This window comes from Protopterus annectens, chromosome 8.part0, assembly GCF_019279795.1.
Source record: "Protopterus annectens isolate FY-2018-M chromosome 8.part0, PAN1.0, whole genome shotgun sequence".
NCBI lineage: Eukaryota > Metazoa > Chordata > Ceratodontiformes > Protopteridae > Protopterus > Protopterus annectens.
Window position 1 is genome coordinate 860398681 of NC_056741.1, and position 144179 is coordinate 860542859.

At 39.6% G+C, this 144179-nt stretch overlaps 1 protein-coding gene across 1 annotated transcript; it reads left to right on the plus strand.

Annotated features, from left to right (window-relative positions):
* Positions 1-32097: 32097 nt before the first annotated feature.
* Positions 32098-113726, plus strand: LOC122809115 (caveolin-2-like). The gene is made up of 3 exons (XM_044080364.1): positions 32098-32691; positions 100632-100819; positions 112534-113726. Exons 1-3 carry the CDS (start codon positions 32539-32541, stop codon positions 112682-112684), a joined length of 492 nt encoding a protein of 163 aa, XP_043936299.1. The 5' UTR covers positions 32098-32538; the 3' UTR covers positions 112685-113726.
* Positions 113727-144179: the final 30453 nt, after the last annotated feature.

Sequence of the window (144179 nt, forward strand, 5' to 3'; positions counted from 1 at the left end):
CTACTAAATGATGGAAGAATCACGATAATGATTCAGTCTTTGTTAATAGGGGTGAAAGAAATAGGTTTGATAATTATGAACCTTTGGGTGCAGATACACTAAGGAGAAGTGAAAGGATAGCTGAAAAAAACAAGAAACAGTCTGTGCAGGATTTTCAGCAACCCCAGAGAAGGGGGAAGGGACGGGGATACCAGCGAAACAGCTGGAATCATCCACAGGACTAAATAATGATGTAAGAATCCTGCCACTAGTACATTGTGAAACACTGGATGAAAAACAAGTAGTGTATAGAATGAACAACTTTACTATTTTTAATTTCACAGACTGTGAAATAACAAGAAATTATTTTGATTTATTTTCTAGAGGTTTTCATTTTGTTCCAGCGAAACCTTTTCAAGTTACAAATATTTTGATTGATTTGAAGCTTTTTGTTAGGCAATTCAATTTGAATTTATTTTTTAAAGGTCAAGAATATTCATCAAATGGCCTGACAAGGAGGAGTACGTTCAATCCCCCCACACACCCTTCTTTAAAATTATTTGAAACCCTGGTAGAAAGAGATATCAGGAAGATAGAACAAGGAAACCATACTATGTCCGTGATAAATCTCTCTGAGGACGAACTTACCCTTATAGAACTACTTAAACAGGAAGGTATTAGAGTGATGAAACCGGACCGGGGGGGGGCACTGATAATGTACACTGTTGACTATGAATCAAGTATACACATTATGCTTCAGGATATAGAACAATGTGAACTTATATCTAAAAATGAAATAAATAAATAAATATAGCTTTTGCTAAGATTAATTATCAAATTCATGATTTTTTGTTACAAAGGGTAATTAATGAGCAATTATATAATTATTTGCATGTTGAGAAGCCAAAAATAGCTCAGATTTTTGGTATCCTTAAAACCCATAAGTCCTTGGACCCATTAAAATTTAGTCCCATTGTAGCCAGGTTTGGCAGTATAACTGAACCATTATCTAAGTTTATTGATTTTTCCCTAAAGCACTTTGTAACAAATATTTGTAAAGATTCTTGGGAATTTTTAAAAAGTATTGACCAGAAATTATTTGAAGAAAAAATCTTGATGGTCACAGTGGACGTTGTGGAACTTTTCCCAAGTATTCCACACGAATTGGGTTTGGAGTGGTTTGGGTTCATACTGACAGCAGAGACTGGTCTTAGTTCCAAGGTCATTAATCTCGTATTAGAACTAATGGAAATTGTACTTGACAATAATTTCATTCATTTCAATGGCGAATTTTATTGTCAAAGGAAAGGAGTAGCCATGGGGTCTCCTTGTGCTTCTTTATATGCTAATATTGTCTTGTACTACTGGGAAAAGGAATACGTGTTTGGAAGTAGATGGTTTCAAGACATTTTGCATTATAGAAGGTTTTTGGATGATATTTGTATTTTATGGAAAGGTAATGAGCATAACCTTCTAGACTTTTTGTCTTACATTAACAACTCAACAACCTTTTTGAAATTTACTCACAAAATAGATAAGAATGAATTACACTATCTGGATGTTACCTTATACAAGGACTACATTAATCAATGTTTTCAATCAAAAATATATAGAAAAACATATTATTCTAACTCATACCTGCACTTTCAAAGTGGACATCCCTATTACCAAAAGAAGGGTATAGTAAAGGGGCAATTAATACGGGGATCTAGGATGTCTAGTACCTTGGAGGCCTTTTTTGAAGAAATTGGAACCTTAAAAAGTTTCTTTCTTGAAAAGAGGTATCCAATTGCCCTTATTAATGAAATGATTCAGGAGGTTAGCATGGAGAGGGATAGATTACATTTTCCCTTGTTAGGAACTGGTTTGAAAAATGATTTTCAAAAAACAACTAAAGATGTCTCCAAACTTAAAAATTGTTTTATGTACACATTTACAGCTAACTCAGATGAATTAGAGCAAGTTATTCATAAGTACTGGCCCGTTCTTAGCTTACAGGAAGATATAAAACTTCATGTTCCACCTTGCCCTCACTTTGTTAGGAAAAGAGATAAGAATTTGAAAGAATTGCTGGAGGCCAAACAAGACATGATACAGGATAGAACAAGAAAGAAGCTTGGAACTTTTCCCTGTGGGAACTGTAGGCAATGCTATGCTATGTTAAATGGGGGGACATTATATTTGCCCTCTAGGAAATTCAAGTACAAACCCTTGAAATACTACAATTGTGGAGTGAAAGGTGTGGTGTATTTGGGGTTCTGTGAGGTTTGTAAAGGGTTTTATGTAGGTAAAACCGAACAAATTTTAAAAAGAAGAGTATATGAACATTTTAATGATATTACTAACCATAAGGAAAGTAACACTTTTTATAAACATTCCTTGACTTGTGAAAATATGCGTATAAAATTTATTATACTTGAACAAATTACACCGGATGTTAAAGGTGGTAGCTGGGAAACCAGACTGGAATATCAGGAATTATTCTGGCAATTGAAACTTGATGCCAGCAGGTTTCCTGGTATGAATGAAAACATTAATATAAATAGTGTCTTAAAAATGAGACAAGCTAGATTGTAACAGCCCAAAATTTTATATAGTTATATTAATGTCGGTTCTATTGCAATTTGAGTTCAGTAAGATACGCTTAAACTAAGGAATGTTTTAGGTGAGATTACACTGAATCAGATATAGTAACTTGTTTTTAATTGGGACACATATATGAAAAACGTTTTTTGGTTTTATTTATTATATACATTAAGTGGTCCAAGTTTCTTTGTTAATTAATGAAAAGTCATTTTTATGATAGTTTTTATATGTAGCAATAGTTTTTACTAATGAAAAAGTTTATATTTATGTATTTTAATTGAAATCGGTTTAATTAATTAGGTCATGTGACCTTGTGAAGAGTATAAATTACTAGAAATGGAGCAGTTATCTGTTTCACCTTGATAAAGCTCGGTAGTAGCCGAGTGAAAGCGCTTGGTTGTATATATTTTTTATTGCATTCAACATTGTGAAGTGGATTTAATAAAAGCTTTACTATCAAGCTGCGTTTGTGTTGGTATTGGGCACGCAAAAGGAATTTGATAATAATATTGCCTGGTTGTAGCTTTCCAGGTCCTGTTGTGCTGGACTTTGTTATTTTTTAAAACATTATTACATGTTCATCAAAACTTTTTAATCAATTGTATTCTTATGACATTTGCAAAAACATTCACATCATATTAAGCATTATACACATTGTAAAACGGGTGTTTTTATCTGCTTAAGATGAAATGATCTGCACTAGGCACTTTTTATGGCTGGTTTCCACCTCACATTATACTATGGCTGATGATTGCTTGATTAGTTAATTGTTTGATGGTTTTTAACTATTTATACTGCTATATAATGATGTTTCCTTTGACTCTGATGAAGCCATTTACTGGCAAAAGTGCTTAGTCGAAGGAATTTATTGTTGTCAATAAAGTCGGTGTGTTCCTGGTCGTTGTAGGGATTTTTTTTTTATCTTCACTGATAGGAACCACAAGGTCAAAATGGGTGCCTCCACCTCCAACAGCAGACCTGTCACTTGTGGTATTCTCCAGGGATCTGTCCTGGGACCCCTACTGTTTGGCATCTACTTCTCAGAGGTCCAGACAAAGACAAAGGGCCTGTGGCTGACCAGGTTTGTGGATGACTGTACATTGGGTGCTGCCATTGACTACTTAAATGATGCTAACATGCTGCAATAGGGTCTCACAGCAACAAATGACTGGTGCCAAAGTCATGACCTTAAGTAAATGCAAAAAAAAAGTATTATCATACCATTCAGCAATAACACAGCCCCTACTGATGACCACATCAACGGCAACCCCCCTAACACACAACCTGTGATGAGAGACCTGGTACTCAGGTTGTCAACAATCTCACATTCTACCATCATGTAGCAACAGTGGTTAGAAAAGCCTTTTCCTTGGTTCATCTCATAAGTAAAGGGATTGCATCCAGAAAAAAAAAGAGGTTATTACCTCTCTGTACTCCTCCCTCATTAGGCCAGTAATTGAGTATAATGCCCCGTTTGGTATGTACCTCTCCAAACACCTGCACCAACTGGAAAGGCCACAGAAATACCTCACAATGAGAATCCATGGCCTCCAACACCTGTCCTATGAGGACAGGTGCAAATCAGTCTCCTTGGTATCATATAGATTGCTCAGAGGTGATCTGTGTCTTGCCTACAAGGCAATATTGGAATCTGCCCTACTAGAGATGCTCCATATCCATAATTCTAACTTCTTGCACATTACCCACTCAAAAGGCCTAAGTCTAATATGTGACATCAACAAAACCTGCTGGAGAGAAAGGTTTGTCTCCCTGACGTTGCCCCATCTCTGGAAAGGACTTCCTATATATGTCAAACACAGTACCTCATTGACCCTCTTCAAGCACAGCCTTGATGAGTGGATGGGAAACCACAAATTTGTCCCAGAGGTTCACCCTGTGTCACTCACCGACAGGGGCGACAGGTGCTGACTAAGGTTTCTTTTTTGGGGATATACTCTTGGCTAGGCTTGTAAGGACCCCAGGGCCATTAGCCTATTAACCTCCTATGATAATAAAGTATCCTTTAATTATATCAGAAGACTCAAAGGGAAAACTGTCAATGTAACATATTTCAGTAAATAATGAAGTGATTACAGGGACACAAGCATCGGTGAGCAGCATGTAGGATGTAGGAATTCGGGCTCCTGAGAGTTCCAAGTCTTTGCTACATTTATGTCTCATGTCAGTCAAAGATGCAGTTCCACCTACCTAATGCTAGTACTCTCTGCAGTTACAATTACAATGTTTTCACATTGGCAGTGTTGATAATCACCCCCCCCCCCCGCTATGTTTGTATTAGTCCATTAGTGGTGATCACAGGATGCAGTCTGACTCTAACAAAGCCAACAAAGAGAATTTATTAGAAGAGCTTGATTGATGCTCTAAACTCCAAACTTGACTACACTGAATTGCAGTTATCCTTGGCAGCCATCTCCTGTACTGTCTGGGAACTTGTGACTGACATCAAAAGTCGATTCAGAATAGACCAAAGAGCAGCTCTCAGTGCTCAAGAAGCAATGCACCAAGCAGAATGAAGAGCTAGTTTATGCATAACACTCATACCAACCAGATGGATTAAATGGCCTGGTATATAGCAAACTGAAAACTGATGACCTGCAGAACCAAGCCACATAGAATACATTAAGGTTTTTGGGAAACCTGAGGGAATCAGAAGCACTAGTCCCATAAGCTTCATCCAGAAAGAGAAATGTCAGTTTCTCTGGTTCATAGAAATGTATAAATGTGTGGGTGGCCTTAAATCTACCACAGCATTTTACTGGGAACCTTCTGAACTTTAGGAAGAAATAAAGAAAAGGTAGTGAGCACGGTGCTTCTTATAAAATCAGAGGATTGGCATTGCAGGTTTCCCTGACAACTCCACACTTTTCAACAAGAGAAAACTTTTTAAACCAGCCCTGAAGAGATTTTAGGATTAGGGATTAGGGATTTGTGATACAACTAATATCCCCTGTAAATCATGCCTTTCATAAAATTAACAGAAACTCTGGTTTAACCTACCTGCTGAAGCAGAAAATTACCTGGACCAAAAGTAACCCAAAGTGGTCTACTTAAATATGTCAAATACCAAAAGGAAACTGTTACAGTCCCCTGGATCTGACACTGCACCACTTGAAAAAAATGAAAATTCCAACAGATCACCATGAAGTCAGGCAGAAATTCTCCTTTGGTACTCCAACAAGGAACTGGTTTCCCCCTTTAGCAGAGCTGGTTGTGGTGGTTGTAGAAGAGGAAAGAGGAGTAGGAGACATCAAGAACATTGACTTTGTAGGAACAGATCCTGACACAGTGGAAATGACACAGTTAAAGGAAGACTGTGACCAGCTGCACTTATACAAAACAGTTGTAGTCAGTGCCAGTGAAATTCCAACATGAAGTGACTTAACAAGCATTTGTAACAATATATTCTGGGTTTTGTTTCCCTTCTGTAATGTTATTAGGTAAGGGATAAACTCCAGCACTCTGTCTACTCAAGCCATTTAATGTCTTCATCATAGGGTTTCCATCTGACAGGCCTCAATGTCACAGTCCTGGAGTGTTAGTACTACATGACTGTTAGAATTTCTTTCTTTCTCGCTACTGGTGATCATAACTTTTGGAGAGTTTGTTTCCTCAAACAGTTCTATTGTAGGAATCACAAGTTTGCATTCTTTTTCAGTGTATTTTGAATGTATTTTTGACATCTTCCTGCTGTACACGTGCAAGTCCGTAACATCTGGTAAAAGAGGAGGCAATCTGTTCTCCATAGAATTTATATTTAGGTAAAGGGTATGATGAGTTGTGTTAAGTGTAAGGAATGCTTTGGTGTCCCAGTGAAACTGTAAATTGTAGAAAGAAGCAGCACTAAATTACTTATTGTGGTTATTGTTGTCACATAAAGTCTGACAAAGAACCATTTTGTACCTCCCCAAGCAAAATAGATAAAGTTACCATTTTCCCACCATCAGTGAGACCAAAACAAGACACTGGTGTAATTATTGCAATAAATGATACACATTAGTTATGATCTCACATATCCAGAGAGTTTTCTCTGTTCTGTGTTTTTTCCTGTATATTGTCTTGTTAGACTATTTTACATACAGTTTTGCAGTTAGTCAATAGAGATTTCACATGTCTGTTTCTTTCCTTACAGGTCAGTGTTGCATCTACACAAGTGACAGTCACAGGCAATCATGTTGGGTCATCCTGACAGATGTCACCCCACAACCCAGATTCCAAAAATTTTCACACTCAGTTCAAGAAGATACAATACATTAACATACTTTCACAGAATAGCTTGGCCTCAGCACAGTGTTTTGGACAGAAGTAAATTATTCTGGAATCCAGGAGTAAGTGTGCAGGACCTGTGCACTTTTAAATGCACTAAACAAAAGCTTATATGTTATTTTTCAGAGACTGGAGCATGAGAACTGCATATAAGATATATTGTCTGCTTACTATATGCAAAATCCATGGAAACTGGCAACTCAACACGAAAAGTAGCACTATCACTGATCGAGCACCAAGGCATTCATCAACACTGCCTAATATTACAGCTCTAGGTATCTGCCAGATGGTCATGCACCCCCATAGCAGTGAAGCCACAGGACTACAACATAAGTGCACCTAGCCAAAGTTGTACCCTGAACATGCACACACAGGTCCACCCACACATGGAGATATACAAGTTCCACAGTACTGCTAAGTGCAGGGCATTCACTGCTTTGTCATCGCAGTACAGTATACGGACATACAGATGGTTTGACATAACTATACATACAAGTATGTGTGTGTGTGTGTGTGTGTGTGTGTGTGTGTGTGTGTGTGTGTGTGTGTGTGTGTGTGTATATATATATATATATATATATATATATATATATATATATATATATATATATATATATATAGATAGATATCTACTTCACATGACTGAAAACTCAAAATACTGGATTTCATATCACTGAGACCACAATACCTAATTTTCAAAATACTGAAAACTCATTTGACTGAATCTCATTATACTGAAAGCTTACAATGCTGAGATACTGAATTTTAAGCCATAGACATGCACACTTACCAATGACTAACTCTTCCCAAAACCTAAAAACTGCTTACTTACCCTCTTAACAGAAACTGGACAACATAAAACCAAACTAGGTGGGGGCTGCACCCCCCAACTATATATACTAACTCCAGGATCACACTACAGTGGGGAAAAGGGCATATACATTTTACTTACCTTACAGTACTGTACACACTGCCACTACTGCCAGGAGCACACAAAATTCCCACCATATTACTTTAGATACCTCCCATAAAAATGTAAAGAGACATATCCACATTTAGAAACACTACAACGCTACTTTGTATGCTAGTATCAGTATTCTGACAGTCGGCACTTTAAGTTACAGTATTTTTTTTTTTTAATCACAAGCAAGTCACAGGTGAAGGGAAACACACAGCACATCTATGGCTTACTCAGTATTTTCTGTATTAGGAACCATAGAGGATAAGTAAGTATCATCTGAGATATTGGATATTGTTTATAGTTTGAGAAGCAATCAGGACTAACATCAGTCAAAGTTATTTATTATCTCCTGATGAAGAAGTGTATAGATATTCTAAATCTGTCTAAAAATGGAGGCACCTAACTATCTGAGAATAAAACATTTAGGCAGATGAAGAAAGCTATCAAACTGAATCATGTGCAAAAGCCTTGGGAACGTATCGCTCAACTTGTAGATATTGAAAATAGGAGTAAAAGCCCTTGAAAGTAAGTATATTGAGCCAGTAATGTGCAACAATGTGGACATCTAATTAGCATAAAATGTGAATACCAAATAATGCATTACTCTACTGCTTGCAATCAGAATGTAGAATGTTGTGTCTTTCGGCTTTTCCCAGTAAGGGGTCGCCACAGCGGAACTCCGGTCTGCTAATGATTGGCAGTAGATTTTTACGTGCCAAGTTGCCGGCCCTGGCGCACAACCTTCAATGAAGGTACGCCCATTCATGCATGTCTCCACACAAAAGATGCTCTAGCTGAGAATCGAACAGGACAACATCTTACTGTGAGACGACAACGCTACCATAGCATCACCACCGTAGCATACTACTCAGAAACACAGTTTAAAAACAGTATGAGAAAAATGATGGAAAAGTATGACTGCATTGCTTAGAAGATAGAGCAAAATCTGTAGACATTAATGAATTGCATTGCAAAATACTACTATGCAAGGTCATTTATTTTGGCTTCAGAAAAAGGGAGATTTAAGATGTGTGCCCTTTTAGTTTAAGTTGCTGTTACATTACATGACCAACATACTAGTGGTAATGTCTGTGTACTAGACAGCTTCAGAAATCACCAGTGTGAAGGAGTATTCAGAAAATTGTGTGAATAGGTGAATCAAGCCTGAAAATAAGGACACAACTCCAAAAAATAGGGACATGCTGTGCAGGGGTAAATCAGGCCTGAAAATAAGAATACTCGTCCAAAATAAAAACAGTTGAGAGGACTGCCTGGGATATGGAAAAGTAATTAAGTAAACAAATAAAACTTTTTAGGATGACAAGAAAAATAATGTGTTAGGAAAAAACTTAGATAACGTGATGCTTGCAAATATATTTATTAGGATGACATCAATAGAAGGAGAAATGACAAATGTGAAAAATTAGATGGTATTGATGAATGGAGCTGAAGTATTAAAAATCTAGAGAATCTCAGTTATAAAGCAAATGAGATGACAGGAGTAGATAATGGAAAAAAGACTCATATTTATTGCAAAGGTTGTAGGTCAAACAGGGAATAATACATATAATATTTGTGTAAGGTGAATGCAAACTTTTTGTAAAAGTTAGCCATCTAAGCTGGTTGACAGTACATTTGCACTGCATTAGAATGACTTCATTAGGAGGAATACAGTTTTAAGAAAGGCAGTGAAGTGTTAAGAGTATAGATCTAAGGTAAGAAAGTAGGAAGATTTATTGATGAACTATAAGATCAGGACAGCAAAGACTGGCTTTCTATAATGATTAAGGGGAAGTATAGACCTGAAGGTATGGAGAGAGGAAGGAGTAAGATGAGAGTCAGCATAGAGTTAAGGCAGTGGTTGGAAATATGGCTAAGGAGGGAGAGGGTAATTAATGTCCTTATATAAATGATGTACTGCCAGTGCTACAGAGAAATCAGAAGAAAATGTAAAGAATATCTAAGCACCGAAAGAGGTAAAGACTGGGAGGAGGAAATGGATGTATGATACTGTGACAGAAGGAGGTACTGCCAGCACAGTTATCTGGAATTTTGTAAATAATTATATGTCATTTGTGAATATAAAACTAATTCATACAATATGCTGGTGTTACAAATGTATTAGAACTGTATGTCATGTGTATATCAAACTGATTTATACAGATGTTTGTGTTGAAAAGGTATTTGTAAAGTGTTTGTGTTTGAAATGTATGCACAGTGTGCCTTACTGGAGAGAACAGAGATGTACATGTACTGCTGTAACTGTTTAAATGTATAGGTTTTAACAGCAAAAACTGGAGGAATAACCTCAGCCCGGCAAACTTTAGAAAAATATCTGAAATTAAATCATTTTATAGGCTAGGCCATAACAATACTATCTCACATGTTTCAATGCAGCCAGAGATACAAAGTCTGTACTAGGAAGCTTTCTGTATTGTCTTTGGGGTGAACTAATTACTCTCTGGAAGTGTGGAGGTATGCATTTGTTTTATGACTTCCAGCACTCGCAAAGGATCTGAGCAAAAGCCCTTGTGCATGTATTTTTACAGCTAGGTGTTAAGCCCTGCCAGCTTCCAGCAATTGGGCTTTTGCATAGGAACTAGAAGTCAGATGCCCAGAAATCATGTCACTCTACAAGCTATCCCAGCAGTAATATTTTACATATTCTTTTGAGAAGTCTCTTAGTGAGAGACACAGCATTCTGTATTCTGTCTTGGGCCTGCCAACAGTAAGAAGGACCATTCACCACATCATCTGCCTTGCTCTATTAAGTAAGTAGGGAATAGTATAATTCTCTTAGATTCAATCAGGATATAGTGAATATTAGTTTAGATATTGTTTTTCTTTATTTGTTTGAGCCTGTCCTTCAATATTATTTTAAATATTTCCTCAGATTTTTGAAATTTGATGTCACTGTGAATATATACTTAGTATGTTCTTGTTCTTTCATTATTTATTATTAAATATATTTAAACCATTGTGGCTGATCTTTGTATAAATATTTAAGTTTTGAGAGTACTTCCATATTTATTTGGTGACACTGTGTGGGCCACTCCTATTAGCCTTGCTGTTGGGTCAAACTGCCATTTGTATTAATATTAATTTAACTTAATATATTGGGTACCCCTGGAAGAGCCTTAAAGTAGCTCTTGAGGAGTTCTGGTGGCGGTGGTAGCTACCTTATAGTCTGTGCAGAAGAGGACATAGCTGGTAAACTTGTGCCAGCCTTTTCCAGGTGTATGTGTGTATGTGCAAATCAAATCTCAAAGAGTGTGTGTGTGTGTCAGCTACCTGGGCAGGAACACAAAGCTATGGTTGGATAGAGAGAGTGTTGGAGATCTTGGCTTGGAACTCTGACCAAGGACTCAACTCTATAGCTGTGCCAGTGTGGAGTCTTATTGAGGATCTGGAGAGAGGAACCAGCCCTGGACTAACTGTAGTCTCTGTGTGCTCTTAAGGGAAATTGCACTTGAAGCAGCAAGCTGCATCTGGAAATACTGTGTGAGTACCTGTTATCCTCCCAGTGAATGTCCCCCCACAGCTGCCAGTGGTGAGGATTGAGGCTCCTTGATTACTAGTCCAGTGTTGGGTCATCACAGATACTCATATCTGTGTATATACAACTCATGAAAACCATTTTGGGAATGTGACATGCTTACTTAAACTTGGTGTAAAGGTCATGCTAGACTCAAAAGAATTAAAAAAAAAATTGGAATGCCGAAATACAATGTATGTTGGACAGGTTAACAGTAAAGGCACACTGTCTCATATATTCTAGGAGTATAAAAGAGTTTGAGTTTCATCTGCCTCCATCTGAATATCAATGCAGTGTGATGAAATCACTAAACTTCCATGCTTTGGGTTATCTCAGTAGAAGGAATCTTGGTGCTCTGTGAGAACTACCTAGTTCAGAAAATTCCAAAAATAGATTAGTGAAAGAGATATTGAAATAATAAATTAAGGTATGTTCTCAGCCCACAAATTAATTAATAACAGAAATAACTGTTAGTTTATCGAACAAAATAGTATCATCAAAAAATCCCAGCATAGGGGAAGTTTATAAAAAAACTTTATTACATAAAGAAAGTATCCATACACTTCCTTTCAATTAATATTCCAAAATGGAGATCAGTTTTGAAGAAAAAAGGAAATGTATGCAGAATGCATCAGATATCACAGTTTTCTTTATCTAACACAGTGCAACCTCTGAATGAAAATTTATCAGGTGAAGTTGTGGGAATAATCACCCCCAAATGGAGGACCATAGGAGCACATATTCTCCACAAAACAATGTACTATGAGTGGTTGTGTTACATTTATAAGATCATTTTCAGGAACCTTTCAGTAATTTAGGATTTTCCTTGAGTAGATTTCTTTAAGTTTAAATTCCTGTAGAATGTCTTATGTTGACATAAACCCTTCTGGAGGACTGAATAGTAATATTAGTTGGGATATTTTGTAAAGTAGGATGTTAGGAAAAAGCTGGGATTCCAAAGAGCATCAGAGAAGAGATGTTAACAAGGAAATGAAAGAAAACAAAGAAAATAAAGATAATACTCAAAATCATTGAATATAGACTCCAGCAATATATGGATGGTGAACTGTCAGATATAGCATATGGATCAAATATGACCTCTACAGCAAGTTTAAGAAAGGGCAGAAGCATCAGAAACAGAATTATCAACACTTGATGGATAATAGAGAAAGCAGAGTTCTAGAAAATATTTACTTCTGTTTTATTGACTGTTCTAAAGATTACTTTGTGGATCATAGCAAATTGTGGCAAGTTCATGGAGAAATGAGGATGCCATGTCTCTTTATATGCCTCCTGTGAAATGTGTATGTTGAAAAAGAAAAAAACGTTACAACTGTATATGGAACAACTGGCTTGTTCAGTATTGGGAATGGAGTGTGACAAGACTGTATTTTCATCCCATTTATTTAAATTTATACACTTACTATATCGTAACACATGACAGTGATATCCACTATAAATAAGGATTAAACAAAACAATCATAGAATTAGAGCTTATTTAATCTTTTTTACCATCTTTGAAAGGCCATGGGGCACAATTGCACTGTCTAATATCTGACTTTTCTGCATATGTAAATGGAATGCTAATCAAATTTGGTGATGTTCAGTAAGCTGATACCACTTTCCTCCGCAAGCATCTAAGCTTTAAGAATCAAGAGACACTTACAGAAAAAAGGGCATTTCCAAATAGACAACACAGAGAAAGGCATCTCCCACTACAAAAAAAAACTGCTGAAGTATTTCAAGCACTCCTGGGAAACCATAACTGTTAGTCTATGTTGGTTCTTGTATGTGGTGCCCTTCATAAGACTCATTGTCTAGAAATTTACACAAATATGTCTTTTTCATGCCTTCACATGTTTTAAGACTCTATCACCAACATCTTGCTGTCTAAAGACTAGGCATATCTCAAGAAGCTTTTACCAGGGTTGTGTGCTACTGGCTGACTTGATGAAACTATTTGGAATATGATAAAAATGCCATTTCTTTGTACTGTGTAATTGCACAAATTGCAAAGTGGACATTGCTGAGGTTTGGCATGATAGAAGCAGGTGGGTACCAATTTGATTGAAAAAGCAGGGACAATTTAAGGTGTTCCCCAATTTCCTTTAGTATGTTCAACTTAAAAATTAAGGTTATATGAGTGTTGATGTGAACTGAGTACTTATGGCAATAGCAGTGTTAGTCAGGTTTACACCATGTAAGCTACAATATACAATTTGAATTTTGAGATGGTAACACTCTGACCAGCTCAACAGCATTAAATGCTTAATATTAAGGACACAAATGAAATAAAAAATGGTACAAGTAAGAGAGTAAAAATGGTAAATGTGCCCACAGTAATGTATTTTTGTTGTATTACTAGCTGTTGAGAATGATTTGCAGGATTATTTGTTTGAACTTTCATTTTTTCAAACCTTTTGTTTCATTGGATGTGTGCTTAGTCATAATAGGAATGTGGGGTTTATATTAAGTGTGTGTATGTAAATGTTTGCAGATTATAGTTTGGGAAGGGGATGGATTTAGTGTTTTGTGAGTGTTTGTGAGTTAGGGTTACATAAGGGAACTGGTTTAATAGTATATCTGTATGTTGGTATGCATGTGTCTGGGACTGTTTTGTTTAGTGGTAGTGTTATGGAAAGTTTTTTTTTTTTTTTAAGATAAGGCGTGGGGTTTGGGTTACGAATAGTACATATTTATCCCTAATCATAACCCTAAACTAAAGCTCAAAAAAAGAAATCCTTCTATAACACAACCACGTGTTATAGAGAGATTTTATCATAAAGATCATAAAAGGTAATTGCTTTATTTTTGTAATCCTTACTACATGCAGTGTTTTGAATAATGGATAGTATTATTCATTCTTTATTGTGTCATGTTTTGTGTTTGACATTGTAATACTATAATATTGGAATGAATCACACTATAGTCATATATACATTTATTCATTTATTTATTTCCATTTGTTAAGCAAGATAGTCCAGCTGATAAAAATCCCATTTTCAGTGGGGGCCAAGGTAAAAAAAGCTCTGTGGTTGTACAATGCAAGCTAACAACAAATGTAATACATTTTATGAGCAATATAATTATATGTTCATAGAATACTGTATATATATATATATATATATATATATATATATATATATATATATATATATATATATATATATAGATATATAGATATATAAACTTCTGCAGGTAATAAGAACAACTTTTTAAAAACCTAGAAATTAATTATACAACACAAAAATAAAATAAGACCAAGTAGGAAGAGGAAATAATGGAACTGATGGTAAGAAAGTAGTAACTAGTCGCAGCCTGTAAGAAATAGAGAAGCATAGGAGTAAATGTTTAGAGATTGTTGTAAGTTAAGTTTCATCCTCAGAAAGAAGAAAGAATAAAGGAGTATGTAGTATTAGAGAGGTAAGTGTTATGAGAAACTATCAATGCAAGGGCAATTCCACTTGCAATGTAGTTAACATTTTAAATTGTTGAAAAAAAAATTGCAATTTGTTTTATTCCTAGGGTGCAGGTAGATAGTTCCACATCTTAGCAAAGCAAACCGCCATTTAGGAGTTATGGATTGCCATGATATTTGCTTGATTTAGATACTTTTAAAGATTATGAGTTTGTGAGCTGAGGTTTCTGGTAGGCATACATCACTCAACAACTGCAGACATGGATATACAGATGAACATATATTAGGTTTAAATTGCATTTTGTGGCAGCCTTTAGCTGATTTAAAGCCAATAGATTTTGTAGCTCTGGGCTTTTTTGTAGGGGATTGCAATGGTGAACTCTACTGGGTACACTACCTGCAAATTTAGTGACATTATTGAATATTTATTCAAATTTTAGCTGGTGAGGTTTTGGAATTATTGAGAAAGCACAGTTGTGTCATTTGCATGTACCCAATAAATATGGCCACTTTATCAACTGTGCACACATCACATGTCTGATTGTGATAAAAATGTTCACAGTAAAGAATGTTTGTTTTACACAACTACACAATAGTCCTGCAGAGACAGACTAATGACTTTAAGTTTTATCAGTTCAGCAAGGTCAGACATCCTCACACCCAGAAATTATAACTACATGCTTGGCTACATCCTCAGATGTCTGTGTAAAAAAAAAAAAGAAAAATATGATCAAAGTCACATATTTCAAATTCCTTTCACACAAACACACAGTACCCAACGTATTCCAATTTAATTCCCACACACATGTCCACACTTCCTGCAAAGACAAACTGAAGACAGTTATCAAATGATAAAAGCATAATCATCCAAACAGAACCCCCTCCCTGACTCTCTCCAGCAATGAGCCACTTTGTTAACTTGTGTACACTTAATTTTATGAAGGAATAAATGGCACATACTTTATCGGTAGCTTTGGATGAACTACATGAACTTGTATAAAGATCACGATTATCATACAATAAGATCCAACCATGTATAGCACAGTTTAAACAGAAGAGTATTTATAACAGTATAAGAAATTTTAACCAACTGATAACATATACTAAGTCACTATGCAAAATCTCTACAGAAGTAAAAATGATCCGAATAGTTCCACATTAAAGAGAACTATTACTAATACATAGGTTACTACTGGCACACAACTTTGCATTCCAGTGCTTCATCGACAATTGCAGTGCCTGCTGTCCTTGAAGATTAAATTGCCCAAGTTGCATTAACAAAAATTGACATGCTGATGATATTGTCATAACATTTCCTGACTAAAATGAGGTATACAATAGGGAATGTCTGGCAAACAACAATAGCAATAGGTTCATAGTTACTATACATGCCATCCTAAAGACTTTTAAGAGCCTAGCCCAAAGTGCCAATTGCACCAAAGCATTGTCTGTTTAAGCAAGCTGTTCAATGTCCCATGGTAAATGAAAGTAGAAAGATTCAAACCTTGCCACAAGAAGCAGCAGATTAACAAGTCAGAGCTTTACTCCTCTGCACCAACTGCCAATGTAAGTTTTTAAATAAATGCAGGAAATCTTTACTGTCCAATATATTATAGAAAAGACTAACACAGGAATATGCAACAATGGCTATATATCATATGCTGAGTATCAGACAATTCTGATCATCACTCCAAATAATGCAGATTGTTTGACCTGACAAAATGTCAATGACCTCTATGAAGTTTATGGATGCTTTAAAGAAGATACTGAAAATATATTACTAAAACCCAATATTTAGTGTATATGACATAATTGAGATCTATTAATAAATTAATATATTGATGTAATGACTAAAGTAAAACAAAAAAAGGCAGTATAAATGCTGCAGTAACTTTTGCTTAACAACCAACAAGTAATATAAAAATCAGAAATATCTCTGCATACAACATACATTTTTTGGAGGGGGCTTACATGTTTGCAAAACTCTAACATCTCATTTTGATCTCCTAATATCTATCACTTAGCATAATTTGAAAAACTTGAAAAGTTTTTTTCACAGCTTTTTAGACTTTCTTTTTACTAAATATTCTGACACAGCTGCTATATAACAGAGGTTTCTGCAAGGACTTTTCATACTATAACTGAATTTTTTTAAGAATGTTGTGATGAAAAATATTTCTGAGTAAGAAAACTGGTATAGAACATCAATGTATAAAAACTGGTTTGCACATTTTAATTTTAAAATAAATTTGAATTTAGGCATACCAGGTAATTGTAAAGCATTGCATTTTGGGTATACAAATCAGCTGTTCTATCATATCCAAATTCCATGACAAGCGTTATTTATAGTCATTGTTAACACTGTACTGCTGGCACCTAGAAGAAAAATTCCAATCTAGTTATTTTGTTCATTTGCATCTCTTTTCAAGTCATATCCCAAATGTACCTCATTATGATGAACAGTCCTCATTTTGTTATTTTTTAAACACTAAATGTTTCATGTTATTAATTTTTAAACAATTACTGCTGAAGCTGAAATGTTAATTTTATAATCTATAATTGTAACTTATTTATCTAATATACAATTAAAATCTCCGACGAAAATTAAACTTCCTTTCCAGGTACTTTGTAATGTTTCCAAATGTTCTTTAATGGCTTTTGTTCCTATTCCTGGTATCCAGTAGAAACTAGGAAATTTATAGAACCAATTATTAAAATGTAATGCAATAACAGAATACATTCCTTTACTATCATTTATTTTGTTTATTTTTGATAGAGTTAGTGATATATTTCAAAGTATTGCTGTGCCTCTCCTCTTTTTTAAATGTAATGGCATTATAACTTCATAACCAAGAATATTTAATAAATTAATGTATTTTATATAATGTGTGTCTTTTGCAGAAGAACAATGTCACCTTTGTTGAGTTAAGATAGTTTGCTAAGTTTTTCCTTTTGCTGCCACTGTTTAATCCATTGAACCTTAAATAGTCAATGCTGTTCCTCACTGTTCCACACAGAGTCAGTCACTAATATCTATGGTATATAATACCGAATCATATTAAACTTATTATAAAGTTTAAAGTAACACGTTTAACCATCCTGTGAGAGTTCGTGTTGAAGCTGCTGGTAAGTGCCCCAAATTTTGCCCATTTATTCTGCATTATGAGAGGTAATGTTGCATATTTTGAAGACTGAAGGTTGATAGCAATGCATCTCACACAACTTTCAACCTATTATTTCCAGAATCAGGAATAAAATAACATTCCTAATGCTGCAAAAAATTTATAAAATAAAGAGAGAGATTCCATGATATTGCACAAATGTTCTTATATTTAATACAAATGCCTGCCCAGTCTGCTGCAAGGTTAAATCTCAGTACTTGGAAGATTTCTCATTGATCTGCATGGGTCCAGTCTCATTGGCTTAACAGCTAAAATCATATGCCAGTAAAAAGGCTGGAGCTGTTGCATACCAAGCAGGAAATCTTAAAGCAGCAGTATTTGTTTGGTGTTTGGACACCAAGCAGAACAGGAAAGTTTTTTTTTATGTTGTAGGGAAACATTTCTTTCTTTCTTTCTTTCTTTCTTTCTTTCTTTCTTTCTTTCTTTCTTTCTTTCTTTCTTTCTTTCTTTTTCTTTCTTTTTGTTTAATTAATGTTGTATTGATGCCACCCCCAGTCAGCACTGGGCCCTAGGCAGCTGCCTAGAGGTGTCTATATGCCATCCTAGAAGGCTAACACTCCCGTGTCATTAACAATATAGGACATTTACATTTCACTGAAATAACATTGGAGAGTGGATAGAGATAAGAAGAGGACAGAGATGAAAGTTGCATTTGCTAATGCATATATTATATATATATATATATCTATATATATATTTTTTTTTCATATTAACATGTGAGCAAATCCAGTATGTAATTGAAAAATTCAATCATACCTTATCAAGATCAGTAGTCTTGTGTGCAGATAAATCCAAAGTAATAGTAATCTTCTCCTGTGTTATCCATTTACACAATTCGCCTCACCTTCAGTTACCCTAGCTACATGGTTACCTTTTTATAGAGTAGTTTCAGACCTGTGAACACAGAGCAAATGCAAGTGAGGTGTGAACTCATTAGAATTACTGAACCCCAAAATTTTGGCTCTGTGTAGCAGGTGTAAACATATTCCAGGTATTCCATCAGTGTTAGATGATAATGGATTGAAATTATGAATGACAGGGATAAAGAAAATGCGACAGCAATTCAGACTCCCATACCTGAAGTGGGTGTGTCACCCAGGTTATATTTACAAAACATAGAAGCAATTGTATCAATGATTTAAATGTAAGTAAGCAGCACACATTTCTCAGTTTCTGTTCAGTAACATCCAAACTGTATATTATTGTCATTTAATACTTTTGTACATTTTAAGGACAATGATACATATGCCTTATAGACTGCATGTCTCAGATTACTGCTCAGGTAAGAGAAGAATGAACACCATTCAAAGACACAACAGAGCTGCATTGCTGCAAATAATAGTCATAAATGGTTGTGTAATCACTCATTGAATTAAATCTGAAATTAACACGTGCAAACAACTAAGAGCGTACAAGTGTTTTACATCTTGCTAATACGGTGGATGATTTAGGACCTGTTTGTATGCACAATGATTTTCTTTCCTGCTGCAAAGTTGTCTGGTGGCAAAGAGGAATAACACACCCTTACTGTGTTTTGTAGGTTCATTGGTGTGACAGTTCAAATCCAGACTTGTGTAAAAATCTTTAATGTGTACTAACATTTATTTTGTAATGTTGTTTATTGTTTCTTTTTTGTATTTTATTTTTTTTCTTTAATATCACTATTTTATGGTGTGCAGCTTAGCCCAAACATGGGGAAATGGACAAATACAATATACACACATACAAATGTGAATCGTGTGTGTGTAGCACACCTGCTAAACATGGTAAACCACACTATATATACTATCTGTAGATCATGGTTTAAGTCTCACATTTTTCTTTTAAGGATGAAACCTAATAAACATTGCTCACAAGGATAAAATAAGGTGAGCTTTGCTTGTCACATTTGCATGTCACTTACCTTCATGCAAACCTGACCCAATTGCCCACATACAAAGCAGACAGAACATCTGCAGACAAGAAGGAGACATTCTTGATTTCAAAAAGGATACATTGTTACACCTTTTGCTTTCCATTGCACAAACTCACTAATCGGCATTGCAAAGTGGGCAGCAACCTTCCCCAACACCTGCAGGTCCAGAACACCTGCAGATATGAAGCATACAGTAGACAATTTGAAAATGGATAGATTGTATCCCCTATGGTTTTCCTCCATGCCAGCATGTTAAGAGACATTGTGCTGTGGTTAACACATAATTAACAATGAATATGAAAATATACAGCTGTTTCTTAACAGTTCCTGTGGCAGCAGGAGGAAGTGTAGGGCTAAACTACAGGTGAGTCTGTGTTCTAATCCAGTAAATTCCAAAGTGTTATTCCTGTTACTGTTTACTGTATATTAAAATTAACATGAAGAAATAATCAAACATAGACATAACTGTCTAGAGCAGGTGCATCGAGCATGCATAGGATATCAGATATATATTGAATGTGTTACTGTGAGTATCAATCCAACTATGGTTCTACAATTACACATTTCTTTTCTGAAGTGTCACGTCACACACATACATGTTTAAGCACTTAACTCTTTAATGTATATATACATAAGCAATGAGCAATTTTGACAAACAAGGTCTCAGTTGCAATGGGCACTGTGCACAGGAATGACTGTAAAATATACACTTGTAGTTCAACCTTCCCTGTGGTAACTAATATAAGTTAATGCTCACAATGCAGGTGAGTCAGATTCTAATCTGGCATACTCCCAATTTTATTAATGCTTGTCCACTCACTTTAAAAAAATAAAATTAAACATAATTATAAATAACAATAAGGATGTACAGCAGTAGAGCTCATATGAATTATATTTGTGACAGTGTGTATACTGAATATTCTGATTCTGTAATTATAATTGTCTTGTCTGGCCTTGGATGGCCTTCAGACCAGAATGATAGTCAAACACACATGAATGTATAAACCAGGACTTTGTCAGGTCCACACATAAATGGTTAACCCTTCACTCTGTTATGTGTATTTATATATAATTCATGAGCATGTCCAACAACCACTTCTTCTGTTGCAAGCATGGAAAATCACCTATGTGGAAGAATAGGTTTTGTCTCTAATGCATAGGTTTGAATCCCACATTGTACAAATTAATATTATCACTGTGTAAAGCCACACAAAAAAGTGTCAGGTCATAAAATGTATACCCCAGTACATGTCTGCAAAGTTGAATTAGCTAACAGTTACAGTGTCAACCAGCCCATAAACTAGTGCCAACTGTCAGATTAACCTTCCTATTTCAAAAACTGCTTTTCTCTTTGTTTGGTTTCCACTTAATGTTGCACAAATGTGGTTTCCATTGTTATTCAGGTTTGCACACTAGCAGTAAATGCAATAACACAAATTGGAGGGAAAACACTATTATCTGTTTGTGACTGGACATGTCTGGAGGTAGAAGGGAAGGTGCCCAATTTAGGCCTCAATGGTGGGGTGCCAAGGAGTCCAGAATCTTTACTGGACTCTTTGTAAAGTGCCAAAGCTGAAGGCTCTTGCTGGGTGACTGTACTGGTTCTCAGTACAAATCTGAGACATGGAATAGTCTGGCCAAGGCTATCTCCAGTGTGACTGGAATTCCATGCCCTGGAGAACATTGTAGGCACACTCAAACAGTGGCTGGAAGAGTTTAGTACAACCGACATCCCACAGTTTGTGTAAGAATTCAGATACAGAGAATTTATATTAGATAGAAAGATGCTTATAGACATACTGGTATGCATAATGCTCTTCTCTTGTTTTCTTCTTTTTATTCCACAGCCAAGCAGGGTATAATGGTGAATAAGTAAGCCCATGCTGAGCATTTGGAAAATCTGAGGGAAGCAAGGGGTATGTATGCAGTACAACATAACTATTATTTTAAAGTATTCCTCTTTTATATAGTAGTAGCAAATTAAGTATGCATGTCCTAACTGTAAAATCAAGCATGCATGCTTCAGTCTGTAGCACAAGCCAACTGTAGGAGTCAATTATATTACTGTAGTCAGATGTTGTGGGTTCAAATACCACAAGTAACAAATGTATAGTCAAATCCTTTAAAAATGCTACATAATAATTTAAAAAATGTGGCATAGATGCCCTGGTTTAAATTTAATCTGTATACTCTGACCAAGCTTTTGTGCAATATATGCACATTGTAAGGATTACTCTGAGCAATCATCAGTTATAATTTGTAGTTGTTAAGAAGTATACTTAAAAGTAAAAGTACAAATAAATTCTTTATGTTATAAGAATTTATTGTACGTCACATAGAAAGGTACTAATTATCTCTTTTTTCTTTTATGCCAACCTTTATCTCTTTTATTATTTATATATATATATATGATCACAACATTTCATGTCATCCATCTCTGACAAATCACAAAATGCTTTACAGCACAGGAAAAAGATGTCAAGCACTCCAACAGCCAGTGGAGTAAGGAGACAGTGATGACAGTTATGCAGGTGAGGACTAGATTCTTACTGTCCCCATGTTTAACAGGCATGGGTATCCAATGCCCCCTCCCTATCCCAAATCATTGTATCCCCTAACCTGTTCTGTCCCTTACTGTCCTGGTGTCATGTTTTGTTTGTCCTGTTTGTCTGTATCCACTTCCTCATCTATCCTTCCTTACCTGACCCAGAAATACCTACTTCACTTACCCGGCATTTCTCTCATACTGAAGTAACAAATAAAAAATGGGCACCTGTCCCGGGAAAAAAATATCATTCCATACATAGCTCTCCACTTTTTACAGGTGTCTTCTTGACACACTAGATTCAGTACAATTGGCTATACAACATGATAGCATTGTTGTCACCCCACTTTGTTGAGGTGACAGTCCAAATTTAGCTAATATTCTATACATATTTCCATTTTACAATGTTAAAGAAGTGGATAGCTATGGTTCTTACCTATCTCCCTCCTGCACATTCATCTATTGCTTTCCCTTTATTCTTCCCCCTGTTTGCCCCCCATTTCACCACTTGCCTCCTATTTCACCACTTTCCTATCTACCCAATTGTAACACCTTTAATCTGGTAAAAAATAGAATCACACACCACACACAAGTGAAAACATCCAAGTGAAGCCATTCACTTTTTGCCCTCTGTGTTTGTGTGGAGTTTGGCATCACACACCAATGTTAAGCAACAGTGATTGGCTCTTCAATGGTCTGGTTATCTCCATGCAATGCTGCTTAAACATGCTTCATAAGGTAACACACAGTGAATGTGGAATAAAGAATTATTTCATTGCATTCTAAATACATCTTTAAAAGTATTAGATATACCTGGATTCGAACCCTGTATCATCTGGGCTCAAAAGAAATATCTCAATGCATTTACACCTGCTTCCACAGAGTTAGATAAGCAGCAGGTATGCTTCTTACAGTCAGCACTATTAACAGTACTTGCATTTGCTTGTTACTTAAATATGTGCAAACGAGGAAAGAAATATACATGTGTATCTCACATGCACAAACATTTTGTCATTGATCACACAAAACAGCTGCTTGGCAGTGCACTGTGGAAAGTGCACATTAACAGTGTTATTATTATGTTTATTGTCCATTTAGTCTTCATCTCATGAAAGTAAATGTAAATACAAAACCAAAGGGAAGTCACTTTTTACAAAAAGAACAGATATTTACACTGTAGCCATGTGTTATCTGTACCCATGCACTTATAACTTGGTCTCTCAGTACTTGTTCCCAAAATATATCAACTACACTACAGAAATAAATGCTGTCTTATATAACATATATACCTTTATACTGACAATACACATTCAAATTTTCCAGTACTTGTGGTAATATGGGCATCTGTTTGCATGCAGTTCGTAAAGCTCTCTAAAAAATATACCTGCACAATGGAAATACAATGGCAAATACTATACTTTGCACACTCATCAATCTGGTAACTTGCAGATCTTTAGTATCAATACAGTTATACATGGCTAGTCATCCATTTCATGCAGGCCTCCTAACATATTCTCTCAAACATCCGATGATGATGTCATGCACTATAAATTGTCCTGCATCATTGTAAAAGTGAGACTTTTGCTGTGGAACTTGCATTAAGTACTGAACTCTCTAGCTGGTATACCTAGTTAGATAGGGGCTCTAATCTCACTACAGTCAACTGGTGTGTGTCTGTCTAGTCAGAAAAGCATAACTGAGTACACTGCAGTCATCAGTACAACCCCTTGGAGTACCAATATTTTGACAGTTGCACATGCCTACACACCCATTTAATTCTGTTCTCATCTTCTCTCAAACATCCAGTGATGACATTATTCACTAGTAATTGTCTTGGAGCATTGTAAAACTCAGATTTCTGCTATGGTGCTTGTGTTAAGTACTGAGTTCTCTAGCTGGAGTACTTGGTGTAGGGATTCTAATCTCACCGTTGTCAACTGGTGTGTATGTGTGTGTGTGTGTGTGTGTGTGTGTGTGTGTGTGTGTGTGTGTGTGTGCGTGTGTGCGTGTGTGCGTGTGTGTGTGTGTATGTTCAGTTGTTTGACATTCAACAGACCATTTTACATCTGTATGTAAGGCACTACTATTACCATAGTCTTCTCACTAGATACCGCTGATGTCATCACTTATAAAGTGTTGCCTGACACTCTGCAAGTCAGACTAGTGTTGTGGTACTTGCATTAAATACTGATTTCTCTAGTTGGTGCACTTAGGTAAGGGTTCTGTTCTCACTGCAGTCAACTGGTGTGTGTGTTTAGGTGTGTTTATTCAGTAGGTTGACATTCAAGAGACCATTTTACAGCAACATGTGGGACACTGCTACTACCATCTTCTTCTTACCAGACTCTGCTGATGTCATAAGTTCTAAAATGTTGTCCTCTCCGACACTATAAAACCAAACTCGTGCTGTGGCCCTTGCATTAAGTACTATACTCTGCAAATAGGTAGAGGCTCTATTCTCACTGAAGTCAACTGTTTATGCATTCAACAATCACTATGGTGAAAATTTTAGAATATGTGAGTTGACATCTATGTCCAACCCTCCTCCCAAAATCTTGTTGTAGCATACAATGATTATGTTATCCTGTGTAACACGCACTCTGACAGTATTCAAGACAAACCTGTGCTGTGGCAGTAAAATTAACTACTGTGTTTGTAAGCTACTTTACCTACACATATAAGTGTTCTAATCTGACAGCAGGCAACATTTGTGCCTATACATACAGCTATCAGTTTTGAGACAATTTAACACAGGGATGTGACTCCACATTCATGCCCCATGCCCTATGCTGCTCTTAACATGTTCTCCTCAGCATAGAACAATGCTATCATACTCCAGAAAGTGCAATGTGACAATGTTACAGTCAGACATATGTGGTGCTGCTACTTTGACATTGCATGGCATTCGTATTCTATACCTAGATAGCCATAAGGTTCAAATCAGGCACAGTTTACTGCTGTCTGTGTGTGGTTGGTGGTACAATATGGTCAATGTATGATCTTTGGAATGGCTCTTCATTTCACTATCACTTGGGATACATTTCACATAGCCCCATACATCCTCCTTTTTCCTCTGGCCACATGACATCCTTCTTGCAGAAAACTGGAGGATGTCCTCATGTCAAATATCCATACATACATCATGAAGCAAAGTCTTTCCATAAGCCTCTGCAAGGCATCTCCAGACCACTGCATGTGTGATGGCCAGTTTTGTCATGGTGTGGTGCACGTCCCATATGGAGAGTGGCAGAATTTAATGCAATCCAACAAATGTACACATATACCCAACATTCTTACTGTCTTCCATAATACAGACATAGTGTTTTTTTATTTACATGGTATAATAATGGCTAGGATTTCATGTGATGTTGGCCATTAGCCTAATAATGTCCTATGACCCTATGAACAGTTACATGTCAATGTTGCCATCATTGATATGCACTACATTGAGTTGTGGATGTACAGTATGGCTACAAGAGGTTATTACAGTCTGTGATGTGAGCTAATATATTGATGGCCATTGCATTACATGCTCCTTCTATAACAGCTGTAGTAATAGGCCCCCTGAGAACTGCTGATATGGTATGATACACTCCTATGTATATTGTTGGTGTATTAGGACATGTGTTGTTGTAGTGGAGTAGATCAACCATCTACACAGTTTACATTCCACCATCACAGTGACATTTGCAGTATGGAACAGGTATGCATGCTGTGACAACCCACCACCGCCAACCAATATGTGACATGGGTATCCCACCTCTGAGCCAGTAATCAAGGAGCCTCAATCCTCACCACTGGCACTTGTGGGGATGCATTCACTGAGAGGATAACAGGTACACACACAATATTTTCAGATGCAGCTCTCTGAATCAAGTGCAATTTCCCATAACAGCATGCAGATACCACAGTCAGTTTGGGGTTGGTTCCTCTTTCTTCAGATCCCCAGTAAGACTCGCAACTGGCACAGCTATACAGCTGAGATCTCAGCTGAGTGACCAAGCCAAGACCTCCAGCACCATCTCTGTCCAACCAGTGCTTTGTGCCCCTGCCCAAGTAGCTGACACACACACCCTTTGAGATTTGATTTCCATGCACGCACACACACACACACACACACACACACACACACACACACACACACACACACACACACACATGCACATGCACACACATGCACACACACACAATCTCACACCTGGGAAAGGCTGATACAGGTTTAATAGCTATGCCCCCTTCTGCCCAGACTACAAAGTAGTTACTACTGCCAGCAGTCACTCCTGCTAGCTACTTTAAGGCCCTTAACAAAGGGTGTCCAATTTTACTGTGTGAAATTAATATTAATACAAATGGTACTTTGACCAAGAGCAAGGTTATTAGTAGTGGCCCACACAGTGTCACCAAATAAATATGCAAGTACTCTCAAAACTTAAATATCTCTACAAAGATCAGCCACAATGAAAGGTTTAAATATATTTAATAATAAATAACAAAATAACAAGACAATACTAAATATATATTCACAGTGACATCAGAGTTCAAAATCACAGGAAATATTTAAAACAATGTTGCAGGACAGGCTCAGACAAATGAAGAAAAATATCTAAACTAAGCTGCACTATATTCCTGGTTGAACCTAAAAGAATTTTACTATTCCCTAGTAACTTAGTAATAGAGCAAGGTAGATGATGTGGTAAATGTTTCTTCTTGTCAGGTCCAAGACAGAATATATAATGTGCTGTCTCACTAAGAGACTTCTCAAAATATTATCTAAAATATTTTTGCTGGGATAGCTTGCAGAATTACATCATTTCTGGTCATCTGACTTCTAGTTCTCATGCAAACCCCCATTGCTGGTAGCTGGCAGTATTTAGCATCTACCTGTAAAAATACCCAGACAAGGGATTTTGCTCAGATCTTTGGCAGGTGCTGGAAGCCATAATACAATTACAATCTTTCATGCTTCCAAAGCAGCAATTAGATCACCCCAGAAACAATACGGAAAGCTTCCTAGTACAGACTTTGTCTTTCTAGCTGCATTAAAACCTGAGAGATAGCCTCTTTATGGTTTAGCTTTTAAAGTAATTTAATTCCAGATATTTTTTTAAAGTTTGCTGGACTGATGATAACCCTCCAGTCTCCTCTTTTAACATATACATTTAAACAGTTACAGTAGTGCATGTACATTTCTGTTCTCTTCCAGTAGGGCACACTGTGGATACATTAAAAGCACAAGTACTTTACAAATACCTTTTCAACACAAACATCTATACAGAGCAGTTTTATATACACATGACATGCAGGCATAATACATTTGCAACACAAGCATCTTATATATATTAGTTTGATATTCACAAATGACATATAATTATTTACAAAATTCCAGCTACCTGTGCTGGCAGTACCTCATTTTGGTCGCACATGTGACTACATACCATTATTAAATGCTCTGTGGCAGACATCAATATAAATTCATGTTGATTACATGAACACACGAGTTTTGTCTCATACACTTGTTGTTATGCTGTGATATACACAACCAATGTCTAACATGCTTTGATACAATTGCAGCCTTGTGGAATTCATTGTATGTGCAGTTGTGTTGTTATACACAAGGATTATTAAGGTGGCCAGCAGCAGCATTGTGTGACTATTAGCATTTATGTCAAGAAATGTTCAGCATGAGCTGCAAACAATTGAGCTGTAATGTGCCCTGATATGAATATGTTCCTGTAGAAGGGTGTACATTAACCTGCATCATTCTGACTGCGGGGCGAGGGGCATCACCTGATGCATGCATGTATATATGGGTTCACTTCTAAATCCTGAAAGCCCAAAATCCTGAAACCCAAAATCCTGAGACCAACATCTTGAAGGTTCAAAATACTAAAAACTCAAAATACTGAATCTCATAAAACTGAAAACACACAGGATACCAACACTTACTATATCCCAGCACAAGTACATACAGAAACAAATAAAAGACAAACCATATTACTCTTCTCCAAGTATAAGCTGGGGGGGGGGGCAAGCCCACCTGCACCCCCATGTGGGAGACTGTGGCCCCCATACTCCCTGTTACTTAAATATATCAATCAAAGATTGCACTTAGTGTTTATCCCCCTGCTTATAGTTGAAGGGTAATATGTTTCTGTATGTACTTGTGCTGGAATATAGTAAGTGTTGGTATCCTGTGTGTTTTCAGTATTATGAGATTCAGTATTTTGAGTTTTCAGTATTTTGAACTTTCAAGATTTTGGTCTCAGGATTTTGGGTTTCAGGATTTGGGGCTTTCAGGAATTAAAAGTGAACCCATACAGACACATCCAGTGAGGCAGACCAATACCTCATCATAGACCTTTTCTGAAAGAACACAGGTAGTACCCCGACTTTGTGCAAAAGACATGTGTGATTTGTTCAGGCTACATCATGTCTATTACATCTGTTCAATGTCCTCAAAAAGGTCATCAAGGGTATGCATGATGACAACACTATCATACTGCATAGCCTGACCTGGCCCAAGCATTTGATACAAATCCACACAGAGGTATTACTGAGACATTGTCACAACTGGCCATAAACACCTATATCACCAAGTGGGTGGAGCACTGAATCACATATGTAACAGATAGTTGAAGTGTGTGATGTGACCTATATCTAGAGTCCACATATCAGGTCAATACTTCAGGTATCTGTGCTAGGCCCTTTCCTGTTCATTATTTAAGTCTCAGATGTCAAGAATGACTTACACATCCTTTGTCCAACCAGTGTTGTGGAGGACTGCAGCTTGTGGACAATCATTAAATCCAAGTATCCAAGTGTGATATTAGTATAATACAGAGTATCAACACGCACAAAGTATTGCTGCCACAGCCATGGAGACACAGGAGATAAAAAAAACATGGGAAAATTTGTTACATTATAAAAGCAAATACACAACCTAATTATAATATAGACAGCACACCCCTATGAGCAGACCAAGTGGTACGTGACCTGTATACTCCAGTAGATGGTAGATGGCACGTCCACCAGTACGTGCTCACAGTGGTGACTATTTTCTTGTATGTAACACAACTCCTGAGTATGTGCAGGAGGACATCCACATGAAAGGGCATTATAGTTCCATAGTTTGCTGCCTTAATCACACCAAAAAAATGTGTACACTGCACCTTTTTCAAGTACTTCACAGCACATCTTCCAGGGATGAGTTACTCAAGTGTACCATATTTGCCACAGTGAGCTCACACACATCTTATAGGCCATACTAAAGTATTTTTTTTTGTTGCATAACATTAGTGGTTGAGGCTGTGGAACCCCCATCAATTTGTTATAAAAGATGCAAGCATGATATGTGTTCCTGTGATGCACACAGGACATACATAGCTGATTGGCAACATTAATGGCATGGATTACATTCGTGACAGTGTGGATTGTGCTATAAATACACACACACACACATATATATATATATATATATATATGTATATACCGTGCACACCTGTCAACTAACCAGGATTGCTCATAATCTCAAATACAGGTATGAGTGCTGCTCCTAACACTAGCAGATGGTAAAGTTTGAGGAAGGTGTGCTTTATTCCCCTTCATAGATTGCTGACAAATCATTAATAGTTGTACAAGTGTGTTCTTGCAAAACCATCTCGGATCACTCACAATCACATATGTTCTGTCAAAGACATGGGAATACTGGTGTTATTAATTTGATATTGTCCATGATTTTGCGTGCTTCTGTCTACTGTTGTCCATTAGCCTGTTACTATACCTTTCAACCTGTTAATGCAAAAAACTTGGACAAAGCTTGACAAAATAGGGGTGCAAATAGGGACATATTTCAAATATTGCTCTTATAAACTTAGAATGTTGCTAGAGTAACAGGATTTGTTTTAATATATATTTTCTGAAGGATTTGAAGTCTGAAACTCAAATGAATGTCATTATTTAGTGACTTCAATCCTGAAATCATCCCAGTGATTTACCAGGAAAAAAGAGGAACAAGCCAAAAATATGAGCCAAAAATCTGAACATTCTGCGAAAATCTGTACAGTTGAGAGGTACTTGGTTGAGACCTGTGTTGAAATTATATTCGTATTCAGGCAAAATATTTTGCACAGCTTCACAAAATGCATCTAACCCCTATTGTATATATCATCCCTGATATATATGTCCTCTCCATTGTTCATGTCAGGATGCTTATATCACAAAGAATCTTCTACATTGATATGTCACCTTGAGTGACAGTCACATAATATACAATAACTGTGCAGTACATACTGCATCATATTGATATGTAGTGTTCACACTACAACTGTCTTCACTGACATGCCCTCATCTGCCGTACATTACCATATTTCACCTGTCCTCTTCCACTGTGTTCATTCCTCCAGTCCATTTGTGTGTCCCTTTTCAATACACACTTCCCCTGACTATTTAGTTATAATGCAGTCTATGTCACCTTCCTGGTTATTTACACAAATTTTATTCAGTATGCCTGAAACAAGTTTCCACAATACTCTGCACTGTATAGACTTTCATGTAATGTGTTGGAACTACATACATTGCTTTATTAATAACCCTGGTAACCATTGTGGCATTCAAAGCAATCCCGCAGACCTAGTTTGCCCGTATGTAAACAGGTTTACATGTCTGCTGGTGTCTGTGTTGCTTTACGCTGTTTCCTAGTAGGCAACACTGTTGCTGGCCACAAAACCTCGCTTGTGTACTTTAAACACAGTGCACAGCATGCATACGTAATTAGCATTGCTGATCACTGTGTAAACAGGTAAACTTCGTGCAGGCTTCGCACTAAGCCTACGCAGAGTTTACTGTATCCCCAGGCAGGTCTAGCTTTACGATATGGGTACATGTTCTGCTTCTGTGCCAGTTAACAACCTAACAAAAGTTCGTACTTGATGCTGCATGAACTGTATATGACTATTTAGGGCCATTCTGTAAATTAATCGCACATCTTAAGACCACAAAGAAAGCATCCTTCTTTCTCCGGGATGACATAAGTTTTTATTGTAATAGCATTCTTCTTGGCTGAGATACATTGGCTGGAGTGACATAAAAGTGCAAATAATGCACAGAAATGTAACATTCCAGTGAAGAAATTTATGTCCAGAACTAGTATCCCTCTGTCCATTATTTTGCTTACCATGTAAACACAATGTTACCATGAATACATTCATTGTCTACTATCTTTCTCATTTAAGATGACAAACATTACTGAGGAAAATGAGCCCTGGGGTTCTATACTATGGAAGAAGCACTGCAACATCATTAGCACGAGAGTGGAGAGTGTTGATGTAGAGTATGATTGCATGCTCTTATTATTACAACTCTCACTCTCATCCCTGCTACACATTATTTAATGACCTGTATATCCTTTCATTCACCTAGATAAGGGTTAACAGACCTGTGCAAGTTGTACAGAACAGTAATAAGTACATTTTGATATGTAACACTTTTTTCTCTAGTACTTGCATAGCTTTTCACACTCTCACTTCCCTACCCTTGCTATATCCCAGAACAACAAGCAAGTTAAATGAAAACCTCTCTGCTGTTTATATCCCTTTCAAACAGTTAATGTCTGCCACATCCAGAAATGTCACCCTATACCTACCTCCCCTCCCCCCTCCACATGGTGACTCTCAGAATAGAACTTGCCTGCCAGATTCCTGCTCTGAGACCAACATTAACAAGAGTAGAAAGAGGGCAATAAGAAGCCAAACTAAATATAATAAACTGGGTGAGAAACTGAATAAAGAAGCACTTTTAGTCTTCAGTGCAGTTTCAGTTATTATACTGTGGCTTTCTTAAGGATAAGAGAAGTGAGTGGACTGATATCAGCTTATCAGAAAGGGACAGAGGAGCAAAGAAACAAAATTAATTGAAAAGTGTATGTGCACCATTTTTGTGCTGCAAATATTTTAACACTCAGATATAAATGCTTAACCTAATAGCAGAAACAAGAATCCAGTGACAGGTGAGAAAAACTGCACAGCTGCTACTGGTGTGGAAGTAACTATTATAAAGGAATTCAGTCAGAGGAACTTAGATCTTCAAGTGACATACCCTCCTGCCACTCTGTGGGTTGATCGGCTTCTCTGCCAAACATGATCAGGGACGATTATATGGTTGAATGCAAAATTGAAACAGAAGATGAGGACCCTAAGGCTGCCAAGAGTGAACTTCCAGATTCTACACCAGTAGAGATACCCCACAATACAGACCCACGGGACCCCCGAGGTATTAACCAACATCTTAAGGTAAGTTTACAGCCGGCATAGCTCTGTGTCCAGAACTAGTATGCACGATTCAAGCTTGGATATTTTGCCATTAGTAAAATATTTTTTTTCAGGAGTGAGGTGGCTGAAATAATCTGCACTTCAATATTTTAGGGCTGGGGAATAAATTATTGTGCTAAAATAGCAGTGGAGTAAAATAGAGATATTGTCTTTTAAAAGGAAAAAAAAGTCAGACTCAAATTTACTGCACATAATGCTAAACAGGTTTAGTCCATGAGGCAATCTCCCATGCAAAGTTCAAAGGATTTATAAGACAATCATTTAAAGAAAGCATTTTAAAAGAGTGAGTGAGGAGGTGGAAAGAGGAATATTTTAATTCTGTCTTTCTAGTGCCCTTTGATTCTAAAGCTAGTATGACCTAGAGACTTGTAACAACTAAGTGCATAGCTCAACACCTATAGAGCTGAGCCTACAAAGCAGTTGAGAACCAAAGACAGGGAGAAAATATCTATTCCTCTTACCTTTCTGCATAATTCAGTGACTCCACCCTGCAGTGCCATCATGAATCTCTGTACCATACATTTTTACACGTAGCTAAAAACAAAAAGTTTACTGAGATGATATGTAAAGTAGCCTGAAATACTGGAAACAAAAGTTAAAGTACAGTCAGAACATCAAAGTGATACTAGAAATGCCTCTAAGCAGTACACAGACTTGTAATTTGTAGATTTCAATGAAATGTCTGATGATACAAGATTTGGAAATGAGACTGACTCTCATGTACTACATCCTAGGTCTTAAGTCCAGATACAATCTGTAAATAACATCACAACTACAGTTCTGGAAAGAAAAACGTTGCCCTTTGCAGATACCATGTCCAAAGGTTTATTAACCACTGCTTCAGTTAAGTAATTCAAAGTGTACTTTCTTATTAACGTATGGCTACAAGAAGATGATCAGTGGGAAAAACAAAGTGATGGTGGCATCGTGTACCGTGTAGCCAATCCCTGCACAGCTAACCATTCACATGTTTTCGTCTCATACCTTCCTCATTCACTCATGAGCAGCTTTTAGCACTGCATCTGACAACAGACTACAGCACTGTTTCTCTTGCAACTACCCACAAAACAGGTATGAGCAATCAAAGTTTACAGCTGTGAAAATATGATATATAGAAAGGCAAGGGTTCAGTTCTCAACAACAACTAAAGAAAACATTTTATCAAACATGCACGTGCCAACACATAGGCACAAAAAGACATACATATTTGTCTTCTTCAGGAACATAGCTTGTACCCCAGATGGGCATTCATACTCCCCTAAGTTATAATTCTTTCTCATTGATCATGTTATTGACACTAACAAATGGTTATAGGTGCACTTACAGTAAACATAATCAAAACATTTGCATTCTAAACTACCAGTATTTGAGAAGTTGGTAAAGAATTGGCATCAGTCCCTTTTTCCCATTTGGTGCACGGGGTTGGTATGACACATCAGCAGTGATCATCATCTAGAGCCAATGTTCACACCGGTGGGTTAGCAAAGAATGTCACTTACAAGTCCAGTAATAAATATTCTGTAATCAAATTAAGTACTTCAGTATTTTAACTTATACAATAATTAGCCTGCACTGGCAGTGCCATATTGTTCTTCTCTGGGGCCTCTGCCTTTTGTAGTACTAATTCATAATGTGGCCATTTTTCTTTTCTGTGGCCTGTACCTTTTGTATTAATACTTCGTAATGTGACCACATGTACATTGGTGTGCCATTTACAAACATCAGCTCATGTTTAATGGAGTTCATTTTATTTTTATTTAATTTTGTATTTGTTTAACAGGGTAGTAGTGTACTGATTAGAAATAACTATTTGAGGGTTCTGCTGTTTGAATTCCATATGGCTATATAAATCTCCTTGTCTCACCTCTTTATTTCCTCTCCAATTCTACTTATTACTCTTATCCACAAACATTGCACTATGCCCAAGTCATTACCCATTTTCTCTTCTGTTATGTGATCTTTCAGCTTTTTAGGTCTCTATTATACACTATCTCCATGCTGAGTTCAGCATTTTGGTAACCCTGCACTCCATGCATGTTATGTGCCTAATTTTCCATTTATCACTATGGCCTGCAGAACTGTGCACAGTATTAATGATGTGGTCTTACCAAGTGCATTCTGCATTTGGGGGATGAACTTGAAATATTTCCTCTCCATTTTTCACACTAAACTCCGAGCATCTTATTGGCTTTTTCTACTGCCTTTCATAGTTCAACTAATGGATAATTTCCATTGCATTCTCATTTACAACAATCAACTGACTCCTACAGCAACCATGTGAACAGTCACTATCATCCACAGAGTTTACTAGGGAATGGGTGCATTGGAAGCAGATAATTACTTGTCTATCCAGCCTTCCCTGTTCTGCTTAAGACCACTTCAATGAAAATTTAATTTTTGTGTGTGTTCCTTCTTCAAAAGTGCATAACCTCCTGTCAGGTCCATGAAGTAGAACAATAAATTTCCAACTATGACCTAGATGAACCAGATTTGATTACCAGCCTGAGAGATGGAACAAACCAAGGACAGTGAGATGGAGTGTCCAATGCTGGCTTGCCCATCCTATGCAGAGGTAGAGGGTCCAGTCTGCTGCAATAGTGACTTTTATAATGAAGAGGAGGTACAGGATGTGGCACATGACTGAGGCCCTACACTTGGCTGATAGGCAGTAGGCTACCAGGGTATTACATGCGACAGTCTGTTGCAATAGTGACTTTTATAATGAAGAGGAGGTACAGGATGTGGCACATGACTGAGGCCCTACACTTGGCTGATAGGCAGTAGGCTACCAGGGTATTACATGCGGGAACATGCAAAATGAAATAGACAGGGGAAGCATACAATGGCCAGGGAGGGCATAGCAGGCCTTCTCACCAGTGAGTGTGCACATTGGCTATCTAACAGAAAACCGTGATGACTGGGTGATTCCTGCAGTTGTATCCCATTTTTAGGGGGAACAAAGAAATAATATAGTATATGTGGAAAAGAATATGTTGGTGTCAGGAAAATTAAGCAAGGCATTTTAATTAGGATAATTTAAAAAGTATCTTACACCTCAGAATGCATTTCATTCCATACTTTGTGCAGATATAAAACAGCAAATGTTCAAGTCATACATATTGTTTAAAGCATATATCACATCTTGATGAGGAACATCAGAAGGTATACAAGCAACACAAGTACTAATTATGTACAAGTAGCATATAGACTGTCAGCATAAAGTAACCAATGAAACTACAAGTAGAGAGCCAGTCCTGTATATGGCATACAGATTTGAATGAGACACATTTCACCGCGTGTCCTAAACTAAAACTAGTTGCCAAGAACTAGGTGATCGATGCATGCAGTGTTGCCCAACTGCTGCACAAAGAGTAGCATGAGTTGCCTGAAAAGTGATGCCTAGAGGTGATATGTCAGGTGCTTCAGACAGCTTAGAGCTGTGGGTAGTATTAATAAGAACAAATAGTGAGTGGCTACTCAGCTGAGTTAGAGTTAGCGGAACTCTTACACTGGGTAGCTGTAGCTTTAGGGATGACGGTAAGGTGATGCACAAGATGGCAAAGTCAAGTCAAAGTCAGAGTATACTTTATTGTCATTCAGACCCATACCACAGTGCCGACTAAATGTAATTTCGTTGCTTCGAGCTCTATGTGCAGACATCATCTTCTTTCAGCTGTTCCCATTAGGGGTCGCCACAGCGGATCATCTGTTTCCATTTTTTCCTGTCCTCTGCATCTTGCTCTGTCACACCAACCACCTGCATGTGCTCTCTCACCACATCCATAAACTTGTCTTAGGCCTTCCTCTTTTCCTGTTACCTGGTAGCTTCATCCTTAGTATCTTTTTCCCAATATACTCAGCATCCATCTTCAGCACATGACCAAACCAACGTAATCTTGCCTCTCTGGCTTTGTCTCCAAACCTTCCAACATGGGCTGACCCTCTAATATAATTATTCTTAATCCTGTCCACCCTCGTCACACCCAGTACAAATCTTAACATCTTTAACTCTGCCACATCCAGCTCAAACTCCTGTCTTTTTGTCAATGCCACTGTCTCCAACCCATATAACATAGCTGGTCTCACTACCCTCTTGTAGACCTTCCCTTTCACTCTTACTGGTACTCGTCTGTCACAAATCACTCCTGACACTCTTCTCCACCCACTCCATCCTGCCTGTACTCACTTCCTCATCTCTCTTCCACACTCACCGTTACTCTGAACTATTGATCCCAAGTATTTAAACTCATCCACCTTCGCCACCTCTACTCCTTGCATCCTCACCATTCCTCTATCCTACCTCTCATTCACACACATATATTCTGTCTTAGTCCTGCTGACCTTCATTCCTCTTCTCTCTAGAGCATATCTCCACCTCTCTAGGGTCTCCTCCACCTTTTCCCTACTCTCACTACAGATCACAATGTCATCTGTAAACATCATAGTCCATGGGGACTCCTGTCTGATCTCGTCTGTCAACCTGTCCATCACCATTACAAACAAGAAAGGGCTCAGAGCTGATCCTTGATGTAACCCCACCTCCACCTTAAACACATCTGTCACTCCCACTGCAGACCTCACCGCTGTCATGCTACCATTGTACATATCCTGTACCACTCTTACATACTTCTCTGACACTCCCAACTTCCTCATACAATACCACAACTCCTCTCTATGCACCCTGTCATATGATTTCTCTAAGTCTACAAAAACAAAATGCAACTCCTTCTGACCTTCTCTGTACTTCTCCATCGACACTCTCAGAGCAAACACCGCATCTGTAGTGCTCTTTCCCGGCATGAAACCATACTGCTGATTACTAATCATCACGTCCCTTCTTAACCTAGCTTCCACTACTCTTTCCCATAACTTCATGCTGTGACTGATCAATTTAATCCCTCTGTAGTTACTACAGCTCTGCACATCACCCTTATTCTTAAAAATCGGTACCAAAACACTTTTTCTCCATTCCTTAGGCATCCTCTCACTTTCCAAGATTTCATTAAACAATCTTGTTAAAAACTCCACTGCCATTTCACCTAAACATCTCCATGCTTCCACAGGTATGTCATCTGGACCAGTGCAGATAATACATATAAATATAACAGATATAAATAAAAAGATAACATGACATTAGGACATAATTACATTTTTGAATCTCTGTCTATTAAATAGTAGTGTTATAATAGGAACAGAATGTGACTGATTTATAGCTGATTGTGACAGTTAAAATTAACAAATGGTTAGAAGACTGGAATGGAATGAATACAGTAATTGCAAAAAGTGAACATCTGGTGATGTGAGTGACGTATTAGGGGAAAAAAGCATTGTACAGGGAATGTATTGTATATAATAATGCAATATCAGTTGTTGCACTTAATGTGGTAAAACACAAGCATCTGATATAGGGCTAGCTGTACACAACTAGCTCTAAAACCAAGTCTCAATGAAAGGTGAGAGAAGAAATCAAACGTTGGGGGGGTGCATGTCATTTTATCCCACAATCACCCACCTACTATTATATTCTAACTTGGAGGTTACACTAGCTCAGTGTTGGGGGGATGGACTTGGTTCACAGGAAAGCAAATGATGTCCTCTTTCCCAAGGAACAGTAACCTCAGAGTTAGAATATTAGGGGGTACAGACCCTTAACATGAGGGTTCAGGCAGTCTTGCCTCCTGAAAAAAATCCATGGCACTATATATTTGTTCCATTCAGGGAGCTGTGTTTGTCCATCTGGGTTGATCCAGCTTTATTTGGCCTAATGTGTTCCATCCATATTTAGTATAGCATATTTACTTAATGCTTTATTAGTTTCACTTGACGTTTTCTCTGCACAGAGTGGAAGACTTCTCTAAATGCAGATGTGGAGACTGAATTCCAGATGTTAATCATTATCATTATATGACTGCATCTACATGTTACTGTATGACCACGTCTTGCAGCAGGTGGCAGTTTATGGATTTTAACTGCCTTTGGGGCATTTACCATACAATCCAAGTCTTCAGTTGTGGACATCTTGATTCATAGGCGAGTACAAGGCAGTCAATCTCCAAGCCATTGCAAACCTAGCCAGTAAAACATTCACTTCATGTGCCACAATGACAGACAGGATTTAATTTTGTTTTCAACCTACAATGAGCTGTGATACTGTAGAATGGGGCAGTGATGTGTTCTTTTTTAAGTTTTATAAACTTTTTGAACAACCAAACACAATAATAATTAAATACAAATGATTTACAACGGTGTCTTGTTATATTTTCAGTACATTTTAACAATATATTCAGCCTTTTGATCACAATGATCATACCCAAGATTCAGAAACATGTCTTCTATAAATCATGCAAAGGCAACAGTAGAGATGCTGAGGTGTGTGATGCGGCCGGAAGACAATTATCAATAAATTAGCAGGAATCTCGAAGCCTTAACAACTGCTCACACAAATGACAGGATCAGTGGTCAGGGAGTGATTCTTGCAACTGTAGCCAAGAATGCTAAGCAGACATGTAGCAAACAAGTAGCGTATATGTGCAGATGTGGGTGCACATGTGCTACAGAGTTATGCAATGAGAATGACTTGAAGCTGTGCTGTGGCCCTTAGTAGTGTTTATATATGGTTTTATTGCCTTAAAAGGGAGGAAGTGGGTGTAGAGGAAAGCAGGAATACACATAGATCTAGCAGAAGGACATAGCACAAAGGAAGAGGAAAGGTAAGAGTGGGACCAAGGAGAAGCAAGGAAGGAAGGAAGAAGGAAGGAAGGAAGGAAGGAAGGAAGGAAGGAAGGATGGAAGGAAGGAAGGAAGGAAGGAAGGAAGGAAGGAAGGAAGGAAGGACATGCTTTTTTTTCTTATCTTTTTGTACCAATTGCAGTAATCTTTTGGCAGTTTATCGCTCCTGCTCATACTGCACTTATATCTTAACCTCTTACTTTTCCTCTTTCTCTCACACTCTACCACTAACAACAATTCATCTTCTGTCAATTTATCTTCCCGCTCATTTCCATAACCTCTCTTTTCATATCTCTAATTTTTTTAAGCTACATTCTACTTGTCTGTAAATTATTACTAAACTCAAAAACACCCTAGTGTGAACTTTTCCCTGCAGCCATTATGCTTTTAATACATTAATACATTAATTGTTAGTGCATGTTATTTCTTAATCCAATTTATGTTAATTTCTCTTTTTTTGTGTGTTAAAATGCTATGTTGATGTAAGAAATATTTAAAAGTCTGATAAATAAGCTTATGTACAGATGTTTTTACCCTGCAATTATAAATGTACATGTATAACTTAAATGTGGAGGTTTTCTCCCCGGGCCTCCTCTGAAAATGGGTTTTACCCAGTCAGACTTTTCCTGGTCAGGGACAAATAAATAAATGAATTAATGAAAAAGTGAAATGGTAACTGGGAGGGATGTAAATGCAGAGATGAAAGGAGAGTAGAGGTACTGAAGCAGGGGCATACAGGCATAAAAGACAAAGACCAACAGATGAGGTGCTGCCACAAAGATGGGGGTTGACACTGGAAGCACTGACATAACAGACAGAGGAAGAAATGGACAACACACAGGGAAGGGAGGTGACATACAAGAAAGGGAAATACCAGAATTGGAGATAGGGTAGGTATCCTGCTCCTGCTACCACACTATCTGGCCTAGATCTTGAAAAAGGTTACACAACCACCATGACTGCCATCTCTACTGGGAACTGCCTGATGTGATAGTGATGGTAACGCCAGGCAACAATGCAGCTATTAAAACTGCATGAGGATCTTCTCCAGGTGGCCAGTATGACCATCAAGCTGCTGGCCCATCAATTCATCTAACACTTTTGCCATGTCCCTCCTGGTGATGAATTTTAATCCCCTAGCTGTGCTACTAGAGGGAACAATAACACTCCCCTCCGGCGAATGACCACCAAAATCCATCAGTTAAGCCCTTAGGTTACTTTGCTGCACTTGATATAGATGCAGGTCTACAGCCAAATTGATTGCTGGCAGAAGAAGGTTGAAGCTGATGGTGGGATGTTGACCTGTACCCCTATGGCATAGTTATAGCAGATGCTACAGAAAAGGGTAACATAAATGGATAAAAATGAAGCAAATGACATACAATAAAATAGAAAAAAGGAGAATAATTACAAAGAGACAGAGGGGAAGGGAGGAAGGTGAAACGAAAAACAAATGGCATTAGCATTATTACTGTTTAGGAAAAACAAACAAGTAACTAAAGCAGTTGTATGCAAAGCGAGGATATTATCAACAGGGGAATATGGCAGACTGAAGCATGGGCAGCATACTGCCAAGGGCCCCAGCCTCACCACCCAACAAAGACCCCAATCCAGCATCCCCATGACTCTCCACATGCCCCCCAAGGCCCCCTTCCCTAGCCCTCCTACAAATACACACCCTAAACCTCTCCAGGACCCACCCTAACAACTCCCATGGACCTCCAACCCAACACTCCTCCATGGCCCACTTATACACAGATGGGTCAGTGTGCACAGTGTAGGAATGTGGTAACCATCCTGCATATCAGACACCATAAGACAATATGTATGCAGTTCAGGAAAACAGTGCTGGTCATCTCCCTACAAAAAAGTACAGTGTGCATACCATGAACACGTGGGTTTTGCATGTGGCATTCAAAACGATTGTGTTTTTGGGCATACAAGTATGACAGAGCTGTTTCTGTGATACCTATACAAACCATGATAGTGGTTACAGATAAGCTCCTATACTAAATATAACAAAATTCTAAATAACAGGATACTGAATCATGTTTGCCCTTACACATGGACAGCTAAGTTTTTCTCTGGTGCAGGTAGCATTCTCTGATATTTCTGTCTGAGCTGAAAATCAAAAACAACAAAAATACCTCACATCAAGTAAATGTCCAGGAAGTACCTATAAGGGAAATAATAAGGCATCATCTCTGCATAATTACACTATATCTCAGGGGCCCTGTCTCTGACCTCTTCTTCCATTGGCTCAGAAGGTCAGGATGGCACATCCTCAGGTCCCTGACATGGTGCTGACACTGTTGACTGGAGCAGGGCATGAGTGCGACATCAATCACCATCTTTGCAATACTGTGACAGGCATCTACTTCATAATGTGGACATTCATAAAATTTTCTAATCAGGCACTTCCAATGGTCCGTATAAATCAGGTAAAGAAAATCTTGCTTTCTTTGGGTTACAGCCTGGGAGCTCTGTAATTAAACGTGTCCTTGGCAACCATGGCCATACACTAGATCACAATCCAAAGATCTATTATACAATAATGTTGTCACAGTCAAGAACATTGAAATATCAACATATGCCATGCACCATCGAACAGCCATGAAGCTGAACCAGTCACGGTACAACCATTGCTCATTGTCAGAATACATGGCATGGCATCATTGTGTTAGGGTGTGACCAATAACATGAAAATATTGTACAAGGATGACAGTGCCTACATTTGTTTGCAGATTTGCTCTTTAGCATCTTTGCAGACCATACAACTTACAATATATTTCCCCATGTCCCTGCTAGGGTCATTAATCTACCCACATGCCCAATGTACTTTGCAGATACTCATGAGAGTTTTCATAAAGCTGACCAAGCCTTTTAGCGTGTCATTGGTCAATTGCACAATGAGTTAAATGTGCAATTCAGTAACATTCATTCAAAGAAGTTCATTAGTTTAAAGACAATATTAGAGGCTTTTAAAGTGTATGATAAAAGCAGACAAACTAACTGTCAGCCTCATCAAGTTATGGAAAATTACCACACAGCAAACTGTATTTGCATTGCTTTAACTGGACTATGATAAACTCTACAATCAAATCAGTCTTGTAGAAAGGTTAGTGACTGGGGCATGTTATTTTAGTCATTTTTACTGCACTACTCCTGTTTTACCTGTGTGTTGTGTTATGACAACCATTGCAGTGTGATATTATAGTGGGTTAAGCTACTGAATTTAAGTGACAGCAGTGGTGCCACTGTGTGGGCTGTGGGGCTGTATACAAGACTGTGTTTATTGTGATCCCAGGGTAAGAGGATGGTATGTGATGTGACAGGGTAAGCAAATGTTCTGACGGTTGCATACTTGTAAACTCTGCAAGTTGCATACAGTCATACCTGTAGACAAGGAATGAGAGTTCCACCCAATTAATGTTAATACGTAAGTGTTATGAGGTGTTCTGCTTTCCAATTATTACATGCACAATTGTGGAACAGCAATGCTGTGATAACCTGTCTGTGGGGTTATCTACATCATGTGTGTGTATTATACTTAAGGAGTTCTATACTAACTACATTTCATGATATTGGAATAATGACAAAGGTTCTGTGAGTGTAGTACCATGTCTTGTGTTTTGTGGGAGGGGTCCAGCTAGCACAGTGCAAAGGTGTCTGTAAATTGGACTTTACTTCAAAAGTCTATGCACCCTTAGCAACTCCCTGTCCATGTACTACAGATGTAGGGGAGTGTCTGCAGTAGCAGTAGTAACAACCAATGGGAGGTGGGGACCTTACAGCACCAGGGAGTCATTTCACTTGCAGGCTAAGGGGTCCAATGGGTTTTTCAATAACTATACCTAAAACTCTCTTCCTGTTATAATAAAATTTCCAAGTTTGCCACTGGCTACGCATCCTACTCCCACCATTGCAATGCCCTAAACAAACTAAATTGGCTTGAGCTCCCCAATTATGTTACTTATATCCAACTCACTCACACCCACAAACGTATCTTCCTTCCATCTCTCTGCCCCTCTCTAGCCTCTTCACTCAAAATACATCAGCCTAATAGACTCCTGAGATCTAATAACCAAAATCTGATTGAACTTCACAAGCTTACCCGTCCACCAGGAAAACAATTACTATCCTTTTCTCTAACACGGCTCTAAAACTCCTTGCCACCTCTCATCTGCAGCATTCATAACCACTCTACCTTTAAGACCTTGCTTCATTCCCATCTCATATTCCTCTGGGAATGTTCCTGTTCTCACCCTTCATAATTATCCTCTACACTATACCGGGATTCAGACTCTTCCTCCTGGTCTCTTCTCCTTCCTCCCACTAAGCTTCTTTCACCCTCACCCCCTTTTCTCACTCCTCATACACCACTTCTTCCTATTCTCTCCTTCCTTGCTTGACATTTAATCACTTCCTATACCCTCTGTACTCTGTTATAACTGTAATATGACACCTATGCGAGGCTTCTACGCCTCTACTGTTAGACTTTCCACTGTATAAACTAAGATATTTTGTAAATACGCAAAACAAGCCAAAAGAGGGAGAAGCTGAGAAACGACAAAACAAATAATCCAAGCACAGCTTCGGGGATGTTGCCAATAGATATCCAAGAACCAAGTGGCAAAAGTACTGAATAAAACTTCCTTTATTAACGCTGGTAAATCCAACAGGTACAACACGTTTTCGTTGCAAGATGCAACTTCTTCTTCAGACCTGAAGAAGAAGTTGCATCTTGCAACGAAAACGTGTTGTACCTGTTGGATTTACCAGCGTTAATAAAGGAAGTTTTATTCAGTACTTTTGCCACTTGGTTCTTGGATATCTATTGGCAACATCCCCGAAGTTGTGCTTGGATTATTTATATATATATTTTGTAAATACTTACAGACACAATATTTTTTTTTAACCTTTTCTTTTGTAAATTGTATACTGTATTACTCATTTTTTTAAGGATTTGTCTAATTTGTATATTGTTCTTATGGAGCTTTTCTCCCCAGGACTCTGTTGAAAATGGGCTCTTTATGGCCCAATGAACTATGCTGGTAACCAAACTGTAAAATAAAAAATATATACCTCACTGTCCTCAGTCAGGCTTTCATGTTGTAGATCTGACTGGGCTCAGTGGGGAGTAAGGAGATATGCACTCCAGGGTGTGTCACAGTTTGTGTCATCACCTATTTACATCTGTGTCAGAGTGTAATATGCCTGGCCTGTGTTACATCCTTTGGCATGGGGTGGAGATGGTGGAATGCCTATAAAGACATCCACTTAGGGAGATGTTTAAGCACATTCTAAGGTGATTGTAATCGTTATAATCACATTTTGTAGGATGTCTTGTTATAGGCTGATGTCAACCTGTGGGATGCACACACATACTCTTCTATATCCTATAATGTGGGGTTTTGCTGTGGGCCCGGATAGGCCCCCTACCGAATTGTCGACACTTGTAACACCAAGAGCTGACACGCCAAAAAAGAAAAACTACCAAAAATGCAGGAGACCTGTGAATATTAAACATTGCTCTTATCCTTTAAGCTTCTTTCTTGCTGGGGGGTAACCCCCTGTGCCCCTTAACCTTATACATGCTAACTCTGAGATGGCCATACCTCAGAACAAAGAGAATGTTATGAGAAATGGCCATCTCAGAAATAGAATATGTACTAAGCCCACTGTTTTTGCCATTCATTCTCAGTATTAATGGATTTGCCAAAGCAGGTCCCAACATTTCAACTAGTTACTACCCAAGTATTATGAACCACACAGGAGGTTGCTAAACAATGACAGTCATCCTGTGCTTGGCCTGTGCCAATGCCACATTCAGGGGGTGTACAAAGATGCCAGTGAAAAATGTTGTAGTCCTACAAAGACTACATGGAGCTATTATGCTTAACTAACTATATGATTTATGCACAGAGATGCCAGGAGTTACACCCATGTGTGCACCCTGTGTCCTCCTCAAGATACTGTAACACCCCTATCATGTATCTATAAAATATTTGGAGAAATAAGACATCTAACACTTTCTCATGCATTTCAGATGTACAGGTGGGTAGTGTTCTGTATACCGTGTGTGACTGTACAACATCTTACATGAATATTTCTTTGCAATCAGACAACTCTTCTGCTGTTGATTCTGGAACCTTTTTTCTCCTGATTATCTCTGTCCCATTGTAACTATATGCACATCACCATGCTGTGTAACATTATACACACACTTCAAAGATTTTACTGAATTTTTAAGGATTATACTGTGGTGCATGGTTAGATACATACAGACATTGCAATGGCCTTCAGCAGGCCAAACACACATTTGATAATGACCCAGGTCTGTAACAGGGCATTATTGTAAGCATTTTTTTTCATGGCCTGTGGGTTTTTATTTGATGTCATTAGCCATGGCACCAGACTATATCCAGCATCACCAGTAAGATGTTCCTATGAGAAATCACCCTGCACAAACCACTGGTGTAAAGTGTACATGTGCCAGATGTGGGAGTTATGGGCACTACCTGGGTGGCCTGCAGACACAATGTCTATTATGTCCTGCTCATTACAAACCACCTGACAGTTGTTGTAGTGGAACCCTTTATGGTTAATAGGCCAGTGCTCCTGTACTCTAGGTGGGGATGTTATTGAAATGTGTGTGCAGTCTATGGCCCCCAGTACCTCAAGGAACTGGGATATGTCATAAAATGACCACATAGTATTGCCCCTGTCTTCTGTGGTATGTGGAAATTGTAGGTGCTCCATCACATGCTATAGCATGGCATTAAGGAAATGGCGGATTATCTTTGAGGCAAATACCTGGGTTACACCAACAATGCCCTCTGTTGATTGCTGAAAGGTCCCTGTAAATAGTATTCATAAAGCCATACATACCTCGCTGTCTACAGGGATAAGAACACCATGAATCCCCACAGGTCAGAATGTGAGAGCAATGCATTTCACTCAGCTCCTGCATGATGCCTGCATCCAAATAGTAGTAGTCCTCTGTTTTGTGTCTTGGAGTGCATGGTATGTTAGGCACAGATGGATCATCATCAGCATCATCATCATCATCATCATCATCTCTGAGGACAACTACAGGCACCTCTGTGATTACAGGCAGCGATGATGGCCTCTTGCATATACGTATTGATTAATGTAACAGCTACTCCACATGTTCCATGGTCTGTCTCCTGCAATTCTAAGATTTTGCTCATGTCAGCAACTTTGGAGACTGTGTTTTTCTTCAAGGAGTATAAACTTTTCTGAATTGTTCTGACATATTGTTTACCTTTATTTGCATAATGATTGCCCTCATTTTAATACTGTTGCTCATTTCTATGTTATTATTCCATCCTTTGCATATTATGAAGATCGTGGGATTTCTCAGATTTTTGCAGTGGAGCTCAGTGCTGTTATGAATGGCCCCCACTCAGCAAGTTGTCACTCATTGTACAGAATCAGCTACCACAACACGAAAGTTGCTTCTGAATCCCTGGCATAACACATAATCCTGTGATGTTCCTTTTGTTCTGATGAGCTTTTTGTGATAAATCTTGCAATACTTTCATATCAGGCTATAAGCTTAGCCATAACATGTTTTCTAGGATCTATTTAATTTGATCAATGAATGACATTGTCGAAACGAAACCCACATGGATGAGACCCCAAGATCAACAATTCAGTTCATTGCTCAACTGAAACAAAACCACCACCACCAGCAAACAAGCCCCATGCACCCCCACACCCCTACTAATTTTATATATATATATATATATATGTATATATATATATATATATATATATATATATATATATATATATATATATATATATATATATATATATACCATCTCAGAGATCGCACTACAGTGGGAAAAAGGGTACATTCCCCAATCCACACTGCACTGCAATCTCAGTCAAAAGGGTAGACGAACTGTATTGTGTATTGCGGGGTCTAAACCATGTGGGTTTCGACACTGTCCTTCATCGATGAGAATGACGGAATTGTTAAAAAAAGATAAAGGATAAGCACGGGGGTGATTATTCTTTTTCTGGATACCTCTGTTAAGACCTACCTTAAATGGCATAACGTTTTTGGTTTTGGGAGCATTCCTGTTCTCACTCAAATGTAAACACCAGACAATAGCAGCTGAAGCATTCTTTGATTCCAACAGCAGCTGTGCAGTGTATCTGGCTCTGACAGCTGAAATGTAACCTATGCAGGTAAGATTTCTTACAGATTTTCTTGGGGGTATTTGCATATATTGTTGTACTGTTAGAACTTAATAGGGCACAACTGTATTACACAAAAATTCCTTAGTTTGTTCTCTGTTAAGAAATCAAAAAATGGTACTAGAAAGAATAACTTTCAACTATCCAGATTTTTTACAAATTTTTTGGTATTTTCCTCATAAAATTTGTGGTTTTCAGATAAATCACTGAGAAATGAAGGCACTAAATGACCGTCATTTACATTTCTGACTTCATATTCTTCAGAAAATGTAAGATTGTTCTAGAGATCAAAAACTGCAGTCAGCTCAAGCTGCATGCTACAGCAATTTGAGGTGTTGAGGATGCTGTAAACATGAAACATGTACCAAAGAGGAAGGCAGCATAGTCTTAAATTTGTGTATTAAAATAAATTAGTATAGTTTCAGATTTAAATAGTTCCTTGTACTATGCATATATATTATTCAGGTTAAGACTGGCAAGATTTTGTCACATTACTCACCCAACTGTATAAAAGCAGTGAAGGTAGTAGGTCTTCATTCTGACTGAAATATTGAATTAAGAAAGAAAAGCAATGTCGTTTTAATGAAGGTTCTGTGTTCCTTATTGTGTACTGTTCAGTAATTTTGATCTTCGTACATGGTCTCAGGATATGTGCAGTGTTTGCAAAACATTTTTATGTTTTTTGGAAAAGAGTTAAGGAAAGTTATAACAAGCAATTTAGGTTTCATTGAACTTGACTTAATTTCTGGAATCTTCTACTGAAGACTGGCTTAAGCCGAACAAAAATGACCTGGTACATATTTCAATTTTAATGGATTCTAAACAGATACACAAATCACCGATTTAATCAATTCAAAGCTGTTTATGAGTTTCCCAAAAATGGTATTTTCAATAAAAAATAAAGTACAGCTGCTGCTTTATGTAACAGGTTAAAAAACTGTGAAATGTAAGGGATATCTTTTCAAAGGACTGCAATGCTTGCTGCTTCAGGATTGCTTAAAAATACTGAAGGATGTTCCTAGTTAATTGGTGATTGGCCATTTGTAAATACTGAGCTGTTGAATTGTGATAGAGGAGCAATGTTCAATGAGATTTCTTCAGCTGGATATTAAAACTACTTAAACTGCATCATTACTGCTATGATGAATTCTTTAATCCTGTTGCATCAAGAGAATTCACCGAAAAAGGCATAATAGTCTAATGCACATTATATGATATGCTGAGATGTGTTACTGTGCAGTTTTCAAATTCATAGCCATACATATCCCCACAAGGGCATCATTTCATTACTAGGGAATTTGCATGACAATGAATTGTTCAACCTGTATTACAAAGTAGCACAGGTACTTCCAGACCCCCCCCATACACACACACACACACACATACACAAAGGCGAAATGGAGCAATCACTGTGTAGAATGTGGCTGTCCCTTACCTACCCAGCCCATGAGCTAGCTTAAACCTTTTACATACACAAAAGCAGTCCGGCACTCTGACATTCGCACACAGACTGACATACATTCCATACCTGTGCTGTCTGCAGCTACTGTCTCTCCATTTATACAGACCACAGGTAGTATGAGGCAGCAGTCATTCAACACATGCCTACACACCCATTCACATGCTGTCACTATAACTCTCCAACACACATATGAACCAAAAACCACACACTCCCAAACACAAATTCTCCACTACTTACTCAGATTGGCAGTCTGCACAGTGTACAACTCTTCTGCTTTCTCTGTGCATATTCTCAATGGAATGCACACCTGCATGGCACTACATTCCACGCATTGTATAGATCACTGTTTAGGTAAAGTACAGGATTGATCACAACTGAAGTATTACAAACTTGGGTTATCTCACCAAATAATCTGTACATCTGGCTAGGGTGCAAAAGCCAAAACCTTCCCTAGAACCATATGTCTGACGTATGACCTAAGTTCACAGGCATAAGAGTACATAAGTAGACATATGAGTTTAAATTCTCAGAGTATCTCCAGGATAGTAAGCCTGTAGAAGTCTGAGTATCAAAATAAAATGGTCAGTTAAGGGTAGAGGCAGAAAGACAGTGCTTCGCTTCGGCCCATGAGGAAAAGGAAGGAAGCCTAAAAGAAGGGGGAAGGTAGGGCAGGAAAGAATACTACAACAGTAATCAGTAGGACATCCACTGCTATGCTACGTTCTTACACAACTGTACTAGGCCCTTCCTTAGATCATTGTTGCAGTGTTCCAAACTGTTGGGTGATTCCTAAATCTTATGAAGTGTGAAGGGTGGTTGGGGAAGAAATAGAATTGTCCATTAATCCAGAGAGGACTGATCTAGTGAAGGCTGCTCTAGATTTAGAAAAAGCATCCACTCTGCAATGTTTGGTAAAGGTATGCACAGAAGACCAAGTGCCTGCTTCTAGGATGGTTCTAGAGTCAATCTTTTTGTCTCCAGATGAGGCCAATGCTCTAGTAGAAAGTGCCTTTTCTGGAGAAGATATGGATTTACCATATTAAATGTAGCAAGAGGTAATGGATTTAGAAATCCATTTAGCAATGGTGTTCATATAGACTGGATTCCCTAACTTGGAATATTGAAAAGAGACAAACAATTGGTCAGATTTGTGGATATCCTTAGTCTTATCCAAGTAGAATTTGAGTTGTCTATGCACATCAAGAAAATGCAAAGTCCCCTATCCCTTATTTTGTTGGTTAGGAAGAATGTTGGAATATTTATGCCTGATTGAGAGACAGTTAATTTACCACTTTAGCCATAAAGGAATGATTGGCCCTCAAGAATACTCTCTTATGAAAAATAAGGAAGGGAGGGGTTGCCATAAGGGCCTTTAGATTGTAGACTCATCTATCCAAAGTAATGGCTACCAGAAGAATGCTTTTTCAAGCCCAGAATTTAAGGGAAGCAGAACCTGCTGTTGCAAAAGGAGGAAGGTGAGCCTTTCCAGCACAAAGTTGAGGTCCAATTAACTGGGCTAGCTTTCCTGTGAGGTTTTAGGTGGAATGCACATTTTAGGAACTGTTTTGCCAATAATTTGGACAGAACAGGAGGATCCAGAGATAGGCAAGCAGAAGTAGCTAAAATGTCTGCCTTGACAGAGAAGTATGTCAGGCCAGATTTCAATAGTTCACAGAAATAAGAAACATCCATAGTGGTGTTCATTTGCACCAGGTCCTGTTTATCAGTATGACACCAGATAATATATATTTTTTCCATTTGGCAATGTAAGATTTCCCAGTAGCATGTTTCATTGTTTCCTGGAGAACTTGTAGCTCATTCTCACAAAAATTGTGCCTAAAAAGGATCAGAATCCTATCATCCATAATGTCAGGTTGATAAATGACAGGCCAGGATGAAGCAATGAGCTCTACTTTTGTGTCAGCAAGTCTACTATTGAGGGTAACATCTGGCGATAGCCCTCAGCCAGGTGGCAGAGAAAGGGAAACCAATGCTGTCTTGGTCATTAGGGAATCACCAGTAAAATCTTTGGGGTGTCACTTTGGATCTTTATTAAGAGCTTGGAAAGAAGAGGAAGTGGAGGGAAGGCATATAAGAGCTTCCCTTTCCAAGGAAAGGAAAGGACATTGCATTTATTTTCCAAGCTTGGGGATAGCATGATCTGGTACAAAAGTGAGGACATGGTTTGCTGTCAATGTATGCAAATAGATCTATCTGTGCTCCCCCTCCCCATTTGTGGACTATTTTTATGTAGATTACCCTGCTCTTAGAGATCTGTCCTTGATCTGCTTAGAAAGTCTGCCAGGACATCATCCTGTGAGGGAATGTAAGCCACTGGGAGATATAGGCTTGCTTTTGTGGACTGCTCCCATGCCAAAAGAGCCAGTCTGCACAAAAAATAGGATCTGGTATCTCCCTGCTTGTTTATGCACCACATGACAGTAGTGTTGCCTGTGAGCACTCTTAACGGACCTGGGTTCCAGGAATGGGAGATGATCTGCAAGGCCTCTATTATTGTGCACATCTCCTTCAGATTCATGTGCTCTAATCTTAGATTTGTTGGATATTGTCCCTGAACTCTTACATTGCCTGACCATACTCCCCATACATCATCTGATGCATCTGTGTTCAGCTCCTGCTACTGGGCCTGCTATTTGAAAGTAGACTTGTATTAAGCTTTATCTATGCTATGCACCAAAGGATTTCCTTCTTTAAGCAAAATAGAAGAGAAATCTGGGTATCCATGGGGATGGGGATATTGGAAAAAGGTGGATTTCAGGTACCACTGGATCTTCCTTATATGGAGTCTGATAAACGGAACCAAGGAAATGGTTGCAGACATGAACCCTTGTGCTCTGAGAATCTCTCTTGCAATACAAGAGTGAAGCAGAACAGAAGAATTGAAGTAACTGATGAGTATCTGCACTTTGCCTGGTGGTAGAAAAGCCTGCTAAACTTTGGTGTCTAGTCTACAGCCTAAGAAAACTAGGTCTTGGGTTGGTTCCATTGTGGGCTTCTTTAGGTTGCTTATAAACCATGAACCCTAAAGCAGGGTCAAGGTGAAGTTAAGATGAGTTAAGAATGTTTGCACTGAAAGTGTGATGACCAAGTTGAAAAGATCCAAACTTTCCTGAAGGAAGAGTGAATAGAAATATGGAGGTAGGCATCCTTTAGGTCTAGAGACAACAGGAAAACTTGCAGAAGTATGACTGGTAGAAGAATTTGTACAGACAACTTCTGGAAAGAAGGAAGGTGTTCAGGGTGGAGAGATCCAGTACAAGTCTCCAGTCTCCTCCTTTTTCTTGGAATGAGGAACTGTCTGGAATAGAACCCTTTCCCCACATACTATGGGGGTACCAGTTCTATTTTGCCTTGCTTGAATGATGGAAGGATTGTGAGGTGGAGGAAGGATGCCTTTGAATGGAAGGACTTCCTTCCAAGCCATTTTGTACCCATTCTGAATAATGGAAAGAACACATTTGTCTGTAGTGATGAGGAGCCATTTTTGTAAGGAAGAGGAGAGCCTTTTGGATGAGGGGAGGGATAGACTGAGGGGGGAGGAAACGAGACAGAGGGTAGTCATGCAGATTTGTCTGAGTAAGGAGGCCTACTATAAAGTACTTACCTGTTTTGTGTTGGAATCTTCTCCTAGGAATTTTCTTGGCCTTATGAAAACTACTAGACACCCTGCAAGCAAAGGAAGTGGGCTTTACAAAGTAGTTTATCTTGTATCTGAGCAGAGAAGTAATAAAGATCTGTGTACAGTCCATTATTCTACCCTGTCCTTGCAAATTCTTAAATAGACCATATGCATCTGGATCAAACAAAAGGTCCCTGTTTAAAAGAGTGCCTAGAAACTTTGGGATAATATTCTCTGTAAGGGGCTGAGACCATAAAAATGCATACCTCCTGATCACAGAACCTGTAGCACATGCTCTGGATTAAACTTCTACTGCACCATAGCTTCATTTTATGCTGTGTCTAACCACTTGGGAGGCCTGAGCCACCAGAGATATAGCCTGTTGTTTAGTGCCTGGCTCCTCTGGGGAGGACATTGTTTTACTTTATTTCTCCAAAACAGACAGTAAGCATTTAATCATTTGGTTCTCAATAATTTAGAGCTCTAATGGCAAGAGTAAAAGATGTATAAACCTTTTTCCACAATCTGTCCATTGTTCTGCAGTCTTTGTCAAAACAAAGAGCATTGCTAGCAGGTAGCAGCTTATAGGGTTTGTCTGTAGACATTAAAAACACAGAAGAGTCTGCACAGAGTCCTTATACAGAAATTTTAAATGTTCAGGTAACTTTTAGGAGCTAGTGACTGTGAGTCATTTGCAGGGGAAGTGGATGCAAAGGCCTCAAAGAACACCTCTAGAACAGGTGGTACAGGTGCAGGAGCAGGGGTGCCTACTTCCAAGTTATAGTATCTGTGCTGAACTTTAAATATTTGCCTTGATTCCCATTCAGAGTGTTTCACAATATTAACTATAGTTTTCCCAAATGAAGCTTCTTCAACAGGGGAGTCAGGGAGAAAAGGAGTCTTCATCAACAGAGACCACTTGGCCTGGTGAGTGGATCTGGGAGGAGTAGGTCAAGGAATGCTCATCAGAGTCTGATTCAGCCTCTTCATCCTCAGAAAAATAATCTAAATCTCTTTATAAAGGTGTGGTAGGAGAAACAGACATAGGAGTATGCCCTGTAAAGGACGGTGGCCTGAGTGCCATTATAGCCTTAAACAGGCCCTGAGAAAAATCCATCCACTCCTTTTCCTTGATCAACTGAGGAGAGGAAATATATATATATATATTTTTTTTCCTAGGTGTGACATCTGCTTTAACTAATCTTGGAGGATCCAACCCCTGACATACCTCAATGAGTGACACTGGAATTTCCTGTTAATGAAGATCTGTGGTATGCCTTTGCAAATTATTAAACAAGGTTCTCCCTTCTCACAGTCATTGGTAGTATCAGTCATTTCAGACATGCAATCTCAGATGCCATACCAGCCTCCAATGGGGTCACAGTAGTGGGCATCTGAGAAGGTGCTTGGCATACAGTGGGTTCCAAAATCATAGCAGGTATGTCTGAGTTTTACTAAGCAGTCATGATATTGGGCTCAGCCCTCTTAAACTTTTTCTTATGGATGGGTGAGTAATAAGGGATGGAAGGACCCCCCAACTTTGTTTGGGTGAGGCAATTAAGGAGCTGGGTGTCCAAGTATAAATTAAAAGACAAAGTCACATTTGTAAGGTCTTTGGGACAAAGGACTAATAGACTGTATGATTCTTATAGCCGTGCTCTGCAACTAAGCAGAAAACACACTGGGACTGAAATCCTTACATGGAATCTGCCTACTGCAGTTGCACTTTCCCCTCCTAGCTGACATCTAGTAGAGCAACAAACAGCAATGCAGTTGAGAAAAAAACAAGGAAGGTTTCCCAACAAGGTACTTATCTGAACCAATGAAGGCCAAGGGTACCAACGACCACATGTAGAACAAACCCAATAGGTTTGAGATCAGCATTCAGAAGGGCCACAAGATGGTCTGATGATTTACACTCATATCCGCTTATGTACCTCCATGTCCACAGACTTAGGTAATTAATCCGACTTATGGCTCTATGGAAGATTTTGGCTCTGGAACTCCAGTCAGACATCCAGGTTATCTTGTGAGATAACCCAACCGATTGGAGTACTGCAACAGTGACCTAAGGAAGGACATCTTGTTTTGTAAACAATAAAGTTATAGATGGGTAACTGGCAGCCAGGGCAATCCCCAGCTGATGGTACCCTCAAAACCTGAACTGAAGAGAAAAAACATTTTTCTTACAAAGACTCCTTGTTACAGCCACTGTTTTAAAACATTTAATCAGCCATTGTTCCATGATGCTAACCACAGCTTGGCTGCTTAAATGATTAGTGCAACTAACTCCCAAAACTTTGCAAACACAGTTTGATCAGGACTTCATCTGTAGTGATGGTTACCACCTCAATAGCTTGTACCCTGTAAAGCTGCCCATTCGCCCTACAATAAATAAGATTTGATAAAGAGTACAGATCTTCTGCACTATGCAATCATCCCAACTAAACAGAGCACCAGGCTACTTATGAGGCCTCATGACCACAGACCCTGACCCTGACAACTTGATATTAAGTATGGTACTGAAACTTTTACTGCCCAGTAGTATGGAGCTGCCTTCTAGACAATACAGGGCTCTATGACTAAGACAAGTTTATCTTATATGCAAGAAGCACTCTACAGCTTTGCTTAATAGGCAACTTGTCTGTAAATCCCAGCCAATGTCTCGACAGAGCTTTTGAGGGTTCAGTAACATTTGTAAACATCAACAGAATAAGTAACAAGGAAAACACATAGGAAGTGGTGAGTAAACATCATCAGTATTTACAAAAATGCCAGCAAGTCCCAAAGCAAGACACAGTCATGTAGCAATACTTATAAGCCATAGTACATGCAGTAAATTAATACACACACACTGCATTATACATCATAGCGCATGCAGAAACTGAACACATGCATTGCATTATCCATCACAGTGCATGCAGAAACTGCACACATACACTGCATTATACACCAAATTGCATGCAGTGACTGAACACACACACACTGCATTAAATATCATAGTGCATGCAGTGATTGAGCACACACTGCATTATACATCAAAGTGTATGCAGTGACTGAACAAATGCACTGCATTATACATCAAAGTGCATGTAGTGACTGAACACACGAACTGCATTATACATCATAATGCATGCAGTGACTGAAGACACACACACACTGCATTATACATCATAGTGCATGCAGTGACTGAATATACACACTGTATTATACATCATAGTGCATGCAGTGACTGAACACATACACACACACACACACACACACACACACACACACACTGCATTATACATCATAGTGCATGCAGTGACTGAACACAAGCACTGCATTATACATCATAGTGCATACAGTGACTGAACACACACACATTGCATTATATGTCACAGTGCATGCAGTAACTGAACACACACACTGCATTATACATCATAGTTCATGCAGTGACTGAGCACACACACTGCATTATGCATCAAAGTGCATGCAGTGACTGCACACTGCATTATACATCATAGTGCATGCAGTGACTGCACACTGCATTATACATCATAGTGCATGCAGTAACTGAACACACACACTGCAATATGCATCAAAGTGCATGCAGTGACTGAACACATGCACTGCATTATACATCATAATGCATGCACTGACTGAACACACACTGCATTATACATCATAGTGCATGCATTGACTGAACACACATACTGCATTATACATCATAGTGCATGCAGTAACTGAACACACACACTACATTATATATGGGAAGTGAAATTGTAGTCTATTCCTCTTTTTGAATTAACAATATACTGTCAGTAATATATGTAAAGCATGTAAAAAATTTATATAACTCTGTCATTAATTTTTTTATCTTTCCACATATAAATTTTATAGAAAGCTATTGTATTTTATTCCATATATCCTGCAAAACATTGTAGATTCTACCTCAAATGTTAAAAATAAAATCATGAATGGAAGTTTGCTTGAAAGTAGTGTTTTATGAGGAGACGGTGTGGGGCAAGTCCTTCTACATAACATAGTCACCTCAAATAGGGAGAAGGCAAATATTTGGTTCTGACAAAACAAAAAAATGTATTTTCCATTATTTTTCCTTAGACAAATTCAAAGAAAGGCAGCCTTTTTGAAACATTGCACTAAAATAAGTCCAATCACTCAAGTACTTGAGTTTATGCAAAAGAAATTACACCTTTATTACATTTCAGAAATAATACTTGTATTAACTATTCTATAAGTATACAAAAAATGTTTATAGTTTTTTGGTGAAGACAACAGATATCCTTAAATCCAGGTCTCCTTTTCTCCCTCCCTGCTCCAAAACAGTCAGGTCACCACCGACTCTTCAGACTTTGCTTGGGAAGCAGTTTCAGGAGGAATAAAAGTGCAGGGGTTGTGGGACAACAAGAACAGATGCAGGCACATAAATATCTAGGAAATGCTTGCCCTGATCAAGGCACTTGACTCTCTGAACCATTGTTAGTCTCTGTAATCTCTTCAAATAGTTACAGACAATACCACAGTCATGTGGTGCATCAACATTTAGGGGGGACAAGGTCATCTCCCCTCTGCAGACTAGCCATGTTAGACTGGGATATAGATTCACAGCACAATCTCAGTCTAAAGGCATCCTACACTCGGTTAGCTCAAAACTGTGTGGCAGACAAGCTGAGCAGGACCAGGGCAGACTCTCATGAATGGAAACTAGATTGGAGATCTTCCAAGATTTGTTTTATCTGTGGGAAGTTCCTCAAGTAGACCTTTTTGCCCTCTCTCTTAAGCAATCAACTGGCAAAATTCTGTTCCAAGACTCAATGCAAAAATGCCTGGACGACAGATGCCTTTTTGTTTCTTTGGACAGGAATGTTCCTGTATGCCTTTGTACTAATATCCAAGTTATTTCTGAAGATTCAGAAGAAATCTTCCAAGATCACTGTGGTGACTTCCCTCTGGCCTAGGCAACCGTTGTTCTCTCTTCTTTTGGAAATGGCCAGGGGCAATTGCTACAAGATTCCTCACATAATGGATCTACTCAAATAAGAACAGGGGTGTTTGATACACCCCAATATCAATCATCTTCAACTGGCTTCCTGGATGATAGGGTCTTAATTCCTTTTAGTCACCTGTTTTCTGAGGATGAGTAGTGCTGAGTTAGCTGCAATAGTGGATGCAGCAATTCTGAATCCCTGGGAAATATCTTTTAGAGACATGAACTAACCTAGCAGATAAACTTTAATACATTTACTTAGCCCTGGATATAATGGTTGCATAGGCTGTTATTTAAGAATAGGTCACTTAGTTAATAAATATGCTTTTTTTATGCTTACAAGTTAACTTTGTCAGAGACGAAATGTGTCTCTGTTTTGGTAGATGTAGACAGAGAGGTGCTAAATTAGCGAATCACTGTTTGAAATCGATGAATGCATATGTTTTCAATATGTACCGTGTTCTGTATAAAATGCAGAAGAACGACCTATAGAGTTTAATAAATTCATCTTGGATGTTGAGAGACTGAAGAAAAGGAAAGGAAACTATACCTACAGTGATCAGTAGGCCCGGGGATCACGAGTGTTGAAATAGGTGTGGATGCCTTCTCTATCTCAAAGCCTCACCCTTTACAGCACCTCTTGAATGCAGGATCATTCAAAAAGTTTCCAGGAATGTTAACCTAGCAACAAGGCATCAAGAAGAGCACATTCTGCCAAGCCTGCCCTTAAACATGAAACCTCAGGAGCTGCAGAACATGTTAAACTTCCATCCCATAATCTCTAGAAGCCAACCAAGGCAGTAGGTGCAGCAAAGAAACCGATTACGGCACCAAAGCCCAAATCAAATGCAACAAAACCAAGAGATAGACTGTTGAAAGAATGAACTGTTTAAAGCAGTGCTGGCAGTAACATACAGCGTATTGGTGCAAAAATATATTACCTTTCGCTTTTTTGTGATATAAACTGACTTTGTGCACTGGTATGGACTGAAATAGGACATTTTCTGTTGGTAAATTGTATTTTTGATCTTCTAAACATTTTTTTCTTTAAACCACATTCTGAAATGCATGGCAAATTGCTAGCTGGATTTGGCTGTTAGTCATTTTGAATTTGAGGACACGCCCATACCTCTCAACCAATCAGGGATAAATATCAACAGAATCAGGGACAAAGCCAGAAAAAATCAGGGACAATCAGGAACACTTTTAAAATATTTGTGCTATTAACTTGACATTCACAGAATCACAGCATATGAATAATGTACATTTTGTGAGGTAAAAGAAATCTACAACTCTTAATTATTGCCATTATTCGTTAAGTTTAATTCACCAACTTTCCTCCAAAAGTCACCAGTTTTAGGAGGGATTAAGAGGGACAGAGCTAAAATTTGAGTCAGAATCAGTGACGTCTCTGAAAATCAGGGACAGTTGAGAGGTCTGCGCCCCTTCTAAGTATCTCATGTGGGTTATGTTTCCTATTTTGGGGCTAGTCCCAAGTGTTTTTCTTGGGGGAAATGTTTTTATTTCTTGTGTACAGTTATACTTAAACTGCTTGACCAATTATTTGCTTGCATAATGTTACAGCCATCACAGCTCCTTTTTATTAGTACTTTAGCATATTTATAAGTATTTAGCAACACAATCAAACTACTGCATAAAATATCCTGAAAACAGTAGCAGTCTTACAAACAGGTAATAGCAGCAAAAAAGCTACACCCTCACCTCCCCCTATATGTGGATCAGAACACTGCCTTTACCTAAACACTGCTTCCACCCTAAAATGCAAGTTCTACTATCACTTCTGTTGTTAGCTCTCACTACCTTAGCATACATCACATACATGCATACCAACATACCACTAGATAACACTTCCTATCATAAAACACATACTATAGCACATACTAAAGCCCACATAGACGTTACCATCTGTTGGACATTATTTAATGATTGTACTATATTGCACACAAACAAGACCTACCTACCAGATCCTTGCATTAGAAAAACTCCATGCAGATCCTTCACAGATCTAGCACATACAATTAAAATATTCTCATTATAAGCACAACACTTCTCATTTCAGGAAACATTCACCCAAACCCAGGACCATGTAACAACATACTTTCAAGCAAACTAAAATCTGATCTACTGATCATTAATATCAACACCAGAAGCATCTCCAACAAACTCCCTGACCTACATGCATTTATAACCCACTACTCCCCTGATATACTAACCATAACAGAGAGTTGGCCAAAACCTAGCACCCAATATGAAGAAATTCTCCCACCAGATTATGATATTTTAAGGCTAGACAGAACAGGTAGGAAGGGAGGTGGAGTAGCAATTCTTTTCAAAGAATCACTCAACCTCCAATCTCTACAAACCCCTCTACCCAAATTTCAAAATGCTGAAAGCTTAGACTCCGTTCTAGCTATAAATCACATAAAAAAATCAACATTCTCTGTAGCTATATCCCTCCTGGAAACAACACCCCCATAATTGAAGAAATCCTTCAATGGGTCAGACATAACCTTCCACAAGAGACCATTCTACTAGGTGACCTAAATACCGACTGGCTAGCCTGTAACTCTAACAATCCCACCAACCAAATCAACCTGTTTGGATTTACTCAGCTTATTCAAGAACCCACCAGAATAGATACAAAATCCGAAAAGAAATACATTATTGATTGGACACTAGTGAACAGCTCCAAACAAAACTACCAGACAGGATGCCTATCAGATGGGCTTAGTGATCACCACCCTACATTCCTCCTAAGGAAATGTACCAGCATTCCCAAGCCTATAACCTATAGACAAATCAGGGATGTCCGCAAACTAAACCCACAGGATCTAAACAATATATTAAAACAGTGCAACTGGGAACCTCTACGAACCTTAGGATTAGATCAGGCTGTGGAGTACTTTAACAATATATTCACTATTGTCCTTAATTCACTTTATCCAATCAGGAAAATTAGGGCCAAGGCAAATTATGCTCCATGGTTAAGTAGGGATACAAGAGTCTTACTAAAGTCTAAAGACAAGACCTGGAAACAATGGAAAAAGGATAGCTCTAACCAAGTCAATCAAAACTACAAACAACTTAGGAATCTGGCTAAAAAACAAACCAAACTTGATAAACAAAACTACTTCCTTGGCCTCCAAAACAGACATTAAAAGGACCCCCAAAAATTTTGGTATGCTATCAATTCTCTATTAAAACCTGGAAAAACAACTATTTCTACCCCAGCCTCCCCTAATAATAATAATGACATAGCTTCCCAACTTAATTATCACTTTACTAACTCAATCCAGATGCTTTCCACCCAACTATCCAAAAATAGCTCTTCATGTGTATCTAGTAAATGTCCGGATGACATGCCTTCCTTCACTCTCTCACCTGTTCCTATCTTTAAAATCAAAAAACTTGAAACCTACCACTCTTGCAGCTGACAATATACCTGCTAACTTCCTAAAATAGCAGCTGAATCCTTATCTTACCCAGTTTTAATCCTTATCAACCTAATTTATTCAAGAAGCCTATGTCCCTCTACTATGGAAGATATCGTATATTATATCTCTACATAAAGGTGGAAATTCTTACGATTTCTCAAACTACCATCCAATAGCCATACTTCCTCCCTTATCTAAGCTTCTTGAGAAATGTATTCACTCCCAAGTTATGCAATTCCTGAACACACATAAGCTTCTCTCCACCAGTCAGCACAGATTCCGCCCACACCACAGCACAACTACTGCTCTTCCCTCTTTTACTAATCAGATTAACCAGCATAGAAACAATAATAATTATGTATCTGCTATTTTTTTAGATCTCTCCAAAGTTTTCGACATGGCCTCACAAACAAAACTATTAGATGCTCTAACCTCTCTATCCTTTGCTCCCTCTACCATCTACTGGTTCAAAAACTATATCTCATACAGACAGCAATCTGTCCAATGGCAAGGTGAACTATCTCCTCTCTTTCCAACTACCATAGGTGTACCACAAAGCTCAATCCTGGGCCCACTACTTTTTTCTATCTTCACAATCTACATACCGCCACCCAGCAGGCCACACTTATACAGTATGCAGATGACTCAACGATTATCTGCTATGCCCCATCTCTGACCACCCTACTGCAGCTGACCCAAGAACCCTTTACCTCTGTTGAAAGCTAGATCACTGACATCCAACTTATTCTAAACCCCAACAAGACTAAATTACTCCTGTTCACCCCTAATAAATCTAAATCTACTCCCCTAACTTTCTCTATCACCTCTAATAATGACACTTTTACCTCTCCTATGGTCCATACTAAGCTTCTTGGGGTAGAAATAGACAGAAATCTTTTCTTTGATGTCCATATTGCTCAGACCATTCAAAAAGTCCATAAAAAAATGGGAACTTTTTATAGACACAAGAATTTTCTCACAGACAAAGCACGAATCACCTTAGCTCAAACTCACCTACTGTCCAACCTTATGTATGCAGCACCTATCCTGACCCACATTACAAAAACTGACCTTGACAAAACTGAGTCATGTTATAACAAGGTAGCCAAATTTGCTAACAACTCTACCTTCAGAACCCATCACTGCCAGGCACTTAGGAATATTCAATGGCTAGAATCTCCTCAACTACTTACCTACAAACGGGTCTATATTAGAAACCCGAAAGCCAAATTACACAAATACGTTTACATCGACACATACAGGTCGATGTACGAAAAGAGTGAACAATGTAAATGGCAAAAGGGAGAACGCCGAACATATTTCCTCAGAGAGCAGGGTGATCATGGGGATGAGGAAATAAATCCTTTTCCCCATTGTAGTTTGGTCTTGGAGTTGGTATATTTAAGTAGGGGGGGTGTGGGGTGCACAGCCCCCCACGTGGGGGGTGTAGGGGGGCTTCCCTGCAAAAACATTTAGAAATGTGTTTTACTTTAGGTTTTTGGAGTTAGGTTTACCTTACCTGTATGGCGCTGTTGCTTCCGGTATCATGTTCGGCCTTCAACCTTTCACCATTTACGTTGTTCGCTCTTTTCGCACATCAACCTTTATGTGTCGATGAATACATTTTTGTGTAATTCGGCTTTTGGGTTTCTAATATAGATCCTCTACAAACAGCTAGTCAGTGCTTTCAACATCCTGAGGTACCCTGACAAAACACCAGCTCTACAACAACTACTTTACTACTATTCTATTAATCGTTCACTTCGGTCTACCAATAAATCTCTCCTCTGTATAACTAGTGCCAACAATACTACAGGGAAAGTTCTATACTCGCATACCATAGCTAAAAACTGGAATAACCTCCCCTCTTCTATAACTTCTTCCTCTGCTATCACACAATTTAAAAAATCACTCAAATCACACCTCAGGAAAACCTGGATTTGCCCATGTATAACATAAAGATAACTATATTTCTTATTCCTCTTTGCCTCCTTCCTAATCTTCCTACTGTTGAAATAACACAAGATTATAAGGTCTAGACTTGTAGACTTGTAATTATTTCATAGTTTATTGGGACAGTTTAAGCTCACCATTGTTATTATGCATGTCTCTGTGCTATCATTGTCTGTCTATTTGTGTTACTTAATCTATCTAATTTTGGAGCTTTTCTCCCCGGGCCTCCACTGAAAATGGACCTGATCCAGTTGGATTATCCCAGTTAACAAATGTAAAATAAATAAATAATAAATGTGCAGCAGGTACTAATGGAGACAAGAAAGCTTTCTACTAGAAAATCATATGTAAGCAAATGGAAAGGGTATTCTAGTTGGTGCCAGCAACATAACCAGCACCTATTAAGGGCCAATTTGCTCTTTGGTTTTACAATATTTGTGTGAGTTACTATCCTATAGGCTTTTTTCTTCCTCCACCAAGGTTCATTTATCAGCCATTTCAGCATGTCTGCCCATGGATCCTCCACTTTCAAGGCAGTCTTACATCAAAATATTCTTGAAAGGGGTTTTGCATAAGAGGCCTCCAAGTAAACCTTTGACTCCTTTTTGGGATCTTAATTTTTTGTTAGCTAACATTTGCTCCATTTGAACCAGCTAATCTGGTTGACTTCAGGTAATTAACATGAAAAAACAGTTTAACTGATTGCTCTGATCTGTCCAAGAAGGGTATCTGAGTTGCAAGCTTATGTGTTTATTCATCCCTACCTCATTCTGCATAGGGACACAGTTTCTTTGAGAACTAATTCTTCTTTCATGCCTAAAGTGGTATCAGAGTTTATTTTAAGCAAAACTATCCAGCTCCCTGTTCTCTTTCCTGAACCTAGAAATGAGGGAGAAAGGATACTCCATATGTTGGATGTCCACAGAGAACTTGGGTACTGTCTTGACAGAAGTAACTCTTTCAGATCTTTGGATCAATTATTGATTTCTCATGAAGGGAAGAAGAAGGGACTACCTGTGTCAAAATAGACTGTTTTCAAATGGTGTTTATACTCACCATGAAAAATCTATTCCAGGCAGGTTGAAGGCCCACTCCACCTGAACTGTGGCTTCATCTATGGCTTTTTGGAAAGGTTTGGATTCTGGAAGTGTTCTAGAAGCTGCTACTTGGTCTTTTGTATATACTTTTACAAAGTACTATATGCTTCATTCCTTCTCCAGCTCTAGAGCAAGATTTTCTAGGACCATTCTCCAGGGAGTCCTGGACCCTTCTCCTTTCTCCTCCTAAATATATTTAGCTATGGTAATCTACCCATATAGCTAAGGCTACTGCAGCAGTGATCAATATGAAGAATAAAGTACAATTGTATAAGAAGAACTAACCATATCAGTAGGTGCTCGAATGATCACTGCTGCACCAATTGCTCCCTACTTCTACTCCTTGTTTTTTGGTGTGTTTTTTATGACTTGGTGTTATTTATTTTTTTGTTATTCCTAGCATTGTCCTTTCAGGTCTCAGCCTCCCTCTCTCTGTTGGCAGGAAAACCCTGAAGGGCTTTGTGCCTAAACTTGACTTTTAGTCACCTCATTTCAAGCTGTTTGACACTTTGGGCATGTGGAACGTACCCCAAAGCTTTGGAAGCTGACCAGCTATTATATTCTTGGCAAGATATAACCCATAAAGCTAAGACTACTGCAGCAGTGATCATTTGAACATCTACTGTTATTATAAGTTCAGGTTACGTAACACAACTGTAGCTTCCCCTGTGTTCTGAGCAAATTTCCCCTAGCAGTATAAATACTACCTTGGGTCTCGCATGAAAAGATGCTACTAGCCTAGTGAGACTGATCTAGTCACAAAAGATAAATAAATAAATACATGTAATGTATACTGGCTAATTGTTTACATTTTGTTGCATATTCACCTTGTACTTTTGTTATGACTGGTATGTTTTGTTGCAAATTTAACTTCCATTCTTTTTTATGATGGCTTTTGTTGACTCTGCCCCCTTGACCCAGGTCATGGCTTAAAGGGGGGTATTGACAAGATTACATATGTGGTTAAGAAATGTAATGAATAAGTAAACTATGCAAATTACATTTAACAGAATCACACATATTCTGTGGGTTGCATTTTGATGTACTGAGTCAGTTGTATTTCTTTCTTTCTTTGCCTTTTGTTGAGGTTTTAGAATATGGCATGTAGACAAATGTTGGTGATGGGTACTAGAGGATAAGTCATTTTACTTCTCTAGTACAAATATGAGTGTTGCTTGTGTCATTTATTGAGTACTCTAAGGTTAAGTTTATATTCTACCAGCATTACATGCCTTAGTGTAGACAGAGCTGGAGGCAAAAGCCATTGCCAGGGCACTTCTACAATGTGCAGAGCTAAATCTGGCAAGCATGTGATACTTAAGGCATGGATAAATGTGTTGCAAGGAATATTATCCAAAACTGTTGCAGCATACAGTTACAAATGAAACTGATGAGAAAAAATAAAACAAGTGTTGCTCTGTGAGTGCAGAGCTCCCATACTCTGCATGTGAAATCTACACTTCGATCAGCTCTTTAAACATAGAACAGTTACAAGGGTACCTTTGGATAAATATTACATTTAATAGTAGATGGGTGGGGGCTAATCACTTACATGCTAATTTGTAGAGGCATTATTCAGATTGGAATTACTGAAACATTATTTCAAATAGATTTAATGATACCACCATGTTTCTGGATACAATATAGTTTCATATATTGTGTTTGGGAAAAAATGTAACTGCCAGGAGTACAGCAGATAATTCAATTGTTTAAACTAAAACAAACTCTAGAAGAAGCCACAAACAATAAACAGAAGTGTTACTGTCTGCTTACAAGGCTGTTTTAGCCTCTCTAAGTACAAAATGCTGTTTTGGAGATGAAATTTTTCAGGGATGCTGACAGTCTAAAACTTTTCTGAGGTAAACCAACAAGACAGTATAAGCCATAATCTTCCTATTTACTCAGAAATTAGTAAGGAACCTGACAGTGCTCTGCCATTACAAAAATAGAATTACTAATGTTTATTCTGGTTGGTTGCTTCATTCAATAAAGGAAAGCAGAACATAATGGCACAATATAATGACAGAAAGGAAAAAGAGGAAAGGTAGCATAACAGTGACCCTCTGCCATGGCTGTAGACAATGAAAATGGCGTCCCTTAAGAGAATTTGGTGCATACAGATGCCCCTGTCTTTAACCTGTCATGGAATATGTATCTCTGAGTAGCTTAGGACATAAGTGATCTGAGCATCGCTATCAAAATATATTGTTGTGCTTCATAAAAGACAGTACTATATATATCCTCGGGCCTCCACTAAAAATGGATATTACCCAGTAAGACTTTCCCAGTAAACAAAAACAAATAAATAAATAAGTCATGCAGAATGGATGGGTCATGCAACCTTTATCTGTTTATTTATTTTATTTTAACTGACATTTGTTGACTGGGTTAGTCTGATTAAGTTATTGCCCTTTTTCAGCAAAAGCCTAATGAGAAAAGCTCCAGAGTTACACAAAGAGTATTTTATTTATTTAACATTTGTTTACTGGGAAAGTCTAACTTGGAAAAGAGCCAATTTTCAGTGCAGGCCCAGGGATAAATGCTCCAGATGTATGTCTTTGTAACATGGGAGGAAACTGGAGTACCCAGAGAAAACCCACACGAATGCAGGAAGGACATGTAGATTCTGCACAGAAGGTACTCCAGCCATGAATCAAACTGGAGAACCTCTTGCTGTGAGGCGACAACACTACAGCTCACCACTGCACCACCCAATATATACTATACAAGCAAGTATAGTATTTAGTTATGTTACAATTAATAAAAAAATGAAAAAGAAACAGTAAAGTAGCAGAACTGTTATGGTTGATATAACAATATGCACTGTATATCAGTATTAGGATTAGATGGTGTAGACTCTCAATGGATTTACATGGCAGTTTGAGGAGATTTGATTCCATGTAAAGCAGAGTGGTGCATTCTCAAGATGACGGGCTGTATAGAGCCTGTGGTTTGAGGTGAGCAGGATAGGAGTAGGAGAAAAGACAAAGGTATCACTTAGCTGATCAGAGTAAGTGGTTTAAAGAGATAAGGATGAGTTAACAAGTAGGCAGAAGAGAGAGGAGAGGTGAGATAGAATAGGTAATGAGAGGTAGAGAGATTAGACAGACAGATTAGATAGGTTAGGTAGAAAGAATTTAAGAAGTTGTGGGCATTGTGAGGAGAGGTTGAGGATATGTTGTTGTGTCTCTGTAGTTTCACCTTCCTCTAAACATAATGAAAACGTTTGTGATTACCTGCATCTGAAACAATGCTAGCCAAGAGTCTGTGCACAGAAAAGGTTACAAAAATGCGATTAAGACTGCATGTTGTCAAGCACCCACATCTATATCATACTGTCCTGGAAATACAGATTGGCTGAGTAACATGCTTCACAACTGTGTATACTTTAATCCAAGGCTGGTCTCAAGCTAATTGAACCTATTTGCCTCAAAAGGTTCATAGGTATATACTAGGCTAACGGCCACTAGGGCCTTTATAAACCTAGCCGTGCAATCCAACCCAACTGTGTCCCTATATATCATGGGCATTTACTAGGTTAGGTATATTATTTAGGAAGATTCTAGAGGTTATGTGAGGCAGGGGTATATTAGTTTGGATATTACTGTCTGCCTCTATCTATCAGAGACGTGGGGGCCAGACCCAGGGTGATTTCAAGATTTCCCAACCATTGGTAATGGTTATGCTTAAATAGGACTAGGGATGGACTCTGCTTCACATGAATGGGAGCCTGTTCCACAGCATGGGGATCCTCTGAGATACATATCTGTCTTGCCAACATATCTTATTTATATCAAAAGCAAAATTTAAGTCATTTGATCTAATGATTCTGATGCTGTTCATTTGTAGATGTTCAAAAGATTAATCAGAGCTGGATCTGAGGATACCTTGAATGCCATGCATAGATCACATTACAGTGACCTGTAGGAGACAAGTATAGAGATAGGCCTTTAAGGCAATCTGTTCAAGACAACATGTTTATACCCTGGATTCTCCTGGTAAGAAACCTTTGTGGGTGTTCCAACTGTTGCATATGCCTAGTCAGGTACATGCCGAAGGGGGTGTTATACTCAATGATAGGTCTAATAGGATCATAGGAGATTACTAGGCTATCATCCCAGAGGTCATTTTAAACCTAGCAGTTTCATCCCAATGTAATATCATAGAAGTGCAAGTCAATACCTAAGACTGCATTTAGTGAGGATTGCCCATTTCCAGGACAGTTGTGGGCACTATCCCCAGTAAAAATTTCCCATGCCCTATCCCCTCATCAAGGTTCCTTTTAAACATTGTCATAGAGGTGCTCTGTTTCACATGAATTGGTTGCCTGTTCCAAAGATGCAGCAGTCACTGGGAGATTAATCTGTCCCTCCAGAAAGTCCTGTTTAAGTCACAGGCCATATTTAATTCCCTGGAATGGGTAGCCCTAGTCCCATTTGATTTACAGATATGCAGCAAGTTCATTAGATTTGGGTCTTGGATAGCTCTGTAAGCCAGGCATAAATCTCCCCTAAGAAGTCTATATGATACAGAGTATAGTGACAGGGACTTTAGTTGGTCTGTGTAAGCCACATGCTGGATCCCCTTGATCTTCTTTGTTAGAAACTTCTGAGGTCTCTCCAATTGCTGCAAATGCTTTGTACAGTACATGCCAAATGGGGCGTTATACTCAATTATGGGCCAGATAAGTGATGAGTATAGAGGGGTTATAACCTCTTTTGCTCTTGAGGCAATGCCTTTACTAATCTAGTGTGCTATGTAGAAAGCTTTCCTTACTACAGTAGACAGATTGTGGTTGAAGTTAAGGTCACAGTCAACTTGTAATCCCAGGTCCCTTACCACTTCATGGGTACTTAGGGTATTGTTGTTGATTTGATAATTTGAAGGGACATTATTTGTGCCAAAGGGAATGATGATGCATTTCTATTACATTCAGTTTGAGACCGTGACTAATACACCAGTCGTTGGTCTGAGTGAGACACTCCTGGAGTATATTGAGATCATTTGGGGATTCAATGATTGTACCTAGTTTCCAGTCATCTGTAAACCTGGTCAGCCACAACCCCTTAGTTGTGAGCTGAACTTCTGAGAAGTATATACCAAACAGTAGGGGGCCCAGCACTGACCCTTGTGGTACCCCGCTGGTAACAGGTCTGCTGGTTGATGCGGAATTATCCACTTTGATAGTGTGCATCTGATTTGTGAGCCAGTTGGCAACCCATCTTACAATGAAGGGGTTTACATTCAGTTTGGTAATGTTATTGGTAATGCCGGAATGTGGGATTGTGTCGAAAGCCTTAAGTCAAGGTATGCTATTTGCACAGATTTGCCCTCGCCAATGGGCCTGGTCACATTTTCAAAGAAATCCACCAGATTTAACAGACAGGATCTGCCCTTGACAAAGATGAACTGTGTAGGATCCAGGTTTGGAGGTCACTTATGTCTTTATTTATGAGGTCCATAATGATACATTCCATGGCCTTACAGATGAGGCTGGTCAGGCTTATGGGTCTGTAATTCCCCAAGTCTGTTGCTAGGCCACTTTTGTGGAGGGGAATAACTGTTTCTGTTCTCCATTCTGCAGGGATAAAGCATGTTGTTAGGCTATGATTGAAAAGGGTACTTAATAGTGATTCTAGTTCATGTTTTAGCCTTTTTAGAAGACAGCCTAGGATGTTGTCTGGTCCCATAGATACTGTGTTTTTTGCCTTGGACAAGGCTTTGAGGACCTGCTCTTCAGATATTTAGGGTAGAGGTGGATTTAGGGGAAGGAATGTGATAAGTTAGGAGGGGTAGGGGATATGGGAGTGAAATTTTTTCAAACCTATCCACTAGCAGGTTTGCTATCTGTGGGGATCAGTGTGTGTGATACCTTTGGTCACTAGTTCTGCACATGCTTGGGTCCTACCTTTTAGGCTGTGTATATAGCTATAAAAGGACTTATGGTTATCCTTGGCTGTACTTGATAAGTTTCTCTCAAAGGAGCCTTTAGAGGATATGACAAGTTGCCTTATTTACCTGTTGAGGCTGAGGGTGCTTTTCCATTGTTGGGGCTTTGCCTTTGTTTTCTTGGACAGCAACTTTTTGCATTTATTGTAAAGTCTGTTGATGCTGAGTGTCCACCATGGCAGCTTGTTTTTACTTGAGGCTCTGGCTTTGATTCTTTCTGGTACAGTCAAGTTTATATAATTATGCAAGTGATCGTACAGGGCTTTAGTATAAGCTTTGGTGTAGTTACCACTTTCTGCTTGGGGTGGGGCTTGGAATGCATTTATGCCTTCACCTAGGAGGGTATAGTTTGCCTTGGTAAAGTTTTTTTAGTCTGATTTCACCCTTTGAGCTCTGGTGTTAGTGCCAGCTCGAAGGTGACTAATTTCTGGTCAGTTTTATGTAATGTGGGTCCAACAGTTGTAGCAGTGTATCTCTTTGACATGTTGGTAAGGATCAGATCTAGAATGTTTGTTCCTCTTGTCGAGGTATGAACAATTTGTTACAGGGCATTTAAATTAGCAGAGTCATGGAACTTTTGCACTAGCAAGTTAGGGCTAGCATAGGTTTCCCAGTTGATGGTGGGACAATTGAAATCCCTCATACCCAGTGTGTTCATTAAAATTTAGATTGTCTCCAGTTGGGTCAAGTATGTTTTGTGGTCATCATGACCCATGGAGAGGGATCTATAACTGGCTATGACTTGAATGTGGGGGAGTCTTACCTACCGTAACCTGGACTTGGAGTAATTCCATGGAGCTGTACAGTCTAACTAGACAGGAGGTGACTTTATCTCTAATATAGATTGAAATACTGCCTCCTTTGGTCTTCACATGTTCATTTTGTAGTGTGAAGGTATGGAAGGCATTATAGCTTTGCAAGGCCAGGGTACTCTCTGAGGCCTTGAACCAGGTTTCTTTGACTGCACAGACATCTACATCTTCTAGTGAGAGAAGTGCTTCCAGGGAGTGCAGTTTTTGGTTTAATCTCCTGGCATTTAGCAGCATGATCCTTATTTGGTTCTGATTGGCTAAGTTCACGTTAGTAATGTTGTTTTTGAGACCTTGCCTAGAAAAGGCACTATGGGGGAGGCGAGACCCTTTGCCAGTAGCCAAAAGCTTAGGGGTGCCATGTGCAAACTGTTTCTGGCAAAACAATGAGGTTTGTTGACAATGGCCTCCCAGGCTGACAGGACAGGAACTGGATCCCCTTTGAATGGCAGCAAAAACTAAGCCAATTTTTGAAATCAATCATTTTTTTTTATAGTGTGGCATCATTCTAGGTGAGAGTAGTATACTGCTTAATGCTAGGCACATACCTGCCTGGGATACATACTCAGGGAGCTCAGCCATGTCTCTTTTCATATAGTCCAGTGAGGTATGTATGCATTCATTCACACCAACATGAACTATGACAGAGTCTTAATGGTACTTCTTGCTGAGAGACCTGAGTGCATGTATGATCTGACAGATCCTGGCACTGGATAGGCAGCTAAATAACATGATACTATGATTTCTATGGACCTGGATGTCATGACCTTACTCATAAGTTGGATTACATAGAATGATTTCCTTACTACCTTGGCCAGATATTGGTCAAAGGTGAGATTACTGTTTGCATGTGTTCCCATATCCGTGACTACTTGGTCAACTCTTAGGGGTGTCTTATCAATGGAGTAATTAGCCTGGGTGACAGTTTTCCCAAAAGGCACTACAACTCATTTCCTGGTATCGAGATTTAGTCTGTGATTTATAGGCTCATAGGTGTTTACTAGGCTAATGACCACAAGGACCTTTTTAAGCCTAGCCATGCATCCCAACTCTCTGACAAGTTCTAATACCCTTGATAGGTGTAAGCATGGGCTTGAGAGATTAACACTTTACAGGTTACCTGCATCCATTAGAGACATAGGTGCCAAACTAGGGATGAATTCCCCATTTCCCATCCAATTGTCCAAGTTGCACTTTAATTGGGTAGGGAGGAACTCTGCTTCACATGGATGGGGACCCTGTTCCATAGACAGGGTAGTCCCAGAAATACATACCTACCTCTCCAGCAAGTCCTATGTATATCACAGGCAAGGCTTAAGTCTTTAGGATGGGTCATTCTGGTGCTGTCTGATTTGTGGATATGCAGGAGGTCCATCAGAGTGGGGTCTGACAATGCCCTGTATGTCAGGAATAGATCTCCCCTCAAAAGCCTGTAGGAGACAGAATACAGGGATAGAGCCTTGAGGTGATCTGCATAGGACATTTTACTTGTGCCCTGTATTCTTTAGTGAGGAACATCTGTGGACATTCCAATTGTTGGATATGCCTGGTTAGATACATACCAAAGGGGGCATTGTACTCAATGATAGGTCTGACGAATGCCAAATACAGTGGAACAATTACTTTCTTGGACTGAAATGCCATACCTTTGTTTATAAGTTGTGCAACATAGAATGATTTCCTCACTACTGTAGACACATGATGGTCAAAGGCTCAATTACTATCTACATGTGTCCCTAACTCCCTGACTACTGGGTCAACTCTAAGGGATGTGCTGTCAGTATGATAGTTACCAGGGATGGATGACTTCCTAAATGATAATATTATGCATTTCTTGGCATTTAGTTTTAGTCCATTGCTCTGACACCAGTTGTTTTTTCTGTGTCAGCATCTCCTGGAGAACATTTGTGCCAGTGTGAGATTCAATGACAGCTCCTAATTTGCAGTTATCTGCAAATTTAGTCAACCAGAGACCACTGACATTGGCCTTGATTTCTGAGAAGTAAATGCCAAAAAGAAGTGGTCCAAGAACTGATCCCTGAGGGACTTCCCCTTATGACTGGCCTCTTTGTAGAGGTGGACTCCCCAATTCTAACTTCCTGGGTCATGTCTGGGAGCCAGTTGGCTATCCACCAGGTGACATATGGGTTTATACCTAACCTCTTGAGTTTGTCAACAATGCCCAAGTGGGGTATTGTGTCAAATGCCTTGGCCAGGTCAAGGTAGGCAGTGTAAACGATTTTGCCCTTATCCATTGCTTTGGTGACCTTCTCAAAGAAGTCCACCAGGTTGAGTAGGCACGATCTGCCCTTGACAAAACCAAACTGGGTTGGGTCCAGTGTTTGGAGGTTTACTATATATCTGTTGATCATCTCCATGATAATTTCTTTCCAGGTCTTCACATATAAGACTAGTGAGACTTATGGGTCTGTAGTTTCCAGGGTCCATAGTTGGCCCACCTTTGTGCAGAGTGATGACTGTTGACTTTCTCCAGTCATGAAACATGAAGCAAGTTTGGAGGCTACAGTTAAATAATAATTACAGAGGTCCTGATAGATCATGTTTCATGCTATTTAGTAAGCATCCTGGGATATTGTCTGGGCCCACTGATGAAGTGTTCTTGGTCTTAGAGAGAGCATTATGGACCTGTTCCCTAGTGATAGTAGGGGGTTATACTTAATGATATTTCCTGAGGGAAGGTTGAGAGGGAGAGAGGGGTAAATGTGGAGCTGAATTTATTAGCCAGGAGGTTTGCTATATCTTTTGGCTCAGTATACGCGGCTCCATTTACAGTGAGCTCTGCACACATTTGTGTATTCACCTTGAGGTTGTGGACATAGCTAAAGAATGCTTTGTGGTTGTCATTGGCCTGGGAGGCTACCTTTACCTCAAATTTGGCTTTAGTAGACTTTATTTGTCGAGTTATTTGTTTAGTTTGATGAGAGTGCTTTTATCCTGCTGGGTGCTACCCCTCCTAATTTGTTGCCATGATGTTTTTCTTCCTGTTATACAGACTACTGATTTTGTGATTCCTCCAGGGTGGCTTGTTTTTAGAGTTAGTTCTGTACTTCTTCTTGGTGGGTACAGCTGCCTCTGTGCAGCTATTAACATGCTTATACATGGTTTCTGTGAACAGTTCTGCATAGACAGCAGTGGTCTCAGGGTTTATGGGGGCTTGAACTTTTGACATGTTCTCACTTAATTGCAGGAGGTTAGCCTTAAAATAGTTCCTGAATATTCCAGGTTTAACTGGGGGTCCAGGTTTTATTTTTACTTCAAAGGAGACCATTTTGTGGTCTGACCTTACCAGTGAAAGCATTACAGTAGGAGGTGTGCAGCAGTCTCCCATCTTAGTGAGGACCAGATCCAGTATGGTTGCTCCCCTGGTTGGTGTACTGACTATCTGCTCCAAGGAGTTTGTGTTTACAAAATCCAGGAATTTCTGTACATGTATGTTTGGTGTCATATAGGATTCCCAGTTAATAGTGGGGTAATTAAAGTCAACTATGAGTATGGTATTGGGTTGAATGGTTAGAAAGTTTCTTATAAGTTTACATGGTATGTGTTTCCTGTGCCATAGAGGGGGACCTATAGCTTGCAAGGAAATGGTATTAGATTTTACCTATGGTTATTTGAATACGGAGCAGCTCAAATGCATTGTCTTGTTTGACCAGCTTTGAAGTATGTTTACTTTTGATCTAAATAGAGACACTTCCACCTTTAGTCCCTGCCTGTGAAGTAGCTGGCCTAAATGTGTGGAAGGCATTATAACATTGTACTGTTGGTGTGCTCTCCTCGGTTTTAAACCATGTCTCAGTGACTGCACAGACATCAGCATTCTCTAGGGTAAAGAGAGCTTCTAGAGAGTGGAGTGTGTTGTTTAGACTCCTAGCATTGAGAAGTAATACCTTTAGATTTTCTTGGTTTTGATTTGCTATCCTGGGAGTACTGTCAGTTTGGCAGTTTGGCATTGCCTAAAAAAGGCACTATGATGGAAGACAATGTTTTAGCTATTTTCAAAAGTCTAGAGGGGAGAGGTGCAGACTGTCCCCGGCAAAGCAGCATGGTCTGTTGACCATCTCCTTCCATGCTGACAAATATTGCACCCATGTAGAATGACACCAGAAACTAAGCCAATTATTAAATTCAATCATCTTTTGTTCATATTGTGGCATCATCCTTGGAGAAGGTAAAATGCTGATCAATGCTAGGCACATACCAGCCTGAGACACTTATTCTGAGAGCCCCATGATGTCTCTCTTCATATAGTCCAGGGAGGTACACCTCAGGTCATTCACTCCCATGTGGACTATGACTGAGTCATATTGGTAATTTTGGTCCAGTGACCTGAGTGCATGCGTAATGTGGTGGATCCTAGCCCCTGATAAACAATAGATCATAACTTTCTCCTTGCTCAGCCTGGTGAGAGGGACATCCGTGTGTCTCCCGATGGAGTCTCCAATGACTAGAATGTTGGACTTATGGGCTTAAAGGTAGAGGCTCCATGAGATGTAGCTCTATGTGTTGATGTGGGTGTTGTTTTGAAAGAGTGCATTTGAGGATGCTGAGAGTATTTGTTATGTGCATTTCATCTAGGAGGATTTAAGAAGGTTACATGTAAGTGCCTCAACATTTGTGGATCGATATGTCTGCTTTGAATTGGTGCATGATGGGTACAGTGTGTGTACTACTGACAACGTTATTGACATTAGGAGTACTTTTATGTGAGAGCTTTGACATCAATGACATTGTGTAAATACATCCCTCATATATCATATCTGTTTGTTTGAGAATTAACGGGTAGTCAGTACTCATGAAACAATTTCTACATTGCCTCAGTATGCCCATATCCACCAAGTCAGTTATGGAGACAGTAGGAATGTTCACATCCATGGCAACAGACCCATTGTTATTGATTAAACAGTTGGAGTGAGAATGTCAATCACTGTCAGGAGTATCCGGTTTGCAACTATGTGGGCAGTACTTATCACTGTAAACTAGTTGTCCTGTGTGCAACTAGGTATTGGAGAAATTTCAATTGTACTTTTACAGGAAAAATGTAACTCAAGTTATCTGAGTCTGCACAGAGCACTGCCAAACACTTGAGGGGAAACTAATATGCAGACCCTGAAAATTTAAGGATGAAGTTGAGGGGAAATTAATACACTGACCCTGAAAATGTAAAGGTGAATTATTTGGGCAGATATTTTGAAGTTAGAAACAAATCAAGTAGTACCTACTGAAAACAAAGAATTAGCTTGTCAAGAATGATGAAAACAGGGGAGTCGCATGAATGGCTACTGCCTGACTAATATAAATGCTGGTCTCACCACAACTTCACTCTTTTGGGATACAATGCTTCTTTGCTTCTTCTCTCACCAGAAGCAAAATGTTAGCACCAATCCTAAGAAGAGAAGCAGGCCACAGTCAATTTGGTGATCCACAGTCTTGTCCCAGATGATGCAAGAGTTTGTAGGCTTGTAGCCTTTTTCTGGTAGATGCCTTGAATAGTAACCAGACCAATCAGGAACGTTAAGCACAGACACGCACTTTCAAACCAGAAACAGTCAGAAATTGATGCATTCTGCTCCTTCACACACCAGGACCAGAATATAAGCACTGATTCCAAGCTGTCACCTATAAAGCAGTTATTAGGCTTTCAGGTGATCAGTGGTCTCTAGGAAATAATGTAACTATACTCCTTCTCTCACCAGGAGAAAACAGAAGCACTAATCCCAAGATGACTACTGAGAGGCAGAATGTGGGCTCTCCAATAACTGGTGGTCTTGCAATAGATGCCTAAAGGTAAGATGAAAAAAATGGTTTATACTAAATACTGCAGTGTACACTAAGCAGTTAAATATGAAAGTGTGCAACTTAAGTTTTAGCTGTCTAAGGGGAGAGCCACTATTTTTAAAAGAGCTATATAGACTGAAAAGGACCACTCATTTGTCTGTGTTAGACCTCCTTGTAAGATGTTTGTGTCATAAGTAGAATCTATGATAGAACCTAATTTGCAGTCATCTACAAACCTGGTCAGCCAAAGGCCTTTGACATTAGCTTTTAAATCTGAGAAGTAGATACCAAATAGAAGCAGTACCAGAACAGAGCCTCAATGCTTTGCCAGAGATGGCCTGCATCTGTCACCCCTGGGTTTCCAGGTACAGGCTAAGGCTCTTGCCACCCCTAGAGTGCCTTTTTTAGGTGGTGTTCCAAAGACCACATTACCACCATAACAGCTATAAATAAATGCAATCTGGAGAACATCGACATTTGTGCTGTAATGGAGACCTGGTTTAAAGCAGCAGAAAGCACCCCTGTGCTTGCAGACTATAACTCATTCTACACCTTTCGGGCCCAGAACATGGACCAAAGCTCCAAAGGAGGTGCTGTCTCCATATTCGTAAAGGATATGCACACCTCCAGACTAGTAGCCCAGCATAACACATCTGAGATACTCCAGGTACAACTAACATGGGGTAACATGGCGATTTATGTCGTAGCCTGCTATAGGTCCCCAACCATGTCCCAAGACTCTCACTCAACATTCCTAAGCACCCTGGAAACTATTAAGATCAAACCCAACACTCTCATACTAGGTGACATCAACTACCTCTCCATCAGCTGGGAAAACTACTCATGCACTAATGCACTGGCCCAATGCTTCCTGGAATTCATCAATTCCAATGCCCTGGACCAGCTCATTCTTACCTCCACTAGAGGAAGCAGCATCCTTGACCTGGTTATTACTAACATGGGAAACTGTTGCTCTACACCAATAGTCAATTCCTCCCTGGTTAGAGCTGACCACAAACTAATACCATGGAAATCCACATCTCACTCACACCCCCCGCAAAGGTATCCACCATGAAAACTTCTCCAAAGCTGACTTTGGCCACCTAAAAACAGAGGTGGCAAACTTCAGAGCACCCATGCCAGTGGAAAATAGATGCATGACTGCCGAATCATACACCAATGCACTGTATGAACACATACATAAATGCATGGAACTAGCCATACCCAACAAAACCAAGATGCTCTCCTCCAAAAAAAGGAAGCCTGTCTGGTGGTCCCCTGCCACTAATAAACTCTACAACAGAAGAAAGAAACTGCTGCAGAAAAAGGTGAAGTCCCAAAACTGGAAAAATTCCCTTATTAGCCTCAACAAAAAGTTGAGATCCCTTATCAAAACCTCCAAAGCCAGCTATAAAGGCAGAATTGCATCAGACACTAAAAACAACCATAAAGCCTTCTATAGTTATATCAAGAATCTCCATGGCAATACCCAGATTTGCTCTGAGTTACTGCATAATGGTACTTCCTATACTGAGCTGACAGATATTGCCAACATACTGACCAACAGATTCAGTGCCAACTTTATCCCTCTCTGCTCCCCTAAAGGACCAATCTCAATACTGGAAAAATGCCAGGCACCCAACATTACTGCAGTACAGGTTAAAGCTGCATTGTCTAAGGCCAAAAATACAGCTTCCATGAGACCCAACAATATCCCTAGATGTCTTCTTCATGAATTACAAAGTGAACTGGCACCACATCTGTGTGCTCTGTTCACTCACAGCCTCACCTCAGGCTTTGTCCCTACCGAATGGTGCATTGCTACAGTCATCCCTCTCCATAAAGGAGGAGCGACTACAGACCCTGGAAATTATCACCTTATTAGCCTGGTGAGTCTGATATGTAAGGCTATGGAGCACTTCATCATGGACCTAATTAACAAGGATATAGGGAATCTCCAAACTCTAGATTCCACACAATTTGGTTTTGTGAAAGGTAGATCATGCCTTCTCAACTTGGTTGACTTATTTGAGTCAGTCACCAGAGCGGTGGATGAAGGTAAGGTAGTTCATACAGCCTACCTCAATCTGGCCAAGGCCTTTGATACCATTCCTCACTCAGGAATTATTGATAAACTCAGCAAACTAGGCATCAACCCCTATATCATTAGGTGGGTTGCAAACTGGTTCACAGTTAGAACCCACAGTGTGAAAGTAGCAGACTCCAAGTCAGACTGCCGATCAGTCACGAGTGGAGTTCCATAGGGATCAGTCCTGGGTCCTCTTCTGTTTGGCATCTATTTCTCAGAAGTCCAGGCCAACACGGAGGGAATCTGGCTGACCAAATTCACAAAATGACTGCAAGTTGGGAGCCATTATTAACTCCCCAAGCGATGCAGACATCCTACAGAAAGGCCTCACTGAGACCAATGACTGATGTTGAAACCATGGCCTTAGGCTTAATGCCAAAAAATGCGTAATCATCCCCTTTAGGAAATACTCAGTTCCCTCTAATTACCACACCAGTGGAAGCCCACTGAACACTGAAGGTGTTATAAGAGACCTGGGGAAACAGGTTGACAGCAACCTCTCCTTCGACCACCACATTGCCATTGTGTTCAGAAAGTCCTTCTATGTGGCACATCTCATTACCAAGGGTTTTGCATCCAGGAAGAAAGAGGCCATCATTTCTCTCTACTCTTCTCTCATTAGACCAGTCATAGAGTATAATGCCCCATTTGGCATGTACCTCACTAGACACCTGAAACAGCTGGAGAGGCCACAAAAGTACCTCACGAAGAGGATCCTAGGCCTTAAATACATGTCCTACATGGACAGACTCAAAAAAACTCTGGCTATTCTGCCTCATATTGTCTACTAAGAGGCGATCTCTGCTTGACTTACAAAGCCATGTCTGACCCAGTTCTGTTAGAAATGCTACAGCTAAAGAAATCCCAATCCCTCCGCACCACATGATCCAGAGACTTCAACCTCATTACTACAATCAACAGAACATGCTGGAGGGACAGGTTCATAACCCAGAGACTGCCCATGCTCTGGAATAGACTTGCCATACATGTCAAGCAGAGCACCTCATTAGCCCTCTTCAAGTGAAATCTTGATGAGTGGATGGGAAATAGAAAGTTTACCCCGGTGATCACTCCAGTGGCTCTACTTGATAGAGGCACTGGGAACTAATGACAAGCAGCAGAATGCCAGGGAACTTCTATGGGCTAGGCTTGTAAAGGCCCCAGGGCCATTAGGCTAGTACACATATATAAACCTATCAACCTATGAAGCATTCCACTGGTGACCAGTGGTTATCAGCAATCTTGATATCCTGTCAGTGGGCCAACTGCCAATCCAGTGAGCTGTGTGGGAATTTAAGCACAGTTCAGTGAGTTTGTCAACTATACCCAAGTGGGACATTGTAATTAACACCTTAGCCAGGTCCACATAGGTGGCATGCACCTTTTCCCCCTCATTCCTTGCCTTTTTGATCTTCTCAAAGATGTCCACCAGGTTTTGTAGTCAGGACCTTCACTTGAAAAAGCCAAAGTGGGTTGGTTCCAACATCGAAAGGTTGCCTAGTCTTTGTTGATCATTTCTATGATAATTCTTTCCATATCTTTGCTATTAGATTAAATAGACTAATAGGTCTGTAGTTTCTGAAGTGCATTCTTGGTCCACCCTTAAGAAGTGGGATAAATGTTACAGTCCTGAGTTCTCATGGCACAAAGCCTGTTTTGAGACAACAGTTGAAAAGTAACTCAAGTGGCTCTGATAGGTCATGTTTCAAGCTATTTAGAGGGCATCCCATGATATTCTTGGGGCCCACTGAGGTTTTGCTTTTTGCCTTAGTGAGTGCTGCTACGACCTGCTCCCTGTTAATAGTTGGGGGGGGGGGTTATACTAGTAGGTATTTCATGGGGGGATACAAGGGGGGAGTGGTTCTGAAGTTTGAGCTGAATATGTCAGCCAACAAATTTGTTATGTCACTCTGGACAGCGAAGGTGGCACCACTGATGTGTCTGCCTTTGATGTTTCAGACATGGCTGTCAAAGGACTTGTGCTTGTCTTTAGCCTGTGCTGCTATCTTTTTATTTATTTTTTATTTTATTTTACATTTGTTGACCGGGCTAGTCTGGCTGGATACATGTCCATTTTCAGCAGAGGCCCGAGGAGAAAAGCTCCACTAATAAACAGTAGCTAACAAGTATAAAAAAGTATACAAAGCATGCACGCAAGTAAGGGAACAATTATTATGTAGAATAATAATGCAGAGGCAATTTGACAAGAAATAAACAAACAAAGGTGAGAATCATTATGGCTTAGTATTTTATGTAGACAGACTGCTGAAAGAGAAAGAAGAGGGGGGGATGGGACAGAATGGAGAGTCTATAAATGTTTACATAAATTAACAAAATAGTAGCAGACATGTTGTGCCAGGTACTACTTTTTGGAAAGAGATTGGGACAAAGGAGATCTGGATCTAGGTTAGGTAAAAGGAGAAATGACAGGTAGCTGAGAATTATGGCAAGTAACAGAAGATGAGGTAATATAGGAGAAATAAACAGGGGTGGGTTGCGGGAATACTTCACTAAAGGGATAGAAGTAGTGATAGAGGGCAGGTAAGAGAGAAAAGGAGGGTACAGGAGAGAGGGATTGTTTCCTGAGCTCAGTCAGGATTAGAGCAGGGGCATAGCCAGTGGGAATGCAAATATTTCCTTATTTGTTTTTTGAAAAGGTGAGATGAGCCTAAAGTGGTTAGTTCTATGGGAAGTTTATTCCAGTAAGATCCAACAGTATTGGGAAATAAAGGAGTCACCTGCTTTATTGTTGGATTTAAGAGTAGCTACTAGAAGTTTGCTGGCTGAGCGAAAGGAAGTAAGATTTCTGTATGGAGCAATGAGGTTATTAAGTATGGGTGGGAAAATGGAGGGGTAATGGAGAATTTTATAAGTGATGACCAATTGCTGTAGGAGAATTTGATTCTGAAGTTCCAGCCAGTTAAGATTTTTGAGATTATGACAGTGGTGAATACGAAATGGGGAACCTGTGGCAAACCTGGCAATACTATGGTAGACTATGGTAAGTTTCTGAAGGTTGGCTTTTGAAATGTTGATAAATGATGGAGAGGCATACAATAGTGTAGAGAGGAGATGAGTTTGGGCGAGAGACACTCGGGTAGCTGCAGTGAGAAAGGGCTTAAGTCTATAGAGGGCACCTATCTTTTTATTAACAGTCTTGATGGTTAGATCAATGTGACAGTCAAAGCTTAGTTGATTGTCTATAGTAACACCTAGAAGTTTGGTGGAACTGTCAGTATTAATGATAGTGCCATTGGCAGATACAATGGAAAATGAGATTGGGGCAGATTTAAGGGTTGGGTGAAGAGTAGTAGTTTGTTTTTTTTGGGATTAAGGAGGAGACAGATATGTTGGAACCATTTTTCTGCTGCTGTAAAGACTTTTTGGGTGGAAGAGTGGAGTTCTCCTGGAGATAAAGCAGAACAGATGAGAGTAGAATCATCTGCATACTGAATACAATTGGATATTGGGAGTGAAGTAGACAGGTTGTTTATAAATGTAGAGAAGAGGAGGGGACCTAAGATGGATCCTTGAGGAACACCGATAGTGACTGGGAGCTGGGAGGATATATGGCTGTCCCAGAGGACAGCTTGTTTTCTATCTTTCAAGTAGGAGTCAAACCACTGTACTGCCGTAGAGTCAAGTGAGAGGGATGTCAAAGTGTCTAGGAGTAGTTGATGGTTAACCATATCAAAGGCTTTTGAAAGGTCCAGGAATAAGGCAGAGGAGAAAAGGTTGTTATTGCGATTTTTGTTGATCATGTCTGTGAAGGAGAGAAGGGCAGTGGAAGTACTATGGTAGGGCCTGAAACCGTGTTGTGAGTCTACGAGTAGGTTATTTTGCAAGAGATGACTTAGGAGTTGATGGTGAATACAACATTCCATAATTTTAGATAGAGGAGATAGTAGGGCTATAGGCCGGAAGTTCGAAAGTTCATTAGAGTTACCTCCTTTGTGGAGGGGAATGATATGGGAGACTTTCCAGCAGGATGGGATAGTAGATTCAGTTATTGTTCTGTTAATTAAGATAGAAACTGGGTAAGCTAGTTCTGATGCTGCTAGTTGCAGATATTCAGCTGGTAGTTTGTCGGCGGAAGGGGTGCAGGGCTTAAGTTTGGAGAGTAACTTACGTATGTGGGTTGTGGAGACTGTATTAAATTTTAGAGTGGGGGTGTTATTTTGAGGAGAGGTGTTTTGAGGGAACATGTGGGGAGTCATTGTGTTTGCTAGAGAGGTGACTGTTTCAGAGAAGAAGTTATTGAAAGTATCGGCTATTATGTTGGGTGGGGTTTGAGCTAAGGTAGCAGGTGTGGGTGTTTTGGTATTCCCTGGATGGAGCAGTTTATTTATTCCTGACCAGAATTTTTTGGGGTTGTAATTTTGGTTTTGTTGATATTGAAGGTAATAGTTCTTTTTATCAAGATAGGTGAGTTTTTTTGTATTATTTCTAAGGTGTTTGAAGTTTAGATGGTCAGCAGGATTTTTAGTGGTTCTCCATTTAGTCCATAGTTTATTTCTATCTCGCATTGTTTGTTTGGTTTTTTTGGAAAGCCAAGGGGCAGCTTTGGAGCCTATTCTAATTAGTCGAGAAGGGGCATGATGCTGGAGAATTTGTAGGAAAGTGTTATTGAAATGTGTAACTGCTTCGTCAAGTGGGAGGTGTTTTAGAGTTGACCAGTTACATAGCTTGAGTTCATTGAGGAAAGAGGACAGGTTAAAGTCTTTTTTGTTGTGTATGGTACGATAAGTAGCTTGTTTGGGAATATTGTCTTTTTGTTTAGTGATATAGGTGAGGAGATGGTCGCTAATGTTGTCTGGGAGTATTCCAGTTTTATAAGAATGGAGATTGTTGTTGATCAATATCCAATCCAGGATGGCTTGTTTATTGGTTGATTTGTGAATTCTAGTAGGGGAGTTTATGGTTTGTTGAAAGTTAAAGAGATTGAGGTGAATGGTAGGTTTGGGAGAGATGCAGGAGTTCCAATCAATATTAAAGTCTCCTAAGATTATGGTTTCTTGAGGGAAGGTACAGGAGACCCAGCTAAGAATATTTTCAAGTGTGTTTAAGTTATTGCCTGGAGGGATGTACGAACATATTATATAGATGGCTTTGTTCTTGTTTAGTTGGAGCTTGCTACAGAGTATTTCAGCATTACCTGGAGAGGGGGGTAGGGAGTCAATTAAGGCCACCTGTAGTTGGGATTTGTATAGTAAGGCCACTCCTCCTCCCTTTTTGTTAAGACGATCTTGCCTTAGGGTGCTATAGCCAGGAGGAGTGATTTCATTGTCTCTAGTACCTGGTTTAAGCCAAGTTTCAGTGACTTTGTAATTGGTCTTGTTGGACTTAATTAGTCCTCTTAGTTTCCTGTCTAGTTTAATTACAAAGTTCCTATCATTATGGGAGTTGTTCTTCCTGATTTTAGCCATGACTTTTTTTCCTTTTGTTATATACCCTATTAAGGTGAGGATTCTGCCAGTGTGGTTTGTTTTTAGAGTTTGTTTTGGGCTTACTTCTTGTAGGTACAGCAGCCTCTATGCAGCCATTTAGATGGTTGTTCAGGATCTCTGTGAATAATTCCACATAGGTTGCTGTGACTGTGAACTCATGGTTGGGAGGGGCATTGAATTTTGACAAACTATCTCTTAACAGGAAGCAGTCTGGAATAGTTCCTAACTGTTACAGGGTTTTTTGGGGTTACTAAGTTGATTTTTATTTTGACGGAGACAACTTTGTGGTACAAACTCACCAATGAGGACAACACTTGGGGGAGGGGTGCAGCTCTCTCCCATATTAGTGGGTAACAGTTCCAGTATGTTTGAACCTCTGGTGCATGTGTGCATTATCTGGTCAAGTGTATGTATGTTAATAAAGTCCAGGAATCATTGTGCCTGAGGGTATGAGGTGGTGTGTGTTTCCCAGTGCATAGAGGGGTAGTTAAAGTTTTCCATGAACAGGGAAATTTTGTTTTTATGGTGAGTGTCTCCAGTAGGTCTAGGTATGAAATATGGGTTTCTAGAGACATACAGAGCAACCTATTGCTTGCTAGGATATGATATAGGACATTGTCTATGGTGATTTGCACATGGATACATTCCAGGACATTATCCTGTTTAAACAACATAGAGTTAAGCTTGTTGCTAATATAACTTGAGACTCCTCCACCTTTTGCCCCGTCTGTGCAGTTGATGGTCTAACTGTGTGGAAGGCACTGAAGACTTGCACTGCAAGAGTACTTTCTGAGGATTTAATCCATGTCTTGGTAATGGTACAGATGTTTATTTTCTCCATAGTGAGGAGAGCTTGTAGGGTGTGAAGTTTCTTGTTTAGGCTCTTACCATTGAGCAGTAACACCTTTAGATTTCTTTGGGTTTTATTTGCAATGTCAGTAGGTTTGTCAATTTGGCAGTGCTTAAAAGGGCTCTAAGGGCTTGAATAAAGTTTTAGTCAGTATATGGAAGTCTGGGGAGACAGATGCAGACCATCCTTTGCAAAGCAACATGGTCTGTTAGTGACGTCCTCCCATGCTGACAGATACCAGAAACTAAGCTAACTATTGAAGTCAGTCATCTTTTGTTTGTACTGTGGGATCATCCATGGTGAAGGCAGAATGCTGGTCATTGCAAGGCATATACCTGCAGAGAGACATTCAGCGATATCAGCAATGTCTCTCGTCATATCATGCAAGGAAGTATGTCTTAGGTTGTCAATGCCCAGATGGACTATGATAGAATAATACTGGTCCTGTGGTGTAATGGCTTGAGTTTATGTGTAACATGGCGGGATCCTGGCTCCAGATAAGCACCTAACCATTCTCTTCTCCTTGTTCAGCCTGGTGAGTGGGGTATCTCTGTGCCGTACAATGGAGTCCCCTATGACAAGAGTCCTGAGCAATGTGTTGACTTGCCTTTTGGGCTTTGCTACACTGGGTGTAGGCATACCTGTGGTGTTGGGTGTTGCTTTTGGTGAGTGCTTTAAAGATTGATGAGGATAGATATGGCTGTTTATAGGCATAGGAGGTATTTGAGGTTTGGGAAGATTACTTTTCAGTGACTCAGCATAGGTTGGTCTATGTGTGTGGTAGACACACTTCAGCTTATAACCCTGGATCCTGTAGTGTGTATGTTCCTGACAACCTTGTCAGATTTTTTGCCTCCAGTGAAATTGTGTATGTGCATCTTTTACATACTGTGTTGTTTTTTTTAAGGATTTGTCTCAGGATGCCCATATCTACCAAGCTGGCTATGGAAACATTTGGATATTGCATGTCTATGTTGTCTGGACCTTTATTTGGGTAGGCTACTATAGGGCATGGACTGGGTTAACAGAGGTCTCCTTGGGTGGTCTCTGGGGTTTGGTACTACACTAGGTCATGGTGTGCTAAGATTTACTAGTAGTGCAGCACTCCAACAAGGGGCACCGCTCTAGGCAATGACATAGTCATTATACCTTATACAATCTAGATAACTTATGTGAGAATCACTATAACACAGTGCAAGGCATTTTCTTGTTTGTAGTCTTGATTCTGCAGGAGCTGTGGGTTCCGTTTGTGAGCTGAACTGCATTTCCTATCATGCACTGCACTAGTGGCTAATCTAGTGTTATTAATACTGCAGTATTACACCACTTGTATGGCTGTCACTGTTTGTTTCTTATGGTCTCACAGGAGTCAGTTGCTACTGCTGAGTGCTTAGCAAGGTTTTCAACCCAAAACCAAGGTTGGATTATTGTATATCACTTCAGTTACTGTTGTAGAAGACAATAAGACACATACTTCTCAGCCATTTATTGCAAGAAATCTGGACAAAGCCTAATGGGGGAACAAAGGCCCAAAATAGGGACAGATTTTAAAAACTGCTATTATAAACTTAGAAATTTGCTAGAATAACAGGATTTACGTCAGCATGCATTTTGTCTAAAACATATGAAGTCAAACTCAAATGCATGTCGTTATTTAGTGTCCTTAATCCTCAGTGATTTGCCAGAAAGTCACAATTTTTATGAGGAACACACCAAAAATATGAAGCAAAAATCTGGACATGCTGGGGAAATCTGGACAGTTGAGAATTATGAAAAGTCTAGGCTTCATATGAAGACTGACAGTGGCTCTTGCTGATGTGGATAAATGACTGCTAATGAAAGTCATTATAAAAATAACTGTGGAACAGTCTAGCTTAGCTAGTGTGAAAACATACACTACAAAAAAGGAAAAGATACAGCTTTGTGAGTTAACTTTTGATCACCAACACTTGTGACAGAATGTTACCAGATCATAGGTATGGCACAGAAACACTTTCTGCAGATGCAGATATAAGAAAAATAATTCCTAACAAGTGAAACATGAGGGCTGTGTTCAGTGGAGAGATGCAGAAGTGAATAAAAAATGATTTTGCTGGGCTAAAGGAGGAAAAACAGCAACATGCGCAATTTGACTCATTAAGGTACAGTAAAGAATACCACAGTTTTTGAGTCACTTGCAAAATTTGTGGAAGGATAAGAAAGTTAAAGACAGAAAAATGACTGGACTAGGGAGGGTGTAAGAAAGCTAAGCAAATTGTTTGGGTTTTGCATGCTCTGCCTGTATCCACGTGTATTTCTTCAAAGCACTCATTTCCTGCCTTCTGCCAAAACATACTGCTTAGTGGCTACTCAAAATTATACCTACAAGTAATCATTACTGTTGTGCTTATGGCCTGGGTTATGGCTGGAAATGATCCGCAAGCATTAGTCCACTTATCTGGTTTAGCAAATAAATAAAAATAAACTTTCAAAAGTAGGTGTAAGTGGAATACCAAGTGAACAATGTTGATTCTCCGGAGAGGTGTAAGATCACGACTGTTATTGTAGTTGTAGTTTTTGAATTGTTAGCATTCTAGTTCAGCCCTTTTATTTGTTTTTTTTTTTTTTTTTTTGGAAACACATAGACTGTAACAAGCTATGAGAATTAATTTGGCAACTGATTCTATTTCAGGTTACTGTTCAGAAAGTGATTGGAACCCCATGGAGGAAAAAAAGGGGCAATATGGAAGGAGCATGTATGATGCACTTTAGAAAATGTTCCCACTATTTTTGGTCCTCAGTCTCCCCACAACCAACAAGCTCAGTCTCATGGACTCATTTGCCCAGCACTTCCTGACATCCAAGGATACTGGGCATGGGATTCAAGAACTGTGGAGTGTGAGGAGTCAGACGATTTTTACCAGGTTTCAGGTTTCAAATGAGCTTACCTCAGAGTAGCATAGCCTACCTGGTATTGTCTGCAATACCTCTCAAAGATACTGGAGTCAGCCAATTTTAGTTACTATTCTATATACAGCCTACGTTTAACATATATAACAAAATATTAAGTTAATAAAGATATTATTTTGTTTATTGATATACAATATTGCCATATATTCCTTCTACCTTATGTGAAATAATCTTAAGTACAGCAAATCACAGAAGGCCGGCAGTGCTAAGTGAGGGTTAGTTCAAGTGCCACACCAAAACGGTCCAAATTGACTCCAGCAACTGATAAGGCCAACCCTCCTATTAATCCTTTCTTGAACAGCATTTTCTTAAATTATTCATGGCTTATCTTTATCCTGTTTTAGGGCAGGGTTAAGTAAATTTCTTGACAGATTCTGTCACCTCCACTGAGAGATATGAATGAATGCCTCTTGCTATCCATAACACAGTAGTATCATTTGTAAACAAGACAGTGAGATCCTGGATTATCTAATTATAAAATCTGGTTACATATCATATTACTGAAATGAACTCCACTGAAGTGCTAGTTGGTGATGACAATAGTACAGTTGCTGAAGCAGTGCTCCAAATACAAGGCTAAAAACAATAAATATGTGGTATACTGCAATAACTAGGTGAGCTGATAAATACAAATAAAAGTTTTATGTTCACACTCCCCATATTGGAAGGTTATATACTTCCATGCCCCCTTCTAACTAATATAATCAACTCTAAGGTCACCACAATTTAAGTTAAAAAATAAATGTCAAAGTTGTGGCAGCCCTGAAGATGGCAGAAATTGTATTTCAATGTGACTTATTTTCAATATATTTTTAAGATAATTTTCTGTTCAAATAAAAATGCCCAATCCACCAGAATATGATTATTTCAAGCCTGACCATGTGATAAATGGTGGATCTATACATTAAATTCAATAGCTGGAAACAACATATTGTTGAGTTGTGTTACAAAATGTTTCTGCTGCTCACGTTGGAGTTTATCAAAGAAAATACAAAAAATGCACTTATATATATGTATATATATATGGGTCTACTTCAAAACATCTAAAACCCATAACATCCAGTTTCATAACATTGAGACCAGAACATCGAAAACCCATAACATCAAATTTCATAACATTGAAAATATCCGTCAGAGTACCCCCCGTGTGAGGGGCTCCGCCCCCACACCCTCCGTAAATGAAATATACCAACTCCAAAATCTCACTACAGTGGGAAAAAGTTAATTTCTTAACCCCACTGAATCAAACCCTCCTGCAGAAACATTGCAAAAAGTGTGTTTGGTGTCATTATATGTGGAGGGGATGTTATTTTCTTGTGATTTGTAGTGTTAGATGTTATGAAATTCGATGTTGTGGGTTTTAAATGTTTTGGGTTTTAGATGTTCTGGTCTCAATATTATGAAATTAGATGAATGGGTTTTAGAAGTTTTGAAGGGGACACACACAGATATATATATATATATATATATATATATATATATATAAATAGTATATATATATATATATATATATATATATATATGGATCCCTATCAGTAGATCGAACTTTCAAAACTTCGAAAATCCTACTGTTGAACATTTTGAATGGAGATCACCACATAGCGTGGAACAGGTAATTTACTGTTCTCCTCACTGTAGTGTGATCTCATATTTGGTATATTTAATTAGGAGGGGGTGTGAAGGCTTCAGAAAATGTAGAAAAAAAATTTGTTTTTATTTATTTTTTTTAATTTTAATTTCAAACTTTCAAAACTTCAGTCACATGGTCTCGACTGCATGATTTTCAAAGTTTTGAAAGTTCGATCTATTGCTAGGGATATGTGAGTATATATATATATATATATATATATATATATATATATATATATATATATATATATATATATATATATATATATATCTAGGTTCATAGGTTGGTACTAGGCTATCGGCCCTAGCACCTATACAAGTCTAGCCATAACAATTCCCTAGCTATTTCTTCCCACACTATTTACTTCCCTGGACCCCTGTCTAGCAGGGTGACTGACGTGATCTCCAGGGTCAATTTCCTTTCTCCCATCCAGTCGTCAAGGTTCCTTTTGAAGAGGGCCAAAGAAGTGCTCTGCTTGACATGTATGGGCAGTCTATTCCAGAGTCTAGGGAGTCTCTGGGTCAGGAACCTATCCCTCCAGCATGTTTTGTTTATTCTGATGACAAGGTTTAAAACCCGAGAGAGTGTGGCTTTGAGGGATTGGGATTTCTTTAAGTGTAGCATGTCCAACAGCTCTGGATTTTACATGGCCTTGTATGTTAAGCAGAGATCGCCTCTGAGTAGACGATATGCGTCAGAGTATAGCTGGAGTTTTTTAAGGTGGTCAGCATAGGGCATCTGCTTTAGGCCTGTGATTCTTTTAGTGAGTTATTTCTGCGGCCTTTCCAGTTGTTGCAGATGACATGAGAGGTACATACCAAATGGGGTATTGTATTCTATAATGGGTGTAATGAGGGATGAGTACAGTGGGACAATGACCTCATTTCTTCTGGATGAAAAGCCGTTAGTGATGAGGTGTGCCACATAGAAGGATTTCCTGACTGTTGTGGCAATGTGGTTATCGAAGGTGAGACCACTGTCCACCTGTGTCCCTAAGTCTCTTATCAAACTTTCGGTGTTTAGTGTACTGCCACCTATGTGGTAATTCACAGGTATATGTTTATTCCCAAAGGGGATAACTATACATTTCTTGGCATTGAGCTTGAGCTCATGGCTCAGGCACCAAGCATCTGTTTCTGTAAGGCCCTTTTGTAGAGTATCCACATCATTTGGGGATTCAATAATGGCTCCTAGTTTGCAGTCATCTGTGAACTTTGATAGCCAGAGTCCCTTAGTGTTGGCCTGTACTTCGGAGAAGTAGATGCCAAACAAGAGCGGTCCCAGGACTGAACCTTGAGGTACTCCACTTGTCACTTGTCTGGAGCTGGATTTGGAGTCAGCTACTTTTACAGTGTGAGTTCTGTCAGTAAGCCAGTTGGCAACCCATCCAGTAACGTAGGGATCAATGCCCAGCTTAGTAAGTTTATCTTTGATTCCAGAGTGGAGGATGGTGTCAATGGCCTTGGCAAGGGCCAGATAGGCTGTGTGGATTGCCCTACCCCTGTCCACAGCTGTGGAAACTCATTCAAAGAAGTCAGTCAGGTTCAGGAGACAAGATCGGCCCTTCATGAAACCAAACTGCATGGGGTCTAGTGTTTGAAGGTTGCCAATGTCTTTGTTTATATGTTCCATGATAATATGTTCCATGACCTTGCAGATCAGGCTCATCAGACTGATGGGGCGGTAGTTTCCAGGATCCAAAGTGGATCCCCCCCTTGCGGAGTGGGATAATTGTAGCTATGCACCACTCAGTTGGCACAAAAGGTCAACAAACCAAATGTTGTTGACACATTATCACACATTTGCCTAAAAAGAACCTCTGCACATGCATGTTTCAAAAATAACAAAACAAATAGCATAATTTTTTGCAGGGAGGGCAAGCACTTTGCACCCACCATACCCCTTGCTAATAATATACACTAGCTCCGAGATTGTACAATCCTGGGGAAAGGGAGTATTCCTGTACCCAGGGATTGTTGATTTCAGACACACCCATCAATCATCTGAATATACTGACCAAATGCAGTCGATAATATGATGTTGACAAACCTGCATTTAGACCATTTATAAATGTTAGCCTTCCAGTAAGTTATTCTATGCGTTGTCCATTTATGATATGCTGCCTTCTGAAAAATTGCAGTTTATACAAGATTTAACCAGAGACTTGAGGGGGAAAGGATTAAGTTGTACATTATTGCTGCTAGAGAAAAAAAAGTTGCAATACACCACAATATCTGATGCACAGCTGCTATGAGATGCTGTCATCTTCAGGTACGGTTGGCTTTGAAGCACTTGGAGGAAGTAGAAAGTTACTTTCTGGTATCCCCAAAGCATATATAACATATGTTAAGTTTACAAATGACAAACCTTTAAATTCTGAATTAGTAGAAATTATGTTAAACTTCTGCATCAGAACACCAGTACACTAACTCTGTAATTAATTCAGCAATATATTTTATATGACCCACAGCCACGTTTTAAAGGGCAACTACATTCAAAAACTGAAAAAAAAGGGTTTTCATCATATCTTGGTCTTTGTGGTACTGTATCACTCACAGTGTTTATTTCTGTTTCTAATTTATCATCATCTGATGGATTGCCTTGTTAACATGATTTTTTTTAAAAGCCAAGATTACTTCCTCCCATAATGCATTCAGCATCTCCTTAAGACTAACACACTAGTACACTGTTTTTTTTTTCTCCACTCACTTAAAATTCCAGGGTCATGTGACCTTTGCTTTAAGACAGGGCTAAACATTCCCTTTTTATTGATGTTCAGCTACCTCAGAGTTATAACATAAAACCATGTGCATGTATGCTAAACATTTGAAATGTTGGTACACATCACAGCAAGTCCCACAATGCAGAGAGTGAAGGACCATAAAAAATGGACTTACATATGGTAAGTCTAAGGTGGATATTTCTTGGAATTTTTCTTTTTGTGCACAGAATGGTGATCTCAGAGTCAGTATATTATGTTCAGGGGTGTGGGGGACTTGCCACCCTGTAAAAAAGACGTTTAAAGGAGAAGAGTGGTGTTCAAGATTTACTCTTCTCCTTCATTTTTGATATTTGTTGGCATGTCAGCACTCGACATTTTGAATGCCAGCATTTAAATAGGAGGCCATGCAGCACCATGCTGTAGAATGCTAGAGGACTTGTTTCCTTTTAAAAATAATCTGATAACATCACTAATAAACTATGAAACATTTATGCTACTGGGCAGATGTAATCAGTCTTTTCTGATTCAGTGATGTGATTTAGCTAAGTCTAAACAAAACCACATGGAAGGGTACTAACTAACTCTATTTGTTTGATAACAGACTTGAGTCTGTATCTGCTTTACATTGCTTCCAAGAGTTAAACTTGACTTCAAACTGCTACTGCTGCTACTGATATCAAAATGGCATGAAGCCAGGAAATCAAAAGAAGTACAGTAGAGGTCTTATCAGCTTAAAAAGGCAAGGAGTAATTCAAGATGGCTGCAGCTTCTTATCATCAATTGCTGAAACAGGTGGAGGCACTTAAGATGGAACATTCAGACCTAGAAGACAATTCCAATCATCTAACATGAAGGCTATTTCTTGACCAGAAGGCCTGAGAAGAAGCCTTCTGCACCAGGTGTGATCAACAGATGTGCCCAAGATCAAGATGACAGTGCAGAACCCCCTCCCGCCCTCCACCACTTATGACATAAAACATAGATGCCGCTTCAACTCAGACTACCTTGTCCAGAATTTATCCTGCAAAAGTTAATGTATGTTAATACCTTCTTGCCACTGCAAGTAATCTATTTGCGAAATGTGGCTAGCACACTACCTAACCATTCCCCTGATCATACTTTAACCTTTGCTGCATACTTTAATTAATCTTCACTTACTGCTAGCTACCCGACTCACTCTAGTGGTTTCCATCTCTCCTGATCTTTTTTCAAATATTCTTAATCGAAGTTTGACTCTTTTTGCCATCACTTTTATCTTATATTAAAGTACAAAACTTCAGTTGTTGCCTGTTCTTACAACTTTTGTGATTGCTTTTTCATTTCTTTTCACATTCCGGTGTTTTGGTCTATCCCACTGCATCCACCCTCGTTACACTTGGGCTGACTCCACTCCACTCCCCTACCCTACCCCTAGTCCTCATCCACCCCCTCTTTCATTACATTTATACTCTCCTAGCCACTCCGCTCCACCCTCAGCCAATTATGCTCCTCCACTTCCTGTTCTACACTTCCTTCCTGAAAACTAGCTTCACATCATCCACCATGGCTCCCTCCATTCCACACATAGTATTGCTAAGCCAATCTTCACTACTCCTAATTGTAATACAACCCACATCAATCAACCCCAAGTCATTACCCTCCAAATCCAACTCAATAAGTACCTGTATAAGCACCCCAAATAATACCTACTCAGAAATCAGCCCAAGCCTATTTAACATAAACCCTCTCTACTGCTCTAAAACACATACCCTCCCAACTTACCATAGTTTATAGTGCACAAGCAATAGCTGTTACCATATACTTCATTATGTTAGCTCCACATTATCTCATCTTTCACACCAGGTTTTTCATATCCCTCTCAAACCTAGTCCAGTCCGCAGACATTCATCCCAACCCAGGCCCCTCTACCACAAATTTCCCTAGCAAAACAAACCATCCAAAAGGCTCTAAATCACTACACATAACCACGCAAAACCTTTAAAGCATCTGTAATAAGACATCTGAACTACATGCTTGGTTACTTCAAAATAAAACAGACATTCTAGCTGCTAAAGAAACTTGATTAAAACCTAAAATTATGGACTCAGAATTTCTTCCCCCAAATTATAGCATAATAAGGGCTGAGAGATACAATAAGAAAGATGGTGGTGGAGCCATCACATAGCCTAATACTTCTAACATAATCCCATTCACTTACCACATCCCATAATTCCACAATGCTGAAATCTTGATCTCCTTCCTAGAAATCAGCAACTCCAAAAAACTCTATATTATTGTCCTATACATTCCTCCATGTAATAGACCAATTCCTAGGCGACGCCCTGTTCTACTTTAATAATACCTTTCTGAAAATATTAGATAACCAAAACAACAAGTACTAATCATGCCCCGTGTCTAACCAAATCCACTAAAGAAATTATGATAACCAGGAACAAAGCATGAAAGCTATGGCTCAAACATAAAACAACTCCAATTTATTAAAGTACAACAAACACCTTCATAATCAAACAAAAAAAAACTTACATTCAAAGACAAAAAAGACTACTACTAGAACCTGCAAAATAATAACAGAAATAACCTTAAATTTTTTTGGTCATCCATCAATAATCTCCTAAACCCTGGCACAAAATCCCTGCCCATACCCCAACAAAATTCCAGGCCAAATCGCAAACATCTTCAACTGCTACTTTATAGACACTATTGCCAATATTACTACCACTTTTTCTCTACCTCTCGCAAAAAATAATTTCCCAACCAACACTTACCTCCTTCAGCATACTCAGCCTCAGCCCCGTCCCAATACCAAAAATACATTAAGCCATCCCACTCCATGCATCCATTCCCCACCACATGACCACAATAACCAACAAGAACCTATTTCCCAGGTAGAATTCAAACTCTGTACTGTCCCTACTACAACTATCAAAAAACTCCTCATGAAATTAAAGCCCAGCTCTAATATTGTTGATGGAATACCCACAAAGGACCTCAAAATCACCAATGACACAGTGGCCTATCCTATTAACAGTCTTATAAATGGATCCATCCAAGAATCCTATACGCCTAGCCTCTGGAAAAAAACAATCATCTTACCCCTTCATAAAGGAGACTGCTCAACAGAAATTTACAACTTCCATAACACTGCCATTCTTTCCCCATCTCCAAATTACTAGAAAAATGTGTTCAGAAGCAAATCCTATATTTCCTCCTTAAAAATAAAATACTTTCCCAAACACAGCATGAGTTCAGATCAGGACATAGCACATCTACCTCTCTAATATCCTTTCTAGACATAGTTAATAAAGCTCATGACTCAGGAACATTGTCTCAGCTTTATTCTTGGACCAGTCTAAAGCCTTTGATACCATCTCTCACACTAGCCTCCTCTCCCAAATCGCCAGCATAGGACTATCAACCCCTCTCTTAACTAGTTCAAAAGCTACCTTTCCAACAGGGAACATGCTGTTCAAATGGCAGAACTGCATATTCCCTTACATTCCTAACCCTACTGGCATCCCCCATGGCTCAATATTAGGACCCCTTCTGTTCAAGATTTTCATCTCCATCAACCAATCCAGCAGGGGTCCCTAGTTCAGTATGCAGATGACTCCACCACAGTCTGCACTGCTGACAACCCAGCTCTATTACAGCAAATCACTCAAATGGCATTTACCACTGTAGAGACTTGGCACCACAACAATCACCTTAACACATCCCATTTCAAAATATTCTGTCTTAGCTCCACTACAATTGAATTAGTGACCCACACAAAACTGTTAGGGATAATAATCAATGACAACCTCAAATGTGATCTCCATGTTCATAATAACATCAATAAGACCCACAAAATCTAGGACTACCCATTAGACATAACCTGTTCCTCTCACTCCCCACAAAACAAGTACTTGCCTCATCTTACCTACTTCCTTCCCTAGTTTATGGTGCTCTGCTATTAATCACCCTCCAGTCCTCCCTGAAAACTAAACTAGAAACCATGCTATAACAAGATAGCTAAATTTGCAACAAATAGTTGCCACTCTACCCACAACTAATTTGCCGTAAATAGACTACATTGACTCGAATTCCCTCACTACATAACCTGTCTTCAACTAAGTACCACACACAAATTAATTAATAAACCTCGACTGCCCTGCCCTACAGTCCTTAAAATCCATTATAATCCTAATAGGCCCCCAAGATCTGAAAACCTACACCTTCTACAAATTCATAAACCTAAAATACCTGCTGGTCAGCTATTATACTCTTGGGTCATTGCTAAAACAAGCAATAGTTTACCGACATACATTCATACACATCAGTAGTCTGCCACCTTCAAAACTGCCCTGTATGCATATCTCCTCTCCAAATAGACTTGCCACTGTTCAGTACCTCCTCCAGCTGTTACCTAATTCCAAGAGTCTTCCTATCCATTCTTCTTTTCTCCTTCACACATATTTCTCTACAAACTTGTACACACTCCTTCTCAAACAGACTAATTTATCACTAAACTCGCCTCTCTCTCTCTCCTTACCTAATACAACTAATAAGCTCTATCCCAGCCTCTATATTATATTTCCTTATCTACTCTATAACCCCAGTACTGCCACTCATCTATTAACCTATTGACCTCTCTTATATTCTATATTTTGTACACCCTTTTATAGGTTCATAGAATGATACTAGGCTATTGGCCTGAAGACCCTTATAAGCCTAGCCAAGAATTTCACCCATGTTCCCTCAAAGTCAGCACCTATTTCCCCTGTCCAGCAGGGGCACAGGTAGGATCCCAGGGGTGTATTTTGTGTGTCCAATTCAGTCATCTGGGTTCCTCTTAAAGATGGATAGAGATGTACTCTGCTTGATATGGAGAGGGAGTCAATTCCACAGATGGGGGAGTCTTTGGGGCAAAAATCTATCCCACCAACAAGTTCTATTAATGTCAGAGACCAGGTTAAGGCCTTGTGTGCAGAAGTTTGTCTTATAGATATGCAGCAACTCCATCAAGGCTGGGTCTGAAATGGCCTTGTATGCCAGACACAGGTAACTTCTGAGCAGTCTGTATGAGACTGAGTAGAGGGACATGGCTTTTAGCCTATCTGTATAGGATAGGTGTTTGAGACCTTGGATTTTCCTGGTCAGGAACCTCTGTGGTCTCTCCAACCGCTGCATGTGCTTAGCAAGATACATTCCAAAGGGGGCATTGTACTCGATAATGGGTCTGATAAGGGAGGAGTACAGGGATGTTATGACCTCCTTGTTCCTGGATGAAATACCCTTATTTATGAGGTGGGCCATGTAGAAAACCTTCCGTACAATGGAGGCAACATGGTGGTCAAAAGTCAGGTTGCTATCAACCTGGGTGCCCAAGTCCCTCATGACTGATTGCATGCTTAGTACATTGTTATTAATGTGATAATTAGTGGGGATGACATTTTCCCCAAAGGGAATAATAATGCATTTCTTGGCATTCAGTTTGAGGCCATGCTTCTGGCACCAGTCATTTGTTTGGGTAAGGCCCTCTTGGAGGATGTTCACATCACTAGGGGAATTTAAGACAGTGCTCAGCTTGCAGTCATCTGCAAACTTGGTCAGGCACAGACCTCTGGTTTTGGCTTGACCTCAGAAAAGTATATCCCAAACAGTAGAGGCCCCAAGACCGATCCTTGGGGTAGACTACTCATTACAAGTCTACTACTAGAGGTGGCTGCCCCTACTTTGACAGAGTGGGTTCTATCAGTGAGCCAGTTAGCTACCCATCTGGTAACATACAGGTTGATGCCTAGCTGGGATAGTTTATCTATTATACCCGAGTGGGGAATACTGTCATAGTCTTTGGCAAGGTCAAGGTAGGCGGCGTGCACCGTCTTCCCCTCGTCCATGGCTCTGGTGACTGTTTTGAAGAAGTCAACCAAGTTTAACAGGCATGATCTCCCTTTCATAGAACCAAACTGTGTGGGGTCAAGCATTTGGAAGTTGCCAATATCCTTGTTTATAAGATCCATGGTAATGAGTTCCATAGCCTTGCAGATCAGGCTAGTTAGGCTGATGGGCCTTTCTGCTAACTTACCTTACCTGTACCCAACTACACCTGCTAATGTATATATACTCAATACTCATGCCTTGTAGTACTATATTTGTTACATGCATTTTCTCTATATTTGTTATGTGAATGCACTGGCATATACTTCTAAGTGTGCCTTGAATAGTATTGTAATCGTACTGGCTTAAACTATTATCTGTGCCTTATATAGTATTTGTCTGTACTACCTGTGTTTTTATAATGCATTTTGTGGTGTTTTTGCACAATGCACTTTGTTTTATTAACTGTTCTGAATACTATGTACATTCATACTAATTGCCTTTGTGGAGCTTTTTCCCCAGGCCTTCAAAGAAAATGTGCTCTTCTTAGTCTTTTCCAGTAAACAAATGCTAATAAATAAATAAACTACTGTCCATTTATTTTCAAAGGGTCTCAACTTCCTATTACAGAAAGTTCTCCCATAAAGGATACCAATAATTCAATGTTTGTGGAAAGCAAAGATACAAAATGAATAATCTATTTTATCCATGATGTGTGTCACATGGTACACTGCCACACATTACACCAATGAAATAAACACTGTTTTATTAGCCAGATCTGTTTTTCACACATTGTCATGTTGGTGTAATCAAAAGTAGTACCATGTACCCTTGCACAAGAACAGCCCTACAACAGTAGTTTCATGATTAGGTAGGTAGGTACCATGGTATGTCATCCAGGATCATTGTGTACAATGAGCCTATAGCAAGTTGAGATCTAAAGGAATTAAAGTTATATGTACACTAACTTGAGTTTATATGCAGTGATTGTGTTTGTCATCCAGCTACGTATTAGTCTGTACCACAATTTCAGCCCATCTATTTTTCCTTGAAATGTTTTTGATTACAGCAAAGCTGTGCCTGTTTTTAACCTGTGGGCGAGGACTTAACATTATGCATTTAGTAGAAAAGACCTACTTCTGCACTGTTTATCACCAAAAGCAAATATATGTAAACAGGTAAATAATTATTTTTTAAAAAAAATTTGAAAATTGTTAAAAACAAACTGCTTCAAATTAGCATTAACTTTTACTCTAATTATGTGAATGTCTCTGCCCTAAAAGTAAAATGGTGAAATGTCAAGAATAAGCATGCTAGAGAAAAGAGCATGCTGCTCAGAGTGCACTGGAGAAGGTAAGTGCCATTTGCGAAATGGTTGAAAGCCTTTGTTCGATTCTGCAGCTTACAACATTTTGCCACTCTGCTAGCATTGCAATTGCATTTGTTCTGCAGCTCCATGAAATATATATTTTAATTGTAGATGAGCAGATCTTAGCCTAAATGGTTACAACACAGCAGATAACTGTGATCTTAAATACATAGCTCAAATCACACAACAGACTAGTCAAATGACTGTCTGATTGGCTAACATCACCATCAAAACAACAGATCAACAACTAACTCCTCAAAAGGCATACTAACCCAGCTGGACTTCTTCCCTGCAAATAGTACAACTTCAGGGGATGTTTACACTAGATGGCGGTGGGGCACAATCCCCTACACTACCCACAACATACTTAGAACCTGAAAAAAAAAACATTTGGAGAGTTTGGGAAGGAGCTAAATTGGCATGTGCATATTCAGCAATTTGGACCTCAATGGTTTGTCAAAAGTACTATTAACATGAATACGATACTTCTGTAATACAAAATAGCCATGCTTTTACATTCTATAAGAGTTATGTTACTTTTTATATTGGCTGAAATAGGCATTTACTTTAAGCACCTGACATACATGAAAACTGTTTTTATATTGCTATTCACAAACAGTTGGGAGAACATTTTTAGGACTTTTCAAGTACGATTTTGTCTTCTGGTCTCTCAGGAAAATGTTTTGCAAGTTTTGATATTTGCTGACACAGACAAAAATAGCTTTGACCTTTAAAATGTGTTTTGTAACAGTTATGATAGGGATGGAGTATGCATGAAAAGTTTCATTTGGTGTAATTGTCCCTAATGCAATATCACCAGGTGTGCTTTTAGATAACTTATGCACTCATTCACCTCCCTCCCTCTCTTTTCTAGCTGGACTTCGCTGATGTTCTGGCTGAGCCATCCTCTTTTCATAGCCTTGACAAGGTCTGGACATGGAGTGACATTTTGTTTGAAGCCACCAAGCTCTGGTGCTATCGTATCACCTCAGTCTTTTGTGCCATTCCTGTTTCGATTGTAACAGGTATCCTTTTTGCCTTGGTGACCTGCTTGCATATCTGGTAAGTATCTTCATGCATCCCACATTCATTCTTGACTGTACACCAGCACTGGTAAAAATAAAATCGATATGTATGTGAACACCAGAACCTGACTAACAAGAAATACAGACAAAGATGATTCTTAGTTTGAATGGTATCATTATCACAACATACTCATGTCTGGAGCATAAACTAAGTTGACCTATTAAGTATTAGTTGGATTTCTAACTGTGGCACCAGGCTTGGGGACAGATTTGAGATAGAAGACAGTTGAGTTTGGCTATGGAATGTGCCCATATGTGAGCCATCCTATGAAAAGCTTGATATTATCTATGACATCAGAGCTAGGAGCATAAAAGAGGCACACTGACCACACTTATTTTACTGTATTTGCCATTTTTTTTTTCTTTTTAATCAAAATAAAAAAATCTCCAGCCTGCCTATGTGATGCCTACCCTGTGATAACAACTGTCTAACACTGGCACTTTAGCCTGAGTAATATGCTCTAATGATCGTTGGCTGTAATGCTCAGTGACCCACCATTGAGACAAGGACCCATGTGGTGAATGGAGTGCCATCCATGAGGGAAGAAAAGGAGGCCAAATGCAGCTCAGACAAGAAAAAAAATAATAAAAAATAAGCATATAAAGGGATTCACTTAGGCACCAAAATAGTCCTTGAAAGAAGGCACAATACAGCCTAGTCTACTTCAAGAGGAACTGGCTTAGAAACCCTATTAGTCAGTATGAGACTGGTCACAGTACATGTGCTTGACTCTCAGTCCTCACAGTCTCTCGCAAAAAGGCTGAGATAGTTTTGAGGTATAGTGACCTCAAAGTGAGCAAACCATATGTGGTACACATGATATTCCCCCTGCAAGAAAACACAGTGAGTGTAAGTGTGTGTGTGTGTGTGTGTGTGTGTGTGTGTGTGTGTGTGTGTGTGTGTGTGTGTGTGTGTGTGTTTCATATTGTGATACATTTGCCTAATACCTGTACAGCTATGTAAATGTGTTTCATGGGTTTATATACTCATGCTGTCAGTTTTATACAATTTATGCCGAGTGACTGGAATTCAAAGAATGCAACGTTGAAGAATCAATGGATACAGAGAAATCCTAGTTTCAGGTATCAGGCCCCAGAAAAAAGCCTGTGGTATTATTGAATTAAAATGCTATAAGATGGTGTTAAGAAACATGGAAGAATGCGAAGAGGCTAGGAAAGGAGTGAGTAAGTAACATAAGGTTGCATTATTACAGGGAAAGGGTGGTAGTTCCCAGAAATAAATTTGAAATTGAGAGTTTGAGGATATAGCAAAAGGCAACTCTCTCAGCAAGAAAGTAATAAATCCAAACAGCATATGAATGGTTTTGCAATACACACTAAAACATGGCCAGGTGTGTGAGACCAGTAATCCATTCCTTTAAATCATTTATATTTCTGCGTTAAATTTTAATAGAATTTGTAGAATACAAGACCATGGAGTACATTATGATGTCACACATAAGTCAGGTTCTTCTGATGGTTATGTGACTGGGCACATCCTGAGGTCACATAGGTGTCATAGGTACAGATGGTTGCCTTAGAGAATGGAGCAGATCATTACAGTGCTGAGTATGGGCTCTGATGGTTAAAATGGGGGGGGGAGGGGGTGAGAACACTGATGATGTTAAGAATCAGGTGGATCCCATCAAATCTGTAAGGCAACATGTCCAGAATTCTTTTTGGCTGCTCTTGTACTCCCTGAAAACAAAGCTGCATTCCACAAATCTATTACCTAATCCTGTCTCAGTCTTTCCCGATACAGTATTGCACTTAGCTTGATCTCACTTATCCAGATAGTTGCATTCTAATGAGGATTCACAGCAATTTTATGAATAAAATGATTAAGTGAAATAAATGCATGAGGTATTGCAGTTGTATTTCAAATCCTGAAGAAAGACACCATGCTCTTAGTTGCACATTACTGGTCAAAATATAAAAACTGAGACATGCAGAGGGAAATTGCACAGAAAATCAATATATTGAAAAAAGAACAGCTTAAGTATTGTAAAAGGAAAAAAACTTCAAAGACCAATGCACGTTAGGTTCAAGCAAGGCACCCTTTATTACTTGCAGCAAGGAGACAAAGCATGTAGGTACAGGATTTGTCTAGCTCTTTGGTGATCAGTATGTTATTCTTATACAGTTCTCTTCATGTCACACAGAAAATGGTACTATTCTATTGCTGACATAGTTAGACACAGCTTTCTGTATGTTCTACAAAAAATGTTACTAGACTTATTGCTGACTAGGTTAGATTATTTGCTAGCTTGCAAGACATTTTGAGAAAAACAACCTGGCCTTGGGCTTATTTTAGCCCACCTTAAATTTTCAATTCTTCAATTGTGTTACATTTTGTCTAGATTCAAGGTACATTTCTAGCTTTGGTACAAGTAATGCTGACTATGGTTTAAACTTTCAAGCATCTATTGTTTTCTTTATCAAAGCTTCTAGCAGCTGCATACTTTCTCATGGCATAAGCAGAAATGAATATCTCTTTGTTAAGTTTCATGACATTAGCAGAAATGAAATGTCTCTTGTTATTTTCATGACATTATCAGAAATGAAATTTCTTGTTAAGTTTCTAATAGCTGTGCAGATTCATGCAGTGTGAACAGAATAAATGTATTAACCCTTTTAAACCTCGAATACCCTTGCATATTACTATTATATATTTTTATAACATTTCCCCCCTTTTAATACTTTTATTCTACTTTCAAGATAAGCATAAACAGTTTTTTCCTCCCCTAACCTCTTCCTACTCAGGATTTGCAGTTAAGAGAGTCATTCAGTTTAAGCTCATGAAAGCATTTTCAGTTTTTTAGCAATTCTTCAAGTTCAGCACCTTGGTATAAGGTTTCTGAAACTGAAATGTCTATAAAGTTTTTAATCAGTCTTTTTATGCAGGGGATGCAGCAGCACACACATTCCACCAGTAAGATTATTCCTACACAGATGGCAATCAGAATGTTTATCAGGATACTGCCCCACCCCCCAAACAATTTCTGGAAAAAGTCAGTCAATGGATTTGGTCCTGGTTTGGTCATGGCTGACACCTGCTGAATTACCTCAAGATGGTTGTTTATCTCGTGTTTGTGGTCAGGAATATACGAACAGCACTCCTCCTGGATTAAAGTGCACGTACCTCCTCTTGCCACTAGGGTGAAGTCAAGAGCTATGCGATTTTGAAGCACCACTGTTCTCATGGCAGTCAGTTCATCAGTCACCAGTTCTAGGGCAGAAAAGGTTGCATTGCTCATTATTTCGAGAAGCTTAGACAATTTTCTCAGTTCCCAGGTTGATTTCGTTGCTCCATATGCTGGCAGTATACCTGCCCACAATATAACAGAATCACTCAAGTCCATGTGTGACAGTCCATTTTTCCCTAAGCCCACAGCATGATGGTTTTTCCACCAAGCATTGATTTGCCCGCTGGATTGACAGGCTTCTTGATTTCTCAAACATTCCAAATTTTCCCTTGAGGTAAAACTGCTGTGTGTCATATGGCCGGAACCAGGTACCCCAAAAAACAACTGCCGGACCAATTCTCAGGTAACTATTTATATGCTTTTCTACTGCATACAAAGTAACAATCTTCTACTTTAGTAGTAACTTTACTATGCCCTGGCTCTGCATGAAACATTTTTTGTCGATTATAGACAGTTGTCTATAGAGGTCAGCATTATGTTTTACTTCACCAATTGTCCTATGCATAAGTTCAACAAATGAATCATAGCTCGTGCTGCAATAGGATCCGATGTTATCAGGTTTAGTGTAGCATCTATAGGGAACAGTCACATTGCAATTGCTCCAACCCACCTGAACTGTATCATTCTTGTAAAAACACACAGTCCCCTTCTGTCGAACAGACAAGTACAATGCTACTTTATCTTGTGATGTGACATCTGATGTATCATAAATTAAGTTTTCCCAGGTCTTGTTGGTTCCTAGGGGAACTGAAGTTAACAGTAACCCCCATATGCTGTTGGTAAAGCTGTGCAAATCCAGCAATTCGAAACATTGAAGGTCTCAGCATACACATATTTGATTGCCTGGTAAGTGTTAAAGTTCGGGTGCCACTCTGCGTGCCACTCTGCACGCTTGTTCAGTTCAATTTGTGTGGCTGAGAAAAGGAATGGCCACAACAAAAAGATTATTGTCACTAGTACAGTCAACAAGGTGATTATGCAATACTTTTGAGGAAATGGTTGTTCTGCATTTCTGTTTTCTCCGACTCTTCCAAGTAGGTGTATTTGGATCTTACTGGATTCCGTCATCTTTATTTCGGACACGTGCTCTTACTCTCTGCCCTAATAGGACCTTCAGCACCAATGGTTTCTTCACTGGGGTTGAGATGGATCAGGGTTGAGACGGATCAGTCCTATTGATCTGACCCCCCCCCCCCCTTTGTAGCCAGACTTTGTGCTGAGGGCCCCGATGGAGAGGTAAGATTTTTGTCCAACTCAAAGTTCTTAACCAGCTTGCAGTGCGTCAGGTGTATCCACGAAGCTCATTCTGCTATCTTGACTGCAGTGGGTGTCGAAAGAAGCACCTGGTAGGGACTTTCCCACCTTGGCGATGCCTAATTCTTCTGCTTAATGTTTTTGATCCACACCCAGTCTCCTGGCATCACTGCCACTTCTGATGTCTCGGTTTGTTTTCTATCTGAAACAGAATTTGACTGCAACAGATGTTTAGAACTCAACAACTTTTTCATATATTCAGCTAGTGTGAAATCAGCTTCCTGGTCTGATGACATGAGAAGTTTCCACTGGGGTGTATAATAAGCCCTTCTAAATAATTTTTCAAAAGGAGTCAATCCTTTTGCTGTAGGGACAGTTCTCATGCTCAACAGTGCCAGGGGTAAACAGTATAACCATTTTTTTCCTGTCTCAGCTATTAATTTTCTCAATTTGTTTTTTAGTATACCATTATGCCTTTCAACTAGCCCTGCAGATTGTGGATGGTATGCACAATGATTTTTTAAAGAAATACCAAAATGCTTACTCAACTGCTGTATGGTTTGATTTACAAAGTGTGTACCATTGTCACTGTAGATTCTTTCCGGAATACCAAACCTAGGAATGATTTCCTTGACAAGTACTTTTGCCACCGTAGCTGCATCTGGATTTGTGGTTGGAAAGGCTTCCACCCATATGGAAAACATATCTACAATGACAAGACAATACTTCTTATTTTCACATTTGTTCAATTCTATGAAATCCATACAAATAGTGTGAAACAGATATGGTGGTGTAGGGAAACTCCCTTGCTTGGGCTTTATCACCCCCTGTGCATGATGTCTGTTACAAATCTGACACATCAAACAAAATGTTTTAGAGTAGTTTGTAAATCCGTACATTGCGAACACCTGGTTCACTAGCTGTACCATCCCCCCTGTTGAGACATGGCACTGCCCATGGCTCAACAAAGCTGCATAGCGAAACAAATTAGAGGGTAGTATCGGTTTTCCCTCTCTGGAGATGTACAGCCCCTTTTCAAGGATTGCTCCTCATTTTATCCATCGCTGTTTTTCAGCTTGCATAGTGAGTGTCTGCATTGTTTTTAGCATATCTAAATCTAAAGTTTCAGAAGGTTGCAATTCCTCATTTAAAAGAAATACTTCTTTGGCTGTTTGTTTTGCAGATGTATCAGCTCTCGCATTACCTTTTGAAATCCTATCTTGTTGCTTGGTGTGAGCTGTGCATTTACAAATGGCTACTTTCTGAGGCAACTGAATAGATTCTAAAAGATCTAAAATAAACTGTGCATGATTTATAGGTTTGCCAGTAGATGTTATCATTCCCCGGTTTTTCCACTGTTGCACAAAAACATGTACAGTAGAAAAAGCGTACTGGCTATCAGTAAAAATGTTTACACATTTACCCTTTGCTAAGGTACATGCCCATGTCAGAGCAATCAGTTCTGCTGCCTGTGGAGATAAGTTGTGTGGTAAAGGCTTTGCTTCTATAATCCCAGTATCAGAGACTACTGCATATCCTACTAGGTTCTGTCCTGCAGGACCCCTTTTGTACGAGCCATCCACGTAGTATGCCACCTCGGCATCATCCAAGGGAACATCCATGAGATCTTTTCTAGGTAGTGTCTTTTTCTCAATTACCTGCAGGCAGCAGTGCGGTGTGCCATCTGCAGGGGTCAGGAACAGAGTAGAAGGGTTTAAAGTCGTGCATCATTCAATTTCATATGAGGTTGACTCAACAATATAGTCATACAAGAAAGATGCCTAGCAGGGGAAAGATATGCCACCTTTTCTTGTAGTAAAATAATCGTGACTGCATGAGGTACTCTCAAAGTGAGAGGGTGGAACAAGACTACTGAGGCTGAAGCCTGTATTGCCATTGCGGCTGCAACTACTGCTTGTACACAGTGGGGTAAGGACCGTGCCACTGGGTCTAGTTGTGATGAATAGTAAGCAATGGGGTGTTGCTTATCCCCATGCTGTTGTGTTAACACTGATGTCATGTAACCCTGCTTACAATCTACAGTTTGGAAAAAAAAATGTTTATGGTAGTTTGGCAATCCCAGAACTAATGAGGACGCTATTAACTGCTTTAGTTTACAGAAGGCAGATTCTGCCTCTGGTGTCCATTGTAACAAATCCTGCACTGCCATAGGCTTCTTATATATAAGGTCAGTCAGAGGTGCAGATTCCAAGGTATAGTTTGGAATCCAGCTCCGGCAAAAATTAGTTGTACCCAAGAAGGCCATCATTTCCTTCTTGGTAGTGGGTTTTGGTGCTTGCAAAATTGCTATTTTTCTGTCCTCACCTAACGTTCTACCTTCTTTGGATATTACATATCCTAGATATTTGACTTGTTTTTTCCAAAGCTGCAGTTTATTTTTATTTACCTTATGTCCCTCAGCGGCTAAAAATTGTACAAGTGCTATGGTGTCTTCTCTACAATCCTGCTGGGTGGGGGCCGCCAGCAAGATGTCATCAACATAAAATAAGATCTGTCTGCCTCTTGGTGGGGTGAATCCCACCGAGTTGCTTGCCATTTCTTGTGAGAATATCGTTGGACTTTCACAATATCCCTGTGGTAGTCGCGTATATGTATACCTTTTCCCCTGAAATGTGAATGCAAACCAATACTGGCTATCAGGGTGTATCGGTATCGAAAAGAATGCATTGCTGATGTCTACCACAGAAAAATACTTTTGTTGAGGTTTCAAATCATTCAACAGGGTGTGTGGGTCTGGCACCATGGTTGCCCTTGGTATTACCGCATCATTTATGGCTTGTAAATCCTGGACCATACGCCATTCTCCATTGGTCTTTTTAACTGGAAATAAGGGTGTGTTACATGGTGAATCGGGAGATTCTACTAGTATCCCTCCTTTAAGTAAGGCTGCTATAATAGGCTTTATCCCTGCCTCTGCATCTTTTCTTAAGGGATACTGTCTTTTTTGTGGTCTGAATGCTGACTTTGGCATAATAGTAACTGGTCCCGCTGTACGAATGAGTCCTACATCTGATTTCCCTGTTGACCAGAGAGTCTCTGGTATATTTCGTAAGGCATTTTCTTCCTCCTTTAACAGGAGTGTAAATCAGCTGTCCTCACTAGACTGCAAGTGCACAGCTGGGTTGGTCTGAGTTATCTAATTCAACTTTTGTATTTGTATTCCCTGTTCTGACAGTTCTAGTTCCGTCTGTTTCTCCCATCTCGTGACTTTTTCTCCTAGGTCTGCCCATTCTATATTTCTGTTTTTGGTTAAGCTAATGTGGTAATCGATTAGATTTATAAAGTGCAAAGAAATCCTGGGGCACTGAACAGCTGGCTACACTGTTCCCTTCTGTGTCCCAGTACAGGTTAAGCAATATCAATCTGTTTGCATGATTCTTAAATAATTCTTGCTCATATTCCTTATCAGGTCCTGGTGTAATACAGGGTACAGTGCAACAGGTGTTGCTTATCAATGTCAAGGGAGGGGAACTTGCTGATGGCTACATTCATTAACTCTTTGCTCACAGTCCCTGGACCAGTCGTAACCAAGTCCTGGCTGTACCAATAAAACATTTCACCCTCCGATTGCACTACAAAAGTGTTAGTTTGTCGCTGTGCTTCCATACCCTGCATGGCTGGGACTACTGCTATACCAAATAGCTGCATGAAGTCTCTGCCCAAGAGGTTTACTGGGCATTTTGCAGATACTACAATTTTGCTTCTCTGTGTCAATCCTGAAACTGGATCAGTTATTACAATGTTACGGGAGAGAGGCTCCCGATACAGCTGTCCATTAGCTGCTTTGACCAGTATGTAATCAGGTGACTCAGTGTTTTCTGGCAGTTTGGAGGGAAGTATCAGGGTTCGTGATGCCCCTGAGTCACACAAGAATTTGACTTCCATCCCTTCTACCAAGTGTGTAACTTCTGGTTTCGTGTCTGCTAAATAGAGCTCCAGGCTCAATAGAGCTAGGTCTAATATTTCATTTTCTTCATCGTCACTAGCTTCCTGCACTTCCTCTACTCCCTCTATCACATTCTCATTTGTCCTTTCTTTGCTAGCCCCTTCTAGTGATTCCCGACTACCATATAGTCAGTCCTCACCCTCCTTGTCTTCCGTTGTTGCCTTCTTGTTTTTCTTGCAATCCCTTGCCAAATGTCCCTTTTTACTGCATTTAAAACATTCTCCCCTTTTCTTTCGCCCTTCAAAGTCCTCTGATCACTGATCAGATTGTTTGTTTCCCTGCACATTTTTCTTGCCCTTTTTCTCAGACTGTACTACATAAACTTCTGCTCCATCTTCTACAGAAAATACTTGAGCTTTCTTTTTCTTTTTGTTATTAAAATGCCTTTCGGCATGCCTAGCATATTCAAGTAATGATTGTAACCTGCTTGTACAATGGTCTGCCATGTGTTTTGTAATAAAACTGCTTATAAGTGCACTACTTGCCCTTTAAAAATGCATTCTTTAACTGCTGTTCATATGGGGAATCTTATATTTGATCTTCAGGAACCTGCATTCCACAGTGGTTATTAAAACATTCTAACAATCTGGCATAGTACCGGTGAATTGTTTCACCTTCTTGTTGGATGCATTGATTAATGCAAGTCCAGTCTGCCCTAGGTTTCCATTTTTCAGAGATGCGGTCTGTCAGACCTTTTACTCTGGTGTCTAATTCTGCGCTGCTATGTGGGAGGGGTCTTTGTGCAGCGTCACAGGGATTCCAGTTCCCACTAATCATGTACCAAGCTGGCCCTACAATTTGTCTAACTACTTTTTCTATCTCTTCTCCATTTAAGTTATAACTCAACCTCATTCCTTGTAAATCTTCTGAGAATTTTCTAAAATTAATCTTTGGATGGGGAATTCCCTCAGTGGCTTTCCGGATATCTTCCGGAGTCCAAGGTCTATACACTAAGATAGTTGGGTCCTGATTGTCTTGACCTGCCTGAGGATTGGGTACTTCTATAAGTGGGAATATTTCTTCTTCTTCACTTATAGATCGTGAATTCTTAACTATTTGCCATAACTCAATGCCTTCTTCAAAGTTACCTGCCTTTGTTCAGGACCTGGTCCCGATGGGATCTCTAATTTTAGTCAATTTTAGTTTCACAATATCTCTATCTTCAGTGATCACAGGATATAGTGGGGGTGGACTAACCTGTTCACTTGCTTCATATTCTGGTAAGGGAGGTGGAGGTGCTGATGCTATTATTAAGTTATTGTCCTCCTTATCTAAAAACATTGCTTTTGAATATTTGTTTTTTTGTTCCCTACGGTTTACTTCCTCCAGCCAGCTGTGTGCCTGAGGAATTCCTGATCAACGTTGCTTTTTTACCCCACCTTTGGAATCGTTTTTGAGCTGTTTGATGAGCAAGGATTTTTCTAGTTTTCCATCGAATTTGTATTTATTAACCCATTTTGAATAATATCTAATATTGTCGGCGCGCTGCGACTGCATATATTTTGTGTCTTCCGTTAACGGCGGGTTTTGGGGTCTTTTTGTGCAATTATTACCCATTTTGTTCTACCCTTTGATCGTTACGTAACTTCTCGTAATTTTTAACGTGGTACCATGGATTTTGTTATAGTCTCTTCAGAATGCTTGCCTACTTACTCTGTTTCTCCTGATCTATGACAAGACAGTAATCTTTTTTGTCCCTGACTTGTAAGAAAAATACAATCTGACAAAAACAATACACATCTAGTCTCTGATCTAAAACAGAAAACAGAAAAAAGTAGATTCACCTTACCTGAGCCCATGTGATTGATCACCGATTCGCGGAGACCCATCCTTCAGTCACAGATCAGAAAGTGGCTGGCCTCTTTTGAACGACAATTCAGTCAGAGGACTTTCCATATAAGAAGAACCGATTTGGTTTCTTCCCCATATGGTTTCAACTACCTGGCCGTCTGATCCGAGGTGAAGAGAGGGTTCCGGACCGAAGGACCAATCTGTAAAAGGAAAAAACTTCAAAGACCAATGCACATTAGGTTCAAGCAAGGCACCCTTTATTACTTGCAGCAAGGAGACAAAGCATGCAGGTGCAGGATTTGTCTAGCTCTTTGGTGATCAGTATGTTATTCTTATATAGTTCTCTTCATGTCACACAGAAAATGGTACTATTCTATTGCTGACGTAGTTAGACACAACTTTCTGTATGTTCTACAGAAAATGTTACTAGACTTATTGCTGACTAGGTTAGATTATTTGCTACTCTGAAGATGCCCGTCAATACTGTGGGAGAAAGCGCTTAGTATTACTGTGGAGAGTTTTCTTTGATGGTCCAGTTTTTATTGTTTCGTTTTACTCTACAATAAATCTTTTTACCAGGATCCAAGGTTTGCTGGAATTACTTTGCTTACTAGATTATTTGCTAGCTTGCAAAACATTTTGAGAAAAACAACCTGGCCTTGGGCTTATTTTAGCCCACCTTTAACTTTTCAATTCTTCAATTGTGCAGTTCTAATACATGTGTTACATTTTGTCTAGATTCAAGGTACATTTCCAGCTTTGGTACAAGTAATGCTGACTATGGTTTAAACTTTCAAGCATCTATTGTTTTCTTTATCAAAGCTTGTAGCAGCTGTATACTTTCTCATGGCATAAGCAGAAATGAATATCTCTTTGTTAAGTTTCATGACATTAGCAGAAATGAAATGCCTCTTGTTAAGTTTCTAATAGCTGTGCAGATTCATTCAGTGTGCATAGAATAAATGTATTAACCCTTTTAAACCTCGAATGCACTAAGCATGCATATTACTATTATATATTTTTCTAACAAGTATCTTTGCAACATTTGAAATTTTTAAAGGTTAATAATGTGAAGTAAGCATCAGAATAACTCAAAGTAGATAGTACGTATCATTTTCTTCCTATTCTTGCATTATCATATAACTTCACCTATTGTGTTGTAATGTGTGACCAACAATGAAGGAGGTTTTATGCATTTTTGGTTAATCGTAAATGTTTCCTAACTAAAGTCATACATTGCTAATGTATTATGAAGGAAAATATCATTTCCTATAGCAAAAAGAACACCATGTGAACAGTTATATATACTAGCAGACAAAATGGAACAGGGTACTAGGGCTGTATAATAACACTGTAAACAAATTCTGAAGATCCAGCTTTCTTTACCTTTCAAATGCATTTTCTGTGCCTAATGGCTCAGTCCGTCTTTCAATCTAACTATACTTTCTTTCCTTTATGTGTCTCTCTTTCTAGGTGCCTGGTCCCTTTTGTAAGGATTTGCATGGTGATTGTACCTCCAATACAATATTGTTGGGAAAACTTTTTGGACAACATAATTGCTCCCTGCAGTGACAGTATGGGGCGCTGTGGCCACCGTGTCTACATGACTATCTTCAAGAAATAGCTTTTACCAGTGCAATAAATGACAACAGAAACATAGGTCCATTGTGTACAGTGTTCTATTGTCTGCTTTCACTGTCAATGACAGAAGTCTCTTACTGCTAAGTTTAACCTTTTCTAGTTGCACATGGATGCCCTTCAAACTAGAATATTTAGCCAGGAGATCCAGTGTTGTGGTCACCAGATATTGTATTACCTTCTATGACAACAGCATTGGTTTACTAGTTCTTGGAATACCTTACTCATGGTTTTGCATTTGTCTTAGTGGTATAAGCTCATGTCTCAGAAAAGGGTATCAACATTATACAAGGTAAAAAAAAAGCTGAGAACATATTGGCCATTCTGTGCCAAGGCTTGCATAACTTCAATATAATCAGGAAGATGATGTTAAATGACATTCTGACTTGCAGATCTCTCAGCTGTCCCAGAAATTATGGGATGCTCCTGATGCTAGCTAAGAATTTTGTTCTGTTTCTCCTAAAATCTGTATCTATTTATTTGTTTATTTTGAGAAAAGGTGGTAGCTTACTGTCTACAAATAGTGCCATTCATTATAGTCATGGGCTTATTTTACTTCAGAACATGTATATAAATTAAAGTCCTCTTTTCTGTCAACTTTTGAAATGAGAAGTACTGATATTTAATATCTGACCCTGATTTTGGTGGGAGTTGTGTCTTCAATTATGATTATCTCTGTCCCTGACTCTGGAGAAAAGAAGTTGATAACCATTACCTCATGGCATTGCTGCAAGGATCTCCAAGTGTATATTTAGAAAATGTGTTAACTTCCAATATGGTTAAATAACCGAAATGCTTTTAGTGTCATTACTTATAGGAAATGCGGATAAACTTCAAATAACCCACAATCTGCTGAGCCTTATTCCATTATTTGCAAGCACTCTATCTGATCAGGGAGGGTAGTGTCCATGAAATTATCTGTTGTCTGCCTGGAGCAACTAAAGGCATACTGACGTGGTTATCAATCAGGGAAGGACATGTGGGTAAAAGGATAATAAATATGGAAAATAAAGATTTTAAAAATGTCAGCTTTCCTTCTGATTCAGACTTGAACATACAGGTTTTACATGGTTATGACGTGATGGTTTCAAGTTTTTGACTTCTATAGGTTTTGAAGTGAGATTCCATGAGCTATTGGTCTTACTGGTAATTTTCTTTCAACTCTCCACCCTCAGTACTTCTAACCAGATGTTCTAAGTAACAGAAAATGTAACATAAACCAGAGAGAAGAGATACAGGAACAGACATACAAACATAACATACAAAATCTCATTAATGCATATTGGTAACACTTTCCAGTAAAAAGATTATTTTTATCCAGAACAGCAAGCAAACTTTTACAAATAAGAAATTTCTGAATGCATTTAAAGTATTGCATCCTTAAAGATCTGTGCAGCACTGCCTTAGTTTTCTCATTGTAACAGGCACCCAAGTTCTGATTAGTAAATAACAGACATGTTGCAAACATACTTATTCAGGAATATGGTTGAAAACAATATTATGTTTCACTTCTTATGTGAACTGAAGCCATACCTCTCAACCCTCTTAGATCAAGAAATCTGGACAAAGCCATAAATAATTGAGGAACAAAGCCCCAAAAATAGGAACAAATTTTAAATATTGCTCTTACAAACTTAGCAGGCTGATAGAATAACAGGTTTTGCATTGGCATGAATTTTCTGATGGGTATGAAGTCTGAAACACAAATGTCTGTCATTATTTTCTGACTTCAATCTTCAATGATTTGCCAGTGGTTTCCTAGAAAACCACAATTTTGTGAAAGATGGACTAAAAATATGAGGCAAAAATCTGAACATTCTGCAAAAAATATGTATAGTTGAGAGGTATGAGTCTGAAGCAGATACAGTTATTTCAACACCAAAGTGATTCAGTGTAGGTTGGAACCAACAACCAACTTCTGTTCTTTTCTCATAAACTAACAAATGAAAAATCCTACCAAATGAAAAAAGGAACAAGCACGCCTAACGGCCATCCAGCTATCTCATAGCAAGCCTTCTTTAAATAAATCTAATTCATGAAAAATAACTAAATAGCAAAGATCATGGCTTCATATCACAAAAGAAAGCACCAAAAACGTGCAGACAAAATACACACAGTAGTACCATAGGATAATAAAGAAAACGGTATCTGTAAAATTTTAAACAAAAACAAATTAATTTCTTTTATAGAAATTAAAATTATGATTTTGTAGTACATAATAATAAACATAAGTCTAAGTACTTCTCTATCACCCAGGTAACAGGTTCATAAGTAAATATTAGGTTATTAGTCTACAGACTATTAAAAGCCTAGGCAATAATCAGAGGTCAGAATCAAACCCTGTATGTTACACCATTAGGTAAAGACCTTAACCATTATGCTAACCCCTCCCTAATTTGCAGAAACATTGGCTAGGACAATACTAGAAAAGTATGAGCCATTTTATTTTTGTCTTTTTTGAGCATCTGTGCAAGATGTAGAGGCATTTATTGGTTCTTTGTTTGAACTGGTAGACAGGAACTTCAGTATACTGTTATAATCCATATTTGCCTGTTCAGTCATAATATTTTACAGGGTTGTTAATTGTCTGATACCTGCTACATCATGTTCAGGGTCCTGGGGTGCAGGGGTGTATAGTCTGTTCTAGCACTCATTGGACAGAAATGCAAATAATTAACCATGGAATGAATACAAGTCCATCACAGGACATGAACAAACATGTATACAGTTCATGCACACATATGGGCAATTTTAGGACTGACATTTCATCTGACAGCATGTCTTTGGGATGAGGGAGGAAATCAGAGCAACTGGTGAAAACCTGCATCGATAAAAGGAGGAAATGCAGATTTTGGAATGAAGGTACACTTTCAAAGACCAAACCTGAGACTCAAGAGCTGCGGGGTAACAGTGCCAGTTGCAGTGTCACTATACTACCCTTGGGAATTTACCTTTAATACTTGCAATTGCACTTTATTCTAGCTTGTGTTCTCTGTTTTATGAATATGTGTTCCTGAGAAAATAATAAAAAGCTGAGTTACACTTTTAGATATTTATGTAGCTGAGCATTCTGAATTACATACCCATCTAGACTAAACATCTAGCCACATTGCATGTATTAACTCATTTGTGGATTCAAAAATGCATTTAAGACTCTGTTGTGCAAGGACCTGATAACACAATGGTTTAATGTCCTGTAAATTGCAGGTAGGGAACTTCTAGACTCCCAGAAGCCCATGTTTTCTGGACATACGAACATACTTCATTCTTCCAGGGATATAGTGAGTGAGATCATTTATAATGTGAATATGGGTCTAGGAATGAGCTCTGTCAAATCCCAAATACTGGTTCAAGTGCTGATTTGACTCTGATCATAGGTTATTCTGAATGGGATCCATTCATAACACCAAATGCACAAAACACAGTTGCAGAAACTACTGACCTGCAATGGTTGATCCACAAATTTATTGAACAGGAGTTTTAGCAGTTCCCTGAGATCACTTTAGAGTAAGAAACAGGTATTTCACCCTTTCTCCCCTTTTCATAGGTTCATAGGTGTGTACTAGGCCAATGGCCCTGGAGCCTTTACAAGCTTAGCCCATAGAAGTGCCCTGGCATTGTGCCGCCCGACCTTAGTTCCTAGTGCCTCTGTCGAGTAGAGCCACTGCAGTGATTCCCGGGGTGAACTTTCTATTACCTATCCACTCAACAAGATTTTTCTTGAAGAGAGACTGCAAGGTGCTCTGCTTGACATGCAGGGGAAGTCTATTCCATAGCATGGGCAGTCTCTGGGTGAGGAATCTGTCCCTCCAGCATGTTCTGTTGATTGTGGTAATGAGGTTGAGGTCTCTGGAGCGTGTGGTGTGGAGACATTGGGATTTCTTTAGATGTACCATTTCTAACAGAGCAGGGTCAGACATGGCTTTGTAAGTCAAGCAGAGATCACCTCTAAGTAGGCGATATGAGACAGAGAATAACTGGAGTCTTTTGAGTCTGTGTAGGACATGTGATTAATGCCTAAGATCCTCTTCTTGAGGTACTTCTGTGACCTCTCCAGCTTTTGCAAGTGTCTAGTGAGGTACATGCCAAATGGGGTATTATACTCAGTGATTGGTCTAATGAGGGAAGAGGAGAAACAGATGATGACCTCTTTCTTCCTGGATGCAAAACCCTTGCCAAATAGAAGGACTTTCTGACCAGAGTGGCAATGTGGTGGTCAAAGGAGAGGTTGCTGTCAACCTGCGTCCCTAGATCTCTTATGACGCCTTCAGTGTTCAGTGGGCTCCCATCAATGTGGTAGTTAGTGGGAACTGAGTTTTTACCAAAGGGGATGATGACGTATTATTTGGCATTAAGCTTAAGGCCATGGTTTTGACAACAGTCATTGGTCTCAGTGAGGCCTTTCTGTAGGATGTCTGCATCTATTGGGGAGTTAATAATGGCTCCCAGCTTGAAGTCATCTGCAAACTTGGTCAGCCAGAGTCCCTTTGTGTTGGCCTGGACTTCTGAGAAATAGATGCCGGACAGGAGAGGACCCAGGACTGATCTCTGTGGGACTCCACTTGTGACTGGTCAGCAGTCTGACTTGGAGTTTGCTACTTTCACACTGTGTGATCTATCTGTGAGCCAATTTGCAACCCACCTAGAGATATAGGGGTTGATGCCTAGTTTGGTGAGTTTATCAATAATTCCTGAGTGAGGAATGGTATCAAAGGTGTTGGCCAGATTGAGGTCAGCTGTATGCACTGACTTACCTTCATCCACAGCCCTGGTGACTGACTCAAAGAAGTCAACCATTTTGAGCAGGCATGATCTCCCTTTCACAAAGCAAATTGCGTGGGGTCCAGAGTTTGGAGATTTCCTATATCTTTGTTAATCAGGTCCATGATAATGCACTCCATAGCTTTACATATCAGGCTCATCAGGCTAATGGGGTGATAAATCCCAGGGTCTGTAGTTGCTACCCCTTTATGGAGAGGGATGACTGTAGCAGTGTGCCATTCGGTAGGGACAAAGCCTAAGGTGAGGCTGTGACTGAACAGGGCACACAGATGTGGTGCCAGTTCACTTTGTAGTTCATATAGAATGCAACCAGGAATATTATCGGGTCCCATGGAAGCTGTATTCTTGGCCTTGGACAATGCAGCTTTAACCTGGACTGCAGTAATGCCAGGTGCCTGGCATTCTTCCAGTATTGTGATAGATCCTTTAGGAAGGGGTAAAGTTGGCACTGAATCTGTTGGCCAGTATGTTGGCCATATCTGTTGGCTAAGTATAGGCGGTACCATTGTGCAGTAACTCAGAGTAAATCTGGGTATTGCCATAGAGGTTCTTGTTATAACTATAAAAGGCTTTGTGATTGTTTTTAGTGTCTGCCGCAATTCTGCCTTCATAGCTGACAGAGGATTTGATGAGGGATCTCAACTTTTTGTTGAGGCTAATAAGGGAGTTTTTCCAGTCTTTGGACTTCACCTTTTTTTGCAACAGTTTCTTCCTTCCGTTGTAGAGTTTATTAATGGCAGGGGACCACCAGATTGCTTTCTTTTTTTTTTGGAGAAGAGCATCTTGGTTCTGTTGGGTGTGGCTAGTTCCATGTATTTATGTACAGATTCCTACAGTGCATTAGTGCATGATACGGAAGTCATGCAGTTATTTTCCATTGGCATGGGTGCCGTGAAGTTAGCCTCCTCTGTTTTTAGGAGTCCAAAGTCAGCTTTGGAGAAGTTTCCCAAGGTGGTTACCTTTGCAGGGGTGTGGATGAGATGTGGATTTCCATGGTGATTAGTTTATGGTCGGATCTGACCAGGGAGGGATTGACTACTGGTGTAGAGCATCAGTTGCCCATTTTAGTAATAACCAGGTCAAGGATGTTGTTTCCTCTAGTGGGGGGTCAGAATGAGCTGGTCCAGGGCATTGGAATTGATGAATTCCAGGAAGTATTAGGCCAGTGTATTGGTGCTTGAGTAGTTTTCCCAGATGATGGAGGGGTAGTTGAAGTCTCCTAGTATGAGAGTGCTGGGTTGGACCTTGATAGATTCCAGGGTGCTTAAGAATGTGGAGTGAGAGTCTAGGGACATGGTTGTGGACCTATAGCAGGCTATGACCTGGATTACGGTCTTACCCAATGTTAGTTGAACCTGAAGTATCTCAGATGCATTATGCTGGGCTACTAGTCTAGAGGTGTGCATATCCTTTATGAATATGGAGACACTACCACCTTTGGAGCTTTGGTCCATGTTTCGGGGCCATGCTTTCTGCCACTTTAAACCAGGTCTCTGTTACAGCACAAATGTCGATGTTCTCCATTTTGAGGAGTGTTTCGAGTGAGTGCATCTTGAGATTTAGACTTCTAGTGTTGAGCAGCATGACATTCAGATTGCATTTATTTATAGGTGTTACAGTGGTAATTTGGTCTTTGGAACACCACCTAAAAAAGGCATCATAGGGGTGGCAAGAGCCTTGGCCAGTACCTGGAAACCCAGAGGTGACAGATGCAGGTCATCTCTGGCAAAGCATCAAGGTCTGTCAATCATGGCATCCCAAGCAGACAGATACTGGATCCCCTTAGAATGACACCAGAAACTTAGCCAATTGTTGAAGTCAATAATTTTTTGTATGTACCGAGGTATCATTCTGGGTTACGGTACGATACTGCTCAGGGCTAGTGTCATACCTGCCTGGGACACATAATCCGAGAGCTCCACCAAGTCTCTTTTCATGTAGTCCAGGGAGATGCATCTTAGGTCATTCACACCCACACTGTGCTGCAATCTCAGGGTTGGTGTATATTTAATTAGCAAGGGGTATGAAGGGATCCTGCATACAGTGTTTTTTTTAATTTCTTGTTAGTTTCTTTGTTTTACTGATTGATCATTATGGGTTGATGTTTTCAGTGTTTTGGTGTTATGACAGGAACCCCTTCTGAAGTACCTGTGCTGCATTCAGTATGAAAACCAGGTTAGAGAGTTAGGGTTGATGCCATATAATGATAGCTCAGTGAACAGTTACTGATGGCCACACACTCAAGGGCCTTAGAAAAGTCAACAAACATAGCTCTGTTAGGTTTCCCTGGAGCCTTGTTTTAACAGACTCTGTTGGTAAGGAAGATGCAACCTATATTCCTGCCAAGTTTTCTCCTAAAGTCATTCTGGATTGCTAGAAGACAGGCCAAAGGCTTTATTATGTGAAAAAGTTGATTAAGGCAACAGTAGGCTGCGTGACCTAAAAGTGTCAGGATGGATTGAGAAGGTCTGTTTTAGGATGGCTGTAATGTCTACAATTTTCCAAGGGTCAGGGACGTGTTACTAGTAATATGAATGGTAATGGATAAGCTCCAGTGAGATAGCAACAAAAGCATTATATGCTTGAAGAATCTTTGAGCACAATCTATCAATCTGCACTTTCACAGATAGGCATATCCTTAAGTTAATTGATGATTTTGTTTAGTTCATAGGTAAGTACTAGGCTAGCTGCCCTTGTGAGCCGTTTTAAGACTAGTCACTTTCTCTTTTTGTGCTCAAAATGGCCTATACCATTTGGATATAGATTGGTCTTACACATGCCATGGTCAATAAATATATACTACACCTAATGAGGATATCTGGGATCATATCATAAATAATTTGAGGGGACCCATGCATGGGAAAAAGCATTTTGGAGCTGAATCTGTCCAGTAGTAGTACAGGGGGCAGTCGTGGTGTACAATTGCTGTTTCCCATTCACAGATATTAGATGCATTTGGATAAGGACAGGGATGAACTTTTTTTATGTGGATGGGGGGGGGGGTCTGCTCCAAAGCAGCAGTATCCTCCTTGAGATAAACCTGTCTCTCCAAACTGCTCTGATAGATTACTAAACCAAGTATTTCTGATGCTATTTGACTTGCTGATGTGCAGTAAATGGATCAGCAGTAGGTCGGAGGATACCTTGTATGCCAGACACAGGTCACCTCTTAGCAGTCTGTAGGATACTGAATACAGTTACAGCACTTTGAGTCAGATCATGTAGGACATGTTTGGGCCTTGTGTCATTTCAGTAAGGTATCTCTGTGGGTGTTCCATTTGTTGCATGTGTCTGGACAGATACATGCCAAAGGGGGAATTATATTCAATGACTGACCTAATGAGGGCTCAGTAAAGGGGGGCAATGACATCCCTAGATCTAGACACTTAGTGAGCTTTTAGAAAGCTGAAAATCTGCTTCATAACCAAAGGCAGTCTCTGCTTTGGGGGGGTGTACAAGCAGCTGGCAGGGCAGCACTGAAATTAGAAGCAAAGTGTTTAGCAAATGTGTGAGCTACTGCATTAGGTCAAGTAATAAGTACCAGTAATGTGGTAGACAAACTAGGCTGGCTCCATTTTGATATGTTAATGCCAAGAAGATATTACTGGCATTAATTTAGGAAGTTAGCCTTGATTGCATTGGTCAAGTCATTTGTACTGCACCCTGATTAGATGGCAAAAATCTGTATCATATTCTGACCAGGCTTCTTTACAAAAGATGAGGCCTTCTTAATTGCGGAAGTAATTGTTGCAAGCTTGCCACCAACTATGTTCCTTTCTCAAGGATAGTTTCTGTCTTGGAGAGGTGGAATTATATTAATAAAATGTAATAGCACCATGTATCAATCAGTCTGTGTAGTAACACAAGGCAGTCAATCAAAGCCATTTTCTAGCATAGCATAAGTTACTATCTTGTAGTAGTAATGAGAACTCTTAACGAAGGCAACAGAGGAGGTAGAGCAGTGCTCACTGAAATAAGGACAGTCCAGTTTTACTGAGTGTAATCTCGGGGGGGGGGTGCAAAACCAATCAAGGGTGGTATGACAGCCTAGGACTTCTTCAGGCTTCATATGTTTCAGTTATTAGTTAACAGAATTGGCACTCTGTAAGTGCACAGCAATACAAAAATGTTGCCTCTGAATACCAGTGGAGGTTTAATTCACTGACCAACTGTGAGTTATTGCACTGCAAATTTTAAGAAAGATCTTAAGGATTTCATTGGTAGTACATTGGTAATACATAGAAGTGTATGAGTATATGTGTGTGGGGGGAGTTGATAGCTTAAGGCAATTCATATCTTCAGTAAACATGATATCAGACATTCATATATAGGCCGATTGGGCACATGGATAGTGATGTCAAAAGATGCTGCACCCAATATATAGTTAATACTCTTTTTGACAAGTGGAAGAGCACATTCACTAATCCTGTTTCTATGTCTTTGGGACTGACAGGCCTTGTAGAATTGCAGTATCTCTAGAAGAAGTGTGACTGTGGCTTATATTCCTTGATATTATTCTGAAATTCCCATTATATCTGGGTTGTGTATGTGAAGCCAGTCTTTGAACTCACCAAACTTGTTGAAATACTGCACAAGTTTACTATATGGCTTTTAATGTCTTTCATAACTACAGACCAAGAGAAGTAGATTTACAGATATGTTTAGACAGAAAGATGACATCTATATTTAATTTTGTGTCTTTCGGCTTTTCCCGGTTAGGGGTCGCCACAGCGGAACTCCGGTCCGCTAATGATTGGCAGTAGATTTTTACGTGCTGGCTTGCTGGGCCTAACACACAACCTTCAATGAAGGAAGGCCCATTCACGCATGTCAACACACAGAAGACGTTCTAACTGAGAATTGAACGGGCAATGTCTAACTGTGAGGTGACAACGCTACCACAGCGACAGGCTGGGTGGAGTAGAAACAATATCTAGGAATGTCTTGTTAGTGGAGATGCTGATGGTGGGTTTATTGTATTATTCTACAGAAACAGATATGGAAAGTTACAACAGTAGCTACTTTTATCGACTGATAGAAATTCCAAGGCTGAGTCTTATGACCATTCATTCCTTGCCAGTACCCTCCTCAAATCATGTCTTCTTTCTTCTGGAGGTCCATATCAGTCAATCTCGCAGTAAATTTTTGTTGCCTTTCCAGTCATCTGGGTTATGTTTAAAGGAATACAGTGAGTCATACTGTTTAACATGCAGGGGAAGTTTACTCTAGAGTTGTATTAGCTGCTAGGTTCTAGAGTTGCATTAGCTGCTAGGTTCTAGAGTTGTCTTAGCTGACAATTTATAAACCTGTCCCATCACCATGTTTCATTTATCCTTGGTAAAGATTTAAGTGTTTGTTTTTGTTATCTATGGAAATATTGGAGTTGCAGAGATCGAAGAGGTCCAGTATAACTGGTTCTCTAATGACATGGTAAGTGCGACACAGATCTCCCCAAAAAGGGGTACAAGACACTGAATAATGGAATGCAACTTCCAGCCTTTCTTGGTAGCTCTGGGACTTTAGGATTCTCATTTTTTTGGTTAGAAACATTTAGGGTCTTACTAATTGTGTGATATGTTTAGTGAGATACATCCCAAGGGGGAACATTTTAGTCAATAATTGGTAGTGTCATCATATGATGGCCAAAAGAAAGGGAGCTTTCAACCCAAGTTCCTAGGTCTCTGACTACATTTTGATAAGAATTTAATAGGTGTGGTTGAGACCAGGGTAGACAGAGTTGGAACGCTTCCTTTCCAAGTGCTAGGCAATCTTCTGGCCCTTTGCAGTGGGAGGAAAGTCCATTGCAGATCTGGCAGTAAAGAAAAAAAGAAAACTCAGCACTAAGAAGGCTGATATGTAGTAAAAAGTAGAAGCTCAATTAGTTAATATAGTAAAAATATAAACACTTTCAATTAGAACCAATGCTCTGACTAAGACAAAAGATACTGTGTTATGCAGTTTCTGGGTTAAAAGACTGATATTTATTTTGTACTGTTTTGGTTTAATTAAACACAGCTACACCTGTCTGCCTGAAAGTTGTTAAATACTTTTCAAAATAAGGAAGGTTAAATAGAAAAATGTATTTATCTTAACTGGAGTAAAGCACAGATCCAAAATGGATCTATTTCAGGCTAAGCATGTTTGTAAATTGCAATATAGTAAAATAAACAGAATTTGATAGACATAGAAATAGATACTTCGAATAGTGCATACATAACAATGTGCACAGTGGGAATAATACATAGAGATAGTAATTTAATACTGTGTGTAGGCATAAAGAAAGTTTACAAGCTTTGAAAGATCCAGCTTTATTAAATTATCACATATGACATAGGCAATCTTACAGTTTATCTTAATACAGTACTGATAAGACAAGAGCTGGATGGTCTTCCAAGATGGCTGCACAGAGATCAGCAGCTTGACTACAGCTCTCACAATGAGAAAACATTGGAAATCATGATTTCAAGGATATAATTGGTATGATGTTCAATAAAAGTTGGCATTATTTGCAAATGATATTATTTCATACCTGATGGAACTAGAAAAAGGACAACTCTGTGTTTTGAAATATTGATATCAGAATAGAGACTGAGATGGGGATAGGGAAATCCTAAATGAAATACTAACACTGGTTGAGTTTTTAATTGCATCTACAACAGAAGCTGCTTTAACAAGGGATAATTAGCAGGGTATATAAAATATTGCATGACAACTACAGGAATCAGACAGAAGAGGTCAGAAAAAACTGGCAAGAGAGATTAGATAAGCAATTCACAAAGAAAGAATGGGAGGACATATGTACGTCTCCCGAATATGCAACACACTCCAGAAGATTTAGGATTTTTGCCTGGAAGTGTTTACATAGAAACTTTTATACAACAAGCAGACTCCAAAGAATTTTTCCTTGGGTAGATGCCAAAAATTAGAGGTATGATGGGGAAGAAATCAGTAACTTTGAAGATATGTTTTGGGAGTGTAATGAGTTGGCAGACTTTAAAAATTCTCTACAGGGTACTCTGTCAGGAATATTGGGTGAGCAAATGAGTGTAACAAAGAAAATGTTTTTTTTTTAGCTGGAATACAGGATCTGAATTGTTTAGACACAGTAAGACCTTGTTACGTTTAATTCCGGTGACTGCCAAAATATTAATTATTAGAAAATATAAATCAAAATCTAAACCGACTATACCTGAGTAGTGAATATTATAACAGAGGTAAAATAATAGAAAGGGAGATCTTTAGAAAATGGAAGGAGTAAATGTTTTGGAGGAGGAATGGGGTTCAAGAGAAGGCAAGATTTGAATAATTTATGGAATGTGGCTTAGATTATACATCACATATTATTCTATATCCTATGTTTTTTGTAAATGTGAACTTGTTAATATAGTTTGTTTATTTTTATATAAAATTCAAGAAAGTTGTTAAAAAATAGAGAAGAGTTGGGTGTAATAGAAGGGAAGTGGGAAGTAATGGGAGGGTGCAGGAGGGACAGTGAGGGTTATGGTGCTATGGTACATATTTTTTTTTGTAATTATGTTAAGATTGAGTTGAAAATGGTGGGTTCCGTTCTTGAGGAATCTCTAAGTTAGGCCATTATGGTTAACTCACTGGCAGTTAATTTCTTTTACCAAGTATTGCTGCTGTCAAAGCTTTTTTTTATTTTAATGGACATGTATTTGAGTCTCTTATTATGCTGAAATTGTTTGCCTGAGCTTGGGAATGAGAATGAGAAAGCTGTGGTCACTCTATTTTCATTAGAAAATGTGACAGGAAAGTTGAGACAGAAGGTTATATGTTCTTCCTCATGATGTGAGACATTCAGCAAGATATACAAGAAGGGGTTTTGCTTTAGTAGCTGGAAGAAGATCATGCCTAGAAGGAGATCAGATCTTTCCTGGACTGTGAACCAGCTGGAATTTTTTGAGCACTAAGCAGCAATATTCTCTACCCAGGGTTAGAATAATGAAACTGCATATCCTGTTAGATGTTGTTTGTAATAAGGTGAAGTTTTCTTTGATGCAACTAGAATGGAAAGGTCATATTTTAAATTTGATGTTGGAATCCTTTTCCAGATGGCTTCTTTAAGAGACTGGGTCTGAAAGTGGGAGATTTCCCATACCAAAAATAGAATTTGTTGTAATTTTGCCATGGTTTATTTGAATGTGTGCCCAGATGGGAAAATAGCATTACGCAATGAAGTGCCATAGTTTCATGGGTAATTACTACACATTATCCGGAATACTAACTGGTTAAGTAACTTGCTTAAAGTCACAGAGTAAAACAGATTTTGAGGAAATCAAACACTGGACCACAGGAAGCCGCTCATTAATAGCTTAACCTTTATCCACTGCATGAACTGTCAGACTATCACTTACCTAAAATGAAATAGCCAACAATAATTAAGTCTTAATAAACTTCAACAACATCTGAGAAAAAATGAGTTGCAGTGGATAGAAAAGTTAATTTAGAATTACTATCCAAATAAAAGTGCCGCTCACCAAATTTAGTAAAGCAGCTGAGGAAAGCTAGTAATTCATATGAGGGTTCACAATTGAAGGCAAAATTATCTTGCTACAAGGTAATGAGAAGCACACAATGTCCAAATAGCAGAGGAAAATTGCATCCTGGCAAATGGCAAAAGACATAGATCCATCAGAGAGTTGTACAGTTCAAGGAGAGCCCATTTGAAGGTATGAGTACGAGCCCATTTGAAGGTATGAGTACTCCAAGACAGCTCTACAATTTGTGCTTTGTTAACTAGTTGATAATACCCCAAGAGCTAACCATGGAAAATTAGGTAAGTGACACCTCATCAATTGTTGTTTGCCATTAGAAATTACTGGTGACACTGTTTATCTTGCAGCACCATTACTCATTTTTTCATGGTTTTGTGACCATAGAATTGGATATATGCAAAAAGGAGATATATGGGAAAGACCACCTCTTGTGGGTGACTGAGGGTCTACATCCTACAAAATCTTTTTGCCCTTTTAGGAGGGATTGTATTCATGCAATAGTAACTTTGTCTGATATTACTCAATGACAGATGGCAGAAAAGTCTGAGGCAATTACAAGTGAGGACAAATACCATCTCTCTCACTCTCTCTCTATCGTATTTCACTGTAGTTGCTACATAAACCTAAAAGCAATCTATTTAAGGAAAAAGTTACATATTTTGGACTAGTATCAGGAAGATAAAAATCTAACTAAAAATCATACCAAGATACTGGTGAATTCAAACAAGCAAAATCAGTTGTAGCAGGGCTATCCAAGTAAGGCAAGTCTAGTGGGTGCAAAAAAAAAACCAAACAAACAAAACAGTAAATCAAAGAGGATCTAAAGTAAACGCAAGCAAATATGTAAATCTCAGGAATTCACCCCCACATGCACAAATTGTACAAACAAGTATACACAGATGGAGTTCACATGGTATATGCTGATTCTCCTTTTGTGATCAGAACTGAAGCATGTGGCATAAGCCATAGTAAGTGCTGCGACTGGTTTAAAAGTAGGAGGAGCTTTTTTTTTTAAGTAATGAAGTAGAAAGGAGAGGACTTTTTTGGTCCTCAAGTATGAGAAGACATTTGTTTTGGGGGGGGGGGTTCTCAAGTTAAAGTTCAGCGGGTGCCAAATCAAGGGATGGCATCGGATGACAGAATAGCTAGCTAGACCTCAAATTAAAGGACAACTACACGCAAAAACTGAAAAAAATATTTCTGTTTAATTTTGTCATGAAGTTCTACACAGGCTAAATGAGCTAACAGCACAATAACTACTTTTACTAATTTTATTTTTTTCTAAACCTGACATGCTAACATGATCATGTTTTCTTAGAAAGCTATTTCTTGGCCATAATATACTCTGAAGGTACAAATGATGAGGTTTTAATGTCCATGTTCATTTTGTCACACTACACTTCCATTCCCTTATAATGGAAGCAGTGATAAACATTTCTAAGTTTTAGAGTTTTATATAGGATTGTCAGCGACTGATTTACTAGGACTCTCACAGACTCATCTTCCTATATGCATGTTACACTTTCTTTAAATAGTGCTTAGTGTGGTGAGAACAAATAGCAGGGATAATGTGGCCTTTTTGAAAAAATGGTATTTCAGTTTCAGACTCTGTATCAGCACTTGTTAGATTACGTTACTTCCCTCAGTCACCCAGAGTGTTGCACTTCCTACCTTGGAAAACCTCAGCTAATTAGGCAGTTAGTTGTAAATGGCAGTGCATCAAAAAGATCACTATGCCTGGTCCTGTCAGTAAAACTGTCCATTCTTTATCTTAATTTGTTTTTGCAACATTTCACAGTGAATTAGACAATGCATTTATGAAGTCTGTGTTTACATAGATCAAAGTATCCCTAAAAGTTATCCCAGTAGAATACACAGTTTAAAATGCATACCTGTTACTCTCACTGATATTTTTGCACAATAGCAGTCACAACATATCAAGTGACCTGTCTTATTTCAGAAGTTTACATAAAAAATGCTTTTGCATGTTTCTTAACAGTGATTAGCTCAGTGACCTATAACATGCCCCTTGTAGTATGTACAACCATTGATTTAATTTATACATATTCCCAAATGTTTAAATTGTGCATTATTTTATTTATTTATTTTATAATAACATACATACATACATAAATAAATAAGTACATACATACATACATTTTGGAGGTATGCATAACATTCAGAGCTAAGCAAAGGCTCATTACATTTATGTATGGTCTTATGGCCCCTAGGAGAGGGGAAGAATGAAGGTATGGATGACAGTAGAACTGCAAATGTTTAGACATTGTATATCTTTATGACACCAGTGATTGTAAATAACAAAAAAGAACTACAGATATGCTTTCACCTAGCAAGAAACATTCAGATGAGATATGTGAAATGATATAAAAGCAAAGCAGACAAATTTGCAAAGAAAAGCAATGTGGGATTTCATTCAGTCACAACGTAGTGCAAAGTGGGGATCTGCATATGATAGAAATGCCACCAAGAGAGGAAAGAAATTGCTGAATCATGTTTTTAACATCTGGCAGTTTGAGAATCATTATTTATTCATATGTTACATTTTGTTAAACAGGTAAGTGGACTGGTCAAAAAACCCTTTTCTACCACAACTGAGACTCAATGTGCAGAAATTAATGTCATAGAGTACTATATGAGTATCACATCAAGTATTTACATAGTAGCAGATAGACTTATTACAGTGAGTACCTGATTACATAATACTTTGAAACAATATTTATGAGTAATTGGAAGGGCAACTTCCAGAATGGCATCAGTGAGGCAATTATTGTTGATTGAGCATGTTGCAGCCATGAAACAAGTATTTTAATAAATGTACATTCATAGAAAAGAGTTATCACTGTAGAGGCAGACAGTACAGGCTATGGGTAAAAGGCCAGTACTGAACATTATACAGGGAATAAGATACACAATGGGAAAATGAAATATTCTGCTTGAGATGCAATTGCCCTTTAAAGAATAAATCTCACAAGATTTGGGGGATACTCTGATTTTTTTCATAATGGCATTGATAGCAAAGCCCATGGGGATAAAAATGCTGGCACAAATTATTATCATTGTCAGTGGCACAACGGGCAGCACACTCACCTTGGATGCCGAAGGCTGCAGGTTCTATTCTCACACAAGGCAGATTGGCTGCTGACACTGCAGTGTAGCACATGTGCTGTCCTTCAGCACCTTGAATTGGTGGTAGTTTAGGTGGATGTAAAAGAGCCACAGCACCTATTGAAAAGAGTAGGGGAAGTTTCTCTATGGCCTGGCCAAATTTCTCCTAGCAGTAGAAATACAACCTAGGGACTACCCTGAAAAGATGTTACTAGCCTAGTGGGACTAACCTTGTCAACAAAGGATAATAAACAAAATAAAACCACACCCTCTATGCTCTGGTGCAAGTTAGCTCTATCATACAGTTCATTTTATTTTTTTATTTTAACAAGTTAGTCCCTGGGATTCATGAAGCTTGTGCCAGGCGCCATTTTACCATCGGCGATATAGTGCCAAATATGGCTGCCGAGCAATTCAGGTAAGAGCTGTTTCCATGTGCACTACCAGCATACAGCAGAGCTGCGCAGCTCCTGGTGCATGTATGCTAATTACCCCATGTGCAGCAGTGTAGCATGTAAATGAAGGTATATAGCGATTCATGAAGTGGTGCAGGCGTAGCGTAAGCATGTAGAAATGTAAACCAAAAAAAACAGTTTACATTTTGTCAAACATAAAATTGGAGCCACGAAAGAGGGCCAAACTTACGTATTATAATGTTAATATATGCCAATGGCTAAATATATAGCCAATGGCATAAAACAACATAAACAACATATAAAAATAACATTTAATGACATGGCCACACCAACGCAAAGTAAAACCGCAGTGCATCTGTGTGCAAACGGGATCACAAGGAAAATATATTTAGATGTCAAAAAACTGCAATGTAACACAATTCATGATATCCCCATAATAGTCAATGGCACACATGCTACACCACAACCCTGGCTCAAGGGTTGCTAAGCGTCTGTGACAGTGCTCCATGCGGTAACTATGAATTAGCAGTCAATGCCATGCAAATGAGTCAAGTAACACTGAATCGCAAATGCTTTGCCGGCATAAGGATATACCACATGGAGTAGCGGTACAACACCGAGGAGTGGCCTGGAGGTAAACATGACATAAAGAGAGGAGCGCGCCACCGTAGCTGTAAGCACATTGGATCATTGCTAATCCATGTGGCATGTTGCTAAGCAAAGCCGCAGGATAGGGGTGTGGAAGTAGCCATAGCTTTGCTTAGCTGAGAGCATACAAGGTAACCGAAAGTTCATATGAACGTGGATGAAAACGCGCACGAAACCCAGTAAACGGCTGTGTGCGGCACGCAGCACAGCTGAAACAGGAGGATACGGGAAGACAATAAGGAAATGCTGCAGCATGGTAATTGGAGTACAAATGCATAAGTAACACCTAGAAACTTACAGTGGGCCATAGACAACAGCTAACAAGACTGCTAGCAGCTACCGGAAAAGGAAGGTGCTGTACAGCAAAGAAAAGAGAACTGTCACAGTAGAACAAAGCAAACTTGCAGTAAAATCAGCTGCATAACACATTTCCCAACACAATCCTGGGTTGTGAAAGTACAAAACAAGAAAGGCGGCAGCTGGATGCATGCCTGACAATGGGAGGGGAATTGGGTTGAAAATTGAAGTAAAGGGCAATAGATGAATCATGGCAGCCAAGCGTAAGTCAACACCAAAGGCCTCATAATAGCAGTACCTGCTGTAAAACCAATAATTAAGATACCCTGCAGCTGGAATAGCACAAACACACCCAATTACACCGGCATCATCCAGTGCACAATAGTATAAGGTGTGAAAGCCCCACACACACACTTGTGTATTCCCAGACACTCTGCACTATTGGTGTATACAAATGGGGAACTTTTAATATGTACATGTTAGGGGTCACCATAGCTTTGATTCACCAGCATGTGTTGGAGACTGATGGTGGTGTGGAGGATGATGCTGACAACTATCTCAGGCACCAGAGGAGGAGAACAGTGTTCAGACCCAGGGTAACCTACCAGGGGCTACATGATCTGAAGATAGTAGAGCATTACAAGGTGGACAGGGACATCATACAGCAACTTGTTGAGCTGTGCCAGCCACACATCAGAGCCAGAAGTAACAGAGGAGAACCCATCCCAGTGGACATTAAGGTATGTGTAAGCTTGAGAATACTAGCCACAGGTACCTTCCAAAGGCCAACTGGGGATATCATGGGGATCTCACAGGCACCAGCATCCAGGGTACTCCACCAGTTCCTGTTGCCACATGCCAATGAGCACATATACTTCCCCTGAATGCAGGAGGAGTTGGCCAGTAATATGCGTCTCTTCCACCATGTGGCAGACTACCCGGAGGTACTGGGTGCAATAGACTGCACGCACATACATATCAAGTCACCACACGGTGAGCAGAATAGGCGCTACATAAACCACAAGGGATTCTCCTCTATCAACTGCCAGGTCATGTGCAATGCCCAGGGCATTATCATGGATGTGTGTGCTGGCAGCCCTGGAAGCTATCATGACTCCCACATCTGGCATGCCTCACAGCTGTATCAGGTATTTGCCAGGGGGGACATTCCATATGGCCACCTGGTGGGGGATGCTGGCTATGCACTGGAAACATGGATGATGACTTCCATCAGAAATGCACACACAGCCACGTAAGAACGCCATAATGAGGCACATGCAGAAACCAGAATCATCACACAGCATGTGTTTGGGATACTGAAATCATGGTTCCATTATTTGGACATATCTAGTGGAGCCTTGCAGTACTCTCCAGGAAAGTGTGCCCACATTTTCATAGTATGTGCATGCTATACAATATTATCCTGCAGAAACAGCTGCAGCAGGGACAGAATGGTGAAGGCCCTCACAGCCCATCACCATTGCCAAGGGACCCACAGGCACAGGGGGACTCAGACCACAAACACCCTGTGCTAGCCCCAGTAGGCAGACGGAGGTGTGCCCAGTATGCCCATGCCTTGGCAAAGGGGGAACATATAGCACACGCACTGACAGTGTAGGCACTCATGGACTGACACCCTTCTCCACCTGCACACACAGCAAACATGGATGGCACACACACACGACCACCTGTAAATTGTCATGTATAGGTGGTCTACTGTGTGCATCTTACATAGGTAGCCCTCAACTATTGTACACACAACCGCCATTGGCACAAGGTAAGTCAATACCTGAACATAAATTAAGCTATCAGCATGTGTCCATATTGTATGTACAGGTTCATAGATACATAGGTAGGTACATGCCCAACTGTCGAGGCCACTCATAAGCATAGGCAAAACGTGTCTGCTGTCGCCACCCCATCAATTAATTAACTGTCCCTCTGTGGAGCAGAGCCAATTGCGGGATCCCTGGGGTGTAGCAACTGTTCACCACCCACTCTGCAAGGATTCCCTGCAGTGTTAGTGAGGGGTTTTGTATAATGTAATCAGGGATGGAGTTCCAAATAATGGGGAGTATCCCTGACAGGAATCTTCACAGATGTGTACATGTTACATAGTATACCTTAAACACAGCTTGCATATATAGGTAGTTCTCCACAGAGTAATAAACATGTGGAACACACAACCACTGAAATGTGCGTTAATCACCCTTGCACTACCAGTGCCTGCTCTGAGAGGTAAGATATCACTGCCAGGATTAGAACATGCAACCATGCACACATTCATCACAATAACATACCACTAAGCTACCTGAGATGTACCGATGGCAGTCGTGTATACTGACAGGATAAAACACAAAAGGTAGGAATGTGTTGAAATAGGACAAACCGGCATGTACCTAATGAAAGGTGTATGTTATATATAATATATATATATATATATATTTATATACATCATCATATATATATATATATATATATATATATATATATATAGAGAGAGAGAGAGAGAGAGAGAGAGAGAGATATATATGTCAATATATGGGGATATACATATATATGTAGATATATAGGTAAGTTAACAACAGCTACATAAACATGGAGGTACATATAAATGGGATACCTACCACATACCGACTGCTTTACATACCAACGTGCGTATTCCCAAGGCTTAAGGTCCGAAAGAAGACAGTACCGAAACACCAGATGTACGAGATGTAAAATCATGATGTTAAGGGACAGTTAGTCAGTGCTTCTGATGTTGCGGTTCAGGTAGGTTACTGTGTGTAAGTGTGTTTCTTAGAGCTGTAGTGTGTGTAAGTGTGTGTTCTGTGTGTGGTGTGTGTTCTTGGGGGACTGTAATGTGTGGGTGTGGGTTAGCTTTGTGCGTCTGTTTGCGCGACCTAGGAGGTAGAATATTAAGGTAGGGGGTGGTGTGGGGGGTGCAGATACCTACATGGGGGGTGTAGGGGGGCTTGGCCACCTGCTCATACATAGTGTAGGATGGTTTGTTTGGATGTGTTGGGTAGCAGTGTGTCTGTGTGTGCGTGTGTGTGTTCCATGTTCATGTTACTTTCACGAGTTACTGTCGCTGTCGGTAATGTAGGGTATGGGAGTCTGGTCCCAGTACTGTGTACATCGGAACTCTGTGGTTTTGGGATTCCATAGGTATCCCGTATACAGTGGTTGAAGTGTTCATATATGTGTATAACATGGACCATAGCAATCACACATTCCACCACTACCAACCTTTATGAACAAAGGATATGGAGAGTATATGCCTATACACTATTACAAATATGTGCTACGGACATGAGCTAATGATAGTGTTACCACCTGTCCCACTTTTTAGCGAGGGACACTCCCTCTTTGGGCAGTTGTGTCCTGACCAAATATATTAAAAGTGGCAAATGTCCTGGGATTGTAGGACATAATTATGTCCCATATGTACTGTAATAGTTACATACAATAGTTATTTCTGTATCTAAAATACCTACATGTTACAATAAACAGGATAAGCAACTGAACTGCTACAAGAATAAGTTTATATTTAGGCAAGAAAGGAAAGTTGTACCCCTTGTACTGACTGTGGGTTTGTGTCAGCCTGTAAAATCTGATGTGTGTCCCGAAAATGTCCCACTATGGCCATATGAAAAGGTGGCAACCCTAGCCGAAGAGGGTCAGTCACCAACACAACTAAGATGACTGCAAATATCTATGACAGAAATACACAGCTTTCATGTAGCAACACGTTATTACATTCAGATGTTTTACCGAAGGGATTCAAGGACTAACATCACCTGCATGCTATACAGGAACCACATAACAGTGCCTTAATGAATCAGCCTGCAATTACCATTGTATTAGTCCACAAAAGGATAGGTGTTCAAAAGGGAAGGAACCCTCACACACATATCGATTATGTATAAAAGCAGTTCCTACACACCTGCATCTGCTGTGCACACCCACCATCACCCCCACACCCAAACATATTACAATACAAACTGTAATAACATCACAAATCATTCACTCACTGTACGACATCTGCAGAAGCCTTAACATACCTTGTCAGAGACACACTAACATGGCCCTATGTGAAATAGCTGCTGTTATATAATAAAACAGCTGCTGATGTTACAGGGTTTGTTTGCACTAATCACGTTTCAGAGGGATGTGTTAGAAATTACTGAGTAACAGCACAGTATTCTACACTTGTACACCAAATCAAGGATGTCTGGTAAGCACAGTGTAAACCACATAACAGTTCATGCATAGCCATACGGCCTTGAGCTGGTCAAACATCCTTGCCAGACTTAAACAACTGCAGAAGTATCAGGTACAAACAAACCCAGCATAAGTAGCAATGTTCTGTAATATAACAGCTGTACTCACATGTAGAACTAAATCATCTAGCCATTACACATAGTCCACGGGAGTCATGAAGCTAATATATCTCTGTGTGTCTCCATAAAGCTGTTGAAATATATCGCAAACAACACATCCAGGCTGTCTTCCTCGAAAGTAAGGCAAACGAACAACGCCCAAAAGGAGTACTCAGTTATACACTACTGTTGCCATGGTATCGGCTAATGAAGTAGCTGCATAGCTGATGTGCATCTAATTAACTTCTTTGGAACAGCAATTAGTGGACAGGATACCACGTTACCGATATGTAACTAGAAAAGGATGTGTAATCACACATTCAAATCATCCGTATATGCCAGCGGAATGTTACAAAGAACATTGAAACACAAACTGTAAAGGATTGAATCAACAGTTGATGACACCTTGGGTTACTAATAAGGTATGTAGAACAGTCAGTATGTCTGTGTGTGTAGTACCTTTCTGTAGTATGTGCACACAATCCATATAGTGGAAACAGTTATCTTGTAGTGATGTATTGTTGAGCATAGTAACGCTTGTAGTATTTGTGTGTACTGCTGTAGGTCACAAGGCAAACACCGCATACACCACAAGGGATGCTATGTAAGGGCTTTGAACAGAAATACTCCTCACCAGCCGATGTCAGTGGCAGGGCTGGTCCAACAAGTATGTGCTATAACAGGGGATAGTATATGTTGATATATTGTAACTGTAGCCATATGTATGGGTGTATTACTAAGAATAACATGTGGAAGGTTGGGCCACTGTGCAATTATGATTTGCATTGTGGGATATTGTGCCAATAACTGTGTAATGTACAGTATTGTAGGCAGATATGTATTACAAGCTAGACATAATTACTGCAATGTTAGACAAACATTAGTTATGTCTATTGGCATTTAGGTTCATAGGTTCATAGGTTAGTACTAAGCTAATTGCCCTTGCGAGCCATTTTAAGCTTAGCCAATTATCCCTTGTGAGACTCAAACCCTGCACCTTGTGTTTGTAAGGCAAACACCTTAAGCATTAGGCCACCCTCCCAACCCTGCATTAGGCCACCCTCCCAATACACAATAACAGGATACATATGTCTTTTAGTCACCCGATAGTTTATCAGCATGATAGCAAAGTAAAATGGAAGCACTAGTTAACTATCCATGCACATAAGGCATGTAATATGTGCAAAGGTAGGTACTAGACTGTCTTACCAAGGGTATTTGTAAGCCTAGCTAGAGTGTGTTGGCTTTCGCCACCCCCATAGTTTGGTTCCCTGTGCCTCTGAATGGCAGAGCCATTAGTTCCCTGCGCCTCTGTCCAGCAGAGCCACTGCAGTGATCCCCGGGGTACATGTCTGTCTCCCATCCACATGTGAAGGTTTCCCTTGAAAAGTGCTAGTGAGGGGCCCTGCCTGATATACATTGGAATCATGCTCCAAAGCATGGGGAGTGTCCGGGTCAGGAATCTATCTGTCCAGAATGTACTACTCATCGTTGTGGTTAGGTGTATATCCCTAGAGCATGTGGCTCTCAGGGGCCTCTGTTTAGGTGGAGCATATCTAGCAATACAAGGTTGGACATGGATCTTGTATGTCAAGCAGAGTTCATCTGTGAGTATGCGGTATGGAATGGAGTACAGCTGGAGTTTCTTAGGTTGGGCTGCATAGGTCATCTGTTTGAGGTCAGTAATCCTCTTGGTGTGGTACTGGTGTGGTCTTCCAAGCTGTTGCAGTTGTCTTGTAAGGTATATCCCAAATGGGGTGTTGTATCCTTTAATGGGTCTAATATGTCATGAGTAGAGTCACAATGGCCTCCTTTGATCTGGATGCAAACCCATTAGAGATTATGGGGGCCATGTAGAAGGATATTCTAACCACCTTGTCATTATGGGTATCGAAGGAGAGATTGCTATCTAGTGGGGTTCCCGGATCCCTTATTACCTTTTCTGTATGTAGGGGACTAGCACCTATGTGGTATCCATGGGTAATTAGTTATATCCAAAGGGGATGACTGTGCACTTTTAGGCATTCAGCTTGACACCATGATATTAACACCAGGTATCTGTCTCAGTACGACCCTTCCAGAGGGTGTCTGTAACAGCTGGGGAAACAATTATGTCCCCTAGTTTGCAGTTGTCTGCAAACCTTTTCAGCCAAAGCCCTCCTGTGCTTGTCTGTACATCAGAGAAGTATATACTGAACATGAGGGGTCCTAGGACTGAGCCCTGGGGGACACCACTTGTAACTGGTATACAGTTGGACCTAGGGTATGCAACTCCCACTGTGTGGGATCTGTCCGTGAGCCACTTTGCAAACCATCACATGACATAGGGGTTAATGTTCAGGTGGATTGGTATGTTGATAATACCAGAAGGAGGAATGGTGTTGAAAGCCTATGAGAGATCTAGGTAGGCTGTGTGGGCCTCCTTACCCTCATCTAATGGCTTAGTAACTGTCTCTAAGAAGTCAACCAGGTTTTGGAGGCATGGTATACCCTTAACAATGCCAAACAGGGAGGGGTCAAAGGTTTGGAGGTACCCAATGTCTCTGTGACTGAGATCCATGATGTGCACCATAGCCTTGCAGACCAGGCTAGTCAGGCCTATAGGGAAATAGGTCCCATGGTCCATTGTGACACCATCTTTTTGGAGTGGGATAACTGTTGCTGTGTGCCATTCAGGGGGCACTATGCCCGATGTGAGGCTATTATTGAACATGGTGCATAGGTGGGGAGACAGCACATTCTGAAGTTCATGTAAAACACAACTTGGGATATTGTCCAGTCCCATGGATGCTGTGAAATTGCCTTTAGAGTGTGCAGCTTTGAGACGGAGGGGGGAAAGATAGCACTGAACCTATCTGCCAGGATGTTGCTAATATCAGTTGTTTCTGTAATGTTCATGCCTTTGTGCTGTAACTCAGAGCAGATTTGGTTGTTGACATTGAGATATGTGACATAGCTATAGAATGCTTTGTGGCTGTTGTTAGTATTAGTGGCGTTTTAGTTTTTGTAGCTAGCTTTGGAAGATCTTATAAGGGATCTCACCTTCTTACTGAGGCTGACCAGGAAGCTCCTCCATGCATGGGATTGTACTCTTGTGTGCAACAGTGTCTTCCTCCTATAGTACAGTTTGTTTATGGCAGGGGACCACCAGATCGGTTTCCTTAATTAGGAGTATAGCGTCCTGGTTCTGTTTGGGATAGCACAAGCCATGCACTCATGTAAATGCTTATAGAGTGCATTTGTGTAGGATTCAGCAGTTGTAACAGTACTGTCCATCTGCATGGGTGTCATAACATTCACCACATCTGTCTTAAGAAGCATGTAGTTGACTTTGTAGACATATTATACTGTGGTTCCCTTAATGGGGGGTGGGGGCGGGATGTGGATATCAACGGTGTTCAGCTCATGTTCTGATCGGACCAACAAGGAGTTGGCTTCACGTGTGGAGCACCAATCACTCATGTTGGTAATGCCTAGGTCTAGGATATTGTTGCCTCTGGTGGGTGTGTGGATATGTTGAGTCAGGGCATTGGTGTTTATGAATTCCAGAAATCGTTGAGCTAATGTGTTGGTACACGACTAGATTTCCCAGTTAATGGTGGGGTAGATTCAATGAGACTATGCGATGAGTGTGGTGTGGTGCGAATGTTTACCTTCTCCACATGACAGTCAGGGTCAGGCTTGGTTGGAGAGACCTTTACCTTTACCAGTTTGGCTAAATGAGTGCATCTCTCACAGGTTGTAGTGTTGGGTGGTAGGCAGAGAGGCTTGTCTGTGTACATGAGGCAATGTGTACATTGCCTCAAGATGTCCAGATTCATCAGATAGACAAGTGAGAACACTGGCAGTTGACTCTTGGACATGCCTGAATATAGAACTACTTTCATCTAGATAAGTGAGGAAAGTGAGTACAAGAGCTAATTTACTCTAAGCAAGTGAGAAAAGTATGTACAAAATCTGTTCAGCCTTACCTCTAGGTAATGAGGAAGATTGAGTGCTATAGTAATTTTTAGCTTACATAGTGCTTACAAGTCCTGAACAAGTGCTTAGCATGAATAAGCAATCCAGATAGGGTCTTGGATAACATAAACACATGGCCCCATCCCCCCAACAGGTACACAAGCATATATCCATGTACACCACAGGGCCCCTGTACCCACAACTATGCAGTGACGAGCTGCACTCAGGCTGCATGGGACCTGTCCACATCACAGGTTGTATCATACACATATGGCAAAACAAGATGCTCTCCACATACACATCATGTAAAACATAGCTCCGTCAGGTTGTGTGCACACTGAATGGTGCACACCAACAGGTATTACAACCCACAAAGGGGGAGACACCACTGATAATGGTAAGTACTGCACTACTACCCTGCTGAGTCTGGTCTGGAAGGCCATGAACTTTGATCAATTAATTGATGTCAGCAGTACAGATGTAGATGACAGTATGGTTGATGTCACACTGCATATCATAACCTTGCCAGGTCATAGGACATCATCACCCATACTGTGTACCACCTATACTCGGTATACTAGATGTACATTCCTATGTCACAGGAGTGTCTTGCAACAGGACTGCTGGCAGACCAACACTACAGAAGATGTCTGAATAATACATGCTCATCACACCAGTGGCAGCTACAGTATGTCAGGGTCAATGAATTTTATCCCCCTCATTGTAGTGCATACCTCACAGACAAACAGAAGGCATTTGCCTATTGAAGTATGCGAATGACTATGACCTAGGAGCAATAGCTGACTCAGGAGTGTTGTGGACAACATACAGAAGGAGATTTGTGGGTGAGGTGTGTGTGACATATAGCCACAATCTGACAGCTACATATCACATTGTCACCCCTATGTTAATAACCATGTACCCATGAACTACCACCTAGGCAGTGGTCAACATAATGGACACTTATGTGTAAGAGATGCAGCTGGGCAGTTGTCTTTCCTGTGATAGCTACATCACCACACCTGTCAGATAGTAATATGTGGCATCCATGAATTTAGAGATCATTGTCCAGCCATACACAACACTCAAGTGACCCATATCAGATCACATATTTCCTTTAAGGGGTATTGGCCATGTGCAGAAGGCCTACACCAGCCCTCCCATTCCCAATCTCCACTATGTAGCATGATGCATACCCTGAATAAATCCATGTCCAACCCAGTGATGTTGGACATGCTACACGTACTCATCCTGATCTCGAACACATACTTCATGGACATCCACCTTCCAGATGCTGGACAGATCCTTGTCCCACATACACTTTACATAGTCTTGCCATACTATGCATTCCTGTCTGTCAAAGCTCCCCTCTCAGACATGGTGTGATGACCACATGGCAACGCATGGTAAATGTATCATTAACCCTGTGGATCAGTAATGTGGCACTGCTCCACCTGGCCCCACAGACCCACCTGTCGGCTACTGCCAGGTAACCTTTCATCCTAGATTCATACATGGCCCATGGCATATAGCCCACTAGTTGACTTTGACTGTACATGCTATAGTTGATATCCATCCCTGCAAATACCATCTGGCTAGCCAGTGTCTCATGTGTATCACATGTGCAACACAGGTGATACATGGCAGGATGTTGAATTGCTGTACAGTGCTGTGTAGATGTATATGGCAGAACACATACATGTAAAATCTTATGTGAGCAAGTCTGCAGGGTCACAGGTCATGTCTTTTAAGGCATTGTAAGTCCTTATATGTGACATATATACAGCACCAAGGTCAACTGCATTAATGTGGACACATCCAGCCATGTACTGAAAGTTAGGAACACCAGTACAGGCAAACAGACATGCCCACATCAAGACAGCATCCACATGGAGTATGAGCAATGTAATCAGGTGACACACACGTATATGGAGATAATATCCACTCAGCATTGAGTGTCACATGTGTGTGACACAAACATGTCAGTGTCATGTAGGTTTGCAAATACAACTATTTAAACTTAATAAATGCGATACACATGTTATGTTCAGCTGTAGCCCTGTATGTCTCTGTGAGTTACTGTTACCTGTCTCCATCATTATGTCTTCCAGGTATGCCACGTGCAAGGCTACCCCCTTTTACCTGCTTGGAGGATGAGGCCCTCATCCCATACCTACTCGACAATCATGATATCCTGTTTAGCCATGTGCCACAGGATGCACAGCAGAGGGATGCCCTGTGGATGGAACTCCGCAGGAGGGTTAATGATGTTAGTGGCCACAACCACACATAACAGCTGGTGCGCAGACACTGTACAGACCTCATTAGATGGGCGAAACAGCGTGCAAATGCAATCGCCAGGGAACAAGGTGCAACAGGTGGTGGACCACCAATCCAGCCCCCACTCACATGTACCGAGGAGCTTCTGGCCAACCTGGGGACACCTGCAGAACCACATTCACAAGCCTTAGCTGATATTGTGGAGGTGGGTATCACTCAACCACTAAGCCTGGAGTTGCCTGGTAAGTTAGTACTGCACCTATAACAACTATATTCCATATAGTTGCATGTGTCACTGTACAATATGTAATGTAACATCATATGCAAGGCATGTATACACACATGCCGCATACTATAGTATGCTACTCTGTGTATGCACACATGTGCATACACCATAGTATAGTCTAATGTACTGGTGTATGTGTTATGCACATTGCACCCTGTAGCCATTATGCAGGGGTGGATTATGCTCATACTGCTGTGTTACTCCTATTTAGGTACCTCTGGCATTCCGCTGTGACAGCAGCCCATTGCAGGTGAGAGTGTTATTATTTATCAGGAATCGTAATGCCCAAATCTATCTGCCATGTGGCCATTTACAACAGGTATACATAATGTATGGTCCTGTCACAATATACAGGTCGGACCTGCAATGCATCACAATGACTACCCATGTGCAACACTTGCAAACTATGTGAATCATCTCACAGACATGAATCCTCACAAGCTGTCCTTGCCAGATGTGTTGACAGCTGTGCATACAATGGTGGAGGTGCTGTTCACTTTAGGGATGTACTACAGATCAGATCTACACATGTAGTGAATACAAACAGTACTACACAGTGGGCTGGAGTATGGCCAGCACACAGGATTCACTGGTGTGGATCATAGCCCTGCTATGAATGTCAAACAATGTGATGTGCTATCTTGACATATCCATGACATCTAGTGGCCTGGCTGCAACACTGCCTACCTAACCTGAAAACATATCCCCCATACCACCCTTTATCTGCATAACCCTGTTGTCAGTGGAGCATATATGTCATATAGGACAACACAGAAATGTGAAATAGATGCCCATCACAATAATTTCGACAACACATGTACACACATGGCCATGGAGGATGGCCAGAGACATGGAGAAACACACACAGTAGAAGTGTTGTGCTTGTGTGTACACCTTGTCATACAATGGCTACACATGGTTCAACTATGGCCTTTGTATAATGGTCATATTGTAGATGTGGAACACTAGACATCCTACAGGCCTGTGTACATCATGTGTAGGCATAACATCAATCCACCACATAAGATGTGTTGAACATCTTGAGGGTGTCATGACAAGACATCAGTCACCTGTACAGTATCCACATCAGCCCACAGATACAGTACATTCCCCTTGCTGGTGTTGGACATCAATGTCATACTTGCTCCTCGTGTGTGTGTGTGTGTGTGTGTGTGTGTGTGTGTGTGTGTGTGTGTGTGTGTGTGTGTGTGTGTGTGTGTGTGTGGTACACAGATGTCATGTGGGACATCATGTACCGACATGTTCGTCATGTCTGGCCATAGTTGCCAGGCAGCAGCAATATGGTTGCAGATGTGCAGGGGTGTCATCTGTATACCCATCAGTGACCTGTGTCACAACTTCCACATCATGGTTTAGTGTGTATACACCTCAGTGATGTGGGTCACATTCCACAGTATATATGTATTGTATCTGAAAACAGTCATGGCTATGAACCCTGTCTGTAACTCGCACTGTATAGCACTAAAGACACCTCATGATTCCCTGCAATGGCCATGCACATCAGCTAAATGTGCAGTATATCTGTAGGGCGGACAGACAACACTGCATTGGGACACCATTGCCCCACTGTATATTTGACAGGACACCATTGTGTTAAACATGTATGCACGTCATTGCACACGTCAGCAGATCACATGTTATACTACATGTGATTGTCAAGGTCATATGCCACACATCAGGCAGGTGTACTGCTAACCTGTGCTGGTCTACATGGTGTAACACAGGGATGTATGATAACTACTACTATGATTGTGTAATTTGCATGCCATCTGCTATGACACATGCATGCTGTTGTGTGCAACCAAGGGATGTATGATAACTACCACTATTATTGTCTGCGCTGCATGCCATCTGCCATATCACATGCATGTTGCATGCCTTCTGTCATATCACATGCATGTGTGTCTGTGTGCGTGTCTATTGTATAGATTGTAATGTACAGTTCTTGTCTGCCCTCACAGGTGATGTAGGTGCATTGCCCTCCTGTGGTACATCTGAAGTTAGTGTCCCCACAGACTCTAGGAGTGATGATGAACATATGATTGAGTCACAGGCAGAGTTGTCAGGGGCTGAAACTGCCATTCCATCTATATCCCCCTCATCCCCGCACACAGATCCCATACCTGCACATACCCCATCACCAATGGCCATAGAGGAAGGACAGTTGGCACATGGTAGCTTGGAACAAGAAAGTGTGGGGGCTATGGAAGGTGTGCCTGCATACCATGGTGTCAGCCAAATGACTGGTGGTGCCCCACACAGGCACGTGGCCAGTGCTGCTCATAGGAGGACCTCTGGCCAACATGCTCCTGCACGAAAGAGCGCAACAGCTGGTGTCACCAGATGCATATTTCAGGCTGTAATGGAGGCACAGGCACATGCTGAATGGTGCAACAGAGACGATCAGAGGCTACAGAGGGCTGCTGTCCATTCTTTAAACAACAACATCCAGGCAATGGTAAATGCTCAACAGCAGATTGCTGAAGCTTTGGATAGACAGTTGGGTGACATGGCTGGAGTCCTTGACCATAGCATGACAATCCATGAGCATGAGCTGACTATGTTGGAGCATCTAGTAGGAGTGAGGCATAGGGCACATGGATGTAGACCTGCTACATCACCTGTGTCAGGTCTACGTGTATGTGCTACCTCACATACCCACTCCCATAGTGGTGGTAGCAGCTGCAGTGCATCTGGTGCTGTGCTTTCCACGACACAGCAGTCCATGTGCACGTGGCTCAGGATGGTCCCAACAGGGACATGGTTC

Coding starts and splice junctions, on each gene's coding strand:
- LOC122809115 (XM_044080364.1), top strand. CDS start 32,539: ATGATCAGGGACGATTATATGGTTGAATGCAAAATTGAAACAGAAGAT. Junction 32,692..100,631: donor GTATTAACCAACATCTTAAG/GTAAGTTTACAG, acceptor TCTCTTTTCTAG/CTGGACTTCGCTGATGTTCT. Junction 100,820..112,533: donor GTGACCTGCTTGCATATCTG/GTAAGTATCTTC, acceptor CTCTCTTTCTAG/GTGCCTGGTCCCTTTTGTAA.